The 144,179-nt window shown below is 38.9% G+C and overlaps 5 protein-coding genes across 7 annotated transcripts; 3 read left to right on the top strand and 2 right to left on the bottom strand.

Annotated features, from left to right (window-relative positions):
• The first annotated feature begins 12,909 nt into the window (after window positions 1-12,909).
• Window positions 12,910-14,427, top strand: LOC137271568 (putative ankyrin repeat protein RF_0381). Its single transcript, XM_067804017.1, has one exon. The coding sequence runs from the start codon at window positions 12,910-12,912 to the stop codon at window positions 14,425-14,427; it is 1,518 nt and encodes a 505-aa protein (XP_067660118.1).
• Window positions 14,428-43,974: 29,547 nt separating this feature from the next.
• On the top strand, window positions 43,975-45,618 carry LOC137271545 (putative ankyrin repeat protein RF_0381). Its single transcript, XM_067804010.1, has one exon. It carries the CDS (start codon window positions 43,975-43,977, stop codon window positions 45,616-45,618), a length of 1,644 nt encoding a protein of 547 aa, XP_067660111.1.
• Window positions 45,619-68,002: 22,384 nt separating this feature from the next.
• Window positions 68,003-118,953, bottom strand: LOC137290079 (AMP deaminase 2-like). Of its 3 annotated transcripts, XM_067820900.1 has the most exons (18): window positions 118,778-118,928; window positions 113,322-113,544; window positions 109,943-109,978; window positions 102,249-102,408; window positions 101,117-101,309; window positions 94,591-94,614; window positions 89,069-89,288; window positions 88,277-88,406; window positions 82,979-83,113; window positions 82,415-82,477; window positions 81,902-82,033; window positions 81,457-81,620; window positions 76,706-76,832; window positions 75,426-75,589; window positions 70,792-70,912; window positions 70,160-70,333; window positions 69,539-69,649; window positions 68,161-68,454 (listed from the first exon to the last, which is right to left on the bottom strand). In XM_067820900.1, exons 1-18 carry the CDS (start codon window positions 118,836-118,838, stop codon window positions 68,257-68,259), a joined length of 2,436 nt encoding a protein of 811 aa, XP_067677001.1. In that variant the 5' UTR covers window positions 118,839-118,928; the 3' UTR covers window positions 68,161-68,256. The 3 variants fall into 3 exon arrangements, with proteins under 3 accessions (XP_067677003.1, XP_067677001.1, XP_067677002.1); XM_067820902.1 differs by lacking the exon at window positions 109,943-109,978 and having other exon boundaries at window positions 68,003-68,454; window positions 118,778-118,953; XM_067820901.1 differs by lacking the exon at window positions 94,591-94,614.
• Window positions 118,954-120,262: 1,309 nt separating this feature from the next.
• On the top strand, window positions 120,263-125,623 carry LOC137290063 (zinc finger protein 595-like). Its single transcript, XM_067820899.1, has 3 exons — window positions 120,263-120,443; window positions 121,296-123,967; window positions 125,388-125,623. The coding sequence occupies exons 2-3, from the start codon at window positions 121,372-121,374 to the stop codon at window positions 125,537-125,539; spliced, it is 2,748 nt and encodes a 915-aa protein (XP_067677000.1). The 5' UTR covers window positions 120,263-120,443; window positions 121,296-121,371; the 3' UTR covers window positions 125,540-125,623.
• Window positions 125,624-138,763: 13,140 nt separating this feature from the next.
• Window positions 138,764-140,828, bottom strand: LOC137271387 (putative ankyrin repeat protein RF_0381). The gene is made up of 2 exons (XM_067803995.1): window positions 139,347-140,828; window positions 138,764-138,904 (listed from the first exon to the last, which is right to left on the bottom strand). Exons 1-2 carry the CDS (start codon window positions 140,826-140,828, stop codon window positions 138,764-138,766), a joined length of 1,623 nt encoding a protein of 540 aa, XP_067660096.1.
• Window positions 140,829-144,179: the final 3,351 nt, after the last annotated feature.

Raw genomic sequence — 144,179 nt, 5'->3', positions numbered from 1 at the left:
TTCTCCTTTCAGGAAATATGTCAGACATGCACAATCCTTTGCTAACTTAACTGCTACACTTCCTTTTATAAGCATGCCACAACAGGAATATCGGTACTTTTGATCTTGACTTTTTCAAACAAGTTATGTCTCAGACGTTCAAGTAAATCTTCTTTTCTGTCTATCTCTGATAAGAGTTTCTGTGTCAAAGAAGCCCTTGGAAGTGAGGAATAGTTCTCTGGAACACAGTCAGCCATAATTTCAACATCAAGCACAGACAAGGATTGTGCCGTACCTGGTGTACATTGCTTGAACACATCCATGTTTTGCTCTAGTGACTGTAATTTTGCGAAATCACCCCGACACTCCTTTGAATTGAAGTCCGTATGAGAAGTATTTGTCACAGCCATTTCGATCGTGCTGTCAATGGTGGGACATATATTTGTGTCAAAACACATAAGCTTTCAGATCACTTTGCCCCCGTGACCGATAGGTGGCGGCCATCTTGTCACCGACTTGTCATGAACTATAATGTCATTTCCATGATCATGAATATCTTCCAAAGGCAGCGTCAGTTGTACCATTCCAACATTATCTTTAAAATGAGTGTTATTATTTACTGACATTTATTCCAGGTTTTCGCCGAAAAGGGAAGCGTTAGCCCACCATCTTTAAAGTGAGGCGATGAAATTTTATTTTCACGATCTCACAAGCTATTTTCAAATGGGCACCCTGAGTTTTAACGTTGTGTTTGTGAGCTGAAGGGTGTGTTTTGATGAGATTGGTAGTTGAAATTATACTTTTGGTCTAGTTTGAGTTTCCTCAATGATACATATGTTTGTATGTGACACACATGCTATATGTATTCAAGAAATAGGCATATTTGTCTGGCACACTATATGAAGGGATGTCATATATCGATATTACAATATAAGCATTCTATATATGACAAGTGAAATATGAAATATTGAGATAGATAAGACATCTCTTCAGCAAAGAAATCAAAGTGAAGATGTGGGTATGAGACTGTCAGAATTTCCAGATGTTTACACCTTCCAATTCCTATAGTGGTCACTCAGATTATAACGGTTGATGGCAGGAATATGTTCCTTTGCACTGGATTAGCCGTTGAGATTGTAAAATGTTGTCCCAAACGTAACCTTCCTGAAACTAATAGATCAAGAAAAGATGCAATTAAACAATACTACACACATCCTTACACTGATGGTAATTTCAAAATCTGCTTATATTGGTTTCACCTTACAATTCATTTTTTTCAAATTATAGATATGTAGGTTACATCTAAATTCATCGCTAATTCATTTAGAAGCATGCACATGTACACACATGCACATGCATATATTAAGTGTTTTGCAGAGTTATGTGTCTGCTTTCCACAAGCACATCAGTAGCAGAAGGAACTGTTGTCATTCCGAGGGATCGATTCTTGAGTGTGGCAAAATATTATCAAGGTTCAACATCACACACATTTAAGAAGGAGTGTGTTTCTTTACTATTTTTGGCTATCATATGGCGCTTTTATGGTGAAATCGTCGTAATGATCACATAATTTAAATTTGAACGACTGACAAGAATCTGCATTCATTGAACTGCCACTTTACAAAATCACTTGAATGTCTTTGACGTTCTTTCGAACTTCTGCATGCATAATAGACAATCTCGTAACACAGACTGTTAAGGAATATAACAACAAGGATATCACTGAAAAGGCTGAATATTTGTTTCTTGTCTTTGACAATTCATCATTTCCATTTCTACCGCGTGAAATATATAGTTGTATATAGAGATATACAGTCTTTGGCTGTTAGCAAATGCTTTGTGAACAAGACGACAAAAACAACAAGAACACTGGCGGTTAAAATAATTTGAATTTACCTGCAATATTTCATATTTTACTACAACACAGAGATTTTTGCTTCCATTTGTTTGCAAATATAGCTGTACAAATATGGATAAGTGGCTTTTGTCAATACAGGGAATGTATTCCTAACCTCAACAACGTACTCGCATTAGATGTGGCTATTTGTTAACTGCGAGATACGCCGACCGATAGTTCGGTAGTCTTCAAAAACATTGGCATCAAGTTATGCCTAATTAAATGCATACAAAAAGGCTTGAATACACTATTCCAACCGTCACTTGTCACCTATCAGAAATGGACCATGATACGTTCGCGAAAGAGTAACAGTACTTCCTTAGAGCAATGAACCTGGCAAATGCTGTTTGTGGTGAAGGTTGTCGTTCCACATAATGCATCTGTATGATCAAATTTACACGTGATTTTCCAAACATGAGGCCTTCTGTCATATAACTTCCATTTATCGACACACTTATCACAGTCCTTCACATGTAATTGTAAGCTTAATGACCTTGCAAAACTGAAGTGTTGAAGGTGTAGTATATATAGAAATTACTAAACGAGTGTCTGTCAGGCACCATTTATCTTACAACTCGTTGTTTACAAACGTTGCTTCGCACGTTAGATACGTTTTGAAACAACGAGATGTAAGATAAATGGTATCTGACAGACACGAGTAGTGTAATCTGTTTCTTACACACCTAAAATCTTACTACATCAACTCATGTATATTTTGCCCTTTCTCTGACTGTAGTGGCGCATTGATACATAACGCAACGTAATTCGAAGAGTGACGTCACTGGGCAGACTACTAACTCCACATACATTTGTAACCCTCCACAAGAGAGTCTCAGTCATACTTGTGCATTTTAAGGCAACAGCGATTATGCAGACACGACAACATCAAACAATTTTTATTAAACACTTAAAGACCATGACTTTTCAACTGTAAGTGGTTCTCTCTCGAGTGAAATTACATTTCAACAATGATGAATGGAGTATCTGGACCGGAGTACCCTGCGGGAGGGAGGCTCGAGTACAGCTTGTACATGGATACTGGACAACGCTCACCATTCCATTAGTTGCCCATGATTTGGGCTGAATTTTACGGATCCCTAAAGGATTATCCCCCTGGCATGTTTTCGACTGCCTCTCTGTGAATTCAAGATATTCTCTACCGTCGGAGTCAGTTTTAGGTGCAACATCACCTCCTCTCATGTCACTGTGTGGTTTGACACTACGGATTCCAAATGAGTGGTGTTGTTGCACCACATGGTGTTCAAAATGGAGGAGTGAGGACCAAGTTGTTTTGTTTCATACAGCTTGTTGATGTCATCGTCAGTGAGCGATTCAGTAGGGCGAGGTAGGTTACCCATTCCCTCACTTTTTAGAACTTTTTGTTTAGTTTTGATGACAGTGTTCAACTTTTCGAATTCACGATCATTGATGAATGTTGAACAGTAGTGTTTTGACTTATGGTACATGTCAAAGCTGGACTGTTGGTGGTTCATAATTGCTACCATCTTCCTTTCTGAGGGAAGTAAAAAATGTACACAAAATGTCACAAAGTTCTGTTGGTTGAATGGACTCGATAGGACGCGTGTCGCCATTTGCAGTCGTGAACCCTTGCAACCGCCTCATGTTGTACGTTGTGTGTTTCTGTTCTGATTGTCATGAACGAATTTGTCAATTTGCGAATGATCATATACCTGTTCAGCTTTTGGGGGTCGATCCGTATCGTTACAAGCACCAGGTTCATCTGTGAAAAAATCATCCTTCATCAGCTCATCAATTAAGTCAGTAGGTAAATCGATCTCCCCAGATACTGGCACTGACGTTACCGTGTCAGGTATTTTCGCAAGAAGATACCTTGAAACCTATTGCTTCTCTCCTGTTGTACATTTCGTACGTTCCAAGAGGAGCCACAATGGAGACAACACAGCCTTTGTCTTTCCCATCGATCTTCACGCAATCGTTTACACAGATGTTACTCATTGTTGAAGCCATTCTGAAGTCATGATTATGCATAATCTGCAGTAGCTACGGTAACAGGCGACAAAGGAAAACAAAATAGATTATATACATACATGTTACTATCTGAACTAAGTTCGTTTTATTTCGTAAATACTGGTACATTTTTACAATGCAATCACACAATTAAGGTAGGCGACGGCTATACAGATTTTTAAAGTATTGGACACGAGTAACAGGTCTGCATTGGGTTGAAGCACGAGAAACTTATCAATGAATTTTTATCAGGAAAGTAGTCCGTCATAACTCGACCTTAGGTCATCACCATGGAGTATCCAGTCACGGGATTAGAAATCGATCTCACACATATGTGTGATACCAGTTATCTTACATGGATTTCTCACACACGGGTGTGTAAGAAAAAACGATCCCAGTAAATTAAGGAGATTCAGCACTGCTTTTGACGTCAACGATGGGACGGTTCTCCTGGTCAGCTGCGAGTAACAACTGACAGAAGTGACCGGAAATAGTTCACATACCATTTGACTGCTCAGTTACAGACACAGGGTATCTATCATACGGCGTCAGTCAGCTTTCAACCGGACAAACCAACTGTCTGGCATCTGTTGAATTTCATGGGTCCTAACTGAAATGACACACAGAGGAAAGTCCACCAAACAGCGTAAATATGAATAAATGTTAAAAGTTGGAAACAGTGTGCACATTGCCCAAAACCAAATGCCAAGATCAGCAGCAGTGGCACAGTGGCACAATTAATTGTTATTATCCTCCGTATCAGCCGAATGATATTGCAAACATCTCTCAAGAACATGTACAAATATTCGCTAGAGAATTAAACAGATGGATAGTATCATCATGTATACTACTAAAAAAAGTAACGCATAGCTAAAAATTGTTCACACACTTAAGGCTCAATAATACAGTGCAAACATGAAGAAAACCTGAATGAACATTAACGGTCTAATGCTGCAAGAAAATGTACATAACAAATGACAAGTGTTCCAAGGTCAAGGTCGCAGAGCAGCCAGTATCTTGTGTGGCCACCATTAGCATCAATGGTTGCTTGACATCGGTGGCCCATAGACTAGACCAGATTCCATGATGATCTGCCACCACCAAATCTGTCCACTTCCTGTACACAGTTTGCAGCGTAGCGTTGGTTACGATATACACGTACTCTTCCGTCGGGACGTCGCAGCATGTAACGTGACTCATCACTGAGGATAACAGTTCTCCACCTTTGCAGTGGCCATGGGAGATGTTGGCGACACCACTGTCTGCGTTGTTGCCGGTGTTAACGTATAAGCACAGGTCCTCGCAAAGGTCTTCTGGAACGAATACCAGTCTCACGCTTCCTCACAGTCTGATCAGAAATTGTTTTAAGTTCTGGCACTACAGATGTTGTGGAGGATGTTGTGGTGAACCTTTTCCTCAAATGTCGGAAACCAAATACACCTGTCCTGAGCCACGGGGTCGACCTGACCTGGGGCTATCACGCGTTGACCCTTGCTGCTGATAGCGATGCCGAAGTCGTGCTATGGTACTCTGTGACACATTCAGTTGCCTTGCGACCGCAGACTGAGACTTGACAGTCTCCAGATGACCAATAGCATTGTTGCGCTGAGGCTACTAAGTCTAGGCATGACTTTAACACCAAATTTAAGATTGTTAACTGTCACAAGAGCATTGAAACCCCCGACCTTTATTGGACATGATGCATGGAATGTGCGTGCGACAGGAAACTCATGAATTTCTTCCCATTAACAAACGTTTGCAGACAACGTTCACCATTGATATACTGATTACATAGACACCAATGATTCCAATGATGGTTTTTTTTTTGTTTTTTTGGATTTTTTTTGGGTTTTTTGGGGGGGAGGGGAGTGGTGGCTTTTGTTGTTGTTGGGTTTTTGTTTGTTGGGGTTTTTTTTGGTTTTTTGGGGGTTTTTTTGTTTTTTGTTGTTGTTTTTTTTTTGTTTTCTTTTTTTTTTTTTTTATGTTTTTGCTTGGTTTTTGTTTTGTTTTTTTAGTAGCTTACTTTTTGGCATAGATATGTGCGCTATATAAATGTCCCTATAGCAAGATAATAAAAAATAATCATATAATGAGATTCTGTTATAGGTTCGTTCTGGCTCCTGTCACTTGAAAATTTGCCCAAACCAGAGGTCCCTGGAGACTCTGGCAAAATTGAATGTGTGAAAGGTAACTATCGCACCATGAAAACCTTTCGTGAAAAGGAAGTAATTTGATTTGAGGAAATCGAACGTCGTCACCCAAACTCTTAAAATTCACAAAGTTACAACCAGCCACGCAGAATTTATTTACTAGCAAAATTGTAATTGTACGCAATATTCCCATGTTTCAGGTGTAGTCATGATGGAGATGAAAGTCTTATCTTGCTTGTTAATCACTTTTGATATAGTCAATGCGAGCGACCTCCGACATGATGAACACAAGGATATGGTTATTTGCGAAATATATGGTCCTCAGGATACAATACTCTACTATAACAGTTCAATGCTAGAAGCAGTAAGAAATGGCGTAATTCTGAGCCAAAGAGGCGGAACAAGGGAAGGCTTTTTGTTATACAAATCGTCATAAAGAGGATTAAAGACACAAATAAATGCAGGATTAGACTTATTAGAAGCTAACTTTGTAATGTATTGTAGAGATAGTTTTATACGGCGTTGGTTGAGGGAAGGCTCATCAGCTTCGACGTATAGACTGTCATTAGAAGAGGTTCTAAAAGAACCGAGTCAAAGTCTTAGGCCTTGGTGATGGACAGAATCAAGTATGTTACGGTTGCTGTGACAGGCTCCACCATATACGATGGAACTATAATCAGGTTTGGATCGCACGAGTGATCTATGTAAGTGAAGAAGGGTAGTCTGATCCCCTACCCATTTTGAATTAGAAACAACCGTTAATAAATCGTGTGCCTTCAAGCATTTGGCTTTTAGGGATTTCATATGCGGCAAAAAGGTCAAATGTGAATGGAAAATAAGTCCCAAGAACTCAGCGTCTTTGACAACTGTGATAGGGGTGGCACTTAGAAATAATTCTGGCTCTTTATGGGGTTTATATTTACGACAGAAGTGTAAGCAACTAGTTTTTCGTTTAGAAAATTTAAATCCATTTCCAAGACACCATTTATTTATTTTGTTTACACATACCTGTAGTAGCCTTTCAATAGTATTCATATTTGTCCCTTGACAAGAAATATAAAAAAATCATCCACAAAAAGGGATCCATCGATTGAATCATTTAAAACCTTGTATAAACTGTTTATCTGATGAACCTTCTCTCAACTGAAAAGTGTTACAGACAAAATACTGCCTTGTGGGACACCCTGATCATGATTATAATGGTCAGACAGGGTTGAACCTACTCGGACTTGAAATTGCCTGTCCTTTAACAACTGTGATATGAAAAGAGGTAAACGACCCCTCAAACCGAAGTCATGTAATTCCTTTAAAATTCCATGCTTTTAGGTTATATCGTATGCTTTCTCGAGATGAAAGGACATTGATACAGCATGTTGTTTGTTGATTATAGCATTTTGGACGAAGGTTTCTAAACGTACCAAATCATCAATGGTACTATGGTTTTTCCTGAAACCGCATTGAATATTTGTTATAAGATTATTGGTTTCAAGATACCATACTAACCTGTTATTTACCATTCGTTCCATGGTTTTACAGACACAACTCGTTAAAGAGATTGGTCTATAATTATACGGATCGGTATGATTCCGACCAGGTTTTGGAATGGGGACTACAATCATGACATTTCGCCAGGAAGACACGATTCGGGCAAATGCGTCAGGAGCTGATAGTGGATATCATGAGCTTTCTCAAGGGCGGTATGTAGTTCATGTAGTGAAAATAATTCATTATAATCTTCACCGTTGTCTGAGATAAAATTTAATCTTTTTTTCTCCTGTTGTTTCTGAAACGTTTGAAACTCAGGGACATATTTTGATGAAGATGAGTGTTTGGCGAGAGTTCCACCAATTTTATTGGGAATGTCGGATTTATTAGTTAATAAATTATCCCCATCTTTTAGATGGTTAACAGTAGACTTGGAACCTTTGCCCTTTATTCTTTGTATCATATTCCACACCTTTGAAAGAGGTGTACGTGAATTTATCTTGGAAACATATTTTCTCCAAGACTGTGACATGTAAAACTTTTTACTTTATCTAAATTATACACTGTGGGATGTCGGCGAAAATATTTTTCTGCTTTCTTCCTACTATTTCTGGCCTGTTTACATTCGTTATCAAACCATGGCTTACGAACGTGTGGGTTTACAGCGGACTTTGGAATAGTATCATCAGCAATTTGTTTCAGTGTCTCTGAAAATAACAGGATTGCATCATGGATGTCTGAATGCAGCTTTTAACAGAAACAATACGAATTTGATTTACTTGCTGTACGATGAGTAGATCTGTTTTTACTGAATGAGTTCGAAAAAAGATCCTTTTGTGGTCAGTATCAATGTTCAGAGGTGCTAATATCCTTACGAAAAACACAGGCGAAGCAAAACAATAGCCGTCTGACAATTATTCTAAACGAACGAGCATTGTCTGTTGCATTAAGGTTTAACATCACTCACGGTGAAAAGTCATTCAGTTATCTTGATGCAAAATCATACTTTGGTATATTTCTGCCATTTGTGTTATCAGATGACAATTTTATGGTCGAAATACCTGCATGAGATAAAGCTTAATTTCTGATACGAAGAAGCTGTAATCTTAGAGTTGGCACTTATCAATGCTAATTGGAAGTCCGAGACACTTAGAATGCGATTTGATTTCCTGCCAAATTGCTCCTTTGCAAATATCAAGCAACATTCATGTTGCCACGTAGAGTTAAAATATATAAACACAGGCGATATCATGACAATGATGCATATACACCTGTAATAGTTTTCTGCAACAGTTCAGGTTATCCCGTTGTACCATTAGGAACAAGTTTTCAGTTGTTAGCTAATATAGCTTTAAACAACATGACAAAGTGGCATTTTCTTAATGCTGGGAAAGTGTTCCTTCTTTTAATACCGTGTCTCAAATTCGATGTGGCTATTTGTCACCTGTCAGATTCTGCCTATAGTTCCATAGTCTTCAAGAACGTAGGCATCAAGTTATGCCAAATCAAATGCATACAAAGTGGCTTCTGTCAAGGTCTTAAATACACTATTGCAACACTCACTTGTCAACTGTCGGAAATGGATCAAGGTACGATTACGAACGAGGAACAACATTTCGTTGGAACTAAGGAATTAGCCAATGTAAGATTCCATCTGTTTGGGTTTGTGTTATTTGCTTGTCTGGTTTGGTTTTCAGGGACGTGTATGTGTGTGTATGTGTATGTGTATGTGTATGTGTATGTGTGTGTGGTTAGGTACGTGCATGCGTGTGCGGAAGGCGATTATTTTCCCCGTTTGAGTGAGTGAGTGAGTGAGTGAGTTTAATTCCCACTAAGCAATATTCCAGCTATATGGCGGCGGTCTGTAAATAATCGAGTCTAGATCAGACAATCCAGTAATCAACAACATGAGCATCGATCTGCGCAATTGGGAACCGATGACATGTGTCAACCAAGTCAGCGAATCTGACCACCCGATTCCGTTAGTCGCCACTTCCGACAAGCACAGTCACCTTTTATGGCAAGCATGGGTTGCCAAAGGCCTATTCTACCCTGGGCCTTCACGGGTCTTCCCGTTTGAAGTTATCATTGTCTCTGTGAATGTGCAACTACTGTGGTAAATTACAATCGTTTACATCAATTGGAATAATCCACAGATGTTATCCAAAGTTTCACTGTCCTGTGTGAAACATGTTGTAGTTGTTTCAAGTGAAAAGAATTTATGTGTGAGCCTCCAAACCTGAGGCCATATGTATAGTCAAAGTCCTAATAAAAATACATCATTAAGGTATAGTTTATCAGAAAGAAGTGTTTTTCGAGTCAGATCTGCCTGTGACCTCTGCTCAATCTGATATTTTCATCTTTTTCATCAAACTGATCTTACTGGCTCACAGTTGCAACGAGTACCAGAAAAATCAGAACACGTTAACATGCATCATATATTAGATGTCAACATACAAACCCATTTCTGTGCTCCTATTCTCTAAACGTTCGTAGTCCTAAGAATTCTTAACTTTTATCGTAGTCAGTGTGTTGGGAGGTTCGTGAATAGCTAGCCTTAACGTTTTCCATCGGCTGCCTGTCAAGGCAATAACAGAATAAATGTTTCTCTGTGTGACCTTCAGCGCTTGACTGAAATTCATTTCGATGACGTGCCGCTAATCAACCCATATATTCCATGCAGAGCACATGTGGTCAGTATCCGCTGACAGATGCCTAATATAACATACACTCACGCAGCAGTTACAGTTTGGTATTCCTTGCCTGTTTCCATAAATCAGTCAACCTCCCTGACCTGTTCAAATAAGGCTGAGAAACCATCTCCCCAAATATTGACTTCTAATTCACACCTTTTCATAGCCTCCAGCGCTGAATCCACATATTTTTGATATTGCACTGCTGCTGCACTCGTCCATTATAGTTGTCGTCAATGTGACTCCAAGCATCAGTACTAGAATCTGCACACATATTGGCTAGAAACAAAGAACCGGTGATACAATACGGCCAAGACATGTGTCCAAATTGCTCCTGTTTCAGGTCCGAGCTGGCCCCTGTCAGTTGAAGACATGCCCAAGCATGAGGTGTCTGGAGACTCGAACTACAAAAACCGAATGTGTAACAGGTAAATATTGCTGCAATCACTTGCAAAAACCGTACGTGTCTAACAGGCCTATTCACTTAATAAAACTGCAATTCGTTTACCGTTAGGGGAACTAAAACTTTGAGTTGTTCTCTCTGATGACGCGTTGTTGAACTGTTTGTAACTTATAGGTTAACATGGCATCCTCATGGCTTCAGTATTTGACAGTAGTTCATATTTAAGAATCTTTGTGATATTCAATGTTAATGTATCAAGTCGTGAATCTATATGGGGGATAAAAGGCATAGTACGACTAACCTGTGTTGATATTCGAAAGTATTGATACTCCACCCTTTCCGTCAATTTGTGTTTTGCATAATATGTTTATTTAGAATCGTTTAAAAGCTAGGGAGACTAGCAAAAAAAAGTATCATCCATATAACACATAGAGACACAAGTTAAGCCACCACAGTGTTTTCTTCTTTCCTTTTTTTCTTTTTATGCCGTACAGAACACCATTCATAATCCATTGACCATGACATAGTAGAGGAGATGCCAGTGAATAAACACTTGTCAATACAAGAACTCCAGTACTGACGAATTTACAATGACGTTTATTGCTATGGAACAGGATATGAAAATGAGGTTATTTTCATGAAAATTAATACTACATGAAACTATGGAGTTGACAAATTCATCAACTAGCTGTAGATGATAGTGTTTGTCACAGTGGTTCCATAGGGTTTTACAAGAGTTTGGAGTCACTAACGCGTACTTCCTCCATTTGCCCGGATGACGGCCACAAACCTTCCAGTCATGCCCCTTACACGAAACAGAACCATGTGTAATCTGTGACATTTCGTATACAATGCTTGTCTCAATTCACTTAACGTCTGCACAAGAGGGTCTCTCGCCTGCACACGACCTCCCTGGAAGTCCCAAATGTGCCCAATAGGGTTGATATTTGGATTCATGGATGACCATTCAATCCCATTCCCAGCATTGTTTTGGATAAGGTTTTTGTCACCAGAATGGAATCGTGGGATCGAACGTTTCCATCCATGAACTCCTAGAGGCCTAGAGGCAAGAGTATGATTGGCAAAATGACAAAATGACGAAAGAATCCACCACCTACTGTTCACTGGTCGGATTGCCCTGTATCGTTAACAGGTCCAACTTGTAGTTAAGTGAGAAGCATCCCCAAAGTATCACTGAGCCTCACCAGAAAGAAACTAAGTGAAGGATGTGCTAGGCCTCCTGGCTAGAACACGACCATCTTTTGGCATGGACCAAGCTTAAGCATCCTTCTCCATGCTGTCAGATTCCAATTTCTTTTGGCTTGACACCAAATCCAACGCCGTCTTTTATAGCTCTTTGTCAACAGTGAACGTCTCATGATCATCCATAAAGTCAATCCAGCAGCCCTTTACCAGTTCTTTACAGTCTCGGAGCTAAGACGTCAATTTGGAATCCACTGGCGCTTTTGGGCCACATTCGACTCATGGTAAACGTCTTATAACCCGTAAAAGTGCTCAGTCTTAACGATGAGATGTCACGGATACACGTCCTGAACGTGAACAGTCCTTCAGCTAATGAGTCCGGGCATGCCATCTGACTAGCCTGCCAATTACGCAGTAATGATAGCCTGTTAGTCTTTTGTCTGCCTTGAAGGACAGTCCAGCCGTGTGGCAACCACAAATTTGCATTCTCTTCGCGTGCGACATGAGCTAATTAAATAGTGGAATTGTCCCACGTTAAAGTACTGCATTTGGATAAGTCATGGTTGTAAGTCTGCACGTGCATGTTGTGTTGTGTCATGGCGCTAAGGGTTCATACGATTTATGGATATATATTGACAAAACATAGTAGTAATATGATTTAACTAATGAAACTATCACTGTTTTTCACTATTAAGGTTCCACTGGCATTACAATATAGGAGGTAATTAACTTCTCTCTATGCATATATGACTTGTATATTATATATCTTTCAACATACAAGTGACTTTTGAAAATAAGAGAACGTGTTTTGTGTCTGTTACATTATTCACAATATGATCGCAACCACATAAATATTTATCTCTTAGAGTTCCCTTATAGTTGGTACCAGTATTGAATTTCGTTTGACATAAGCCGCAAAGTTCAGTTGTGGGAATAACGTAGATTCTTCAATACAAACTTAATACAACCTAAGTTAGGGTTATGTTCAGCTAGTGTTCCAGGGAATAAATCGTTAGATGTTATCAAATGATGTTATGTCTTACTTCAGAACACTGTAACTGGACGAAAGTGAATACTGAATTACACAGTAACATCGTCAAGGCCTGCATCATGGGAGATTTAATCGGAGTCAGGAACATTTTGCTTCATGGCTGGGAAAATATCAACTCAATGGGGAAAGGTCACATGACACCGGTGATGCACGCAGCAAAGGACGGAAATAGAGAAATGTTTGATCTACTTGTCAAGGAAGGTGCCGACCTGTCTTTAGTGGATGTGGGCGATAGGAACATTCTTCATTTAGCTTGTATTGGAGGAAATTTACAAATTGTGAAATATGTCCTCGCACAGAAAATTGGGGACATCAATACTCGAGATATGAACGGCAGGACGCCAGTATTGCATGCAGCCAGTGCCGGGCATAAGGATGTGTTTGACGTCCTTGTGGAAGCAGGAGCACATCTGTCGCTATTGGATGGCGACAAAGAAACCATTCTCCACGTGGCATGTGAAGGTGGTAATGTTGAGATAATTAAGCATCTTCTGAAACAAGATTTTGTGGACATCGACACGCGAGATATTAGCGGCTGGACTCCAGTAATGTACGGCGCCAGGCATGGACACAAAAATGTGTTTGATGTCCTTGTTGATAAAGGGGCTGATCTGTCACTAGTGGGTCGCCACAAAACAAACATCCTTCATTTCGCCTGTGTAGGGGGTAATGTTGAAATAATCAAGTACCTCCTGAAATATAACATTGTGGATATTGACAGTCGGTTGGATAAAGGTTGGACACCAATTATGCAGGGAGCCAGTGAAGGACATAAAAATGTGTTTGACGTCCTTGTGAAAGCGGGTGCAGATCTGTCACTTGTGGCTGGCAACAAAGAAACCATCCTTCATGTGGCCTGTGAAGGTGGTAATGTTGAAATAATCAAGTACCTACTGACGCAAGGCATTGTGGACATCGACAACCAAGATTCGAACGGCCGAACACCGGTAATGCAGGCAGCCACTTTTGGTCAAAATGATGCGTTTGACCTCCTTGTTGAAGCAGGAGCAAATCTGTCACTGGTGGATTATGACGAAGAAACTATTTTTCAATTGTCGTGTGAAGGAGGAAACGTTGATATAATCAAGTACGTTCTAGCACATGAAAATGTGGACATCAACGGTCGAGATGGAAGCGGCTTGACAACAGTAATGTATGCAGTCATATCCGAACAAGATGACGTCTATGACTTACTTGTGAAATGGGGAGCTGATCTCTCACTGTTGGATAAAGATAATAACAACATCCTTCATTTGGCCTGTGGTGGAGACAATGTTGAGATAGTAAGGCACCTCCTCACACACAACATTGTGGATATCAACAGTCGAAATGGGGAGGACAGAACACCAGCAATGATTGCAGCACGTTGTGGACATGAGGCTATCTTCTTCTTACTTGCTGATCATGTGGCTGATCTTACAGTTGTGAATGGTGATGGTGATAACATCCTAACTATGGCCTGTGAAGGTGAAAATGTACGTATAGTGAAGTATGTGTCCACACGACACATTGTTGAGGGGTCATACAGAGAGGACGATCCATGCGATGCCTTGAATCGGTTCCAGACAACACCATAATAGACACATTCCATTGTATAAACTGGAATTTGTGGATGGATTTTAAAGTCATAATACATTACTCTAACGTCAGGATTGGTTTATTGACTATCTGATACCATGTCATATTCAGATCTCAGCGTAAATATTCAAAACTTTCCTGAATGTTGTGTCGTCATCCATCATGTACTCATGCAACAAAATTACGTATTCTGTGGTTGTTTATTGCGAGTTAAGAAATAATGTGGGTAAAACATGCAGACACCTGATCATTTGTACCATACTGTTGGATGGGCCAACTGTAATAACTACAAAGGAGTGAACAATATATTTAGATACTCTGAGCTGACTGATTCTTTATCTAGAATGTGTTTATACACAGCTCCTACACATGTGAATAAGACAGGCCTGTGCGTACTCGTAAGAAAGAGCACAGACCACCCGCGAAGACCTGAAACCAGACTTATCAGAGCACGTGATCACAAATACCAGCCATATCGTCAAATCGGATCACACTGACATGTTGGCGGAAGATAAATTCATAAGGGTCGACTGGATCCCTGAAAGCAGGGATTGTCTTCCTGTCGAAAGTTTGATGCATAGGAAAAAGGTTTCTAATTCATCTGTTCCAATGCTGATCCTAATAAGTGTTACATGTTGCATTTAACATGTTATAGATTTTGTAATTCTGCACCATGCGGTGAATATTCAGTGTTATTTAGAAAGTGATCAAATGTAACCATGTAACGTATAATATATTTGGGGTTATTCTGTCTCAGTTAAGTACAGATCCTGCTTTGGACAATATTGTATGTCATAGTCTGTCTCCATCATCCTTATGAATGAGAGATGCCTGAGGTAATGTGTGATATTTATTACATTTCTGAGACTCACAACACCAGTATGTCTATATCATCTGTAGATAACGTGCATTTGACAACTCTTGAGAACTGCTTATGGCAAGCTCATGTACCTGTGTTAAATTCTGCCTCCCTTTGTTTGCTTGCTTCCGGTCGGATTTGTTAAGCTATGATTAATTTCTATAATGATATGCTATGATGGTCGTAGTGTGGCCTGGCAACGTCGAACAATCAGTACATTTAATTATGATTGAAATAACAAGACGTGTATGAGTTAGTAGTTTAGATTTATGAACCAATGCTTTAGGGTTGTGATCCAATAACTTCGAATTAGAAATCTGTACTTCTCTTTTATTTTGCTAAAAAGCTATGCTTGTCGTAACAGGCGACTAACGAGATCGGGTGGTCAGACTCGCTCACTTGGTTGACACATGTCATCGGTTCCCAATTGTGCAGATCGATGCTCACGTTGTTGGTCACTGGATTGTCTGGTCCAGACTCGATTATTTACAGACCGCCGCCATATAGCTGGAATATTGCTGAGTGCGGCGTAAAACTAAACTCACTCACTTTTATTTTGCCGGTTTAATGGGAACTCACAAGACGTTTGTCGCGGTAATTTCGTAACCGTCACAGATGTCAGTAGATTGAACGACCTGGGCTTTTGGAATTGACACAGCAGACAACATACACATACAGGACTGTGAACTCAAAGGTCACATGCGAAGTGAAACGCAACTTTGCAGATTCTGATACCTTTAGGTATGCACTTACCGAAACAAATCATGAAAAGTGTCAATTCAGTCTATAAAGTTGAAAAAACGCGATGAAAAAAAAGCCCGCGAAATCGGAGTTCAAACGATTCACTAAATTCCCCCCAGCGCTGGGGGGAAAACTGGTTTCAACAGCTGTGCTGCGCTCCGCCCATAACGCATGCGCAGCGTATAGGCTTGCGGAGATTGAAACAGTATGCATGCTCGGAGTATGAGGTCGTGAGCAGTACACAAACACGTAAATAATCTACTCGTTACATAAACAGCTTCAATCATTGACCACATGCAATTTGAACTTAACACCTATCTGGCTATACGTCATAAACAAAACAAATTGATTTATGACTCGTGCACCCGAGTCCAGTCTGTGCCACATAATGTAATTAGGCAGGTGTGATACTTGCACACATGACAAGTTTTTATGTCTATGGGTTGCAAACAAAATTACATCCATTTTTTCGGATGACTGAATTTGACGGAAATTGGTGCAAACTCTTTCAAGTCCTGCTTTGTACTTGGACGAATGACACTTTCCAGTCACGCAGTAGTTCACCATCTCTGCTGAGATGATTTTTGATTTGATCGAACTCAAATTCAGAGAATGTGTATTTACAAAAGCCAACATCTCTATATACATTATCTAGGGATAACAACTTATTCTAGTCTAAATGATTTTGTTTGACAACGGTATATGAATCCGTACTGAAACGATGCATCGAGTACAATAAAAGAAGTTGTTATCCATAAAGAATCTTACTTTCTTGTGACTAGCCATACTTATAAAATGCCCATCAAACAGATCATCTTTCTGTATACAAAATGAACCTTCAGCGTATCAGCAAATGAACCAGCCAATCGGAAGTCGTCGTTACCCTAGAGTGCACAGCCACCCGCTATGACTGGGTTCGGTCTGCCGAGGGCTTCGTTTCGAGGGAAGTAAGCCCAAGTACAAAATATTGCACTTTTGAACCGCGATAGTACGCTTATAATTTTGTTTATTTGTTTTTTAGCAAGCAGCAATGTATATTAGATGTCATGAATAAGTGATAATTGTGTTTTAATTATGTTTGATTTTTTGGTTGCATGTGATCTTTAACAAATTGTATTAGCAGCCATTTATGGTATGAAATAATTTTTATAGAGTGACCGCTGATGCCAGTGATCTACAGACACTCTGATGATGATTCTCTGCATTCTCACTCATTACCTGGCGGCATGTGAATACTTTATCTATGTCTTAAGTGGGATGTTATCCAGAAACGCCAGCCGAGTTCAATAAAGAGCTATCGAAAAAGTGGGTCTAGCAGTCTTCACCATATTAAATGTCAGTTCTTGTTATGACAAGTGGTATCAGATAATCTGCATTCACCGTTTTATGTGGGAGATTTTCAGAGCAACTATATTTACTTAAAAAACACATTCACTCGTAACGTGCCTCCATACGCCAGGAGAATGACAGTTTGACCCTAAACAAATCGCAACAGAAATATATCCAAATGTTTTGTACCCAGACAACCTCAGTACACATCATACTAAAAGTCTCAGTAAATCCATCGGGGGATTGGGGGGGCATATTGTAATTTGACTTAAATAATTAAGTAAGTAGCCGACATTTAAAAAAATATGAAAATTGTTCTGTTGAACGCAATGTCGGTTATAACACATCAGGCACCCATGGCGAGCCACCTCCTTGTGGTGGGTGCTGGGTGCTGGGTAACGCCAAGAGCTCGCCGACACCCCCGTAGTGGACCCGGGGGGATATTTGGTCCACCAACCTGTTGGCCGTGGGTTGCGGCCCTGTGTCGGTGGAGGAAGGGATCCTGGTGGTTTAGGGCATGGGAGCAGGATCGTTGTTCCTATTGCTCAACACACCACTTTGGCCCTGACTTCACCTAGACGGGTGGTCGAATGGGCCCGGTTCAACCAATCGGCTGGTCATGCCAAGCCCTGTGCATGGACTATAATTATATTTATCATTGCACACACATCATTTGGAACTGGTGTAACTTTGGTCATGGCTTTATTGTCTAAAACATTTTTGATTTTGAAATATGTTGTTCTGAACTTTGCCTAGAGTCCAATGCCAGAAGGCGGTGACTCATGGGTCAATCTGGTGGAATAATTAATCTTTTAATTCTTCTGCTGGAGTATATCATCAGGGTGTCCTTGATGCTGCAAGCTGGAGACCCGCCTGCTTTTAGCATTGTCCTTGTGATACTCCGTGGTGGGTGGGGAGCTCGGATGATGAACCATGTTACACTAACAATGGCTTACGAAATACCACCAAAAAAAACAAAACGTCAAAAATGACCCTGTTGTATCACAAATGAAGGATCAAGGTGTCCTTTATGTCAAGCGCTTTTCAACTCGAAGAAATAACGAAACCATAAAAACAAATACGTATCTGTTTACTGTTTCAACTCCAAATGCATCTAAATCGGTGAAGGCAGCCTACTGTAACATTGAGGTTGACACCTACATCCCCAACCCGCTCAGGTGTTTCAAATGCCAGGAATATAGACATGGTGTAACTACTTGCACATTGTCTGTTGTGTGTGCTCACTGTGTTGAGAAAACACACACAACAGAAGATTGTACTAGTGATTTTAGAAAATGCAACTGCTCAGGCGAGCTTTCTTAATTTTCAATTGTTCAATAAGTATGGTTCTCTTGTGGGTTCCTGAAAACGTCCATTCTAGGGCACATAGCTTGTCGCCCTCCAAAAGAGTGCGGGGTAGATCCGCAATACATCCCCCAAAAAGATAGTTTATTCCAATAATATTGTACAGTCAGACAAAAAGTTATTCATAGCCCTGTTTCACTTATTACTAATATGCAGGCTGCTGTAGTGAAAATTACTTTACATGTAGCGTTTACGCTATGCTCTCTCTATACTTCGCCGTCTTCGACGTTTGCCAAAACTTCAACCTCTATATGACAAACTAACACAGCCTTGCATTATAATGGGAGACTTAAATGGGCACAACCGACTCTGAGGTAGTGTAACTACAAACGCTAAAGATACATTGTTGGAAGACTTTTGTTCTGACAATGATTTATGTATTTATAATGATGGTTCCAGCACATATTTACACCCTGGTACAGGGACGTATTCTGCTCTCGACTTGTCATTGACAAATTCTGAACTACTAAATGAATTCGAATGGTCAGTCCACGATGACCTATGTGGAAGTGACCATTTTCCTACTATACTAAAATCTATAACTCCATCTAATGTTCCTCCATCATCAAGGCGGAATTTTAAAAGGGCTAACTGGCCTTTATATGAAACACTGTGTGCTGAAAAACTTAAACCTGAACGTTTTATTGACGTTCCTGATGCTGTTAAATGCTTTTCTGATGAATTAAATTCCATAACTGATGAGTGTATACCAAATTCCTCTGTAGTTCCACATATAAGACAACCATGGTTCAACAATGAATGCAAATAAAGCTAAGAAGGCAAGGAAAAAAGCAGAACATTATTTCCGTCGCTGTCCTATGGTGCATAAAATTGTAAATGCTAAAGCGAGGGGTACTTTTAAACAGAACAAACGCCAATCTTGGCAAAATTATGTATCCAAAATAAATTCTCGGACACCCATGTCCAAGGTATGGAACATGGTCCAGAAAATTAAAGGTAAAGGTACTAAATCTAGTGTCCATCATCTGGAAGATGGAGATCAATTGCTTACTGATAAATCAGATATTGCGAATAAACTGGGTGAAACCCTCGTTAAACACTCTTCCTCTTCTTATTATGTACCCAAATTCCATCAGTATCACAGACAGCAAGAAAAGAGAACTATTAATTTCAACTAAGATAATGGGGAAGATTATAATGAAACATTTTCTATTCATGAACTCCGTATCATTGGATCCAAAACAATATCTTCTAGATTACCAGATAATCGTTCTATTTTTTCAGCTGAAGCTAACGCCATATTAACAGCTTTCAAATATATTCAAAGACACCCTTAACGTAAACAATATTTAATCTATTCAGACTCTCTTTCTTGTCTTCAGGCGATTAAAAATTTATCGTGTAAACATCCACTTTTAATTGACATTATTGAATTGTATAATATTAATATTGCTACTGGCCAATATGACATCGTCTTCTGTTGGCTACCCAGCCATGTAGGCATTTCAGGTAACACAATGGCCGATCTTGCTGCCAAGGCAGCACTCAACAAATCTGTGACACCACTTCTTATTCCATAATCTGATTATAAAGCTAACATTAGATCTTATATCCGTCATATGATGCAGAGGAAGTGGGACAACCAGGTAGGCATCAATACATTGCATGAAAAGGTTAAAAGGTACTAAATCCAGTGTCCATCATCTTAAACATGGAGATCAATTACTTACAGATAAATCAGATATTGCAAATAAACTGGGTGAAACCCTCGCTAAACACTCTTCCTCTTCCAATTATGTACCTAAATTCCAGCAGTATCAAAAACAACAAGAAAAGAAAACTATAAATTTCAATCCAAATAATGGGAAAGATTATAATGAAACCTTTTCTATTCATGAACTCCATACTGCTCTTGATCAAGCTCATGATGCTGCTACAGGAGCTAATAACATACATTATCAACTCCTGAAGCACTTACCAGAATCCTTTTCAGAGACGCTTTGTATATATTTGATATTTGGACTTCCGGGAACTTTCCTTCTTCATGGCGTGATGCTATAGTAGTACCAATACCTAAACCTGGACGTGATCATACGGATCCATCCAATTATCGTCCGATTTCACTAACTAGCTATGTGTGCAAAACCATGGATGGAACGCATGATAAATAATCGACTTGTTTGGTACTTGGAAACAAATAATCTCATAACAGATATACAGTATGGTTTCCGTAAAAACAGAAGTACTGTCGATCACATAGTGCGACTTGAATCATTTGTAAAAAACGCACTAATTAATAAACAACATGCTGTGTCTATCTTTTTGGATCTTGAAAAAGCACATGACACAACCTGCAAATATGGCATTTTGAGAGATTTACATGATTTCGCTTTGCGAGGTCGTTTGCCTGAATTCATAGCAAACTTTTTCAATGACAGACAATTACAGGTCCGTGTGGGTTCTACCCTGTCTGATCATTACAATCAGGATGAGGGTGTTCCACAAGGCAGTATTTTGTCAGTCACACTTTTTAGTAGAAAGGTATATAGTTTATTCAAAGTTTTAAACGATTCAGTTGATGGATCGTTATTTGTGGATGAATTTAATATTTCTTGTCGTGGTAAGAATATGAATACTATTGAACGACAACTGCAGCTGTGTTTTAGCCAACGTTTTAAATGACAGACAGACATGAGGTACGAGGGGATTCTATCCTGTCTGGTCGATACAAATAGGATCAGGGTGTTCCACAAAGCCTTATTTTGTCTGTCACACCTTTTAGCCTAAAATCAAAAGTATTAAACTACTTAATAGATGGATCGTTATCTGTCGATGATTTTAATATCTGGTGTCCTGGGAAAATGCAATTGAACGGCAGCTGTAGCTGTGTTTAAACAAAATAGATAAATGGTGTCTTGAAAATGGCTTCAAATGTTCTAAATCCAATACTAATTGTATACATTTTTGTAGGAAATATAAACCCCATAAAGATCCTGAACTGCTTCTAAATGGATCTCCCATAAAAGTTGTAAAGGAGGCCAAGTTCTTGGGATTATTTGTTGACTCACACTTAACGTTTCTACCACATATCAAATCCCTCAAAACTAAATACCTGAAGGCACTTGACTTGTTGAAAGTTGTTTCAAATTCTGGGGAGGGGATCAAGCTACCCTCCTGCTACTTTATCGATCACTGATCCGGTCAAAACTAGATTATGGCTCCATTGTATATGGTGGAGCCTGTAAAAGCAACCTACACCTTTTAGATTCTGTTCACCATCAAGGTCTAAGACTTTGTCTTAGCTCCTTTCGAACTTCAGCTGTTGACAGCCTGTACGTTGAGCCATCTCTTGAGCAGCGACGTATAAAATTAGCTCTACAGTATGTAACAAAATTATATTCGGGTGAGTCAAACCCTGCATATAACTGTGTTTTTAGTTCTCTGTATGAGGATTTATACAAAAAGAAATCTTCTCTTGTTCTGCCTCTTGGTTTAAGAATTAAACCATTTTTTCTTCGACCAGCATTGAGCTGGAAAATACTGCTCGCTCCCGTCTTCTTTCTTCTCCTCCTTGGCAATTGCTTAACCCCAAGTACACTTAACATTGACCCAATTTTAAAAATCAGAAACGAATCAATTACGATATAAACAAGAATATAAATAACTAAAACATAATTATAGCAATTATAAATCCTTATTTACAGATGGGTCCAACACAGTGGCGCAGTGGCTTGTGCCACTGTCATTGGATCCAGAACAATATCTTCTAGACTACCAGATAATAGTTCTATTTTTACGACTGAAGCAAATGCCATAGTAACTGCTCTTAAATATATTCAAAGACACCCTAAACGTAAACAATATATAATCTATTCAGACTCTCTTTCTTGCCTCCGGGCTATTAAAAATACTTCTTGCAAACATCCACTTTTAATAGAAATTACGGAATTTTATAATGATCTTGCTACTGGCTAAAATGACATCGTCTTCTGTTGGTTACCCAGCCATGTAGGAATCTCTGGTAACACATTGGCTGACCATGCTGCTAAAGCAGCACTCAACAAATCTGTGACACCACTTCTTATTCCTTACAGTGATTACACAAAGCCACCATTAGATCTTATATCCGTCATCTGATGCAAAAGAAGTGGGACGCCCAAGTAGGTATCAATAAATTACATGAGATAAAACCTTACATTGGTTATACCCACTTATACCCACGGCGATGTCGTCTTGGTCATACGAGATATACACATGCATACCTGTTGAAAGGTGAAGATCCTCCGTTTTGCATTCCTTGTGATGAGAGAACTACGGTCAAGCATATCTGGCTTGAGTGTGTTGAATTCTCCATCACAGGGGATAAAAATTTCAATGTAAAAACTCTTTCGGACTCTTTTAAACACAGTAACTACTCATGTAATTATTGGACTTTTAAAGGAAATTGATTTCCTTGTTGAATTGAAATTGATATGTTCTGTAGATAGTTGAATTTTAATGATTGGTAGTATAGATTAGGAACATTGCTTATTAGTGGCGGTACGCTCAAAGGGGGTTGAAGTATTGTAAAATTATTGTCTTCCTGAGAGGGTACGCAAGTCCCCCAAAAATTCAAAGTAGATTTATACTTGCAGGATTTTTAAGCGTAGTATTTGTGTTATTTTAATTTTGGCTAAACTTTCGTAAAATCACCAGCGGTTGAAGGGATGGTGTAAATCCAACTAGGGTCCATGCAGGTAGCAAAAGTATTGTAAGTCCCCATGGTCCCTAGTGTGGTGATCTACCTTCTGTTGTTGGCGATCTATAGCCTGTTTGTATACTGCATTGTTCATATAATGATATCAGTTTTAACTTTCCACACTAGTTTTAATGCGAATTGTGATATTCTAGGTGTTTTACTGTCCTTCGTTGACAGGTTTTATAATGTACACATGGTCCTTTTCATTGTTGAATGTTCTCGTCACGATATGGCCGAAATATTGCCAATGTGACGTTAAATATGAACTCACTCACTATTCTGGGAAAACAACAGATGACCTAATATATAGTGAGAGGTTTATATGTCCCTATCCCTAAACCTGAACGTGATCATACCGATCCCTCGAATTATCGGCCGATATCGCTGCCCAGCAAAACCATGGAGTGCATGGTACTTGTTTTGTACTTGGAAACCAATAACTTAATTAAAGATATTCTATGTGCATTTAAAATGCGAAGAAGATTATGACAATATTTATGTTTTGAAAATAGATATTTTTACTCGTGAAGCTTCCTCCCATGCTTTCCAAAACAAGCAAAGAAGCCACTTGTATAAAGTTCAAAACAAGCAAAGAAGCCACTTGTATAAAGTTCAAAACAAGCAAAGAAGCCACTTGTATAAAGTTCAAAACAAGCAAAGAAGCCACTTGTATAAAGTCCAAAACAAGCAAAGAAGCCACTTGTATAAAGTTCAAAACAAGCGAAGAAGATTATAATAATGTTTTGAAAAGATATCTCTCTACTCTTGACATGGGTTATGCCTCCCAGCGCCCATCTTTAGCCTTGGCGGTACTCCCCTAATTAGCTCTCCCGGTAAAACCGAAATTTACATTTTAGTCTTCCCTCTACCACACCGTAAAAACAGAAGTACCGTTGATCACTTTGTGCGTTTGGAATCATTTGTTTAAGAGGTGCTATTTAATAAACAACATCCTTTGTTTTAATCTTGAAAAAGGCATACGACACAACCTGGAAACATGGCATTTTAAGAGATTTACATGATTTCGCTTTGCGAGGTCGTTTGCCTGAACATATAGCCAAACTTTTAAATGACAGACAGATATGAAGTACGAGGGGATTCTATCCTGTCTGGTCGATACAAATAGGATCAGGGTGTTCCACAAAGCCTTATTTTGTCTGTCACACCTTTTAGTCAAAAATCAAAAGTATTAAACAACTTAATAGATGGATCGTTATCTGTCGATGATTTTAATATCTGGTGTCCTGGGAAAATGCAATTGAACGGCAGCTGTAGCTGTGTTTAAACAAAATAGATAAATGGTGCCTTGAAAACGGCTTCAACTTTTCTAAATCAAAAAGTTCTTGGGACTTATTTTCGATTCACATTTGACCTTTTTGCCGCATATTTAATCCCTTAAAACCAAATCCCTGACGGTACTCGATTTATTAAAGGTTGTTTCTAATTCAAAATCGGGAGGGGATCAAACTATCTTCCTTCACTTATATAGATCACTGGTGCAATCTAACCTTGATTGTGGCTCCACTGTACATGATGGAGCTTGTCAAAGCAGCTTAAAACTACTTGATTCTGTCCACCAGCAAGGCCTAAGACTTTGTCTTGGTTCTTTAAGAACTTCTCCTATTGACAGTATTTACGTAGAAGCCGATGAGCATTCTCTCAACCAACGCCGTATAAAACTATCTTTACAATACATTAGAAAATTAGCTTCTAATGAGTCTATTCCTGCATGTAATTGTGTCTTTAATCCCTTTTAAGAGGATTTGTATAACAAAAAGTCTTCCCTTGTTATGCCTCTTGGGCACAGAATTAAGTGATTTATTGCTGCTGCCAGCATTGAGCTGGAAAATATAGCCCCTTCCCGTCTTCTTTCTTCTCCTCCTCGGCAATTGGTTAGGCCACAAGTCGACATAACATTAACTACATTTATTAAATCAGAAACGAATGAATTACAATATAAACAAGAATATAATCAATTAAACCATAAATATAGCAATTATGAATCTTTATTTACGGAGGAGTCCAAGGACGGTGGCGCAGTGGCTTGTGCCACTGTCATTGGATCCAGAACAATATCTTCTAGATTACCGGATAATGGCTCTATTTTTTATGGCATACTGTAAGGGATATTTTCGCGATCGCCATTTTTACAGCTGAGGCTAGCACCTTATTAACGGCTCTTAAATATACCCAAAGACGCCCTGAACATAAGGAGTTATTAATATTTTCAGATTCTCTTTCTGGCAATCAGACTAGATTTTTTTTTCTTACTAACATCCACTTTTAATTGAAATCATTGAATTTTATAATGATCATGCTACTGGCCAATGCGACATCCTCTTTTCTTGGTTACCCAGCCACAAAGGCATTTTTGGTAACGTGGTGGCCGATCTTGCTGCCAACTTCTTATTCCATACCAGATTATAAAGCTGGCGTAAGCTGGCGTAAGCTGGCCTACGCTGGCATTAGAACTGATGCAGAAGAAGTGGGACACTCAAGTTGGTATCAATAAATTACATGAAATAAAACCCTGTATTAGTTACACCTTCTTGGGCTGTCAGTCCATCCTCGATATCGCCAGGGTATACGTTCCGAAAAGTCTCCACTATACCCTGGATCCACCTACGGCTCAGCCCGAATAATATATTACCTCCCTTGGCTTGCCTTATATCCAATCAGGTGTCTACGCTGGGAAGTTGACCGAACCAATCACAACTCACTTTCGCTTTTTAAATTAGCTAACCGTGCAGAGGTTCTCTGAAAGAGGTAGATAGATTTCTTCCATATGTTTTTACAAAGGTTTCGGACCTATAAATTTGTCAGTATGATTTCCCCAAATTGTGAGTCGCACGGCGAGCAAACCTTTGCAGATGCAAATGCTACCTTTGTTGACACTGGCAAGTTCGTTTATAACGACGGCCTTGATGATTGGCTACTGTGAGACAGCGGAACAAGCAAAGGGAGGTAATAAAATTATCGGGCCGACCCGTAGACGCGTCTAGGGTATAGTGGAGACTTATCGGAACGTATACCCTGGACATATCGAGGATGCTGTCAGTCCAGATTTGAAGAGATGATTTTGCGACGATGTCGTATTGGCCATACAAGATACACTCACGCATACCTGTTAAAAGGTGAGGATCCTCCGTTTTGTATCCCTTGTGATGAGAGAGTCACGGCCAAGCATGTCCTACTTGACTGTGTTGAATTCTCCATCACAAGGGATAAGTATTTTACTGTAAAAAAAGTAAAGAATCTTTTTAACATAGTTAGTGCTCATTTAATTATTGGGTCTTTTTCCAAAAGAAATTGGTTTTATTGTTGGATTTTGAGAAATATGTTCTGAAAATAATTGTATTTTAATGATTGGTCGTTTAGATTAGTAACTGGAACTGTTAGTGGCTGTACCCTCAAAGGGGGTTGAATTATTGTGCAATCATTGTCCTCCTGAGAGGGTACGTAAGTCCCTAAACTTTCAAGTCAATGTAAAAACAAACCAAGTTTTTTAAATGTAGTACGCCTGATCTTTTAATTTTGGTTGATATTTCTTACTAGCGGCTGAAGGGATGGTGTAAATCCAACTAAGCTCCATGCAGGTTGCAAAGGCACTGTCAGTCCCCATGGTCCCCAGTCTGGCATTCAACCTGCAGTTGTTGGCGATCTATAGTCTGTTTTTATATTGTATTGTCCAAATAGTAATATTAGTTTAACTTTCCACGCTAGTTTTAATGTTAATTGTGATATTCTACTTGTTTTACTGTTCTTTGTTGATAGATTTTTATAATACACATATATTCCATTTCAGTGCTGAATGTTCACTGACTCAGTCCATTGGCTTTACATCATGTAGTGTGTTTGTGGTATGTGCCCATTATGATTAACAGCACCGATTAATATATTACAAAAAAACATACCTTAAAATAGGTACCCGTGAAAGTCCGGGTTAGAATATTAACCTTCAGTAACCCCTGCTTGTCCTAAGAGGCGACTAACGGGATCTGGTGGTTAGGCTTGCTGACTTGGTTGACACGTCATCGGCCCCAATTGCACAGGTCAATGCTCATGATGTTAATCGATTATTTACAGATCGCTGGCATATAGCTGGAATGCGTAAAACTAAACATTCTCAGCTAGAAACGTCAAAGTGCGTGTGGCGGGTAGTGCAAGAGCAGCTTTTGTTGTTGCATCAGCCTTGCTATTTCCGTTTTCGCTAATAGAATATCATGTCATTATCGGCTACCGATCGATTGCAAGAACAAGATCATGTAGCATACGCGATATTTCCACTTTCTGGATGACATTGTGTATATATAAACTGGTCATCATCCCTGTGGGTCAAATGTAATAGTTGCTGATTACATCCTTTCAAGTTTTATGGTGTGGTGTATATGACTTTTAACAATGAGAACGGATGAAGTCCATTAATGATTGTCAGTGAATTTTTCCTCTCCGCCGATGCTACAGTCTAGTACTGACTACTCCAGGCACAACTGACTACTTAACAGACACAGAACTATTTCTTTTTCCTAACAATAATAGTTTTCCATAATCTTGTTATGTTTTCTTCGCCAGATTACACAAAAGTGGGTTCATCTGTCTCCACATCATTGCCATTCATATACAGAACCACCCCCCACCCCCCAAGGTAACTGAAGGAATTACAACAAATTTGAAGTAATTGCATCTCAAATGTAAACAAGCGCAGTCCACTCGCGATACAGTTGCAGTGATAGCGGTAGTAACATAAACAAAACGTCTCTATCGGAAGCATAGTCGGCTTCGTTCCGTGATTTGTCGATAGCGTCTTGAAACTCACGTCGCGTCATGTAAGTAATTCCTTCAATTACTTGGGGGGGGGGGGGGGGGGGGGCTGATATAGATATGTGACGATGAAAGAGCGTTTGAAAGCCTGCTTCTATTCTTATTACGGAAATGATCATACAATTAAGATACAGATCAACCACCAATAGACGCACAAGTATAATGTTTTTGAGCTCTTTATCTGCTTTGAATACGCGGGCCACACCAAAGTAGTTGAAATGTAAATATTCCAAGGGGGCAAGGAGTGACCATAGCTTATCTATATTTAACATCGCAAACATTACACATTAATTCGTTTATCTTAATAGAACATTAGTAATTGTCTTTGTTTAGAATCATATCGGGTTTTTTTGTGATGAAATAGTTGAAATCCACACAAAATAAATACTATTATAAGAAAACACTGTATGCTTTTAATTGCCACTTAACAGAGCGAAATGTAACTCAAAATAACTGAAATAGATATTATTATTTCCTTTCGAACTGATACGCTGCTCTCGTTATACCACTGTGAAAATCCAAAAATGATAGTCACGAAAAAGGCTGCATACTTAATTCTTGCTAGTGAAATTATTTTTCTGTCCAAACACATCTACGTACTATTTCCAGGTGTAAGCTTATGTAGCTCTGTGATCAGCAAGATGACAATGTGTCATTCAGTGATTTATGAGATGTTTTTCCGAACTTTGATAACATGTTTAACATTTGATGTGGCTCTTTGCCAACTGTCAAATACACCAACCTATAGGTCGTTAATCTTCAAAAACATAGGCATCAAGTTATGCCAACTCAAATGTGTCGAGAATGGCTTCTGTCGATCTATTGAATACACTGTTTCGACACTTACTTGTCACCTATCAGAAATGGATCATGATACAATTACGAATGAGGCACAACACTTCGTTGGGTCTAAGGACTTGGCAGATGTAAGTATGCAAAAGTTGTTTGTGATCAGTACTGTGTATCCTCTCGTGTGTTATTTTGACTGCCATGATCTGTATGCGTTTACAACATATGTAGATTCTACCCACAAACATTTCTAGCCAGGATATCTTATTCCTGCGCATATAGGATGGGTCATTGGAGTAAACATTCCATCCATCTATTAGAAATATACGCTGATGACATTTTTCAAAGCTGACATCACAGTTGTACACATACAAGTCATATCCATAAATAGGTGTTTTACTCAATTGAAAAAGTATAAACTATGAATGCATTGTCTGGTTCTGTCATTCCAAAACTCCAGCACAGATACAGATGGAAGAACAAAAGAACGATTTAGTTGTTTTGATTCTTTGCGTGTCGCCATTTCATGGCAAGGCTGTGGATCTTGCGCTCCACGGTGTTAATCTTTCGTGACCAACTTGGGAAAACCAAACACCGACGAGTTCCCTTCTGAAAGGATTTGATATTGGCGTATGAAAAAGAGAACTGCTTCCAACAAGAACGAGAACTTTATTTTTGTTATGTTCCAACAGTACTGAAGCACCCAAAAGCTTCCTCTTTGAAAACATTTTAACCTACTTTAAAGAGTTAAGGATCATGATGACGTAATTATTACATGCTGTTCACTTTATATTTCCAAATGTATGTTTCTATGTGCGGTTCAAAAATCGCAAATACATCTTTATCCTTGAAAAGAAAGTCAAAATAGCATTTTAGTTTAGCTAAATTTAGTATAAGCCCCAAAATAGATACACAAAATTACTACTGATATAACCTAAAATGTTGAATTCTTCGAGAGTTACTGAATATCTACCAGTTGCCTGAACCTGCATGAATAGCATTGTTGCCATGAACCTGCTGCAATATATATCGAATACGCTGAAAAAGTACTAAGGACTCCGAGAAATGTCTAGTTGACATCATTCAATTTCAGTGGTCTGTTTATTACAATTTCAGCAATATAAGCCATGCAGGACGTGCTTCTGAAAGCAATCAAAATTGGCTATTCTGATGTTTCACATGGTGTAGGGAAGCTTTGTTACCACTACTTCGTTGAACGTAGTATTGCACAGAAACAAGGTTAACACTCTGAAAGAAGTCACACTACTTGGTAAACCTTTGAGGATAGATGAGGGGTTTCCACAAGAGAGAGCCCATTATATCGACCAGTTTTGATAGTGTTTCACAATACTTTCCAAATAAGAGAGAAAAGAGACTTTGCATGCTTCCATGGCGTTGCTACCTTACATGTAAAATTCGCGAACAAACGTTAGTCAATTGATAAGCAACTATATTTCAAAGTCCATATTGTTCAAATTACAGAAAGGTGTCGCATGAGGTCGATTTGATACCATACCATACCACTATCAACCTGTTGGTTGTATAATCACAGATGACGACATCCTTATGGATAATTATCATAACCAACCTGTTGCCTGCTGCCACCTGTCGAGGAAAACTTCACAAGAGTCCATGTTGATGGACTTTTAAGTTTAATGCCTTTTCAGATTTTGTAAGTGAAGGCGTCATTTGTAGAATGCACAATCTGCTAAGTGAAAATATTGTGAATAATTGCATTCTATCAAAATCATCTACCATTCAAAGTCTAGGTATCCTACGTGAAAAGACTAGAAAAAACTAAATTCATATGCCATCGCTAGTGCTTCTATGAAGTTGGTTATATAATAGGATGACATGTCAAACAATGCTACATACAAGCCTTAGATGCCAGTTGAGGAATGGTAAGCTTGTGGTACTCAGTCTAAGTGTTTCTTCTAAACACCATGGCAAGCTTTGGGTAGTCCTGTGCTGCTCAGTCTGGTTAATGAAATCTTCGACAACGAAATGGTCTGAGTACAGTTTTGCTGCTACGTTTGAGAGGTTATGCTCATCCCGATAAACTTTGAGTTTAGGTATACATCTCACTTTCCGTTTGAGATTATCCGAGGAAAGCGTCTCCTGATCGTCACGCTGCAAGCGGGAACGGAAGGGAGTAACCGCACGTTGTTCACCCTATTCTTCTCGCAGATCACCATTGTAGACGGATTTTGGATTCTTGCTTTGTCCTTCAGATGTCCTACATCCATCCTCGGTTTCCTTTCCATGGGTCCCCCACGTAACACGTATTCCAGTTCAAATAGCAAGCATATTGCTGACGATACCTAACCTTGTTATCTGTCTAGTTATTCAACTGACTATAAAAGCCTGCACAAAGAACATCAAATCGTGGATTACAGAGCAGACGCTGAAACTGACTGACAAGGAAAGTTCATGCTTGTTTGGAATAGTCACAGAATGAAACTGACTGATGGTAGTCAATCAAGCTTATGTTGTGTATTGATGTCCTCTGCCGTGTCTGCAGCGTTCGTCTGGTTTACATTTCGTCAGGTCAGACGTACGCTTATTAGTAATCTATTTCCTCAAAGTTACATATTCTATACACTTACTGGGGGGGTGGGGGGGGGGGGGGGGGGGTGGTAAAAGGCTAAAAACACTCTATCCCGTATAAGTATTTTTAACGTTTAACGGTAAACACTAAGTTCTGAAAGCGACACAACGACTGCCTATCACGGCCAATACAGACATTTCTGTGAGTTTCAGTGCCTGAATACAATTCACCACAACTAAAATACTCATCAACCCGGACAGCTTATGTATATTTTTTTGATTATAAAATATAGTTAGATACCTTTCATACTGTAAACAATATCTTATTCACGTTTCCTATTTAGCAGCGGTTCTGATGTTACAGTTTGCAGACGATGTCATTTTAATATCAAGAAATTGTTGTTGGACTGCAAACGATGCTGAAAGAAGTCATATTTTTTTATGGTCAGTTAGATCAGCTTTATTGTTGTACAGCAAGCTCATATATGTATGTCATGACATGCCATTTAAATACGTTTCATTGAATAAATTCATGTAATGTACAACAATAAAGCATTATTGAAAAGGGTAGTTGGATAGATTGGTTATGCAAACTGGACCAATATCATGCATCGATAAACAAAGTTTGATCGAAAATGGATAATTGAATAGAAAGTTTCAAACAAGTAGTTCATGGCAACTGGACCAAGGTCATGCATCTATAAACAAAGTTTCAGCAAAAAGAGTACTTGAATGGTATGGTTCAAACAAACAGCTTATGACAACTGGACCAAAATTTAACAAATTTGTTGTAATCATAGTTAGAGTAAGCTTCTGTACTGTTGTGGTAATTTGATAACACCCTCTGGAGAGAAGCAAAGGAAAATTTTCCTCGTTTAAGATAAGCTCTAAAATGTGTTTTGATTACAAGGCAGATTACGTTCAAAGGGTCGTTTCGTTTAGAAAGAAGTCCAACATAACTGTTTTTTCAGTAAACCGCATCTTGATAGCTGCCGTGCTATCTATCCAGTTTTGGACTTCACTCCAGACTGAGTTCACTTTTTGACAATGGACAATTATATAAAACATGACAAATATCTGCTATGAACTGATCACAACTTGTACAAACAGGAGAATTTACGTATCTAATCTTACACAAATATTTTCCCACTGGAAGGATTCGGTTAATAATTCTATACTGAAACTACCGAACACTATCAGTTGGTCGAAATGGAATTTCATTAATATTTCGCCAGTCGATATATGTATACTGTTTTACTATATCTTTCTCCAATTGTTGGTTAGCTGAAGTCTTATGAAACTTGGATCCTAGTAAAATATTGTAGTATTTTGAGAACCTTTGGCTACCGAATATTAAAAGGTAACACTGGTGCTGTTAATGGGGTAATATTATCTGAATCACATTCATTTAAATATTTATTCAAGGCATTTTTAATCCCATAGAATATTAAATAATTAGAGGAAATATTGAACTTTTTGCAGTCATGGTAGACTTTGTTCATCCTTATCTATCTATTTTTAAATATACATTTCATCAGTCTTAACATAATCATTATACCATATATACTGTGAATACGCATCTTTTGTTATTTTCTTATATTCAATCAGGAATAGAGACGTGAGTGTGACATGAAAATTTCTGATTTAGAATTTGTTGTCAGTAGTGTGTGATTTGATCCTGAAAACCCTGACCATGCACAGAAGCATGAAAATTATCTGAATAAATTATCTGGTCTACAGTGATTTATCGCCCTCCCTGAAAAACGTCAAGATTCATAATGACACAACCATGCACGTGTAGGAGGCTCCCAAGTTGTGCATGTGCTTCCTATCAATTGTGTTTGCGTGTGATGATAACGTGATACGACGCTGCATACACAAAATGAATGGCATTTTAACGTTTCTCTATAGGTTTTCTTTCTACCAGACTTCAAAGTTCAGGTTCCCTTTTTTTGCGGAAGAGTATAATTAGCGTCTACCATATTTTCGAGATCGATGTCAAATTTGACACCTAGTGGCAGTAGGTTATATGTTCCAATCCAGTCCATTGGACAGTTCGTCAATAGTTTCATTTTTCTAATCCATCCAAATCGACTGTGTCTTATCGATGTTATATTTTATACCGGAAAAACGTGCAAAAAAGGTTAATGTGTTCATGACTGCTTGCAAACACCTTTCAGTACCATCTAACATAAAGGATATATCATCAGCGATCTGCGCTAATAAAAGTTCAGTAGAAACCTTTGCTAGAATTATTAAACTGGTTAGTATTTCAGAGCACAGGATTCACAATTTTGACACAACTGTTCTATCCATTTCAAATGAAAGGGCCGAAATTAAAAAACATGTATTCTGTATATTTTGTTATTAAGTAATAATTATTATTGGGTCACAACGTTTAGTGTTTTGAATAATAATTACGATGGGTCACATTTCGTAGAGATTTCTACCGTGTTGGCGATGGTCGTATTTGCTCGAACTTTCGGGAAATGACTGAATGTATATATAAATGCTAGTTGCCGAGTTGGAGGGGGACACATTCATATTCACTGAAGTATCATCATCAATCACTGCCGACGCTTCATCTTCATTTCTCTCTCGCACTAAGACTTTGGTGAGTTTGCAATGTTACATTTTGTGACCCATTGCCTTAGATTTTGTCTCAGTTGTATTGTATTTGAAATCGGTATTGTGAAATTGACTTGTGACCTTGTATAACATGCTCTCTTTGCTAAATACTACACTAATTGAATGTTTTAGACTTGTCTTTGTTCTGTTTTGCAGGATTCACAGGGAGTTTCTTACATCGTTTGTCACGGTTAAGAATATGCTCGTCCGGGATAGAATTATTTGACATTTGAGACCGTTTGTGAAATTAATTTCAAATTTCTGCAATTTTGCAACACGTTTATTGTGGAACCAGCAAAAAGGTGTATTGTCCCCTGACTCTGAGACAGTCAGTTGAGGAAGTCAGATTTATTGCAAATTTCTTCACATCTCAAACTTGATGCCAAACCTGCTATAGGAAATTTCAGATTTTGAAAATTGTCTTGAATCACTATATTGATGAGGGAGTTTTTGAACATGGTGTTTTGGAAATGGTACCAGACGAATATTCAGACCAGTTGGAAATGAAAAAATTAGAAATAGAACTGAAAAGGATTGAAATAGAAAAAGAAATGAAAACGTTTGAGATGGAGAAGGAAATAGAAAAAGAAACAGAAATAGGAAGGAATTAGAATTGAAAAAAAACCTTGAAAACCCTTTTCAGCCCTCAGATTCTTCCTCATTTGACATTGCTAGGCATGCTAGTCTTGTATCCCTTTTTTATGAGAAAGAAGTAGACAAATATTTTCTACATTTTGAGAAAGTTGCTGAAAATCTCAAGTGGTACCTAGGGAGTCATGGACTATATTATTGCAAACTGTTTGAAGGGCAAAGCTCAGGATGCTTATTCAGCTTTGTCAGTACAACAAAGCTCAGACTATGATCTTGTCAAGAGTACACTTTTGAAAGCTTATGAGTTAGTGCCTGAGGCTTATCGTCAGAAATTCAGAAATGCTCACAAAAAGGACAATGAGACCTTTTTAGGGTTTGCTAGAGAAAAGGAAACATTGTTTGATAGGTTGTGTGGGTCTAAGGAAGTCACAGATTGTGATGGTTTGAGACAGTTAGTGTTGGCGGAAGATTTCAAGCAGTGTTCATGCTGACCTTAAGACCTATTTGGATGAACAAAAGGTTGATGGCTTACATAAGGCAGCAATGTTGGCAGGTGATTATTGTTTGACTCACTAGAGTTCTTTTAAGTCTCCGGGTAGGTTTTCGTGCCAAAAGGACTTTTCCCCGGTTAAGACTTTCAGGACATGCAGGTTACAATGGCAAGCAGTCACATACTTTTCAGTCTAAGTCCAAGACTACCAGTGGTTCTGATCCTGTTTGTGCATATTGTAAGAAACCAGGCCATTTGATTTCTGCATGTTACAAGCTCCAGTTTAGAAATCAAGCTACAGATTCCCCAAATGATTTCGTGTCCACCGCACCTAAGCCTTTCCGTCCATATTACACTAACCATGGCTTATGAAATCCAACCAAAGAAAACAAAACGTCCACTTGATATTGTCCATGTTGATACTGACCACAGACCGTCTGCATCGATTGAGCATTTGCCACGTTTCCCTGTAATTGAAACTCCTGACAAGAAACCATTACAGCTGAACCCGTTTGCAGTATCTAAGGGTATTCAAAGTATTGCTGGGGATGTTAAAACATTAGACGCTTACGTTCGGGTGCACTGCTAATTGAGTGCGGGAAAAAAACAGCAAGCAACCAATCTGATGAGTATTAAATCTTTCGTGGGCATTCCGGTCACGGTCTCTGCTCACAAAACCCTAAACACAAGTAAAGGTATTGTCAGAGATCGTGATCGACTGTTTGCAGACATGTCTGAACTTGACATAGCATGCGAAATGAAAGATCAAGCTGTGCTTTATGTCAAGCGTAAATGCTCCTGAGTCAGTAAAGGCAAGTTACTGTAACATCCAAGTTGATACCTACATCCCCAACCTGCTCAGGTGTTTTAAATGCCAGAAATATGGACACGGTGTATCTACCTGTACATTGTCTGTTGTGTGTGCTCACTGTGGTGAGAAGACACACACAACAGATGATTGTGACAGTGATTTTTAAAAATGCACCAACTGCTCAGGCGACCATTCATCTTCTTCGAAACAGTGTCCAATTTGGAAAGAGCAAATGGCGATTAACAGAGTAAGGTTTACCCAAAATATCTCTTTTTCTGAAGCAAAGAAACTGGTGAAGAGATCTGACCTTCCAGAAAGTTATGCTACAGTAGCAAACACATCATCTGTGTACAGCTCTAAAATAACAAAATCATCCACAAGCTGCCAAACTACCTTGACGTTTTAAATTGCGACTCTCCACAGCTTTTGTCCCCTACTATGTCATCTCAGACTGAGGAATCACTTCCTAGTACATCAACGTCTTCTTCTGATCACAAATCACCATCATCTCAGTCACACTAAAAATCTCAATCGACAGCCGACAGTCAACAAACGGTGAAAAGTAATCCAAAGCCAAAGCCTGATGCTTCAAAACAAGAAAGTGGCAGCGCTCCTAAACGGTAACAAAATAAATTCAATTGTTCAATAAATACGGGTCTCTTGAAGACATGGACGTCAAAACGTCCATTCTAGGGCACATAGTTTGTCGCCCTCCAAAGGAGTGCAGGGTAGATCCCCAATAAGTACCCCCAAAAGATAGTTTATTCCAATAATATTGTACAGTGGAACTGCAGAGGACTGAGGACTAATTTACATGAATTACAGCTATTAGTCCAAGATTTTACACCTTCAGCAATATGTCTCCAAGAGACATATTTATAACAGATACATTTGACCTTCGTCATTTTAATGCATATCATTGTTTTTCCCCTCCGGGTGATAGGGCCACTGGTGGATCATCCATTGTAGTCAGACAAAACGTTATTCAAAGCCCTGTTTCACTTATTACTAATATGCAGGCTGTTGCAGTGAGAATTACTTTACATGTAGCGTTACTGTATTATAATGGGAGATTTAAATGGGCACAACCCACTCTGGGGTAGTGTAACTACAAACACTAAAGGTAAATTGTTAGATTACTTTTGTTCTGACGATGATTTATGTATTTATAATCATGGTTCCAACACATATTTACACCCTAGTTCAGGGATCTATTCTGCTCTCGACTTGTCACTCACAAATTCAGAACTACTAAATGATTCGAATGGTCAGTCCACGATAACCTCTGTGGAAGTGACCATTTTCCTACTATACTAAAACCTGTAACTCCATCTCATGCTCCTCCATCATCAAGACGGAATTTTAAAAGGGCTAATTGGGCTTTATATGAAACTCTGTGTGCTGAAAAACTTAAACCTGAACGTTTTATTGACGTTCCTGATGCTATTAAATGCTTTTCTGATGAATTGAACTCCATAGCTGATGAGTGTATACCGAATTCCTCTGCAGTTCCACATATTCGAAAACCATGGTTCAACGATGAGTGCAAACAAGCTAAGAAGGCAAGGAAAAAGGCAGAACATTATTTCCGTCGCCATCCTATGGTGCATAATTTCAATAAATTTAAAATTTTAAATGCTAAAGCAGGGCGTACTTTTAAACAGAACAAACGCCAATCTTGGCAAAATTATGTATCCAAAGTAAATTCTCGGACACCCATGTCCAACGTATGGAACATGGTCCAGAAAATTAAAGGTAAAGGTACTAAATCTACTGTCCATCATCTTAAACATGGAGATCAGTTACTTACGGATAAATCAGATATTGCAAATAAACTTGGTGAAGCCCTCGCTAAACACTCTTCCTCTTCTAATTATTTACCTAAATTCCAGCAGTATCAAAAACACCAAGAAAAGAAAACTATTAATTTCAACTCGGATAATGGGGAAGATTATAATGAAACATTTTCTATTCATGAGCTCCATACTGCTCTTGGTCAAACTCATGATACTGCTACAGGAGCCTATAACATACATTATCAACTCCTGAAGCATTTACCAGAATCCTGCCTAGAAACTCATCTAAATATTTTTGATGATATTTGGACATCGGGTAACTTTCCTCCTTCATGGCGTGACGCCATAGTAGTACCAATACCTAACCCTGGAGGTGATCATACGGAGCCGTCCAATTATCGACATATTTCACTAACTAGCTGTGTTTGCAAGACCATGGAACGCATGATAAATAATCGACTTGTTTGGTACTTGGAAACAAATAACCTTTGCACAGATATACAATGTGGTTTCCGTAAAAACAGAAGTACAGTCGATCAGATCACATAGTGCGTTTGCAATCATTTCTGAAAAATGCGCTGATTAATAAACAACATGCAGTGTCTATCGTTTTTGGTCTTGAGAAAGCATATGACACAACCTGGAAATACGGCATTTTAAGAGATTTACATGATTTAGGCTTGCGAGGTCAATTCATAGCCAACTTTTTTAAATATCAGACAATTTCAAGTCCGCGTGGGTTCTACCCTGTCTGATCATTACAATTAACAGTTTATCAAAAGTTTTAAACGATTTAATAGATGGATCTTTATTTGGTTGGATGGTTTTAATATTTCTTGGCGTGGTAAAAATATGCATACTATTGAACAGCAACTACAGTTGTGCTTAAACAAAATAGATACATGGTGTCTTGAAAACGGCTTTAAATTTTCTAAATCAAAAACCAATTGTATACACTTCTGCCGTAAATACAAGCCCCATAAAGACCCAGAACTATTTCTAAGTGATACCGCAATCAAAGTTGTCAAGGAGGCCAATTACTAGGGACTTGGGACTCACATTTGACCTCATATTAAATATTAAATCCCTTAAATCCAAATGCCCGAAGGCACTCAATTTATTAAAGGTTCTTTCAAATTCAAAATCGGGAGGGGATCAAACTAATCTTCTTCACTTATATAGATCGCTGGTGCGATCTAACCTTGATTACGGCTCCATCGTATATGGCTTGTCAAAGCAACCTAAAACTACTTGATCCTGTGCACCACCAAGGCCTAAGACTTTGTCTCTGTTCTTTTAGAACCTCTCCTATCGACAGTCTATACGTCGAAGCTGATAAGCATTCTCTCAACCTACACCGCATGAAACTATCTTTACAATACATTAGAAAATTAGCTTCTAATGAGTCTAATCCTGCATTTAATTGTGTCTTTAATCCTCTCTATGAGGATTTGTATAACAAAAAGTCTTCCCTTGTTATGTCTCTTGCGCTGAGAATTAAGCCATTTCTTGCTGCTTCTAGCATTGAGTTGGAAAATATAGCCCCTTCCCGTCTTCTTTCTTCTCCTCCTTGGCAGCTGGTTAGGCCACAAGTTGACCTAACATTAACTACATTTATTAAATCAGAAACGAATGTATTACAGTAGAAACAAGAATATAATCAATTGAAACATAAATGTAGCAATTATAAATCCTTATTTACAGATGGGTCCAAGGACGGTGGTGCAGTTGCTTGTGCCACTGTCATTGCATCCAGAACAATATCTTCTAGATTACCAGATAATAGTTCTATTTTTACGGCTGAAGCTAACGCCATATTTACTGCTCTTAAATATATTCAAGGACACCCTAAACGTAAACAATGTATAATCTATTCTGATTCTCTTTCTTGCCTTCAAGCTATTAAAAATATTTCTTGCAAACATCCACGTTTAATAGAAATTATTGAATTGTATAATGATCTTGCTACTGGCCAATGCGACATCGTCTTCTGTTGGTTACCCAGTCACGTAGGTATTTCTGGGAATGTGATGGCCTATCTTGCTGCAAAAGCAGCACTCAACAAATCTGTGCACTACTACTTCTTCCATACTCTGATTACAAAGCAAGCATTAGAACCTACATCCGTGAACTGATGCAGAAGAAGTGGGACACCCAAGTAGGTATAAATAAATTACATGAAATAAAACCGTATATTGGTTACACCTACTTCGGCTGTCAGTCCAGATTTGAAGAGGTTATTTTACGACGATGTCGTATTAGCCATAGATATACTCATGTATACCTATTGACAGGTGAGGATCCTCCGTTTTGCATCCCTTGTGATGAGATACTTACGGTCAAGCATATTCTACTTGACTGTGTCGAATTGTCCATCACAAGGGATAAATATTCCAATGTCAAAACTGTCAAGGATCGTTTTAACACTGTTAATTCTCATTTAATCATTGGTTTTTTAAAGGAAATTGATTTCTAGATTGAATTATGAATAGTATGTGCTGTAAATAGATGTATTTTAATTATTGGTAGTTTAGATTTGTAACTAGAATTGTTAGTGGCTGTACCCTCAACGGGGGTTGAAGTATTGTAAAATTATTGTCCTCCTGAGAGGGTATGTAAGTCCAAAAACATTCGATGTAAATTTAAATCTACCATGTTTTTATTCGTAGTATTCTTGTTTTAATTTTGGCTTGCATTTTGTACACTCGCCAGCAGCTGAAGGGATGATGTAAATCCAGCTAGGGTCCATGCAGGTAGCAAAGGTACTGTAAGTCCTCATGGTCCCTAGTGTGTGATCTACCTTCTGTTGTTGGCGATCTATAGCCTGTTCTTATATTATATTGTCTAAATAGTGATATTGGTTTTAACTTTTCATGCTGGTTTTAATTAAACTTGTGATATTCTAGTTGTTTTAACAGACTTTAGAATGTGCATATGTTTCATTTAAGTGTTCATTTAAGTGTCCTCGTCACGATATGGCTGAGATATTGCCGATGTGACGTTAAATATTAACTCACTCACCCTTGTGATGAGAGAGTTACGGTCAGGCATATTCTGCTTGACTGTGTTGAATTCTCCATCACAAGGGATAGATATTTCAATGTCAAATCCATCAAGGACCTTTTTACCACTGTTGCGTCTCATGTAGTTATTGTTTTTTTTTTTAAAGAAATTGATTTTGTGGTTTGAGTAATATGTTCTGTAAATAGATGCTTTTTAAAGTATTGGTAGCTTAGATTAGTGACTTGTATTGTTAGTGGCTGTACCCTCAAAGTATTGTAAAATTATTGTCCTCCTGAGATGTACGTAAGTCAGAGTAAATTTAAGTCTAACAGGTTTTTAATCGTAATATTCTTGTCGTTTAAAATTTGGCTAGCATCTCGTACACTCGCCAGCAGCTGAAAGGATGATGTAAATCCAGCTAGGGTCCATGCAGGTAGCAAAAGGTACTGTAAGGTCCCATGGTCCCTAGTATGGTGACCTACCTTCGGTTGTTGGCGATCTATAGCCCGTGTTTTATTATGTATTGTCTTCTTTAATTACAATGTTTTAGTTTTTCATGCTGGTTTTATGTTCATATATGTGATATTCTAGTGTTTTATTGTCCTTTGTCGACAGGTTTTAATATTACACATATATTCCATTTCAGTCTTAAGTTCCCGTCACGATATGGCTGAAATATTGCCGATGTGACGTTAAATATTAACTCACTCACTCACTCTCATTCTGCATGATGGTATTCTTTACTACCTCTGAATGAACAAATATTCTTAAAAATTTATCGCCGTATCCCTCGGTTTTTGTTTTTTTTGGTTTTTTTGGTTTTTTTGTTTGTTTGTTTCTTTTTGTTTGTTTTTTTTTTTGGGAGGGGGTTGTTTTAATGAGTTTGAGTAACATTCCGAATAACCCCATTGTTGTTTGATAAAATGCTCTTGAAATGAATACTTGTAAACACTATATGGACGGGGTTTTTTATTTTAAGAGAACTAAATACCTGTTTTCTCTTTAGGCTATTGCCAATGCCCCTACCGTTCTTGGAAATAAGTTTACCTCTTCTGGAATCCGGTTAGAAATCTTGGTTTCCACATAAAATAACCTGAATGTCTGTGCGAAAGATGCATCAATGCGTGCAGGAAAGTTTCAATAAGTGTCAGTGTCCATACAGTTTGAACCGTGGTGCTTAATAGTTTCTGTGGGCTCTTTGATACCCAAAGACAATCACTGGCACTGGGTACAGAGCTGTGGGCAGTGAGGATATCCACATTTTCTTTCTAGACAGTTCTCGAACCCGAAAGTATTTACGAGAACTCAAGATCGACACCTTCAAAAATCTCAAGTTTTCGACTTGGTTTTTCTACATGTCTTTGTAAAGCAGAAGACAGCTGATTGAAAAAAAACAAAATAAATTCGTTAATTACGCAATATGAAAACAAACCGAATGTGTAATGCACTTTGTTTTCGTCCGTCGTCTTCAACTTTGCAAGAAGTTATCATAGTAAAGGACATCGATTCCACTGGCAAAAAAGCCTTTGCATATGTTTTAACATAAAAAAACAAACCAAATTATGTGTCACTATATATTATGCAAGCATTCACCCAAAGAAGTTTATTCGTGTGTGTAGCAGCCATAAACATATATCTATGACACTATCACTTATACCTCGTGCTGAGGTATTTGTACAATATCCCTATTTGAATTTGACCGCTCTCCGTTCAGTCATACAAATACTTCTACTCTACTTCTACTACGCCTCCATTTACTAACCCCTCGCTATGCCTCAACAGTTTGTTTTATGTAGCACCATGAGCATGCGCTCCTGAGTAGACATGGCGCAGTGGAAGGGTCTAATATCATTAATATCCTCAATACTTCCAAATGAGATTCCACGTATCTATACTAGAAGAAGCAAACTTAGAGTCTGGGGATCTAAAGATATGCATTGTATTAAATCAAGCCGTGTGTGCTGCTTGCTCCTGTTTCAGGTCCGATTTGGTTCATGTCAGATGAAGACATGTCCAAACATGAGGTGTCTGGAGACTCGAACTGGCAAGGCTGAATGTTTGAAAGGTAAATGTTGTAGCGTGTATAACTTTAACCAGTATCGTCAGTATTCCTCCTCAATTTACAGATCCTTAAAGAGCCACTCAATGAGCAATTTAGTCTATGTTGCGTTCATTGCAGACAACCGGAATTGTATTGCTTTAATTGTATTGGTTTCATTAATGACTAGAATTGTTTCTAATTACTAGTTGCTAAAGTGATGGTTTAAATCCTGCTGGGAATTCATGCAGGAAGTTGAAGTACTGTAAGTCCCCATGAACCCCAGGAAGGTGGTCAAGTTTGGGTTGTTGGTGGTCCATAACCCGTGTTTTAATGCCAATGTATGTCATATCAACTTGCTTTTTCAGACGTTTCAAATACGTTTGAGTTCTGTTTTACTGTACTTCGTGACTGATATTGTTCATGCATGCTAACTCCGTTCAAGCGATTATATGGTTGAAAATATTTCCGATGTGGCGCTACATTTACAAGTCTGTGTTGCCTCATTGTTCAGTTGAACACTCGCCCTGGTTCACGTCGTATCATACCAGTCCACTATTCAACAGTGGTTTATAAATAATGTACTATAATTTATTGAAATTATACATTGCAGCAGATTACAGATTACCCCCTGACCTTACTGGCTGGGATTAACCTCTTTGACCATGTGTACAGCACGTTTGACGTCGGATCAGAGCTTGTAACATCGTTAGGAAATCCTCAAATGGATCTTCATTACTTTCATTTCAAATATGTTTCTACATTTGTTTCCAAAAACCAAAATATCTGGAAAATATTTGATTATAAATATGATTGAGGTGGTGTCGGAGATGGCAATACATGATTTGTACATATACACAACCCTATGCCCATCGCATGAACTGAATGGTATTCACGATCGATGCTTTGTCTTACTTCAGGTAGATGGAACTATTCTGACACTTCTCTCGTCAATGCCTGCTTGGTTGGAGATCTGGCCCAAGTCAAGAACATTTTGTCTCATGGTCGGGAAGACATCAACTCAGTGGGGAAGAGCAACATGACACCGGTGATGCAGGCAGCAAAGGAGGGTCATAGAGAAGTGTTTGACCTACTTGTCAAGGAAGGTGCCAACCTGTCTTTAGTGGATGATGAAGATAGGAACATTCTTCATTTTGCCTGTATAGGGCAAAATGTTGAAATCGTCAAGTATGTCCTCACACTGAATATTGTGGGCATCAATAGTCGAGACATCAACGGTTGGACACCAGTAATGAACACAGCAAGTGATGGAGAAAGGGGTGTGTTTAACATACTTGTTGATGCAGGAGCAGATCTGTCACTAGTGAATAATAACAAGGAAACCATCCTTCATGTGGCCTGTCAAGGGGGTAACGTTGAGATAGTCAAGGTAATCATCACAAGCAACGCTGTGTATATCAACAGTCGAGAAAAGGGTGGTTCGATACCAGTAATGAGCGCGGCCAGGGCTGGACATAAGGCTGTTTTTGACATTCTTGTGGAGGCAGGGGCAGATCTGTCACTAGTGAATAATAACAAGGAAACCATCCTTCATGTGGCCTGTCAAGGGGGTAACGTTGAGATAGTCAAGGTAATCATCACAAGCAACGCTGTGTATATCAACAGTCGAGAAAAGGGTGGTTCGATACCAGTAATGAGCGCGGCCAGGGCTGGACATAAGGCTGTTTTTGACATTCTTGTGGAGGCAGGGGCAGATCTGTCACAAGTGACGAATAAGGAAGAAACCATTTTTCATATGGCCTGTGTTGGGGGAAATGTTGAAATAATCAAGTGCCTTATGACACATGGAATTGTGGACATTGACAGTCGAGATAGGAAGGGCTGGACACCAGTAATGCATGCAGTTAATGCTGGACATAAGGAAGCGTTTGACGTTCTTGTGGAGGCGGGAGCAGATGTGCCACAAGTAGGTAATAACAAAGAAACCATCCTTCATGTGTCCTGTGTTGGGGGAAATGTTGAAATAATCAAGTATCTTCTGAGACATGACATTGTCGGCATTGACAGTCTCGATGCTGATGGCTGGACACCAGTAATGCATGCAGTAAATGCTGGACATAAGCAAGTGTTTGACTTACTTGTGGAGGCGGGAGCAGATCTATCGCCAGTAACTGATGAGAACGAAAGCATCCTTCATTTGGCCTGTGGAGGGGGAAATATTGAGATAATCAGGTACCTCGTAAAACATACAATTGTCGACATTGACAGTCGGGATGATGGTGGATTCACCCCCGTAATGCATGCAGCCATGGACAAAAGCAAAGACGTGTTTAGCTTACTTGTGGAAGGGGGAGCTGATCTGTCACTACTGGGGGAAAACAATGAGAAAATCCTTCATTTAGCATGTAGTTACGACAGTGTTGAGATTGTAAAGCAACTCTTGACACAGAAACTTGTTGATATCAACAGTCGAGATGGGGACGGCTGCACGTCAGCAATGATTGCAGCACGTGAGGGGCACGAGGCTGTCTTTAACTTGCTTGTTGAGCATGAGGCTGATCTAACAATTACGACTGATGCTGGCGATAATATCCTACATATGGCTTGTAAAGGAGGAAATGTACATATTGTGAAGTATGTGTCCACACGACACATTGTTAAAGGGCTGTACAAGGAGGACGATCCATGTCGGCTGCAGTCTTTGGCCCCCCTAGGTAATTGAAGGAATTACAGCAAATTTGAAGGAATTGCATCTCAAATGTAAACAAACGCAGCCCACTCGCGAAACAGTTACAGCGACATCGGTAGTTTAGCGGTAATAACAGAAACACATCGCCCCTATCGGGAGCAGTGTCGGTAATACTGGAAACACGCTCGGCCATCTTCGGAGATTTTTCGGTCGCGAGCGGAAACTCACGCAGCAAAACATGGCGTCGTTGGAAGAAGCATTCCCCTGGAGGTTGTTTACATCTGAACATCGAAGTCGTGCCGATGATTACGAACATCATGAACGTGCGCCATGAAGAAGTTTATGAGCAAAACTTTGTCTTCACATGAAGTGCAATTGACAAATTTAAACACATTTTACAAAACAATGATGTTATATCTAGCGCACGTTCGTAATCATCGGCACGACTTCGATGTTCAGATGTAAACAACCTCCAGGGGCATGACTTCTGACACTCTTCTCCAGTGACAATCTTTTCCTACAACATAAGCTATTGCCCCGACAACACCTCATACCTAAACGCATTCAACACGGGTGGTCAAAGATGGATAAGTATGAAAATGTAAAAGTAGGAACTACAAACAAAACTCACCGAGACGGGTGCTTCTTCCAACGACGCCATGTTTTGTCGCGTGAGTTTCCACTCGCGACCGAAAAATCTCCGAAGATGGCCGAGCGTGTTTCCAGTATTACCGTCATTGCTTCCGATAGGGGCGATGTGTTTCTGTTATTACCGCTAAACTACCGATGTCGCTGTAACTGTTTCGCGAGTGGGCTGCGTTTGTTTACATTTGAGATGCAATTCCTCCAAATTTGCTGTAATTCCTTCAATTACTTAGGGGTTGGGGGCCTGCTAAACTAGCAGCCAAAAGAAACGTCATCAAAGGAAATTTTCAAAATAATTGTCAGCCTGTTTGAAAAAAGCTAAAAACACATCTTTGAAACACGTGTCTATTCTCAGTGAACACTTGCTCTTGCATTTCGTATTTTCTGGCAATAACGACTTTACACGAATTAAAATGAAACTGTGCACGAAGTTACCCGAATCCAATTGGCGTATAAGAGCTAAATAGGTTTATTCTCTTACATCATGTTAATTGAGTTAAACCTAGGAGCATGCCTTGCTTAACAGCAGAGCAGAGGGAGAGAGCAATCGGTATGTTACAGATGGACACAATAGCATGTGGTTAGAACCATGGGATGCTGCAAATCTACCATCGGAAGACTTCTCACACGTCTGCGGCAGACTGGTAGTACTGCAGACACGCCAAAGAGTGGTAGACTGAAGGTCACGTCCCACAAAGAAGACAGGTATTTCACTTGACAAACCGGAAAGTTACTGTCACGTCATCAAGCGCCAACAGTATTGGACATCCAGCAAGCAGACAGAGTGTGGCCAGACGACTCCGCATTCATCGTCTCTGTGCTGATCGACCTTTCAAGGGCATTACGTTGACGTACCAACACCGACGAGCCAGATTGAGATGAACCAGGGCTGTGCCACACTGGTAGGAGTGAAACGGGCGAAGAGTGAACTTTACTGACGAAAGCAAGTTACAGCTCTTCACGATCTGTCCCTAATTGAGCACCTCTGGAAATAGCTGGATCGTCGTATTCGGAAACGCCAAAATTAGCCGTTGACGAGGAAAGCTATGGTAGCTGCCCTGCGAAAGGACTAACATCGGATCCTTAATCAAGACGTCAGAAGACTCAACGTCTTGCCTGCATCTCTGCCAGAAAGTTGTAAAAGCTCCCTGTCGATTCTGCATTGGTGATCAAATACTGGATAATGCACCCCGATGCCATTCATCTGATAGTAGATCAGTTGAATGCTCCGTTTTCCTTCTTGTTATCCAATAATCATCGTTACTAAATGATTGTTTTTAAGAATAACCATATTTTGCTTAAGTTTTGTTTTGGACCAGAAAAATATTTGGTGGTGTTTCTTTTGGATACTAGTTTACTATATAAAATGGAAATTCTGGTTGGATTGCAAATCATATCACACTTGATGTGTTTTTGATTTTTGAGTGATTGCCATAGCATGAGCCCTCACAAAACCAGATTAAGTTTTGAGCATGATCCTTCACAAAACCAGAATGCTGTTGATTAATTAATCACCTAAAACTGAAATAGTTTGAAACTGTATGTGTAAAAACACTCACTGGAGAATGTTCGTAAAAATACAGCATTTGTATTTTAGTAAGTTTTTGAAGAGATGGATGGCAGAATCATATGATTGTGAATTCTATACCTTCCAAAACGGCAGTAATTCTTTTAGAAAAGGTTTGAACTGAGTGGACTCGTGTGTCAAATAACTATACATGTTCACAACTGATGTGACGTGATTCGACATAAAATGACTTCTGACACAACAACAATTTGACCAATGATAAAACGTGCACTTCCACACAAACTTTACATGCCCAATGCAAAAGAATTAAACAATAAAACAGAAAAATATGTTTTCGGGAACATTGCATGCTTTTGCGAAACATACAGTAGAAAACTGTCGCCAAACGGAATCAGTGTGGGCTAAGTGACAATTTATGATATTGGGGTAAAATGACATTCAACAGGTTGAGATACATAATATGATAGTAACATAGTAACCAATTTCACAGTGAAATTAAAAAACAAAGTTACGAGTTCGTATGTTCTGTACATTTTGTTATTAATTGAGTAATTATTATTATTGGGCCACAACGTTTTGAATAATAATTATGATGGATCACATTTCGTATAATTGATTGTCAGCATTTTTAGGATTTTGGCAGCAGGTTTTCCAGAAATTATCTGCCCTTGACTTTCTATTTTCTATTTCGCACTAACAGTTATATTTTGACCCATTGCCTTAGATTTTATCTCATTTCTATTGTATTTGAAATCGGTATTGTGAAATTTACTTGTGACCTTGTAGATCTAATAATACAATATTTGAGTGTTTTAGACTTGTCCTTGTTCTGTTTTGTTGGTTCACGGGGATTTCTTACACCTTTTCTCACGGCAAATTCTTAACCTTAACAATAGAGACACAAATGAAGGACAGGCAAAACTGTACCAAAGCACAGGTTCCATAGTTAATTCTTTGTGCATGAGAGAAAGAACCAGTGTCAGAGGTCACTGCAACAATTATCCTTTGCATAATTACACAAGTATTGCCTAGATGGTACTGCATGGATAAATTTGGATGCAACAATCAGTGTTTCCATCATTTATACTCAAAGAATCGGAACCGCGTTTCAATACATCGTCAAAACAGCAAATAAATTGTTTTGCAAATCATGTGAATAATAACTATTAAGGGTGAACTTATATATTCCCATTTCGATACAATTTTTTATTTGACATTCAACATACACGTAGACCTTCGGTAGTACATATGTGCGTCAATTTGGTCAAGTAAATTACAACATCTAGACACATTCACTGGGTGGGGACAAAGCTGCAACTAATGCAGCTTCACTATGTGGAATACAATATAGGAAATATCATAAGAATGTGTGTTGAATTAAAAATATCTTCACCAGACAAAGTCAAAACCATTCTAAAAACCGTTTGTATACTGAACAAAAACTGTCATGGATATATGTAATTTTTTCGAAATTATGAATAATGATCTAACTACTCATTGACACATTAATAAAATATAAATCAAGAAAAAGCCAATATCCTTATCTTATTTATTCCAGTATATTTAATTGATAAGTGTTGATAAATTTCAAACCGAGAGAGACTGGGGTAAGAATATATTCATCCACAGGAATTCTTTTATGGCGTTTTCCTGGACATAAAAGACGTAATTAACCATCTATCTTCAATGGCTGGATTTGGATCACTACACTTGAACAACCAAAGTACCAGTAAATAAGCAATAAAAAGACATAAGTAATTAATGACAGTACATGTACAGTGATCCAATGCTTAAAAGGCAATCCGTCATGCATTCAAGATAATGCACATTCCCACAAATGAACCTAATTCAGAACAAGAAGGGGTATGTTGCTCCTGATCAAGACATTCTTTTAATGTTTCATTGGACGTGGATACCTTCATGGAGTCTTCCCAAATGTCCTTCACATCACTGGTTTAAAAATCATTTGCCCGCTCAAATCGTAGGGAGATAGGCCCGACGAATGGAAAAAAATACAACAGCAAGCATTCTGTGGCACTGACGGTTTGAGTTTTGAGGTATTATCAGTTTGAAATGTATGAAAAATGTTCATATGAAATCATTGTCATGATGACAACCTAACAACTCAACTGGGTTTTGAACCCATGGTCATACAGTTCTTGCATGTTGACGGGGAAACGTCATACAGAGATGAAAGAACATTACAACAACTTGTGATGCCTTAGATGACTGGGACTCATCAACACCTCCAGGAAATATGTCCATTAGATGACACATGAGGAGGTACAAGTTATAGCTTGCAATCTCCCAAACGTGGTTTGGGGCAAGTGAAAAGCATGCATGTTCATTGACAAAATTAACACTAAATCGTACCCACATAGATGAAAATGCTCCACAATCCATACAAGTGGTATCTATATACACTTAAATATCTCATATCTGAGGACGGCTGATATCACATAATTTCCGGTTCTAGCAATCTCCAGAGTGGATATTAAAGACTGTACATGTAATCAGTGTTCAACATAGATACGCTGTCTTCTGTGGAAGTAAGGTTGAGTAGAACGACTGGGCAACCAAACATTAAGCGTAACCATGCTTTGGAGATTAAAAATGCAGATAGGATGTGATTATGTTGTTTTTAACAGTAGAATAAGAACCACAGCATGGGCATCTGCAACAGGATAAGCAGTCAAGTTCTAAACTGACAAGTAATATACCTATTGAAGACTAATGTATGCGATGTATTTTTTAAAAGAATAATTAGTCTTTTTCACGAAGAGTTTAAATTTGAAAAGATGAAAAGAGAAGTTATATCTGTTGTGTAATTATGATTTATTCACTGATTTTGTAAAATTATCAACTGAAGTGAGTGAATTCAAAAAAACGCAAGCTTTATTAGATTCTTTTTTGAAAGATGTTCTTTCAACGTTATTTCATGAAAAAGGCCCTTCCTGTTACCAGCATTAAAAGCAAATAAAAAGTAAGTTCTATTTCATTTTCATCTCTTTACTTTTGCAGAAAGATTAGAAAGTCTTTACATTTTATTATAGATTGAGCAACAACAGATCACTCGTTAAAATTTATTATATTTGAATATTTAAGAATGTGCATTGGTGGATAAAAACAAGACAGCTGCCACCAACGTTACCTATTGTGTTGTATAAAATATACTTTCCATGCCCCATCATCATTGAGAGTCAAAAGCCATATGTAGGTAAATAAATAAAAGTAAACTTTAAAAGATCTTTCACTTGCGTTTTTAAAATGACATGGACATGAACATTCTCTGTAACTGTAAGGACGGCCATGGTAACAGTATATTTCATATTACATAATGCAAATGGATCAGAAGAGTGAGTGAGTGAATGATTAAGTTTAGTTTTACGCCGCACTCAGCAATATTCCAGCTATATGGTGGCAGTCTGTAAATAATCGAGTCTGGACCAGACAACCCAGTGATCAACAACATGAGCATCGATCTGCGCAACTGGGAACCGATGACATATGTCGACCAAGTCAGCGAGCCTGACCACCCGATCCCGTTAGTCGCCTCTTACGACAAGCATAGTCGCCTTTTATGGCAAGCATGGGTTGCTGAAGGCCTATTCTACCCCGGGACCTTCACGGGTCTGGATCAGAAGAACAACATGTTAGTTTGGGGTGTTCAGTTGAAATAAGTAAACATCAAGAGCATTTTAGAAAGACAAGTTTTAACAGAAGAATTGCACAAAATAAGCATTTGTTGGTTGCACTTTTCTGTTTGTTCCAAAGTAACAGTATGGACATGAGCGTTATTCGTATTGATACAAATGACTTTTAACAGGACATGTGGTACTAGAATTATCGTTCTTCTTTTATCCATTCACAAAACCCAACGTATATATATTCTTGTAACTACAACATTCATTTTAAGGAACATAATTAGATTTTGCTTTAGAGAACCTTCTTACTTCATAGCTTTGCCTCGCAGTTTGTCCTTTAGTCAATACAAAGTAAAATACATTTAACTGCAGGAAATATTCCAAAGCGAGACGGTTTATTAGAGCTTGCCAAATGTAGATATTTTAACCCCCTATTACAATAACAAAATAATGAAGTAAACATTTGATGCGCTTTCATTTTACATTCGAATCTATGACAATCTAGTTGTTCTGCTTCCTTCGCTGACAGAATTTTTTCAAATTACCATTCATTATCATGCATAAACTGCATTAACTGTTCTCGTCACGGTATGGCTGATATAGTGCCGATGTAACTTTTAACTCACTGACTCACTGATGCGTTTGCGTATGCAGTTTATGAAGGGAACAATAACTGTAACATTGTTTAATAAAAACAAACCGTAAAACTACTCTTTGTGAATCCCTTCTTTGTTCATCAGTAGTAATACTATTGTACTATTGTGCATCACGTGATATTTTTATATACATAGCTATTACATTTCAGTAAGCAAATGGAATATTTATGACAAACAATACTGTAAATTTGCAAATCAACCTGAACAAATACAACAATGGGTTAAGTTTCCAATTGTTTTTTTTCAGCATAACAACAATGAGAAAGGAATTAAATTAATTATCAACATTTCAGACTTTAGACTTAGAAGAGATTTTAGTATTTATTGATTTTAAATACATTTGTCCATACTTTTACCGTTGTATGTCCATACTGTTACAAAAAAGCAAGTTCCGATGAAACTTCTGATAAAATTAGATATTTTCTACCAATGCCTGACGTTTCCAATATTTTTTATCATAAAGAGTAAAAGATATTATCTGTAATTTAGATATAAATATTTAAGGATTTTGATCAAATTTGCCCATATTGCCCATAACGGTACTGTCTCATGTCATACTGTTACTAAAAATCAAGCTTCCATAAAACTCCAGATGAAAGTTGAGTATTTTCCAACAATGACTAAAGTTACCAATATCTTTTACTATAAAAGCAAGAATAAAAAATGCAACCTATTATCAGCACTTTAGATATGAACATTTATTGATTTTGAATGTTTTTCCTTTTCAATTCCACACTGTTATGATTGATAAACATTTTAAGCTCTTTGATGTTTTCTAAAATTATTCAGTAACATGTATAAGCTTATGTAAAGGGTCATACATAGATTGAAATGTAAATAATAGCAATTGATGTCAGTTTCTACCTTTTTCGTTGAAATTTGTCACTGCTGTTAACGATTTTTTTCCATACTGTTACCAGCGTTAAACAAAATCAACAAAAGCTGTTTGTGAATCACATTAGAAAAAATTCAAATGTTTATTCTTAGTAATATCGGTGAAGGATCATGAAACACAATGACAAATATGTCGCTGAGATCATCTTAAAGAAAAAAGTTCATACGGTTACTAAAGTTGTCCTTACAGTTTCATTTGTATATTGTAACAGTAAGGAGAGTAATAGTAAGGACAAATCTTATGAAATGATGCAATATTTAATGAATATTCTCTTCAACACCCTAAAAGCACATATTAATAGGGTCTTATAAACAAGTCAGTTCACATGTACATTGATTTTTTACGCTTATTCTGTATACCTAAAACACAGTAACAGTATGGAAATGAAAATTTAGTACAATCCACTTTTCACTTATTTGAGATCCAAATATCACTAAATGTTCAGAGAACCCAAAACATGCTGCATGCAATTTTAAAACAGGAGGTGGAAGGTCTCAGGGAGAAAGCAGTTTTACTATCTGACCTAGGGAAGTGTCACTATCTTTTCCTTCTGGTAACAGTAAGGATATTTCTTCGTGGGACAAGCATGAATGAGGAAAAACCTCAAAAATAGGTTTCGAACATTTCTGTTTCAGTATATTTTTCGCTTCAAGGTTGTTTAATCATTCAAGGAAACCTACTTTTTTAAACATTTACCGTTAATTCATATCTAAGAAACGATGAGAAAAATGAAAACTCACCTTTGGACAGGCAAAATGTTCAGCAAAATGGCACCATAAAAAATCTCTATCTCTAAATATTGAAAAAAATATTATTTTGCAGTTCTATTATGTGCTTTCAGTTGTGGTTTTTTATCATTAAAGATTAAATAGTTTTAATAATAGCAACATGTCTACACAATTCTGATGGAAAAACTAACACTCTTTAGGAATAGGAGCTGAACTTTATTTGACATGATACAAAATTATGAAACAGACATTTATTTCGAAACATACACAATCGCTTTCTGAACACTGCATCTGATTTTGCACTATAATTGCATATGTTATAAACCGTGAAGATCGAGTTAGAATTGACCTTCATAACCCATGCTTGTCGTAAAAGGTAACTGACGGAACCGGATGGTCAGGCACGCTAACTTCGAATCACAGTTGCGTCGGTCGATACTCATGCTGTTGATCACGGGATTGTCTGGTCCAGACTCGATTATTTGCGAACCACCATTATATAATTGAAATATTGCTGAGTTCGGCGTGAACCTAAATTCACTCACACACTGGTGTGTTATGCATAATTGATGCAGAAATCGTTTGTGGTAAATCTCTGATGATCCATCATCACTGGCATGAAATGTCCATTGAATACCTGAGGCGGCAGTCATTCACTCGGAGATATCGTAAATGAAATGGCACCGTATGTCATCATCAACAACATTTGCAAAATGTACATTTTTTCTACCTTATTTTGACAGCAGAGTGGGTTCTGTAAGGCCGATTGTCATGCTGTTAAAACTGTACTTGCCATCATACATGAAGAAAACTAACCTGATTCGCTCTCTCACTGCATATTGATGGACCAGGGAACCTATCTTCAACACTTGTTTCAATGAAAAGACATTTGATATCAAAAGAAATAAGTAAACATTTGGTTGCGTTGAAATATATTGTGTATTAATCTCGTTATGTAACTATGTCAGCTTCACTCATCACATGAACACTACATACACGCGCGTGGTTCACTCATCACATGAACACTACACACAGGCGCGTGGTTCACTCATCACATGAACACTACACACACGCGCGTGGTTCACTCATCACATGAACACTACACACAGGCGCGTGGTTCACTCATCACATGAACACTACACACACGCGCGTGGTTCACTCATCACATGAACACTACACACAGGCGCGTGGTTCACTCATCACATGAACACTACACACACGCGCGTGGTTCACTCATCACATGAACACTACAAACACGCGCGTGGTTCACTCATCACATGAACACTACACACACGCGCGTGGTTCACTCATCACATGAACACTACACACACGCGCGTGGTTCACTCATCACATGAACACTACACACACGCGCGTGGTTCACTCATCACATGAACACTACACACACGCGCGTGGTTCACTCATCACATGAACACTACACACACGCGCGTGGTTCACTCATCACATGAACACTACACACACGCGCGTGGTTCACTCATCACATGAACACTACACACACGCGCGTGGTTCACTCATCACATGAACACTACACACACGCGCGTGGTTCACTCATCACATGAACACTACACACACGCGCGTGGTTCACTCATCACATGAACACTACACACACACGCACGCGCACACACTCATATATAAAGAAATACATACTGATGGGACGACCGCCATAACAAGAAAGAGTAAGGCGTTATCACAACAAACAAATTCCAATCCCGTTATTAGAAGATAACGCTCCGATAGCATCTACATCCTTCCTCATTACCTGGGAGTGTGTGAATTTTATGCTATTTCTGTGTCTGAAGTGGAATGTCTTCCAGTAACAGAGACCATTTGCAGTGCTTATTTTTTCAAAAGAAAATGGCCTAAGACCTGATATTCGTCAGCACTCTAAAGGTCAATCTTTGTTATGAGCAATAGCAACTGATAATCCCCATCTCATAAGAAACTATATTCGTCTAATTAACACGGTAACTGCCTCAAGAGTTATTTGCTTCTTGTTTGCTGTGAAGAAGACTAAAGAAGGCACAACTTACGTGATTATGAAAATCACCATTCAATTTTACCCCTCCGACTCTACCATAAAAACAGTGCTTATGATTTACTGATATATACTCATGAAGCCAGGTATTCCTAAGTTCTGCTTTGATCTGTATATATTTCAGTAGTGTCCCCATCAACTCTAGCGTGAATTTGACATAAAATGTATTCCTATAGTGGTTTTTAGTTTGAAGCGGTATATTCGAATGAGCATTCCAAAGCGTTTGAACTGATCTGGGATAAAAGTGCTTCTAGAAAAAATTCAATGTTCACCGGACATCGGCACAACGTTAGCAAACTTTAATGGCCTGCAGCGGTACTGCAATACATCGGCGCTTATTTATTACTTACCAGCTCTATTTCCCAACGGTGAATACCTAATTGTGGTATTTAATGGTAGGTACCATAAGTCATTAGTGAGCACAACATTGGCTTCGTATGAAAGAATATATTACTTGTGATAAAAACATCTCCTAAACATTTCGTGAAATCCTTGTGTGTTTGGTGCGGTAGTATCAATCTACCATGACATTTAAATATGCTCGTTTTTGATTGGCTATTTCTAAAAAATTAGAAGTGAAACAGTTTCAATAACCACTTTTGACAGCCGGTTAACTGCGCGTATTAATACTTTGCTCTCATTATTCCTTACAAAGATAAAGAAACATGTCGTCTGAAACTGTAACGTTTGACCTCGGCGATTTCTTTAATGTGTTTAGGCAAGGTGGTTAGCTTTCAAACGTGGTAGATTCAACATTTATGTCGAATCACACAATCACTGCTTCTTCGTCTTCGATGTCTGGTCTTTTCAAAACTGACATCAGTCGGGTTGTCATAAACAACTACTTTCGGTACTAAACAATGCACTCACACGCATACAAGACAGACACGTTTCGGAACTGGCACGCGCCACTGGAACGAATGTCAAACCAGACGAATCTAGTTGAAGGGTTTTTTCTTGCAACATATGTCATATTTGGGATTTCACTTTCTTAGTGAAGTACAAATTCTAGTACTTTTTTGGTACAGTCCAATCCGGCATTCGACCTCAGAGTCAGGCACCTAATCGCCAGCACACAAAGTCAGCCGCCTAGCCTGTACAGCTACCGTGACTTCCACAAAAATGAAAGTCGGACAACTGGTAGTCTAGACTGCGTACTTTGTGTACCCCTCTGATAAGTGTGAATTGGCACGGCTCCCACGGCCGAAAGCTATGTTTACACGATGCCATTTAGAAAGTGGTCCATTGCAACATATCATCAAAGACACCCTAAACATAAACAGTATATAATCTATTTAGATTCTCTTTCTTGCCTTTGGGCTATAAAGTGTCTTTCTTACAAACATCCACTTTTAATTTATTGAAATCATTGAATTGTATAATGATCTTGCTACTGACCAGTACGACATCGTCTTTTGTTGGTTACCCAGCCACGTAGGCATTTCTAGTAACACGATGGCCGATCTTGCTGCCAAGGCAGCACTCAACAAATCTGTGACACTACTTCTTATTTCATAATCTGATTGCAAAGCGAGCATTAGAACTTACATCCGCGATCTGATGCAGAAGAAATGGGACACCCAGGAAGGTATAACTAAATCACATGAAATAAAAGCGTATATTGGTTACACCTACTTGGGCTGTCAGTCCAGATTTGAAGAGGTTATTTTAAGACGATGTCGTATTGGCCATACAAGATATACTCATGTAAACCTGTTAATAGGTGAGGATCCTCCGTTTTGTATCCCTTGTGATGTGAGAGTCGCGGTCAAGCATATTCTGCTTGACTGTGTAGAATTCTCCATCACAAGGGATAAGTATTTTACAGTTAAAACAATTAAGGATCTTTTTACCAGCGTTAGTTATCATTTAATTATTGGTTGTTTAAAAGAAATTGATTTTTTTTTTGGTTGAAGTGTGAGTAATATGTTCTGTAAATAGATGTATTTTAATAATTGGTAGTTTGGATTAGTAACTTGAATTGTTGGTGGCTGTACCCTCAAAGGGGGTTGAAGTATTGTAAAATTATTGTCCTCCTTCTTGTTGTTTTAACTTAGGCTAACTTTTCCTACAATCCCCAGCAGCTGATGGGATGGTATAAATCCACCTGGGGTCCATGTAGGTAGCAAAGGTACTGTAAGTCCCCATGGTCCCTAGTATGGTGATCTACCTTCTGTTGTTAGCGATGTATAGCCTGTTTTTATATTGTATTGTCTAAATAATGATATTAGATAAGTTGTAATTTCCCATGCTAGCTTTAATTCAAATTGTGATATTCCAGTTGTGTTACTGTCCTTCGTTGACAGGGTTTTACCACATGCATATATTTCATTTAAATGTTAAATGTTCTCGACACGATATGGCTGACTTATTGCAGTGTTGCATCTAGGATTTGACCATAGTGGGCCAAAGTGGCCCACTGTTTCAAAATCAGTGGGCCACTCATGTATAGACAGTGGGTCACTGTTTTGTGAGTCATTCCTCACTGTTATGATCGTATAAAGACAATAAACAATATCATATTTTTTTAAGTGTCTTGTTCTTAACTTCAATGATGCACGCAATACTTGGAATAAAGACTAGATGAGACTTGTCACCAATAACTCAGCTGTCTAAGCCTTGAAGATTCTCCTGTCCACTTTCTTCTTCCACTTCTCCAAAGCTCGCACATAGTCAAACTCATCTACCTCCTTGCCCTCTAGTTTTATCAACATCAGTGTGTTCAGCCTCTCAGCACACAGTCTGTTTCTTGCAGGGTTGTGGATGTTGTTCTGGTACCTGAAGCCACGTTCACAATCAGCTGTTTGCATGGGTATTACAAGAGCAAGCCTAGCTGGTGTCAGGAGGTTGGGAAACATGGACTTGTGCACAAATCTCAGTCCAAAGTTTACTGACATTATCCCTTGGATACATTTCCTTCAGAACAACTCTCTTCAAAATGTCCCACTCACACAGAGTTCCAGTTTTGTCGATTTTGGCCTTGCTAACATATTCTCCATTCCCTGTCCGATCAGAACCATAAAAGTTAGTCAGAATTTCTATTTCCTCCTTTCCATAGTTGACAAGATCCTCTTCAGACAGCATGCTTATACTCCTTAGTCCCATGCCACTAAAAGCAGTAGAGACACTGATTGATTCTTTAGGAAACCTCTTTTCAACTCTGTCTTGAAGAGCATTCAAAAATTTGTCCCTGATATCCTCTGATTTCTTTTCTTGGTAATGATGTAACTTCTCTCCCCAGTAGTTAGCTATCACATTGTCATTTTCTTTTTAATAAATCAGTTTATCTTTGAGCAGTAGCTGATAGTGGCTTTTGCCACTGAGTGCACTTTTCAAACATGACAGACATCCCTCAACTGCTGGTTGCACACGTGAAACATCAAGATCTACTTTTTGGAATACCAAACTCAATTGAGTAAACCTGGGGATCACATCCATCATCACATGGAGCATGAATATGAACCTGTAATCTGTGAGGTTGTTGTTCCTCTTCCTTTGAGCTCTTCTTGTCAATATTTTTTAAATATCTCACTAGAGACCTCCATGTCTTGTACACAGTGAAAAGAGCATTGTACATAGCAAACCACCTGATCTCGTATACTTCCTTTACTTTTATTTGGGGGTCATCCAATAATTTCTGTACCTCGGCAAGTTCTGCAACTCTGCTTGCTGATTTCTTAAAATAATAAAATAAGTCTGTGAGAATTTTCTGAAACACTTTTCCAACATACTCCACATCGTCAGCTGTCTTTGATGTGCACAAGTTAAGTCTGTGTGCCACACAATGAACATTTACAACATGGGGACTATCATCCTGCAGGAGTTTGGCCACTCCAGATGTCCTACCAGTCATCACTGACGCTCCGTGCAACGATGTCACTCATTTCAATTCCTCTTGACTGCATAAATTCTTTCATGTGTTTGTAAATGACTTGTGCAGTTGCTCGTGAACCCTTTAGTTCAATGTTTCCAAGAAAATTAGTTTCTTGTTGCTTGTTTTCAAACACAATTCTTCCACAGATAACAAGCTTTTTGTCACATTAATGTCTGTACTCTCATCTGTCAAAACAGATTTAAACACTGATGACCTAAGTTTCAGGTCAATATCTTCTGCAATAACATCCACAAATGCATCCTGAAACTGATCAGCAGTTTCCCTTGAGGTATATGTTGCATTTTTACCAACACCTAATGACAAAATATCTTCACATCCTTGAAGTTTACACAATGATACAAGAGAAGGGTACTTGCAGCTTGCAACACCTTCCTTGCACAGCCAATATGCACAACACATTGCGGCAACGATACTTTCTGATTTTCGAGAAATTGCTGTTTCTGTCGCTGTAATAAAGTCATTTCGTTGAAGCAAGTTCTTTTCGGCAGTCCTATGGTTAAGTAATTTCTCATGTCTAGTCAAAGTCGACGATCTATAATTCTTGCAAGATGTCGTCAGTGTATTACGAAAGTTACAGCTTTTACAAAGTTTGCAACTCATTATTCCACTTGCCTCATCATACTCAAGCCAATCATATTTCTTTGGCCACTTGTTCCGAAATTTGTGCTCAAATTTTCGTTTTCCGGCCTGTGGGCGATTTTCTTCGCAACTGTCACTTTCGTCAGAATTAACACTGAGTTCATCACTGTCACGCACGTGGTCGCCATTATCGGGAATTTCTGCACGAGAAACATTTGAATTAACTTCACTAGCATCTTGCGTTTTGTGAAAGAAGTCTGTGATTCTTCTTTTCTTCTTTTTTGACGACATGCCTTTATCAACGTCATAACATAACTCACCTTTTTCGAACTTGAACGCTGTCGTTACTTCGCTCGACGATCTGGCCTCATTCGCCGTTTCCAAGAAAAGTACGAGGTACGACGGATATAGGCGAACAATTACGATCATTTCTGTATGGGATCCAGTAATAAACCTGTCTTTCCGAGTTCCCAACATACACCAACATGATTCCGAATGCTTAACATTAAATTTGACCAATGAAAAAATCACTTGGAAATCACTGCGACATCCAGACGTGTCTGGGCCGCATGTTCTTGGAAAAGTGCTATTTATAGCTCGGTATTTCCAATATAGGGAGCAATGGCAAGTGAAAGTTTTTAATTCATGTAGTTTCGCTACGCGTTAGCAACGAATATATGCGTGAAAATAATAACTCGCGCGTACCATGTAGCGCACACATGAAATATCACTGCGTCATTTTTCTATTTTACTGCGTAATTACGCAAAAACGCGCTCTAGATGCAACACTGATATTGCCGATGTGACGTAAAATATTAACTCACTCACTCACTCACTCACATACATGCATGTGTGTAAGAGCTAACAAACTGCCACCACCACGGCAGTGGCAATGGCAAATGCATAGGGATGCTACAGTCTGGAGATTCTCAGAACCATGTAGCCAGGTTCTTTGGCAAGTCCAAAAGCGTCATCTCCCGGCTTGTTGTTCTCCACCGTCAGACTGGTCACGTCAAAATGAGGCCTGGTCGTTGACGTCATTGCAAAACAACAGCCAGACAAGATCGCCTCGTACGCGTAATTACACTGACCGCTTCGTAACAGCAAAGAACTGAAGAGGGAGTTCCATGCTGCCACGGGAATACGACTTTCGAAGAGTACAGTGCGCAACAGGCTGCGTGAAGGTGCTCTGAAATCAAGGCGTCCTGTTCGTGGGGTCATCATGTCACGAGCTAATAGACAGGCTCGTTTACAGTGGTCTCGACAACGTCAGGGTTGGCCAGTACGTCAGTGGCGTCACGTCATGTTCTCTGACGAGTGCAGGTTCTGTTTGAGATTCACAGACGGTCGCAAACATGTTTGGGGACGACGTGCTGAGAGGTACAGTCGCAGCACAATCATGGAGCATGATTCTTTCAGGGGTGGAAGCATCATGGTCTGGGGTGGGGTTTCCTACGACAGGAGGACAGATTTGATTGTTGTTCCTGGTAATCTTACTAGTCAACATTACGTCAATGAAATTGTACGCCCCATTGTTGTTCCAATGGCCCGCTGAGTTGGACTTTCAAGATGATAATGCCCGACCCCACAGAACTCGTGTTGTGATTAACTTTTTGGCACAAGATGGCCTGCCAAATCTCCTGACCTGTCGCCAATAGAGCATTTGTCGGATGTTTGGGGTAGGAGAGTACGTGCACGACACCCAGGACCAGCAAATCTCCAGGAACTTGGTGTAGCTCTTCAGTATGAGTGGCAGCACATTACAAGAGCTATGGTTCGTCGTATGATCTCCAGTATGCCCGCTAGGTGTCGTGCTTGTGTTGCTGCACACGGTGGTCACACTCGATATTGACTTATAACTCACATGAGTGCTACATTTCCTGAAATAAAACCTGATGATTGCTACGATTATTGAGGGTTCCCTTATTTCTTGTTCTGTGTATATTTATCTGTCGATCTTGATATTCTTTCTTCATGAGTTAGTTTTAAATTGAGGAGGGGGAAAGTGTATGAAATGCAGAGTATTTTGGATTCCATACACTCCAAAATGGCAGTAATTTGGAAAACTTGACTCATATTAGCACTGAAATGAACATAATAAATACAAAAAAGCATTGTTGTCTCAAATAAACTTTAACTTTCACAAGTGATATGACTTACATTCGACATAAAATGACAGCTAACATAACAGCAATCTGACAAGTAATTAAAACTGCACCTAATACAAATACTAAATGCACAATACAAGAAAATAAAACAATATACAAAAGTTTGGAAGCACTGCACCCATCCATAAAATATAAATAAAACAGAACTCAAACTGAAACAATCTGAACAATACTAAAAGATAGATTCATCAAACTTACTGTAACTGAACTGGGAATTTGCATGTCATGACAATGTAACATCCAAATGAAGACATGTGAACAAGGTTATCTGTCATAACAAATAAGGATATTGTGATGTTGAAACACATAAAAATTCAACTGCTACACTCTCTTAACCATTAAGTGGATCATTTTACTTAAACTTTTCAGCATGATAATTAAAGGTGATTTTAACAGTAAGACAAGTAGGAGTAAATATTGTCCAGTAACAATCTGTAGCATTCTGGTAAGATTACAATCAACAACCAGGACACTCGTAACTAATGTAATCCTCATGTTTCCATGTTGCAACCATGGATAAATAGGGTCCTATCTAGCCATTGAATTCCCATAAAACTGAAATGAACCATTGGCACTACTGTACAGAAGCACATTTTTCATCATGTGTGCCTATGCGAACATACAGACTTTGAACTATTGTCCATGAAGCTGAACAACAACTACAACATCCCTTGCATAACACAAGTAAACAAAGCGACTGTTCAGTTTTCAACTGTGTCTAGTTGTTACTTCATGAATAAATTTGGATACAATAAATATTGTCTTTATTAGCATAATCAACGCAACAAAAATATGCTTTGCAAACCATTTGAATAAGAACTTTCAAATGTTGACCTACAGTATCACAGAAGTGACTTTGGGCACAATACAATCTTTCAGAAGATATATTCAAGATTCAGTATTCAAGATTCAAAGGTCTCTGGCACAGTTAACATGTGTGCAGAGAATTCCTTATCAGAACACAACATACAAACAAATGGGGACATTAATACACTCAAAACTGAGCCAAATGCAGCTTTTTGTGTGGCAAACAATATGGCAAACCTCACAAGAGTGCATGTTGACATAAAAAATATCAAAACCAGCCAACATCAGTTCAAACTACGCAAGCAGGGTGAGGAGTTTTATACTTTATTGACAAGTGTTGATATGTTTCACATGACAAGACCCGTGGGATAGATAATATTTATCATCCACAATCATTCATATTACGTTTTCTTTGGCATAAAAGGCTTAATTAACCCGCTTCAGTGGCTTGATTATTGTCACATGCTTGTGAGGTCACAGTTGTGAAATGGTAATAATTCCATCAAGACTACCTGGAATGAACATTAAACCATGACAAATTAATTTTTCGGTTGCAAATTCTGAATGCAAAAATACTGAAACACATGTGTATATATCTTTACACCAATAGCCAGTTGACCATGGCATTTTTAAGCCTAATGACTTAAGAAAGACTAGACAAAATGCAGAAGTTCCAGTAAAATAACAATAATCAAGATAGTAATGACAGTAGAGAGTTTCCAAGCTTAAAAAACAGCTAATTCCTACAGGTGAATAAAAATTACACTGTCCACTGAAAAGTTTGCCTATTCCCATCACAAGGTTTTAACATAATATCAGTGTTCCAAGTTGATATCTTCACGGAGTCTTCACAAATGTCATTTATATCACTGGCCTGAAAATATTTGCCTCCTTAAACTGTAAGGACATAGATGTATGACAATGCATGACACAATAAAAAAGAAAGCCACAAAGTCATATCTGAGGCAGTCCAATATTACATAGGATATGGCTCCAGCAACCTCCTCACTGCAGATCTGTTTGGATGACTCCAGAAAGATTTCGCAACCCAAAAGTAAGGATGATCATGCTTTAGTGACGGCGAGAAATTCTCTTTAGTGTACATATTTGTGGTTTGAATGTGAAATGGTTTGGCTATTTTTATAAAAATTCACGTTAAAATACTGGTTTCCTCTCATTCTGTTGTTTCTTTGAAATGATGAGAATTTAATGACATGAAAATTCATATCACATGAATAATAAATGCACAAGGTAAAAAGATGAAACTGCACAAAACATATGCTGTAAGAATATGTGACCAGGTTAAGCAGCATGGATGTTGCAACAAACAGTCACAAATGTGGATATGTTCTGAAGATCAATTACATATTACATCATAGCTTCTGTTAGCAATTGCACTGATATTTTCTGACAAGAATATAGGAATTTATGCTCAGTTAAATATGAGAGTTCAGAGATAACACAGCACAAATTTAACATTTCATAAATAAGAAACACTTTCCACTGTCAATCAAGTAGTTCAGGTAAACTCAAGAAATGTTTGTATTCGCTTTGTTCACATGTATGTTTGAACATTTTTCGATATTACTGTCCATTTTTCTATTTAGCATCAATGTACAAAATGTTGTTCAGTTGTTCCTCATTTAAAACCACCCATCATACAGCACCCTATCCAGAAATTAATTTACACACTAATTGTTTAATGTAAATAAATAATGCCACTGCATATATTATATTTACTAAAGGGAGTTATTCATCGTTAATGGAAGGGATCACTACTCTTATTCCACTTGATTAACTCAGTTGATGCTGATTCTAGTGTGTTCTTGTAGGGGACCTAATACTGAAGCTATGATTTTGCAATTAAATGTCACTTGACTCAATACTCAATGGCTGGGGCATCCAGGGAAAATGCATCTCTTTCAGAGCAGGACACATAGATGAAGTCATCAGAATATACATATCTACACTGTTTACAGTGAAAACTGTCATTAATACCATCATAAACATCTTTCGCTTGTATTTTGAAATATTAACTTGAACAATATTTTAACAAGTAACAGTATCAGGGTATCACAAACATGGAAGAAGAGCAGAATCACATGTATTCAACAACCACTGACATGTGGTACTATACATCACTATACAGCATGAAACTACTTGTGCAAGTTATCTAAGTAGTAAACATATATCTCTAACAGATAAACACACCACAGATCATTGAATAAATACATATTTGTTTCATCAGGTAACATCTCTCTTTCTGTGTTCTATTACTTTTCAGTAATGACCAATGCAATAATCACTCTGTTCAAAAGGGGATGAAACAAAACACTTTAAACAGAATTGCAGGAATATCATCTGTGCATATTTGCTGACACATTTACTGACCCACAGATACATATTCTTATGTTATCCAGAATAGGGAGCTCTAAGTGTCACTTAACGAAAAAAACGTTCCTGTAATTTGTATGTGTTATAAAATTCAATAATGTGGAGAAACAATGAGATAAAAAAGGAATGTGTTTTCCAACAATTTTCATATCAATGTTGATAGGACATTCTTCACCCCATAATTCTTCAAGACAACAACAATTAGTCATCAATGTGGAGACATACACTGATCAGGAACTATGCATCTCTCTAACCACAAAAACATATCTTCACACATGACTGAGTGACTGTGTTCATCAATCCAGCATATACAGACAGCTGTGAATCGCAAGCAGGGATACCATAAGACTGTACCCATCAATCCAGGATACACAGACAGCTTGGGATCTGAGGGACTAAATGACTGGTCACCAATCCAGGATATACAGATACCTGGTGATCTGGCTAGCTCTTCTCGAAACGTTTGTAGCGCTACAAACTTCTTAAGCCCATTGTTAACACATTGGCTACAATCAAAGTTAAGAATTCTTAAGGTTATGAGCGCTTTGAGAATAAGGGCTCTGAGGTACTATATGACTTTGTTCATCAGTCCAACATATACAGACTGCTGGTGATCTCAACCGGGGTACCATAGGGCTGTATTCTCCAATCCATTTAGCTGGGAATCTGGAGTATTATATGACAGTTCAACGATACAGGATATACAGATAGCTGGGGATCAGGCCAACTACATGACTGTGTACATAAATCCAGGATATACGAACAGTTAGGGATATGGGGGTACTACATGACTCTGTACATAAATCCAGTAAACTTTGTCACAAGTGATAACAATAGTTATCTGTGAATAGAAAACATATTGTTTAAAAATTACTCAGTTTTAAATTGATATACATATATGCCTGAAAAAAATATGTAAACATTATGATGCATACAGTTTGATACAGATTCTGGTCAATTTTACATGATTAGCATCAGTGGTTAAATTGAGCTCATGCTTAAGCCCAAGGTTAAGCTTTATCCACATGATGAGCAATCAATACATTAAGGTAACAACTTTTTACACTTCTGCATGTGTGCAAACATTAACATGTGCATGAGTGTAGTTAATGACCTCTCATTATCAGTATAACTCAGTATGTATGTACTTGCAGTCAGGATTATTCTGTGTATAGGAAGCCAGATATTAATAATAACTAACCATAGCTGATATCTACTTTGTTGGAGTTAATGGACATTTATTCATTGCTTTTCTGTGTACACATCCCATGCTGATGAGGCCCATTTCATCAAAACCCATATCATTCACAATCTGAAGTTTTCAATGACTCCAAAGGAAAGACATATTGCATTAGTAAATGAAAACTTTGTATTCTATAAATTCATTGATATTTTGAGAAGTTCTCCTGGGTACCAATCTAGGAATCGTTTGTAAAGTCATGACCATAACACTTAACATTTATCACAGGCTTGCGAAACAAGCAGCCATAGCACTACAAACTTTTTGAGGATTGACAACCAGTATGTTACATTTTTATACATACTATGCTACAGTATATTGCACTGTGCATTTCTGCATGTGTCTCCAGATATGGAAAACCATTGTATGTATGCATGAATTACTGCAAATATATATCACAACATGTCTCAAGTTAGAATATGAATCCCATCTCAACACATTTACCTATCTGATTAAAATCAGATAACTGTTCTCATCACCACTCAGTAAAGAGGGCATCCTTTTGGGAGAAATGAATGAACACTCATTGTTTCCATCCAAACAGAAAATTGTAAGAATGTGCCTTCTAACCATGCATCATCAAAATGGTTGACCCTGTGTATTTTTTCAAAATCACCATCCATCAACAGGAACTTCATACTGTAAACCAAACACACAAAACAATACTGACCCACCTATTCTGCATGGTCAAATGCATTTAGACATAAGAAGATATTTTCAAAAATGTTTGGCCAAATTTGATCAAATCCATTCTCACATATGTATATGTGGTAGCAAAAACTAACATAACATTCTTCTGAGATTGACACATTCACAACATTCAAAGAAATAAACCATGTTGACCTATGAGATGAAGAATGATGATAATTTTATGATTAAACAACTTCTTTATTCTGTGAAAGGCGATATTTTGACACAGATTCTAACATTCTTCAACACCTCAACTTCTTAAATGCCCATAAAAGACCTATGAAATGTTCACATGTGCTTTTCATATGAATCAAGCACTGACCTTTTCAACACACAAGCATTTCCTTCTTTCACCGCAAGCCATATGACGACTATCCACTCACTCTCACAGGGTTAGCAATGCAATGTCTATTCAAACATGTCCACCCTGATCACACCAGGGACTCTAACCTCATGTCTCAGGAGATAACATTCTATATATCACACAAATACATCTTTCCAACATTCTTTCAGTGTCTTGAGTGTGAAAAGTACAAGTAACCTGCCTGAGTGGAAGAGATATCAGTAATGGCATCAATTATGATGTCACAAAGGTCTACAAAGCAGTTTGACACAATTCCATTGCAACTACATCACCTCAGGCACATTGAATGAACTCCTGTGGAAGCCAGTTTTGAATGATAAAACAACTTATCACAACCCTTTTAACTTTAAGAAGACACATTTGTCTGGACCATGTTGACTTGAGTTTAGCTGCTGACCGAGTTTTTCTTGCTTGGCAGGGATGACTGATCAAAGGACAGAGCCCCCCTACAGATTGATCTCAGCTCCTCAACCAGCGTGTCATAGCGGTAGGCCACACGGATGTCAGGGACGTTGGTGCGACTGACGTCATTCCCAGACACACCTTCTAAGGTGTAGTTAGGACCCAGCCAGTGCTGTTTGACCTTAAGTTGAAACGTAAAGCATATACAAAATGAAGGTTCCAAAATACAGTCTCAGAAACTGTATATGATCTATCTAATTTTTTAAACACGCCTTATTCAGTTTTACCATCTGGACAAAGGTATCTCATTCAATGATTTAAATGATTTTTAAATGATTTTGATATTTTAACCCAATGTCATCAGCATTATTTGGTTAACTACAATCCATTTATGTTCTTAACTTTGTAAGTTCCTTTGCCATACTATGTTCTAAGTGTGTATCTATAATTGTTTCATCTCCAATACTTATTATGGCTTGCATTGTAGTGATGTTCTGATATAATAATTCACTGCACAGCAATAAAGCACTGTCATACCTTAGAAAACATAAGATTGATATTTATAGTCATACACAGACAACTGTTTCTGGATTAGATCAAGTGTACGAAATTTGATCCTATATTTTTCAAACCAGAAAGGCACTTGAGTCTAAATGTCATCCTTGATATCTCCAAGAGAAATGCTCCGATAAGTCTCCACCATACCCTGGATGCATCTACGGCTACGCCCGATACATTTATTACCTCCCTTGGCTGGTTTTTTATCCAATCAAGTGTATATGCTGGGAAGATGAGCGAACCAATCAAAACTAACTTTCGCTTTTAAAGTTATCTAGCAGATTAAACTTTGCAACACAAACCATGGACAGGTCCTCTGAAAGAGAATGAAGGAGATCTTGCATGTATTGTTTAACATTTTCGGACCTATCAATGTGTCAGTATGATTTCCCCAAATCTGAGTCGCACTGCAAACAAACTGTCTCTGTTGACACTGGAACTTCATTTGTAACTGCAACTTAGCTGATTGGCTACTGTAAGAATGCAGAGCCAGCAAAAGGGAGGTAATAATATTTTGGGGCCAAGCCGTAGATGCATCCAGGGTATAGTGGAGATTCATCAGAATGTATACCCTGGACATATCATGGATGTCTAAATGTAAGAGGAAAACCTTATTGGAGCACTGACAACACTTGTATTTCCAAAAGAAAAAACAGTGGTTGATGGTATAATGAAGGTCAATCAAACACTCTGAAACTTGCTCTTACCAGATGAGGGAATCCACTCTGAAGAACACTGTTGCGAGAGATTTCACACATGTCGCACGTACTTAGCTTCCACACTTGGGCTGCAATACTGTACTCCTCCATCAGTGGTTCCTGTACACAACACACAACTGGTAAAAGAGTGGCACATTTCCAGCCTTGAGAGTTACTGCATTCAACATCTAACAACAGAAAGGTGGACAGACTTGCAGCCTTAGGAGTGACTGCATTAAACCTCTAGCTATAGAAAGAGGGGTACACTTGTAGCCTTGGGAGTTACTGCATTCAACATCTAGCTACAGAAAGAAGGACACATTTGCAGTATTAGAGGTTACTCATACAACACACAACTAGTCTCTTGAGAGACTGGCAAAGGAAACAACATTAATGATTCATTCTCAATATAAAAATTTCTATTAAAATACAGGGCTGCAAAATGTCAAATGTGACTCCAACATAACCTTGTCAGAGTGCATTAGCATGGGCCTGATATTCGGCATCCATCTGCTACTTCTGCTACCTACAGACCTATGTACCAGTAGTTACAATTACCTCTGGCAGAAGTGTTACTTTTTGTTCCAGAGCCTAACAATGATGGCAGAATGAATCCTACATGAGACAGACCTTAGTAAAATGGAACTGCAGAGGATCATCTGTGGATAGGGAGATATTGAGGCCTCGAGCAAAGTATTCAGGGAGTGGGTTGCGATGGTAGTTGAGGAAGAGAGAGTTGTTGCTGAGCGGGGACATAGCGATGCCAATCTGAGAAAGGTAATACAAGTACTGCAGCACTGGCACCTGCAACAAAAGATGTAGAGAATGTGTCATCTAATCCAGCTGTATGATGGTTGATTGACAACATATAATAAACAATATCACCAAGCCTGACCAAACAAGCCTTTCAGTTACCTCTAGCAAAACATACAGGTTGATGGGTAGCTATATTCAATTCGCTGAAGGAGGGTGTGAGTGAGTAAGTGAGTAAGTGTGAGAGAGAGACAGAGAGAGAGAGAGAGTGTGACATTAGGGATTCCAGGTGAAACAATGGAGATCCTGGAGAGTAAAAAATGTCATGCAACACTCTGATGCAAGTGATGTAAGACTAAGCAGTCTCAGTAGTTTTTTGTTCAAAATTGATACTGTGCTTGCCAACTGACAATGAATCGATGCAAAGATTATTTCACGAATCATCAACAGAAATTCTTCTTAAATGGTACAAAATTATGAAAAACCATGGTAAATCCCTGATGACCCACCTTCCTGAGAACCAGGCCATGCGAGATGCTCTCAGCAAACATGAAGCCAGCCAGAAGATGTGTCACATTGCCGGCCTCACCACAGTGGGGACGAAACTTGAAGGTGCTGAATCCTCGCTCACTGCAGATGTCAATAAAATCCATTACATAGTGGACTTAAAACATTTAATGGTTGAATTAATGAAAGTAGTTGCCTCTGCTTTCATTAGTTGGAACAGCAAAACATCTACAAGCAGTTTTGGGGACCGTTTCAGACTGAAGGATAAGATGAGGCAAGCATATTCATTTGAAATCTAGAACTTGATAACTGCCATAACGCAAAATTGTTTGCTCAAATGTTCAATTTTAACTTAATACTTTCATATTCTTTCAGAAATCTTCATCCTGATATTTGAGGCATAATGATTGTAAAAGTGTGGTTCTGTTGTGTTACCTGATGTACAGGTAGCCTACCATTTACATCATGTTTGCTATCTGATGGGGCGTGGCTCACCTACTGAGCATGTTGAATGAGATGATACTGGCATACATACGGTACAGGTAGACGTAGTATCAATGGTGCTGACCATGAAATTTGTCTTAAAGACAGCCAAAGCTTGGTAAGTATTTTCTGCTTTGGGAAAGCTAGTTCAGAGGGCAAGCAGAAATTATTTAAATCTAAATATTTTTGATATTTAAATACTTACCTCAATATAGGTCTTATGCATATTACCTCAAGCTCTGCTTAAAAGTCAGCCATTGATTTGTCATTCTCTGGAATGGCTTCCTTATGTGTCAACGTATGTATAGGAATAGAAGTGACATAATCTCCCATCCTGTGCAAGCGCTGACTATCCCAAATATTTTACTGAACAGGTCCAAAGAGCTTACAGAGGGGAGGAGCATCCAGCGTTGGGAGTGAGTTATCGCCCTATGGTAAGGTAAGTATTCAAATATCTAAAATATTTAGATTTTGATAAATTTTGAGTTTAAATTACCATGGGTCTCATGCATATGGATTCAACCTTAGAACGGTGGTGTCCAGATCCTGAGGACAGTCATACAACAGTAAGACATGCCTAGGGGAGTCTGAGAAAACTAACTGAAACAGCAGGCTGTGACAGGTAACACTTGGAACAAGAGACAGGTAGTAACCCAAGGAAACAAAAGGAAAACAAGCACGTCTCAGACATGAGGTGTCCTTAAGACCAGACGGTTAGGAGAAGTTTTCTACTGGACAGAAGGCTGGGTGAGTTGCTGGGCAACCACCAGTGAACTGCCCATGCCAGATCTACAATGGCAGACACCAGCACACATAAGGGGTGAGACGCAGAAGCAGAAGAATCTCACATACAGGTCGTCCGCTTGAATGTAAGTCAGGAGGAATCATTTGTAAAGGCCAGAGCATCAAATGACCTCTGAGCATCAAGTCCTGAGCTGAAGTGAGGAGGCCCAACAGGGACTGCCACTCCCAGAGCATAAGAAGCTGGGACAGACCTTGACTGGTGAAGCTGACAAATTTCTGCCAGCAATCCTGGGGAGTCCTACAAGGCTGGAGTGAGTTAGTTGGAGCCCTTCTATGAACACCAGTTCCTGGGATGGCTCCAGACTTCTCGACGTTGATAATCCACCCCACTTGCTCTACTAGACAGATGACAAAGTCCAACTGTGTGCGTAGCAACTGTGGGTCGAAGTGGTACATGAGAAGTCGATTTAAGAAGCATGTGATAGGGCAAAGTGATCCTTTTAAAAAACCACAAGGACGTTGAAATTCCTAAAACAGGAGCACCTCCCACTGGTAGCCCAGACACCAGGAATGTGGGTTCTTTTTCATATTTCTGCACAATGCAGATACAACAGAATTGTTGTGTCATACACACAAAGCTGTAATACACAAAAAGGTGAAACATGAATAATACATAAAAAAAAAACTTTTACAAAAAAGTGCAAAATACCCCTGCAAATGGGCATGCCCAAACAGGCACAACAGTAGAGAGTAAACAGCCAAAATGGCTGCCCCAACTGTGCCAAGAAGAGTGTGAAAGACAAACACAAATTAGGATAAAATGTGACAAACACACAAGCAAGCAAGAACATTATGGTGAAAGAGAAGTTGGAGACTACAAAACAAACTAACGAAGGTATACAATCACGTCCAAAAGAAACGATACAAAGAATATTTTTACTATAACATAAATAAACCACACAAATTGTTTGAAACGACATTTGCAATTGATAAACAATATCACCATAATTTTCAGAGATTCATCTAAAAATCAATAAGAAACGTGGAAAACAGTCTTGAAAAAAGAGTGTCATTTGTCCAGTATTCAATCAGGTCACAATGTATAGACACATTATGATAATGTGAATTTTATCAGCACGATCGGTATCTGGTATGTCCACCTTGCGCATCAATACATGTGGCAACTCAACATCGTGCTGACGAATCTTGCACCATCGAATGAAAATAATAATGGTGTTTTAAACAACTTTCATATTTTGTTGAAAAAAATTATAACAACATTCTGCAGAGTTGGTGTGTTTTTACTATTTACTTGGCGCTACTTGAGTCATTTACGATTGTTTGTTTCTGAATTAAAATGCAATTCATCCTCCTCCACTCTCCTTGGATAGCCTGAACAAGCTGCTGTCTGTTTCTGGGAAGCACAAGTCTTGCACGCACTTGTAGACCCAACTGGTCCCAGAGATGTTAAATGGGTAACATGTCTGGTAATCGAGCATGTCAAGACAACATGTTAACGTAATGTCTTTGGAGGAAATCCGTGGTAACACGAGCTGTATGTGGAGGGGCATTGTCCTATTGAAATATCATGTAGTTTTGGTGTTGTTGCAAAAAAGGCAGGACAACTGGGCGCAATATTTGGTTGACGTTCCCTCAAGCATTCAAATTATTCACCAGAATGAGATCTGTCTTCACATCACCATAGATCTCACCCCTCGCCATGACACTGCCTCTACCACATGGAACCACCGCTTGGCCGCAGTTACGTTGGTAATGTTCGCCATGTCATCGATAGCCCTGCCATCATTATAGAATAAGAGGAACTTCCTCTTATCAGAAAACATGCCCTTTTGCCAGTGCCTGTTCTGCTACTGTTGAAAGGTGTGTGCCCAATGCAGACGTCAACATCGATGTTGATGCATTAAAACTACGCCTCGGAAGGGTCTGTGAGTCTGAGTACAATTCAATCAGAGTTGTTGTGCAACTGTCTGTTGGCTGACGCGATGTCCAAGACCAGTTTCTGCTGATGATGTGACAGACAGGAAATGATTTCGGAGATAAAGCTGCGGTAAATACCAGTCCTCATTTGGCGTGGCAACAGGAGGTCTCTCACTTCAGGACTGGTCTGATGTCACACCTATCTGCCAGTAACGTTGTAGGAGTCTGGTGATAGTAATACGAGCACAGCCCAAGGTTGTAACAACATGCTGGCGGGACACTCCCAATTGTATAATTCCTATGGCCCTCTCTCTTGTGGTATGGTTGTTAATATATTTTGATGGGATGATGTCAATAAACAGCTCTACAATCATTTGATATGAATATCATGCATGTGATTCACACTGCACGTGGTAACAATTTTCACGCTTTAAGACAGTTCGCAAGAAAACATTGTGCCCAAACATAACAGTTTTCATGATTCTTCACTGTTGCATTGTGGTGACTGTTGCCGTATCTAATCAAACATATACATTTTTATTAAGAATATTTATATTATTAATTTTGTATCGTTTCTTGAAGTGAGAGACACGGGGTATCCAAATAGGTGAAATTATAGCATTTTCTTCTTCACCCATAGATAAAAGAGAAAAAGTTATAATAATCATAATTACCAGATACAAACAACTTTAATAGCAGTAAGTAGAAACTTAACTAAAACAATAAACATCAGACTGGGAAGACACATGAAGTAAATGTAAAGTTTTGGATAATCACGTCACTTCCGTTCCTGTACATTCATCAATACATGAGGTAGCCACTCCAGGGAAAGGCAAATCAACAACTGTCTGGTCTCTTTTAAGCAAAGCTTGAGGTAATATGCATATGATCTATGGTAAGGTAAGTTAAAAACATAGTTGTTGAAAACCATTATCAATGAGAGGTGAGGTGAAATGGGGTTTAACGCTGTGCTTAAGAATATTTCGCTTATGTGTACGCTTGTGCGTTTCTGTGAGCGCTTGTACTAGCCAAGACTTAAGCTGGTTTTTCACAGTACTAGCTCACTGAGATATCATGCCACAATTAAGCATGACTACCCCACTCAGTCACATTATACCAACTCCAAGCCAACCAACCCTCTTTGTACCCATTAATGTCTAGCACCAGACAGGAACTGACAAGTACCATATCTTAACATCTTTTGGTATGATGCGACCTTCTTCTTTTCAGACGGACATGTTTGATGCCCATGATTCAAAAGTCACATACTCTCTTACTCTGGTAAAGTTCAGTTAGAACTTTGGTACGTCTTGTTATTACCATGCTGACTAATAAGCAGATCTGTTCTTACACTGCTTACAACCAAACTCTTCCTCATATGGCCAATTGTCCCAAAATTTCATGCAAAGTATCAGAGACAAAGTGTTTGTAAAAGTGTGATGCTGTGGTTATCTGATGGGGTGTGGCTCACCTCCTGAACATGTTGAGCACAGTGATATTGGCATACATATAGAACAGGTAGTAGCCATAGGGAGGGTTCTCTTCTGCCTTCCAGTCCTGCGGAAGGGGTGTGTCCTTGTCAAACACAATGTGCTCAGATTTGGATTCATCATCAACAGAATCAAAGCCTGTCACCTAAAGAAGAAAAATGCAAATCTTAAAGTATTTGTAGTGAGTAATTATATCGTATCCTGATGATTGATGAGGTACATGTTATTTCACACTGCAGTTTAAATACTAGATACCTCCCGATAGTTAGTCAGGACACAGCACTGGTTGACAGACACTTGTGACAGGATCCTGAAGGAAGACAATCCTTAAGCCGGAACTGATCATTCATCATCAAGTGGACTAATGACAATTTCAATGTCATCAAGAGATCAATTTTCAACAAAATTCCATTCCAGTTCTTACGGCACAAAGCTAAGACTGCCATGAAATCAAATCATACAAAAATGGTTATTAGAAAATCTGAACTGGTGTCATTGTGTTCCTCAAAAGCGTACAACACAGGTGGGACAAAGGACAAGCGCCAACTTCCATCGCTGAAACTTGTGAGCTAAGTAAGCAGCATGGTAGACATTTCCACAATAATGGTCCAGTTATATTAATGGTATGGAGATATAACAAGACTTTGGGTATCAATGAACACATTCTCACTACAGCTGCCTGAAGGATTTGATCCAACTTATGAACTGACCGAAGATAAACTTTACATATAATTTTGATAATAGGTACTTACTGTTCAAATTAACCATGATGCAACTGGCACACAAAACCTTGCTTCAATGTGTAATGCACATGCATTACCTGAGTCCTTGCATGTTCACTATAAAAACACTGCCATCTTGTGAAGAACACATTATTCATGCTGACAAACAATCTAATTCTTCACAGTGATCCTTTTCAGACTAGTGGATAAAACTGCCAAGCCAGTTAGTGAGGATTGCAGTTTCGAAACAGCCATTGGCACAATATATTGGATGTTTACAGTAATGTGAGATTTTACAATCATATTCAGTAATGTCAAGTCAGAGCTTTATAAATCTTTAAAACAAATCAAGGGCTATTCCTCAGGAAATTCCCCTAATGAACTCTGTAGAAAATCCTTTGGATTTGTTGGAAAACCCCTGCAATACTGCCTGTAGAGGCTTACTCAGTAAAAGGAGAACTCAGAGAGACGATCATCAGAGGTTTATAATGTGAAACCCTACAGGGGGCCCTGCTGAAGAGCTCATTCCCTCAACTTACATATTGCAGGAAGGCATGTAGTTCTGGGTGACTCTTTGGGTTGTTAGTGGCTTCAAAAAGAGGCAGGAACACATTCTCCAAGATCTCCTGAAAGTTCTTCACAAGCTTGTTGCTGTGATACACATCACTGAAACAAGAAGACAAAGTCATCAGTATCCCCTGCAATGGCATGATATTCTTCATGAATATGTCTAATAGTTATGATTATTTCAAATTTGTGGAAGGAGGGCATTGAAAGTTTTTGAAGTTCTGCTCCAGAAAGGACCACTATCAGAAAGAGTAATACCACCAATTTCAGTCAAATTAAAAATTGTTGCCATGGAAACACACAAAAAAATGTTTCATTCAGATTTTAAAAACTGCCAAAAGGTACCAGCACATCACCAGAACTATCCATGTACCAAGTTTGGTGACAAAATATTTAAAGTTTTAACAGTTCTGTTCCAGAAAAGAACACTAAAGTACTGTCAAAAACAGAAAAACTGTCTCTTGGCTGTTACTCTGTATCCCTTGAATTTACACAACTGCAAATAGGATATGTTGAATTAACTGCCTAACTGGGCATTCAGTGGGGTGCATAAGAGGATATCCAGAACAGCATGTTTACTTGTAAAATCTGGTAAATTTTGGAAAAAAAATGCAAACAACTGCTCAAAACAATAGATAATAATAATAATAATGGACAGCATTTACATAGCGCAAATCCCCGAAAGGACTCTTTGCGCAATTCTCTCACAAAAATTGGCTGGGAAAGTACACTTTAAGGGAAAGCCTGTTTATATAAGAATATTTTTAAACCAGTCTTGAATGAACTTAGAGAAGGGGAATTGCGGAGCCCATTTGGAAGAGCATTCCAGACTGAGGGCGCACTGTATTTGAAAGGGCGCTGTCCCGTTGACTTTAAGTTGTATTCTGGGACTTTTAACAGTTTCTCACTGGAAGAACAGAGAGTTCATGGAGCCTTGTATGTAGACAGTTCTCTGGACAGATATGGCGGTACTGAACCATCAAAATGGCGAAACACAAGTGTTGCAATCTTGCATCTGCATCAAAATGCGATAGGCAGCTAATGCAGATGCTGCAGCATGGGAGTTACATGATCATGCTTCCATCTCTTCATCACGAGACGAGCTGCACTGTGCTGTATTCGTTTGAGTTGAGCGATCTCGTCAAGAGGGAGACCAAAGAAAACTGAATTGCAATAGTCCAAACTTGAAGTGATAAAGCAACTTACAAGACTGGTTGCTGCATCTTCAGTGAGATATAGTCTAATGAAAGCAAGTCGGCGCATCTCAAGGAAGCAAGCATGTGATAAACTGGTGATGTGGTTGTGGAGAATTAGTAATTGATCTAGGTGCACCCCTAGGTACTTCACACGAGGTTGGAAGGGAATATCGCTCTTACCTACCACAGTTGACTCATTTTTAATGAGTTTTAGATGTTTAGGTGCACCAACTGGTATAAGTTCTGTTTTTTCAGTTTTAAATTTCAGGTTATTACTGAGCATCCATTCCAAAATGTCGTCAATGCAAGATTGGATGCCATGTTTGACCACATCAAAGTCCTGTGGAAGACAACTTTTTGACAGCTCGGTGTTGTCTGCATATTTCTAAAATTCACAGTCATGGCAAGAGATGACCTGGTTGAACATATAAAGTAAATAATACTGGCCTCAGGACAGAGCCCTGTGGAACTCCATACATGAGGGAAGATGATACTTTACAACCAAATTTGGTTAAAGTACTCTAGAGCACCAGTACACCATCAGATATATATCTATGTGCTAAGTTCAGTGAAGAAATAGAGAACTGTTTAAAGTGCTGTTCAGGAAAAGAGCACTACAACCAAATTCACTCAAAAGTCAAAACTGTTGCCATTACAACGTAAAAGATGTTTTATTCAGAAATCCTAAACTACCAAAAGGCACCAGAACACCACCAGAATAATCCACGTGTCAAGTTTGGTGAAGAAATGAACAGTCTTAGAGTTCTGCTCTGGAAAAGTGCACTACCACCAATTTCAGCTGAAGTCAAACTTGTTGCCAAATTGTTTTATTCAGAAATCCCAAACTATCAAAGGGAACCATTACACCACCAAACTAAACCATGTGTCAAGTTTACTGGTTTAAGAGTTCTGCTCCAGAAAAGAGCACTACCACCAATTTCAGACAATTCAAATTTGTTGCCATGGAAACAAAAAATATTTTATTCAGAATTCAAAAACTATCAAAAGGCACCACTGCACCACTAGACCAATCTGTAAACTGAATTTGGTGAAGAAATAGTGAAAGGTTTTAGAGTTCTGGGCCCACTTGCACAAAACGATCTTAGAGGTACAATTATTGTAAATCCTTAAGATCACGATCTTAGGCTTCGGCTACAATCGCCATCCACTTGCACAAAGTGATTGTAGGCTAAGATCACTGTAAGTTACAATCAAAACTTACAATTGGTCGGCACCAGTTGTAAGGAGCTAAGATCATTGTAGTCAGTAGCAAAATGGCGTCCAAGTTGGTGTCAATTTCACGCAAATAATTAGCTTTACGTTTGGGGATTGCTTTCATATTGCATAAAACTGTATGATTCGTCTCAACACTTCAGCGACACGGAGAATGCAACATCGATTTAACGTCAGAAATATCGTTATTTGCGGTAGTGAACAACATCATTATCGAGTCGATATCATAGAGTACAATTCTCACCCGATTCAGTGTTGGAAAAGTATGAACACCATACCTTTTTGAGAAACAAGGAAAGGATAGTAACGAAAGGTGTCTGCATGCGATTAGCAGTGGCCATGACATTTTTAATAACTCAAGGGCAGCTAATCTTAGTTTTTATGCAAGATGGGAGTGGTTTCCCTTTGCATATTATGCCGTTGCCGTAAAATCTTCCATGCCCAAATACAATGCATGTTCTGTTATGACAGAACAGATCTCCACATGTTTCTTTTCGGTTAATGATTTTGTCTTAGTTTATCATTGAAATAATCTACAGTTGGATAACGTGCAAAATTATGTTTTTTCTACTTGTAAAAATTGAATCTGACAAGAGACAAGACTTGTAATCTATGCATTTTAAATATAATACAAGTATTCTTCAAACGGGAAAAATACACTTGCTGGGGTATGTGCAATTTGCATAAAATGTTTTTTTAACAAAACGAAAAAATAATTATCAACAAAATAGCATAAAGTAATTAATATACTGTGGATGAGCATTCAACAACACATAAAACACACACGAAATAATAACATTTTCATATTTCCCTGTCATGAATTTTCCACATCACTCCCACAGTCATGTCACACTTTCATGTCTTTACAAATCTAATGCTTGCGGGATATATTTGGGATTTTACTCTAAATAACACCTACGAGATGCCAAACTATGTTCAACTGACAGCCACTGACAAATCATGGTACATTTAGGTGTTATATCATAAGGAAATTTTATTTATGTGCTATCTTTTAATTTCATGATTATTAGATCAATAACTCAAGACCCAATTTGTTAACGTATTTGTTTGTATTTCAATACTTGCATAAAACATGATAGGTCTGTGGTTGCAGTATCACATGTTTAGTTCATAAAAAATTAGAATGTAGAAAAATTAGAGAATAACCCCTGAGGTACGAGTGATTATACATGTTACCTTTATCGCTTCCTTCTTCAACGTTATCATTTCCTTCAAAGATTTGTGGGTTGGGGTTTGTCTGGGGTTTTTTTGTTTGTTTTTTTTTTTGTTGTTTTTTTGTTTCTGTTTTTTCATGAAAAATCTGTAAGATGCAATTAAGGAAGGGATGTCATCTGCGTGCGGGAACAAGTTCCACGTTTTATTTGCGCTGCATGCTATGCGCACTTGAAGACAACTGTAGACAGGAGTCGAGTTTAAGAAATTTCTACCTCCAACGTTGAAGAGTTCAATCTTAGTTAAGATTGCGATCTTAAATCCATGCTGTCTTAAGATCGTGTTTGTGCAAGTGGATTAGAGCAATTGTATGGTGATTGTAAAGTTGATTGTAGGGGCCTAAGATTGATTGTAACTAAGAAAGCTCTGTGCAAGCAGGCCCTGCTCTGGAAAACAGTACTACCAGCAATTTCAGTCAAAGTCAAACTCGTTGCCATAAAAACGCCAAAAATATTTTATTCAGAATACCCAAACTACCAAAAAGCTCCAGATCATTCTGTGTGATAATTTTGGTGAAGAAATATTGAAGGTCTTAAAGTTCTGCTCTGGAATAGATAAATGTGCATGGATAGATTGATGCACGCACAGACGAACGGAGCACATTTTAATAACCCCTACAAAACTCTTTGTGGGGATAACAATGTGTGTCACTGTGAGACAAGAAACCACACATTGCAACGACACATTTTGGAGCAGAAAAAGAAAACTGTGTCAGTGTGTGACAAGAAAGGACAACACACTGCCACTGTTACGACAGACACGAATACTTCAACACATGTGACAGTGTGACATGTGACAGGTACACGTGTGACAAGAAACAACACAGTTTCATTTCTGACAGACACAAAAGTTTCAACACATGTGGCTGTATTACAAACAGGAACACATGTGTTGTGTGACAAGAAACAACACACTGTTCAGTTCTGACAGACACGTAAACTTAAACTGGTCAGGGAATTATTCAATAACAATATCAGAGATATGTTTCACTTTCATTTGATTGTAACATTTCTCACTCAGAGAATATTCAGACAAAGAAAGAAAGTATACGTTTGACATACTAGAGTCTGGGAATCTGTACAAGCCAGCGGACATTCTCTGAGTGAACACGATGTTCCACTGCCCACTTTGCTAACTTGTCCCACTCATCTCGACTCCGACCGTAGATAGACAGACGGTATTCTGCATTTTGATACTTGCTCTCCTCCAAGTCACTCATCACTTCCTGTGGATCAAAGTGAATCAAGGAAATGAATGTTATTCTCAAAGTACTGATGACTATAGTTTGACCATAGACTGAGAAGTTAGGCTATCAATATGTACCATATTAAAATCCAAAGTAGTGCTTTTATTCAAGGCATGACTATATTTGTCTTCAGACATAAATGAGGTAACAGGTAGCAAGTCACTGTGAAAATGCCTTAATGGCACTCATGGAAACTAGAAAACAGAATTCAAAAATACTTGTTAAGTCAATGAATCAACAATATGATAATTAGTAATTACCTTTATCACTTGGCCAAAGTATTTCCCATTGATATAGTTGTCAGTCTTAATAAAAATCTCCCTCAACCGACTTTCACCAATAGGATTATACTTGGCATTGAACTTATCAAATCTGTGAAATGTGTTTCTGTCCTGAAATGAAAATAAGTCAAACATGAATTTGTATATCTGATGTTTCATGCCTCACTCAATAGCACTCCAGTTACATGTCAACAGCACATAAGTGATTGTCTGGACCGTATGATTGAGTTATAAATATTGTGAGCAACCATCCAACCTCTCTGGCAGAAGAAACGCAAGTAAACATGTTCCTGTTCCCGACCACCATATCCATTGGGTGGCTTCAGTCAACCAGCACAGGGTGCTGAGGACATTTTCTAACATTCTTTAGAAAAGGAGCACTTGTTGCAATGACATCATGGTGACACTTTGTTACACGCAATTCCTCTGATCCATGGAATATTCTCAGCCCTGTTGATTAGTTCCAAGAATTCTTGGAGTATACATACTTACAGCATGTACATCCAGCATGTCCACATTCAGATCATATGTAGTCAGATTGAGACTCTTGAACACCTACAACACAAGAGATGACTGAACTCAAATCATGACCTCTCAAAACAAAAGCTGCTTTTTTCACTTTACAAAATAATTCTGAAGTAGAGTCAAGACAAAGTTAAGATATTAAATAGTAAAGTCCCAATCAAATAGGGAAGTGACATTTTGAGTTAACAAGCATTTCAATTATCGCTATATGGTCATGGTTTTAGATGATATGATACCCTGAAAATTTTTGGCAGCATGTTGAGTGTAAATGGCAATTTTCATACTGCCAAGATGTGTTCACTGTTAAATGTTTCAAACTGAAAATGTCTGCAATGTGTTGATATTCAATGTTCATGTCTGGATCAAACAACATTCTAATTCATAGTACAGGTAATGTCCAGCCCATCCCTTCAGGGTAAGGAATCCTGACAATTCGATCTCTTACAACCAGTATAATAGGCAACTATATAACCAAGAATCCAAACAGCCCTTACGGCAAACATGCAGGTGTCTCCTAACTCGATATCTTACCTCAGCCAAGGTCAATGTTTTACCATTCCTGTCTTTACACACAACTTCATCCTCACTAGTCTTCATTTTCTTCTTGATAAACCTCAACAGATGTTTCTGGTTCATGCAGGAGGAGGCGTGTACATGAGTGTCCACCTGAAACAAACATGAGATTGTGAGTGGGTGGGACTTGGTATCAGAGACAGTGTGCATAGTCCTAGTTTCCACATAAAACATTGAAGTTGTTGAAATCAACACATGTGCCTCTTCATATGGAGAATATAATGGAGAATATATGGTGTATATAAACTACCTCATATAATGGTCTATCTTATTGAAACAAATATATTCAATGCAGCACATGCACATCTATAACATCTGTCCAGATTAGTGCATGAAGAGAGACTCTGAGCTCCTGTATATTTCATTTTAAGAGTATTAATGATTAAAGACCGATTTCTTCTGTAAAATTTATTAAAATCTAAATATCTTAGATATTTAAATACTTACCTTACCATAGGTCTTGCATATTACCTCAAGCTTCGCTAAACGAGATCAGATAGTCGTTGAGTCGCCGATCTAAAATATTTAGATTTAAATAATTTTTTAACTTACCTTACCATAGGTCTTATGCATATGGCTTCGACAGATGGATGGTGGTCCGGAGGACCATCCCACAGCAAACAGTGCACATGCATCAGGAGAACCCGGGAAACCAATGCCAACGGTCGCAGGATAACACCTGGAACAGGACAAAGAGTAATCCAATGGAACTCCAAAGAAGAACCGACGCACACTGAGGGTGAGGTTAATCTTAAGACCAACGGTAAGTAACAGCGTTAATACCTAATGGGCGGATGGTCGGGTAAGTTGCTGAGCAACCACCAGTGGACCAAATGACTGTAATCCCTCCACGTCTTCAAATGCCAGGTCCCTCAAGTAGTGGGAAGAGAAGACAGTTGATGACTTCCAGAAACAGCCCTCCATGATCTGCCGTACAGTGCAATTCCGATGGAGGGCCATTGTAGATACCAGAGCCCTGATCTCGTGCGGGTTATTCACTACCGGATGAGGCAGGTGTTTGTCGTCGTAGGCCGCCAGGATTGTAGATCTGAGCCAAAGGGCAATCGTGTTCCTGTTTGCCTCTCCTTTGCAAGTCGACGCAAATGGAATGAATAGCCTTTTGCGGGACCGTCTCCTAGAGGCTGACCTTTTAATATAACATCTCAGAGCTCTGACCGGACATAGCAGCTCCTCCTCCAAGTCATGATGACCCAGGACCGTAGACAATGGAGGAATGGAAAACAATCTGTTGGGCTGCCCGGGGAGCTAGTTCTTAGCAACAAAGTCCCATAGCAGACCCAAGTGAACTCGTCTGTGTCTTGACTGTTCAAAGCGGATCTGTGTGACGTCAAGAGCATGGATCTCACTGACTCTAGCCGCTGTCGCCAATGCTAGTAGGATGGCCGTCTTCTTAGATAGGTGCGAGTTGATAATCCACCCCAATTGATGTAACAGGCGGGTGGAGAAGTCCAGCTGTTTGCGTAGCAACTGAGGATTGCAGTGATTCAGAAAACAATCGTCGATGTATGGATCGAAATCTATCCCCCGGAGGTGCAGAAATCGGATGACAGGCAGTGTGATCCGAGTGAAAAGCCACGGGGCAGTAGAAATTCCAAACGGCAGCACACACCACTGGTAGTGTACTCTGTTGAATATGAAACGCAGGAACTTCCTGTGATGTGGAAATATGGGAACGTGCAGGTAAGCATCCTGCAAATCTAGGCTGGCCATCCAAGCTCCAGGTGACAGCTTGGCTCGGATCTGTTCCAGTGACGTCATTCGGAAATGCGGGGCTCGGCTAGATACAGGCTGTTGATGATGATGGCCATGATGTGAATCATTCGCACTTTGGGGGAGCCTTTCCTGGGTACCAGGAAGATGGGTGAGCGATGGGGCTCTAGCACTGTCTCTTTAGCATGTTTGGTTAACAAAATGTCGATGTTCTCTTGTATAAGTACCTGTTGATCTATTGAATACACTTGCGACTGGGGAGTGGTAGTCAGAGGTGGAGCTCCAGCCAGTGGCAGTTTGTAGCCGGCTCTCAGGATCTTGCATACAAACGGGTCTCCCAGGAATGTCCAATTGGCCTAGAAGACCCCTAGTCTCCCACCTACAGGGGTCGGATGAACTGGTACGACTGGGGGTGGGAGATCCCAGTCGTAGATGTCCTTGGCTTCAGCAGCCAGAGTAGGGGCGATTGCCCCTGCCTCGACCGGGCGTAGATGGCACATCCCTGCCGCGTTCCTGAGGCTTGCGTTGCACGTCCAAGTCCTTGACCCGACCTCGTCCCCTCCCAAACGAGGATCGGATGGATTCTCTTCTAGGCACTTATCTTCTCTTAGCACTTCCCCTGGCTCGGCCACAAAAGGCAGAACCCAGAGCCCCGAAGGTCAACAATGCTACTTCCATATTGGTCAGTTCAGCATGCTGTTTATACACAGTAGGGATTTTTTCGTCAAAGAGGTTCGTCGAAGTAAAGGGCACGCGAAGTAGCTGCCGCTTGAATTCCTCTTGCCAGGTACAAGCATCCAAGAAACCAGATCGACGCACAGTTGTCATCATGTGCCCTGCCAAGCAAAGATTGTTGTCAAGTGATCAACCCTCGAAGCATTATCCTCCGACAGATCCATAGCTCCAGCGGAGGTGGCTGATGCAAGCGCTGAGATAGGCTTGAGCATATGCTTCAGTTCAGTGTCGATAGCCGCCAGCTTCGAATACTGAACTCTGTATGACGACTGAGTGGAACCTGACAAACGCTTGAGAGAGTCATCCTGCACAGCCTCGTTGTCGGCGAAGTCCAGGCTGTGGACATTGTAATCCGATTTCTTTGACTTGGACGCCTTGATAGTCAGATTCAAGGACAATTTGGCAAAGTCCCGAGTCTAGCATCCCACCATGGGATGAGGCAGGATAAGTAACTCAGGAGACAGGTGAATCGCCACCAGGTTGCTTGAATCAGCGAAGAGTGAAGTACAGTCCAGTAATCTATCAGCTATCCATTCAAAGATGGCAGCTAGGGGTAGATAGGTGCCATCACCATCATCGCCAATTTCTTCCTCATAATCTGGACAAAAGAACTGTTCCTCGTGATCCTCCCAGGAAACAGAGGTTGATTCCTGTTGCTGAGTGGAGGCAGAAGTAGAACTCCTAGCAGCAGAATCCTTGAAGGAAGTCTGTAGTGGTTCCGGCGATCGCGAACGCTGAGACCTAGAGGAGCGCCGCGGAGATCTTGAACGGGAACGCATACGACGTCTACTTCTGGTGCCCTAACGTGAGTCCTCCTCTAAAGAGTGCCTTGGGGAACGGGAACCAGAGCGGGAGCGCCGACGCCGGCTATGATGCAGAGAACGGAAGCGCCGACCCCTCGGGGACCCGGAGCGAGACCTGCGCCAAGAGTGCTCAGCCTCCAAGCGCCAGGCGCGCTCTTCATCCAACTGGCGTTGCAACACTTCCCCTCTAGAAAGCGTATGAGACACCCTGGGTATACGATAAGGAGTAGGCACAGGAGCAGGGTCCGGTAACAAAATCGGCACTGGCGTTGGTACAGGCGCTGGCATCAGAATAGGCGCTGGTGTCGGGATAAGCGCTGGTGTCGGGATAAGCGCTGGTGTAAGCACGGGCGCAGGCGTAGGCAAAGGCGCCGGGACCGGCAACGGTGCTGGCGTAGGTCTAGACGCTGGTCTCGGGAAAAACGTAGATAAAGACGTAGGTAGGAAGCACAGCAGCGCCAGGTGTCAAGAGAGACCGCAGAAGCCTTTGAACTTCTGGATGAGATAAGGCGTCCGGGTGAGAGAGATCTACGAAGGTGTCCGAACACGTGGGCTCTGGAGATGAGCGCATCAACGTAATAGATGAGCGCCCCACACTAGGCGTCGATACCGGTGCTGAAGGTGGTGGTAGATCCTGGTCATCAGGCAGAGATCCCAGGGAAGATGCTGGCGATGACATCCTTCTTCTACGTTGCATAAAACGTCTCCTTTGCACCGCCAAAAAAGTCTTAAAGTCCGCCAACAATAATACTTGACAGTGCTGGCAACGATTTTCAATGGAGCAAACAGCGGACACACAATCCAGACGCCAGGGATGTGGGTCTTTGGCTGACTTCTGCCCCTAGGCACACCCATAAGTGCGGGGCAGCGATAAGCAACAACCAAAATGGCTGCCTTCACTACGCTGTAAAATGGCAAAAAGGTATGATAAATACCGAAACATACAAGCCATAATAACCAAAGACCTGGGCAAGTACATGCAGGAAAAACAACCAGCAAGTTAAACTACCCCCATGGACGCCATGCTGCTCTCACACATGACACGGACAAACCCATGCCTGAGTGAGAAAAAGATAACACGAGGTAGCAAGGTAAGTGCAGTTAAATACTTGTTTAACTTTACATGCACAACAAAGGGATACAAACCATACCTACCAAACAGTAGCAACTTTATTGAAACTACACAAAAGTAGGTATACAGCAAACCAACACGTCCCTTCGCACACTCGCTAAAGGTAAAAGTGAATTTTGGATTCTGCGCGCTTGCACGAGAGGGGAGATCACGTCACTTCCGTGACTACATTCGTAGATTACATGAGGTAGCCATCGAGGGGTTGGCGAATCAAAAACTGTCTGATCTTGTTTAGCGAAGCTTGAGGTAATATGCATAAGACCTATGGTAAGGTAAGTTAAAAATATGTTCCTTTCGGCTTGTCAACATCTCACATTGCTCAAAATGAAGGCGATTCCCCTTATTCTTGTGGCTTAAAACATCAGTCCCTGAATATACAGGGGAATGTTTCATATAGTTCAATCTTTCTTTGTCTATTTATATTACCACTGAACTTCATGTATGTGGAATACATGGGCATGTGAATATGAACATATACAGCAACTTCGGAATATCAATCTTACTTCTCTACCAAACACATCTTGTCAAAGAGTATCTAACTGTGCCTAAGACACTTTGAATTATCTGTACCAAGTTAAATCAACAGATTTAAACTGCTTGTGCAATATTTTTCACCTTTGGATTTTAATATATGTGTTCAACAAAACTTTTATTTTCTATCTTGACCTGTTTTCCTAAAACTGACCATGAAATATACAGACAAATCAGTTGTTCCTCCATAAATCCATAAAACAAGTCACTTTGTGAATCGCCTGAAACTTCATTAAGTCCCATTAATCTCTATTTCCACTGTCAGCAGATTTGGTAATAAATGTGTCTCTGCACTAGTCCAGAGGTATCAGAGTATAATCTGACCTTTCTGATGTTGTAGAAGTCTCTGTGGGGAACTTCCTTCTGCGAAGCGGACTCCTTCATTTCATTTAGCAGACCATGTAGCTGGAATTTGTATGACAGGAACGAGAGACGTCGGTAACAGAAGGACTTCCTGAAGCACAACATGCATTACAGTCAAATTGAAGCTAAAGAGGGGAACTGTCTACAATAAATGGAAGTACAAACAAATTGCTTACAAGTAATTCAACACTATCTTGTCTGTTGCTAACACAAATTTTAGGCTACTTACTATTCCAACCACTTACAATTACTGTCATTAGAAATGCTTCAGTTTCAGATAAGGAACAAATCAGCACAGACACAAAGTTCGGAGCCTACTATGCCTTTGTAAACCAGGATCTAAAATTTACAAGTTAAAACCTATCGTAAAGCTACAATTATCAAGGGTTTATGAATGGCGTGATGCTCCAAACACATTGTGGATTGTGTTCCAGGATATTTTACACGTGGCATAAGAATCTGGATTTTTTAGCAGGTCCTTTATTCAGGACTCCTTTAAAGTCTACAAATAAATGTTATGTAATCTAGAAAAGAAATGTTATATTTCAGTTTCATTTAAGTACTGCAAAAAATGGTGTAAACATCAAAACCTGGACCACACAGTCTAGTGACTGATGTTATGATTAACTATTCATGTTGGTGTTTATAATGACAAGCCATCAGAGTGACAACCACATCCAAATAGATGCCCTCACAATCAGCAAAGGTTACTGACTCTTTACAGGGTTGTTGTGAAACAGCATCAATACTTACAGAGGGCCATCACTGATGAAGGCATACATGAGATTCTGGTCATCAAGGTAGGTGTTCAGGTCAGGGTATGGCCACTCAATGGGCTCGTTCTTTTCCATAGCCTCTTCACTGCGAAAGACCTGCACAACACCGTTGACAAACTTGAAGGAGCATCCCACGGCCTCGTCCATCTCGATGCTGAATGGATCACCATGTTTAAGTGGCGGGTGAATTGGATGATCTGTGACAGTGAAGATTAATGTCAAGTATGTCCACATGGTTTCAGAAGCAAAAATACATGTTATGGTGGTACACTGAGATCAATATCATTGTCAATATCTGAAGAGGACAAATACATGATATATGTGGGCTTATTTGGTACATACAGGACTATCTGAAATGCCACATGCATTAGATAAATCAGATCCATCATAGCCAAGGAGAACAATTGTGTTTTTCAGGATAAAGACCATGAGTGACAAGGCCTGCAGCAGGCAACATGGTGAGCATGGAACCCTGCTCCTCCAGTGGGGCTGCATATGTGAGTGAGTTTTAACTCAGCTTTGAACATTATTCAATTGCCAGTTTCTTATGGGTGGAAAGCATAAATGGATGCATGTCAACCACTTTGGGAAAACTTACCAACACAGGTACATATGGTGAAAGAATGTCCAAAGACAGACATTGTTAACATTGATGACATGGAACTGGAAAATGCAATCCAGAGATTGATATTATGAGCAGCAACCCAAGTCTTTGGTTATGATGACATGACATCAACCAAGTGATAGATTCTAACCACTCAGTTCACTACAGTGTCTCTTTTAACCATAACAGGATGCTTTGCAACAGGTGTAACTAATTCCCCAGGGAATAAGATGGGACGGACAGAAATTCATATCTATTTCTTAAGCAGAGTGCTAAATGTCTTTTAATGTCCTCTGATATGAATTCACTGGGGTTCAACCCACCAGCTTTCACTCTAAGCTTCATCACAGGTGTTTGCACAAGCAGAGACTTTCAAAGTAGGGACAGCCATAATCAATACGACAGAACACTGCAGTACTACAAGCTATTTATGATCATGTCCCATCAGTTTGGATGATTACAAGCTGTATATCACTGTGGCCCATAGTGAGGAAAGGGTACAATCTAAACGTTATAGTTGCCTTTAGTTGGGCACAGTACAATTTGTATGTCACAGAGGCCTGTAGTGGAGATGTACAATCTGTAGGTCACAATGGCCCGTAGTAAGGGACAATAAAATTTGTATGTCAGTGTTGACTGTGGTACTGGGAACAATACAATCTGTATGTAACAGTTTCTTGTACTGGAGATGTATAATCTGTATATCACTGTGGTCTGTAGTGGTGACCAGTACAATCTGTATGTCACAGTGGCATCTTATGAGAAATATGAATCTGTATGTAACAATGTCACTATGGCCTGTAGTGGATAACAGCACAAAGTGTAAGTCACTGTTGCCTGCAACCATAACATGGTGAAAGTAGGACAGTCGATCAGTATACATGCTCAATATCTTCCCCTAACAAACTGATACAGTCTTGAGACTGATTATTCAGGAGAGATTACTGAACAGTTGCTTGTGAGCTGAACTAGCAGCAAAAGCACTGCGGATATTTCCACAATGGAATACTTACACTTTAATGAGACAAGCATGTACAGATACTAAGCACATGAACAAGACAGTATTTCCTGAACAATACCAATAATGAAATCCTCATGACTAGCTATACCAGCTAAATGAAGTCATATAAAGCTAAGAATTCAAGCTTGTAGAAATCATGAAAATAGGCAGAGTTCAGTGAATACTTACTCCTTACGTATATGTGCATTTGTTGTAAAAATTAGGAATATAAACTGATGTCTTGGGTGCTAGAACTGAACATCCTACGGAGATGATGACAACCTATATGGTAAACAACAAGTGACATAATGTCTTAAACAGCTGACATACATATAGCTGAACAGATTACTCACTTTAGGCATATTAACTAGAGTGCACAAAATGTGATAAGTTAATCATTTCAAACAGTTAAGATTAAACGCTCTAAGAAGTAATAAAATGTATTAGTGGCTTTCAGCACACATGTTAAAGACACAAATCAGACCTGACAGCAGCCCTTATTGTTCTAGGCTGTTGATCATCTTCTGTAAAACTCAAACTGCTCAGTGTTGCCACTTAAGAATCATGTTGATGCCAATTACTTCCTGTATAGCACAATATTTGACATCTGCCAAATCATGGTTAAAGAACACAGTGCTATCAAATTCACTTACCACTGAACTGATAATTTTATTGATTATATTAATTTTTGAGCTGTACATAGTCAAAACTTTGTACATAACAAAGTTCTTTACAACCACTGGATATAGCAAATTGTTTGACTCAACACATATACTTAAATTATGTAAATCCACCGGTATTGCTTAAATAACAAAATAAACTATCAGTTCTCCTGATTTATTCTGAAAGAAGAAATGACACAAACATTCAAAATGTTTGACAATGTTTACTCAAAATCTGTGTCTGGATATAAGACATTGACCTTATTTCATTTAAGACAACTTGAATGTTAATTATCTTGCAGAGGTGATATTTCTAAGCAGACAGCCATGAGAGAGTTTGTGGGTTACAGACGATGTGATTAGTCACTTGAACTGTGTAACAGCGGGAGGAAGCTGGGGCCGCAGGATGTCAAAGGGCATCTAATAATTTCCAAATTCCAACATGCATTCTCTTAGGGGAAAACACAATAGTTTCTGTGAAGTGCAAATGATGAAATTTTGACATGCATAAGAGGCTAGCCAATGATTTTTTTTTAAATCATAACACATCACTTGTTTGTTTGCCAGGTGGTTTGATTCTGTACCTTCCACTTACATGATTATGGACTGTAAGGAATCAAATAGACTGGACAATCCAGTGATTCATATCACAACAACAATGAAAGTCATCTGGGTACAATGACTTTCTATCTACCAAGTCAACAATTGTAACTGCTATTGGGACCGTGTACTGGCAAATAAAATGTATTGCAATGTGTTGCGATTCAGGTACTCATGTTATAATATATATGAACTGAAGTGTTTGACAGTGAATGACACTAATTGTACATATAAATCCTATTTTCTACATTATAAGTCCCTAAACATACATATTATGGTTTTGATAACCCCAATTAGGTTAATAGTAACGAATTCTATTTTCTTTTCTTACAGAGTTTATTGCATTACAGTTTGTCTACTATAATTGAATAACAAAGGAAAACATTTGTTGTGAATGAAAGTGTGTAGATTTTAATTCAAACCATAAAGATAATCACAAAAATTTCATAAATGTTCTATCTCCCAGCATACCAATTCTCAGAAAAATTACTGCAATACATATTGTTTCAAAAGCATATTGCGACATACCAGTATACCAGTATACCATTAGTACCATGCAATCCTAACTACTGATATCACCTGAATTAAACTTACAACAAGCATTGTCACTAAGGTCACATAATCACCCGCCACATATTATCAAATCAAACATAAAGAGAAATGAAAGTGAATGTCATAGTTTAAGATGAAGTCAAATGTCAACAAAAACATTACCCTCAAGCTCTCTATGATATCTTGCACTATAGTTGTTCAAACACAAAAATATTTTGAAGAGTCACTTAGACCTTGACCAGTGTATGAAATTCCTAAAAAGCACAGTTGCCGTGACCTTGAAATTAACTTAAAGTCACCCAAATCAACTGGGCCCTGAACCTTCCCTAGAAAAAGCTTAGTGTTGAATATGAAGAAAATGCAGTGTCTTGCTGACAAGGTAAAACGCTAATGTTGCCTTGTGACCTTGAGAAGAAGGTCAAGGTCCAAGGTCACCAAACCTGATTGAGACCTCTTTTACTGTGATAAATCGAGATACCAAATATGAAAAAAATCTAGTCAACAGTTCTTAAGATAATCCAATCTGTACGTATGGACAGAGCCACTATATCACCTGCTTTGCACTAAACATGCAGCGGGGGATAACTAGTATGGTCTATCCTTGCGACTAGATTGGCAGAACCTGGGCCCCACCAGAAAAAGTGAGAGTAGTGCTACGACACTCATAATCTGATACCTTCAATCTGCAGTATGGTATACAAAGACAATTTCAAAAATTGTACACCTGCACACATACATCCATTATCATCGAAAACCAGAACTAACCTGACCAGAGGCAATTTCATTTGAGTTTCTTATTTTCTTCAACTTTGGTTGCTTAGGGACATGCTATAACCCTGATCTTCATAAGTCCACAAGAGAGTGTGATGTCATTGCTACATTAGTATTTACAAGTTCATCCAAATTAGAACCTGCAAATCAGTCATGATTTACTTAAAATATTGTGCTTACAACAACTTTTGAGCATACTGGTGCTCACTAACACTTAAGCACAATCCTATCACTGCGGAAAGAAACAAAACGAATCTGTAGAAAATTATGTACCAAGCTCACATATGTTACAGTCATCAGATTTACAATGGTTGCTCTGGGACAGAGCGGAGTGCCCTTGAACCCGTTGTTGACGCAGATACTTATATCCCTGGTACTCACGGAACAATTAGTCACAAGACTGAGGTCACCTACATTTCACCTGTTTGAAGAAATCTGATCTACCCTGACATACTTTGGCATGTATAGCTCTCATTATTGAGCATTCCCCTAACATTGCTGAAATCTGTAAGATGAAGATCACATGGTATCTGTGTGTTACATCCTCTTACCATACTCAGAACGAATAAGAACACCTTTATAGAATCTTACCAATACCTAGCTATAGAATATGCACAAAAATAACCTAAGCCTAGTCTAGCAGTATGACACGCAATCTTCAGTTTGATTTTAGTATACTTTTGGCAAAATAAGGAATATAATAGGGGAAAAACATGGAAAAAATAAGAAAGTTTGAGTCAACTGATAAACCAATTAATCATTTATTATGAAGGCAGATATAAATTGATAAAATAAAGCTAGTCCATTAATAAATTCAAACGCAGCTTGATATTATTGGGACATAGTCCTCTCATTCTAAATTGTTTTCTAACTAATAAGCTGGGTATGTTGTGTTTAAAAAAAAAATGGGTCTTAAGGTTCCTCTCATAAACTTACCTTGTATTTGAGAGATATGTGAAGATGCGTTGTTGGCATGGAACAACTGTCAATATCATGTCAGTATCATACATGACAGCAAGTTTAAAATACAGTCTTAGGGATTTGCATGCATCTTATTTGAAAAATGGAAACAGAAAATCATGCCAGAAAAGTTAAACAAACATTGACTTGAACACAATATCGTCATATACCTGAATCACAAAAATATTTTTTTTTCAAAAAAGTGCCCTAAGCTGACATTCCTGCAGCAAGCAGCTTGGCAAGCTAGCGCTATATCTACCAAAATAGTGTTACACAGTCATGTGACCTCAACAGCCTGTCAAACTGCAGGTCAGAGGTCATTTGCATGCCTGGATTGGAGGCTGCTTTACCTTTGATAGAAACTGGGCCAAACTCTGAAGGCAAACAAAGCATATGGTTACTACTACATGAAGCATTCCAGCTCCACTACACACAAATACAGCATGTAGCTAAACACACACAGGGTCCTCATCTCAATTACTGTTTATGAGATTCTTTGACGAAAACCTGTATTGAAGTTATTTGGCATGGCGTCAGCATACACGTGTCAATACGTACTACTACCATGCTTTTTGTACAGTAAGATAATCTAATTGTAAAACTACTCCACACATGACAGTTTTTATTCTTACTATTCATATGTACCCTAACCGATTACTCCCCACATAATGTACAAATTTCCAAAATGACTGTAACCATGGTGACCTGGAAAACTGGGGTGTACATCAGACATAAGCAGATGGCCTTATTCAGTATCACTTATGGGTTGAATCTTGAAACATATGTACACCACTCTTCCATTTTATCAAGTTTATGTCCTGCTGTTGATCCAGTGACTGAACAGTTTTTAGTTTACACATGCATAAATCTGACATGAGGAAAGCAGTATTGGAAGGCACTGTATCCGTTACCTTAGTGTCATAAATCTTTAGATTGTTGCCTGTTGACTGCTGCCTCAAGTTCTTGATTACACAAGAACAGAAATTTACAGTCACATGTGCCCTATGATTCACATGCACCAGGTAATCCACACATACTAGGTGAAGCACCTGTAGCAATGATCACCCCGTACCAGGTGAATCACATGTACCAGTTGATCTCTATGTTCCAAGTGAATCACATGTACAAGTTGATCACCACGTACCAGGTGAAAAACATGTACCAATTGATCACCACGTACCAGGGGAATGACATGTACCAATTGATCACCATGTACCAGGTGAATCACATGTACCAGTTGATCACCATGTTCCAGGTGAATCACATGTACCAGTTGATCACCATGTTCCAAGTGAATCACATATACCAGTTGATCACCATGTACCAGGTGAATCACATGTACCAATTGATCACCACGTACCAGGTGAATGACATGTACCAATTGATCACCATGTACCAATTGATCACCATGTTTCAAGTGAATGACATGTACCAATTGATCACCATGTACCAGGGGAATGACATGTACCAGTTGATCACCATGTTCCAGGTGAATCACATATACCATTTGATCACCACATACCGGGTGAATGACATGTACCAGTTGATCACCATGTACCAGGTGAATCACATGTACCAGTTGATCACCATGTACCAGGTGAATCACATATACCAGTTGATCACCATGTACCAGGTGAATCACATGTACCAGTTGATCACCATGTACCAGGTGAATCACATGTACCAGTTGATCACCATGTACCAGGTGAATCACATATACCAGTTGATCACCACGTACCAGGGGAATGACATGTACCAGTTGATCACCATGTTCCAGGTGAATCACATGTACCAATTGATCACCACGTACCAGGTGAATGACATGTACCAGTTGATCACCATGTACCAGGTGAATCACATGTACCAGTTGATCACCATGTTCCAGGTGAATCACATATACCATTTGATCACCACATACCGGGTGAATGACATGTACCAGTTGATCACCATGTACCAGGTGAATGACATGTATCAGTTGATCACCATGTTCCAAGTGAATCACATATACCAGTTGATCACCATGTACCAGGTGAATGACATGTACCAATTGATCACCACGTACCAGGTGAATGACATGTAGCAATGATCGCCATGTACCAGGTGAATCACATGTAGCATTGATCACCATGTTCCAAGTGAACCACATGTAGCAATGATCACCATGTACCAGGTGAATCACATATACCAGTTGATCACCGTGTTCTGGGTGAATCACATGTACCAGTTGATTCAAATATATCTGATGAATAACATTAACCAACTGTTTTACATGGACCAGGTGGATCACATGTTAATTGATCCACTTGCACCAAGTAAATCAATGTACAAATTGATCTACATATTCAAGTTGAATCACATGTACCTATTGATCCACATGTACCATGTGAATTATGTGTAGCAGGGGAATCACATGTACACCAGGTGAAGCAAATGTACATACTATAGTGAGCCCTCCTATGCAAAACACTGTAGGTCTTACAATATATAATTCTTGGGATGCAACTTGAGTATTTTTTCACCAGACATCATTATGCATGTAGAAATGCTGTTTTACACTTAGTTCACCTGAAGGAATTAGAATATACTCTGAAACAGTGTGTTCCTCAGAACCTGACTCCTATAAATCTCCCCCTTTATATGTATCTATTCTAAATTCCAGTTGAAGACTGAAAGATACCATTGCATGATTTTGGGCTATTTTACAGTCTGACCGAAAGATAGTGAAACTGAGTCCAAAAATGGCAAGAAGACCCTTAGAACATTATTATGATTGTCAGTTCACAGAACATGCACTGAACGCAGCCTCAGCCACCACCTTGTAGTGGTGGTCTAACTGACTGAAATAATCAAAGATAGGTTGCAGTGACTAAACAACCAAACAATTGATCGTGTTTTCTCATAATCAAACACAAATTTTCTTGGAATACTCGTTTGACTAAGCAACATTTTACACTAGGCTGGTTCTGCTGGATATGTTTCATAAGCACTGCAACCTTGTTCCTAGTCTTGATTGAACTTAACTTGAAGACTCCAGAATATTTATGAATATATTCCTTACATGTTACTCCTAGTCATCCTTTAAGATGTGAAATTTGTGAATTCATTTGTCTAATTTGCCAAAAAGACAAAAGGACTGCATGTTTTGTTTTTTTTCTAGATTTTTTGTGCATGAACAAACAAAACCAGGAGAATTCAATTTTAACACTAACCAAATGTTTTCAATGATTGATCAGTTCTAATGAACCAATCATCAATTGTAAGATTTTAACCAATGTCTAAAACTAAGATCTTGTGAATGAACCAGTCTGAGAGTTCAGCCACAGAACCAGAGGCAGAGTCCACTGATTTATTTCTGATCAAATAACATTGGCTAGTCCATATGCTAAAACTAAAATCTATTGACCATACAGACAAAATACAAGTTTAGAGTGTAAGACGTAAACAATTTTGGTACAAAGTAAGGAGCAGGTTAAAGTGTATAGTGCAGAATTTGTCCAGTGAGTACAGCCATATCAACCATACTGTCATTCTTGCATTTAGGATCAGATGTATCCTCTTGATAAACACAAGGTAAATTTCTGTGATCATTTATCTAATAGCCTGAACTTGTACCCCTGGCACTATCTTGAGTTTGGGCATAAAGAGCCGGTTTATTGATTAGTTCCAGTTGAACATACTTGAACATACAATCAAAAAGAATTTCACTTCACTCAAGCTTCAAACTCAAGTTTAAAGTCACTGACTGATATGGCAGGGACACCCAGGTACCAGTGTACCTGGATAGTGTGGATCAATAAAGTGCTCATGGTGGGCTACCATTATGTTAATCACCGAATGAGCAAGGAATAAGAACAACTGACATTATTCAAAACCACACATTCTTAAATTGAACATGATTTAGCCATTTGTTGCAAATGTAAATTACGACAGCTAATTTGGGACACAATTATTTATGTGGATGTAGATGAAAGTGTACTAATTACTTACAACACAACTCATAATATCCACAGAGTCCTATCCATACATTCAATACCGTATTGGCTTTGTCCACTGATTCGAACGAAATCCTTTTAGTGAGCAATCTGTTCTTCAGTAATGAGCAGCAAGCAGCCATTATGCTTTGTGGAATCAATGGCCTGGATAGCCAAATTAATCTTGGCATTGACGTGCTTCTTCCTCAGAGCATCAATAAGACCTACTCTACCTACCTAGAAATTCTCAATATCCTTGGTACATCATAAGGTGTACAGCTCCACAGATATCAATAAATCCTCCACTTAGCTGAACAGCTAAACATGGGAATGTGGGGCAATGGGAAAATATTGCTGATCTGCCTTGAAAGGGGAAGATGAACTTGACTTACATGTATTATCAGCAAAGTGACACTAGTTGGGGAATCAGTATTCAAGGTATTCAGTGAACAAGTATTATTGAGTTGGACAGAGCTGGTATTTCTTTAACATGCTGACCAAAGATTTGGATAATGCCTTATTACAGTCTCTATGTAATTTAGTGTTTAACGAATCAGAATCAGGGGCCTTGGCTTAAAGACCACATAGCAAAGCTTGACTGCAAAATGTATTCACACATTGCACCATGGAAGAAAATGCAATCTCAGACCTTGTTCAAGTTTGGACTATATTTCTACCTTGGTTGCTACACAAAGACTGGCAATAATTTTCTTTACAAAAATCTGTTATTCTTCTTCATCTTTTCAATATATTATTGTTTGTATGTCCATATCAGTAACTTGACACCTGCTATCACAAACCTTCCATGGGCAAAATATCATTGGCTTCAGGTCATAGTTCATTATAAAATATCATCATATCCTGCCATTTCTGCTCTCCTAATACTTTGTATTCAAATAGCTCACAATACATGGGCTATAAATTATTATACAACAAAAGATTACAAGGCTTTGCATCCAACATAGGTTTGTGCGTGCCAAGTGACAACACTAACAGCCTACCTACACCATGCTGAGGATGTAGATACACACTGTCTTGATACACACTGCCTTGACACACCAGGAAGTTAACACCAGGGAATACATGAAGGATGCTTTTATCAGATATACCCTGGGGAAAAATCCATGCATTGCAACATACTTTGGCTGCACACCATCTGGTACTGCAGACATATTTTTGATGGTGTAGTGCCTTAACAGTTTAGTTTTCTTTAAGACTGAACTTGAACCTGTATTATCAATACAGACCTTGCATAAAACAGGAGATGTCTTCCATAAAGTTAAATAATTTATCTTTTGATATAATTTACCTATAAATACAACATAATATATGTTCATGTGTACTTAAGAAAACATATTCTTGAAAAAAAAAAACAACTTTAAGACATTCTTTTGCTCACAAAATAATCAAAGCAGCTACACAAAGAAAGTTTGTTACAAACATTTGAATTCTAAAGATTGTAAAACAAAATGTGGAGAATGTGAGCATGTTATCTTTCATAAACACAATTTACCCATTACTACCAAATGCATTCAGATGTTAAAATGTTTTTCATCATAAGTAGACAATTATAGTGCTTGAAATTGTGTATTAACTCATTAAAAGGAAAAGTTGTTAATGACAGTATCCACGGCACCGATAGCACCAGATCTGGAGCACATGTGCAAGTCACATGGTCAGGATTGTCAAAATGGGAAAAAAATCAAACTGAACAAAATAGCAGACAAACTCAGCACACACACGTGACCGTGTATACCTTGTGTTTCATAATACATAATGCCAGACATGTCTTCGTCAACTGAGGAAACAAAAGAGGAAATTAGCAGCTTACAGGTTAAGGACTCCACATCAACAACAAGACAGCGATCTGTTATTTTTAAAACTAGTTCATTTCAGTTTAACAATTCATTTGTGTTTCAGAAAGTCTTCCAAATACGTAACCTTCATCTGGCATTTCAATTCAGTAAAGGACAATCACTGAGAAAATTGTTTCACAAATATTATTCGTTATGAAAATTTTCTGTTTTTTCTGAAATTTCTCTATGCATGTAACATTACATATTTTATGGCCTGGATAAAATGAAGGTTTGCTCAAAGCAGCAGTAATAATTTTGAAAATGTCTGTTTGGTGGTCGTTGTTTAAGCATGCTTGTAACAACACAAATGACTTGTTGCTGATGAAGATCGTTTTCAACAGGTACAGGCTGCCGGCCTTTCATACAGAAAATTTATAGTACTCACTTAGTTCCAACACCTATAGGAATTTCATGATTAATCCTCAATAATAACAGTGCATAATATGTTCTTACTTTGTTCATAATATCAATATCAAATTTTACTCCTTTATATCAACGTAATATATATAATCAAATGATGAAAGATTTTACTGATGTACAAAGTAATGGAATGTACATGTCTTGCCTAAAACTGATGGTCATTATGATTGTTATTAGAATATAAGTGATGGCATGTTCATGACTGAATTTTAAAAACATAAACTGCACTTTCTTGTTTGGTGACATGTATTGTTGCCATGCATACTAACCGTCAAACAGCAGTGTACAAAGCCTGGCATTGCAGCAGATTAAATATTTATTGTTCACAACATAAACAATCAGTGATCAACATTGTCATGCAATCAGTGTTTAATAATGTCAAACTACTGGCCTATTATTGCACATATAGAACTGCTGTGCAGCTACAGACTTTTTATTTATGTGAATACATTCCAAATTATTGCCATGACAGTTTAACATCACATAATCCTGTGAAACATTGATGAAAGGCTCGGCTGCATAAGTTAGGTTGAAAAACAAAATATGAAAATAACAGTGAAATTCTTCAGAGTAAAAGAACATCCAAATAATAAAGAGTGACACCTCAAAAACATCTTCAACATAGTTACCTTCAATGCTTTTCTTGTCACCAACAGAATAAGAGTTCTTGACTTTGCTAAATTCCTCACGATCCTCCAAGCTCTGTAGAAAACGGGCAGTAACACGAGGGAAGTGTTGACGTGACAGGGCCATGTATTTCTCTCGGATCATTAGAGCCTTCACAAGACTCTTGGAGGCCAGTTCCAGATCTTTCAGGGGTACCTGTAACAGCAATGTGGTTGTGAAAGCAACGTTTTTAAAGAATTATGATAAACATACATATGAAGGATGATCAATAATGATAATTCTCAAACACTTGATAGCCTTCTTTTATTAACACTCGTTTCTAATACACAGCTTGATCTAGGATATGTCACTTCTGCCAATGGTAACTCTGAGGACATTACTGATGATGTCACTGTAAATGTTGGTTAAAGACTATCGTGACGATCTCGTGAAGTGAGCGAGATTTTACGAGATTTTAGTTTTCTTGGGGAATGTCAGTGCCATGAACCACGTGCGAAATTGAAGATTTATCAATGGTAGCAGAGCGTGGTTGTGAAAATGGCACAGAAATTGTTGTTACCGCCTTTTCTTGACCAAGAGAGTGTCTATGAAACATGGAAAATGGAAATAGAGGTTTGGCAACTGTCACTTCCTGTCAGTGGTGTAACTCTGGATGCATATAACATTGTGGCTGTAATGGACCTGACATCTAGTGCATGTAACTTTACATACATAAGGCAATGCAAGCATTCTTCCAAGCAAGATGAGAAGGGTGTTGTTGTGTCCATGGGTCCAAACGGGTTGTGTCAAAGCACTGGTAAAACCCACAGACAAATCCCACTCTATTGTTATTTGCTGTTTTGGGATATCATCTAATTCCTAAGACTGGTAGTCATGCTGGTAGTCATGGGGTCTTTCCCAATTTATATTCCTTGTTTACTAAGGACTGGTGCAAGTACCTTCAACAGTTCCATGAAGATGTAAGCTGCTTCTAAGACACATTAGAAATTCATGTGCAAAATTCCTGATCTGATTCACAGAATTAGGAACCAGCAGTCAAACAGAACTGAGGACATAAGCCTCCATAGATATTATGAACAACAATCCACACTGTCAGGTCACAGTGACACATCATTAATCAACCAGTGTACTTACCCCACTGAAATCCTCCCCACTTATGCTGATCTTTTGGAATGATGGGACTAAATCAATCTCCTCATCTAGCTCCGCCTTCACCTCCTGGGGCATAACATCTTCATCAACAAGGGATGGTCGACTCCGTTCCACCGGTGATGTCAGTGTCTGTGAGGAAGTGCTGGAAAAAGAGGACTACAATGGATTTTCGCATTCACGAACATTTTAACATCTCACTGATACTGCGGGAAGACAAATATCAAATAAAACAAATATCATCACAAAACATAATGACAGTAATCTATAGTTTACTTCATAGGACAAAACTTTTTACCTTCTTAGCATGACCAGACCATGAGTTGAAATCAACAGCAATCTTCTATTCCCAAAACTATCCCATGTATGAGAAGCTCAAATCAAAATTCCATGATTTAACCAAGGTTCCATAACCCATTTGAACCCTCCTTTGCAAACTCTAATCATGCAAATGCTACATCACCCATCAAATAACTCCATGTGACTAAACTTAGAGATCCATTGTGATTTCAGTGCAAGTCAGACATATTGCATGTAACATAAATACAGACTGCTCGAATTAGAGCAAACATTTCAAATAACATATTTAGTAATTCTAACTTATTATTCTAGTTTCTTAAAGAAGTATTCAAATGCCCATGACACACACAACACAAGAAACAATGATTCCAGTGTTGTAATAAATTACCTCAAAAGCAAATAGATGCAACAGGGGCACAACAGAAAGCAAATAAATGTTGTGAAATGTCATTAACACAAACATTTTTAGTGAGGAACCCACACTAGACTTTAACTACTACGAGTCCAAGTGAAGCTAAATTATTTGAACTTGCAACATCAGTTAACAAAAGTAAGCAGTTGAATGGTCAAAATTAAAAGAACCAAGTTGAAAGAATGTACTGAAACTATTTTGGGACATAGAAAATTATAAGAATAAAAACATAAGACTTTCTATTACACCAAACTGCCAAACAAATCAGGCATAATGTCCGACAAATTATCAGGAACTTTATTCAGTCAGACTGACAGAATGATCACTGACATTTATTGAAAACTATATGTTTACCTACATACCCTTACCTGAATAGCAACATCGTAGCGAATAACAAGCACCTGCTTCACCAAGGCACGTGAATGTATCAATGATGAAGGTACCAAGAGCAAGTATATACAGCTATCATGAAGCTAATCACATCATGGTAAGCGTAATGACATAACCAGTGATTGAGATTCACTTCCTTGCCTGCAGCAATACATACTATATTGACCTGTCTTTCCCAGCCAATCAGCTGTGTCTAGGTGTATAGTCTTTTCTTAATAGGTTGTTGACCATCAAGGAGTTGTCTTATTAAAACAACTCCATCATTCTTTACACAATGATCAGGGCAAAATGCCATACTTCATTAAAAAAAACAACTATATGATGACTCAAATAAACACATAAGAAACAGATGTTGTAATCAATTGATAGCGACTGTATATTAATTATTGGATATTTGATTAAATCCAAATCAAGCAAAGCAGTCCCAGTATATACCAATCTATGACTTAAGCCACTAGTCTGTAGCCTGAATCCAGTATATTTTGCTTTGCTCTAAGAGACTTCAGTTAATGCGAGTCAATGTTCATCCTCCTGAGGCAAGAGTGTGCACTGGGCACTATCAAAGCCTTCTATGCATCTTTGTCTTTTGAGTCTTTGATGTTTCCACAATGTGCACTATTACTGAGGGTTTCACCTCAACTCACAAACATGGGGTCCAAAAGACCCCTCATTATCAGTTTAATGGTCCTTACAAGCACTATGACACAGTGTAGTGTAACAGTGTAGATAAGAGTATGTGTTGCGAATTTCTTTAGAGTCTGGAATGAATTATTGATCATTGTGTATGATGGAATGAAATGATGCACATAACTGCTCTGAGAGAAACAGAAAAATAGTAATATATGTCTTATTGGTACAACAAAAAATATTGTGCAAATGTTTTTCTGCGTCCACTTTCTACATTTCTGCACACTGGAAGCATATTTGCACTTCGCATGAAAACCTAATTACTCCTATGTAAACTCTTCCATCTGAATGCCTATGTAAATATGTAAACGGTAAAAGCAGCAGAAACAAGCATCTTTACTGTGATAATCTGTCATTTTTTGACAAATCTTTATATCTTTTCATCATGTGATAGGCCTGGTCTGAAGTTATACTCAACATTGTAAACCCTGCATGTGATGCATTCACACCACGACACATGTTCAATTCCCCATATAAGTATAATGTTTGAAGCCCATTTCTGCTGTCCCCCATCATGATGCAACTGGAATACAGCTAAAAGCACAGTACAGATTCACAATTGTTTTGTTTTGTACATGAGTGAGTGAGTGAGTTTAGTTTTACGTCGCACTTAGCAATATTCAAGCTATATGGCGACGGTCTTTAAATAATCAAGTCTGGACCAGACAATCCAGTGATCAACAACATGAGCATCGATCTGCGCAATGGGGAACCGATGATATGTGTCAACCAAGTCAGCTAGTCTGACCACCCGATCCCGTTACTCGCCTCTTACGACAAGCATAGTCACCTTTTATGGCACAGTAAAAGCACAGTACAGATTCACAATTGTTTTGTTTTGTACATGAACCATAACATCTTCTCTAAATGTTAGTAAAAGAGGAGATGCAAATGATTTTGTGAATTTGTTGAGGGCTTTGGAATAATGCTTCTGATTAACACTGATTCATTCTGTGAATACTACTTTGTCAGCAGAATGTGTAAGGAAATCCCATAGTGATACAAGTCAAGACATTAACCACTGTTGTGAAAGGCAAGCTGAGGTTAAATGGGGTTTAACATCATACTTGAGACTCGTGTGATCGCATGTATGTGGGGCTGCTTGTACTCACCAAGACTTTAGTTGGTTTCATACTTATAGTGCTAGTTCACTCAGACACCATGTCGCAGTTAAGCATGAATACCCTACTAAGACACATTATACAGACTCCGAGCTGACCAGTCCTTTTTGTACTCACCAAGTACCACATTTCAACGTCTTTTGTCATGATGGCTGGGGATCGAACCAACGGCACCACAGAGGCGATCCACTACTGTAAAAATCTCAAGAAGTGACCTAACTTAAAAACCAAGACCCATAACTAGCATTCTGTGATCATAATTTAGAGGGTCTTATACCATTTGAAAGTGGAGAGTCCCAAGTCTTGAACATTTGGTATATACTACAGACCCTTTGACTTTTGACAGGAAACTATGATGTAACATAATTCAAAGACCACATGCACACACTGAGAGTCAAGGGATCATGTCTGTGATTAAAGAAAAGTCAGATATTGGTTTCCTGCTGTTCCAGTAAGAAACTTCAGAACACACTATAGCTACTAAAACGAGTCTCTGAGAAACAGCTAATCACTGTGACATATGCATGTGAGACTAGATCAGATGATCAATATGAACAAATTTAGCTTATAGCCAGATGAAAGCTTTCAGATGTGATTGTAGCTGCATGAACTATTGAACCAAGATAATTCAGTGAGAATTCCTTTGAGAGAACCTTAATCCACCTTCGAGGGCAAGCGCCATTTTTCAAAGCCTCTTATAGTGGTAATTACAACAAGGGATGTCGCAAATCATCATCTAACCCAGAATGGTTGTTATCATCACAAATTGACAATAGCTGGACAAAGACAAGTGTGGTATTTCCAATATTTTCTACCAAATAAAGTCTAACAGGCTCAATGCAATTATCTGAAGTCAAGTTCTGATTGGTGTACATAAATTATTCTTCCATGATAAGACGCACACAAGGAATAACATAAGATTCAACATCAATCTTCCATTAATCTTCCAATGTAATATGTAAAGCAAACATTGTATGTTTCCAATGATATTGCCTTATTGGAAATAACACATCTGACCCTATGATAATAAAAAAAAGGTTCAATGTCAGTCATCACCTCAATAAGATGTTACCAATGCTTAATGTATCAGCAAAGTTATTTACATGGTAGCTGGACAGAACCTGAGTGAGTGAGTGAGTGAGTGAGTGAGTGAGTGAGTGAGTGAGTGAGTGAGTGAGTGAGTGAGTGAGTGAGTGAGTGAGTGAGTGAGTGAGTGAGTGAGTGAGTGAGTGAGTGAGTATAGTTTTACGCCGCACTCAGCAATATTCCAGCCATATGGCGGCGGTCTTTAAATAAACGAGTCAGGACCAGACAATCCAGTGATCAACAACATGACCATCGATCTGGGCAATGGGGAACCATTGACATGTGTCAACCAAGTCAGCGAGCCTGACCACCCGATCCCGTTAGTTGCCTCTTACGACAAGCATAATTGCCTTTTATGACATGCATGGGTTGCTGGAGGCCTATTTTACCCCGGGACCTTCACGGGTCTGAATAAGTGATTATGTACAACCAATTTATTGTTTCCTGCATTCTTTATACCAACATTACTTTGTTTCTATAAAATATGTTCACGCCGTTATCCACCATTTACTATTCGACTGTATTTTAAAATATGTGTATTTCAGGCACAAAGCATAGAATTACTCAAACCATTCAATAAAACATTCAGAGCTCATAACTAAGTTCCTCAAAAAGCTAACACTCCAAGCTCAATTACTGTACTGATTCAAGTAAATTCAACACAAATTAAGAAATTAATGCACGCATTAATATCTTTCTTAATTTGATATATTTCATAACTGTAAGTGCTACAATAATTTCAGATGTAAAGCCGTATTCTTTGAGACGTAAATGAGCAACCACTGACTTGCGGTTTGCACACTGAAACTTCAGTTTCAATCTTGAGAACTTAAGAAGTAACAGTGCTTAGGCAGCTATGCAACAGTTGTATAAAACATGCTGTCATAGATATCTCTTATGACATACTGCCATGCAATTTAAATACTTGATAAGAAAGATCAACAGAAACACAGTATTGAACACATACAAATAATTTTGGCAAATCAGCAATACTTGAGCCCTTATCTGAGATCAAAATGTTAACTGCTGCTTTCAGTAGTATTCCAACTATACAATAGCCCCCCAAAACTCCAGACTGGACTTGATAATCATGTGACTGATATTTTTAACCATTCAGCATTATTCCAGCTATATGACATTAATATGAAAAGTGACCTGATAATCCAGTGATTAATTTTTTCAACAACCACCAACATCATCTGGTCTGAAGGCAAACAATCAATTATGATTTAACTCCATCTGATCACCTCTTACTACCAACACAGATTGCTGAACACTGTCTATCCTGGATCTGCCTAAAAAGGATCTGCAACTGGGTCATTCCAGTTAACTTTTTTTAACCCAGCAGTCAGTATTCATTTCCGAAACTGACACAAAACCAAAGAATTATGGTCAAATTAATGAAACAGGATAATGCTACTGGTAGATAAGACAATGTGGTGGTCAAACAATGCTAGTGTTTAACATTAAGAAAGTCTTGGTGAGTTTTTCCACTGTAGTTTAACCTAGGAAAACACTTGTCTTAACATTAGACTAGCATCCCCAATCAATGGTAGTAAGCACAGTAAATGGCATAAATTCAGAAAGACTTTAAAATTGGGACTGCAGTATTTCAAATAGAGGACACAATCTCCATCTTCTGACCATGTTACCATGTCTCTAACAGAATGTCAAATTCAGAGGTGACATGCTTTGTGCTCTCATGCAATATGTTGTAGCGATATGGATGGAATGTTGCTTACAGGTAAGAGCTTGATACATTCCACAAACACAGTGTTTGCCATGGCATGATAAATATTGAAATGGCACAGACGAAATACTTTTACAGTGAGCTGGCAGCAAAACTAAAGCTATAGAGATAATACTCACCATAATTCATTTAATGGAAAATGTTTTAACCAAATCAAATGATTCAAAACGCACCCCATCAAACTATATTAAATATATCCCTGTTGACCTCATATCCAATAAAGAACTGTGTCTGGATTACACAAACATGGGTCATTACTGATGACTGGAAATTAAGTCACTGACCACCAAATCCACAAAACAATCCACAAAAAGAATAGGTTTCTGGGTTGTAATTCTAATACCCCCAGGGTTCTTAGAAATAAAAGGTGCATATGTCAGTATGCACAATGCATTCTTAGCATTCCAACTATCAGAGAGTGTCACTATAAACACTTAGATCTTCAGTGTTGGCTCAAAAGAGGGTTTTGGAGTGTTTTGACTCATCAAATTCAGTGAGGACCCCCTCTATTTTACATCCACCCTTCAACATTGGAGGGAGTCCAGAAACATTACTTTCATCAATTTGGACCCACTCAAAATTTCACCCAAATCTAGCACTGGATCTTGTTTGAGTGTCAATGGCATGTATTGTTAGTCATACATGATTACATAACCCCAGTAAACATTGTTAATCAGAAGTGGTTTTGTAAAAGACAACATGCACTGTTGATGTGGGTATGCTAAGGATTTAACACCGACAAATGTTTGCTTTGATATTTTTCTGTTCATGTAGTAGCAGCTTTTATTACATACAATTGAAACAAAATTAACCATAATCATAGTACTTCGGAACACTGCCTGACAATCTTTTGCATACAGAACCGTTTGACCTGAGGTTTAGCAATTTCATATGCCAAAAACAACATGGTGGTCAAATAAAGGTTACCACACCTTTTCAGTCAGAGTACTAATGTACTAATGATACATGACTCCATTCTCTGACAACTAAGAATAGTTTCAAGGGGTAATAGTTGTCATCTGACCATGGTTGCTGCAGGCATGATAAGGAATGATTTCAACAAAATTAATGCAATACTCAATGAACTTCTTTATATGGCCTTTAGAAGTTAATATGATGAAGAGGAACAAGTTTTATGGCTTGTCGACTTTATTGCATTTGACGCATTGTCAAACAACCATTACTTGCTCAATAATGGTGTCTACACTGATGCATTGCATCTATTGCCATGATGAAGATGTCAATCAATAAAACTCATTCCTCTTCATACTGAATGAAACTTTGCATGACACAATGGAAATAGCACAGTTGAAGTCCCTATACACAAAATATCCATAAAATCATGACCAAACTTCATACTGATTCATTTAGCTGAGGAATGGTGTAGTGCTACAACAAATGTGACCCAGAGGAACAATGAACACATATTAATATTACCATGAAGTGCAATACATAATATGTCAGTTCACAGAAGTAAGTGAATATGATTTTATACCGCTTTTGGCAACATTCCTGCAACATCACGGCTGAGGACTCTGGGCTTCATATATTGTACCTATGGGGGCAATTGAACCTGGGTCTTCAGCATCAAAAGCAAATGCATCAACCACTAGGTTACCCCACTGCCCATCCACTAACAGGAAGATGTTGTGGTGAAAGTAAATAATATTTTGGGTGCCATTGATTTCCTGTGAATATAAGTCACAGCAGTATTGTAAAGGTTGTATTACAAGGAATAACTAAGTCCAGGTTTCTACTGATAAATTATGAAAGACATCTATAGAAAATGCAATGATCTAATCACATTTACACATGTACACATGTGCACCACAGGGACATTGCTAACAGTGACAATGTTGATATCATGCAAAATACAAAATAAAATACTGTCTACATCTATGTACAAAATACAGTCATGCATGATCAAACTCACTCTGTGATATTAAAATTGAGGACATTAGCGGGTAACCTGAAACAGCAAACAGGAATAGTCAATCACACAAGCAACACTCAGGATGTATAAGGTTCACACAGGCATGGGATACGCATCAATCAACCTTTCATCATGTCTCATCATAATGATGAGATTATCTTCAGACAGAATTCATAAACATGGAACAAGATCTTGAACCTGCTCGTGTATGCTAAGAAACTCACTAATGCACTGCAGTCATATCAAAACTAACTTTTGAACACCATATTTTATGTGAGAGGCCTAGAATATAAACAGGCACATCTTGAATCAGTATTGCAATATATGCATACTTAAAGTAGTTTACTACTAAATCTAGACAGTTTGGAAATGGGCACCAGATGCTACAGGTCAAGATCTCCCAAGAGAATGTCAAGTAAAATTACAGAACTTTTAGTAGTCTTACATTGACAAACTGAATTTTGCATGTATACTGAAGAAAACAAATAAGGGAAAACTACTTATGGGAAAGTATGGAGAAATATGCACTTTCAAATGGTCCCTTATTTGCTTCACAAATAGATAGATCATTTCACTCTGAGGGCAGGACAATTGCAATGCTATTTCAAATTAACTGCTCAGACTTTTCACTACTTCCACAGCTCCAAACAAGGCACGTATTTGCATATATTACACAATAAAAAAAGACATTTACTAAATTAATTACAAATCTGGGGGGTACAAAAAATGCATAAGAATCACTTAAAACTCAATAGGTCTATAATATATTGTGTACATTACTCAATGAACTAAACTGATTTGCGTATGATTCCTCATAGCACGAACTCTACAAAGGATTAGCTAATGGTAGGCAATGCCAATATATATACAAATACTGTTATAGCCGTAGCCGCTGTCCACGGTTTACTCTAATAGTTACAGGATTTCCATGTTGAATATTTAGAAATGGTTGTCAAATGTTTGGCTACGAGACAAATACAAAAACTTTCAGTTTGTTGAGTCCATTTATATTTATATATTAGAAGAGTTAAGTACCCAATGAGGATAAAAAAATTCTGTGTAAAAGTCCTCAATTCTTTAAACTAGTGGGAGTATACAAAATGCTAGTTACTCCTCAAAAATGCAATTACTCTTACATAAACAGACATCTGAGTAAATAAATGCTTGAAAATTTAGCTGGAGCAATGCTCTTCATATGTCAAAAATACATATTCAAGACCTATCACCACTGATACAAATAATGCTGGTTCAATGATGGTACAATACAGAGAGGGTCACTGCTTGGTTTTGTTGCATGAAAATTGTTGCAGTGGTGTAGTCTCTGTTTGTGTACATACAGCTTGTAAACAGGGGGAAACATTGTCCTAATCAAAGTATCCGATAAAGCAACTTTTACCATTAAACTTTAGCCAAGTCTAGCGAAACTCAGTAAGATGATAATAATCCATATAATGACGCTATATCTACAAGTAATGATGAGCTGTCAATTGGGGCTAACCAACTGAAAGATGTTTTGCCATAGATTAATGTCAGACAAAACACATCTTTTATCAGGAAAACTAAAATGTACCAATAATGATGACTGACATCAGACAAAACTCATCTTCTAACAGTATTTCAGCGATAGCATCCCATCTAACAGTGGCAGGAAAACTCACAGGAATGCAAACCCAAACCATTTACCATTTCAGTGAAACCTACAGTTGAAGGAATGATTCCATCACATAAATGATATTACTTACATATGTAAACTCTCCACTTTGTTTCTCCTTGTGCAACAAGGACGACTGTACATACTAGTCTGGGTTGTCTGTACAAGGTAATACGTATGGTAAACATCAATGGACTGACTTTCACAATCCAATGACATTTATATAATAATACCATATAATATGCATAAAGTAAAATACATCCTCTTCACACTTCAGTAAGCTCCAACAAAGTGAGACTCAGTTCTCATGATCACGTGGTTTTCATTGTTCCCTTTAGTAATATGCATGAATGGTACACTGACAGACATTTAACAATTAGCTATTTATGTGCTTTAAACACCAGAATCAATTCTTTTTTTAAATTTGTCTTAAACAATATGTTAAGGAAACACATGATAATTAAAGGCACAATTTCACACATTTTTGACAATAGTTTGGCCTTAATTACTGTATAACTGAACATATGTACTCACTTTAGCTTCCTAATGATACAATCAAAACCTTATTATCTGTATTGCCTGAAATCAATAATTGAAACTTCGACACACGTTTCCTGATGGAGAACTCTTGTAAACAGTTGCTACATTGAAAACTTTAGCATGAGGTGTTGTCAGTGTTTTCCAAACTGGTTTCAATCACAAGTTATGTGTAGAATATTTGTAAAGAGCACTCCAAGGGACATAATTCTATGGGCTTTGCTTAAAATAATGTTCGGCCAGCAGAGGGCACGGGATTAGATTTAATGCAACATTGCATTAATTAATTCAAAGTTTTTATCTTAATATTCTAATAAAAAAAATAATCTTTTTGAGGAATAAATTATCTGGTAGCTTCCGCAAGTGCTGATAGTAAGTATTACTGAGAGAAATGCATTATTTACTATTAGAGAAACATGCTGACTTCATCTGCCAAATGGCACATTTAGCCAATGTGACAGGTGAACACTGAACATATTCCAGCAATACGATAGCAGTCAGTAAATAATGAAGCCTAGATAAGACAATCCTGTGACTCACAGAAAATACAAAATCCAATTTCATCAAATCCATACCTACAAAAGAGTTGACAGTCAAAGGAAAGGAATGAAAAACAGGCATGTGGTGGACAAGATTTAACCTGGCATGTTCCTTTCCTGGAACAAAAGTTACTGCAATCAAGTGACTTGATTGTGTGGTACAATGTCGGCATGTTTAGGGGAAACAGGGTTTACCCTAACATTCAAGATTATTTCTGTCAACCAGCAAAGCTACATGCATGTGTGTGGCTGCCTGTCCTTGTCCAGACTTTAGACTGTAACTTTAGCCAGTATTCAAACAGCTTGGTTGGAAGGAGTGTAAGTCAGTAAATGATTGGTTTGTTGGCTTAACAGGTTTTAGGTTTGTTTACTAATTACACTAATATTCCAGCTGGCAGTCTGTAAATAACAGAGTCTGGACAATCAAATGATCAACATCATGAGCATCGTTCTACGTAATTGGGATAAAAAGACATGCATCAATCAAGTCAGCAAGCCTCAATACCCGATCATGTTAGGTGCCTCTCATGTCAAGCAGTTCTAACCTGGATCTTCAGATGAATCAGATAGAAAGAAATCATATCATTATGTGACTATCAGTGACAGAGTCATGAGTACTTGACATGACAAAATTCAACAGAAAATAACTGACCTGTGACTGAATTGTCGCTCAAAGTAGCTTCTGTTCTCCTTCTCTTCAATTGGGTATTCCGGCACTTCATATGGGGCAGTCACCTGGCGGCTGACCTGTTCATTACCAATCTGACTTCTGTTCAAAATGGAATCTGCTAGTGCCTGTAGTTTGTCATCAACATCAGTGTGAATGTGTTTCGGGAATTTGATTCTTGTGGGAGAAAACATTGGTGACATCACCTCTGGAAAACATAATGATATTGTCTGAGCTTTTCCAAATAGAAACCACATCAAAGAAAGGATTTCGAAGATATGACTTATCCAGCTTTCCACCAACAAATGTAAGACCCAACTCAGCATTATTCCAGCTAGGTGACATGATGGAATGTTAGTCCAGTGATTCTGCCATATATCAATGCTATGTGCAAAACAGCCACTGGCGCACTAGCCTGTAGCTAGTGGAAGTGACGTCAGGCCAGTAAATCTCCACTGTAACTATTCCGACTGGCTAGTGAATGTTCATGAGGTCATTTTGTAAATATATCACTTTCTCCAACTTGTTCCCTTACAATAAACTCATAAATGAAAATATTTGGCATATTAGCAGCATAATGATGAAAATCAACATTTGAACACATGAATTGTGAATTATTAGGTTGAGTTGTAACTGTCAGGCATATCTATTCCATCTGGCGTGCCAAATTTGGAAACTATTTTGCACACTGTACAGTATAATTGTCGAATGATAAATATTAATGGAAAAACATAATGATCTCACAGTTACATGAATTTATATGTAACAGACCAAAATAAACAAATAATTTGTGTGACAAAATTATTTAAGAAATGAAAGTCATACTTGAAAATTAACTGTTATATTCCAGTTGCAGAAAAAATGTTGTCCTCTGGCAGGCCTGCTTGAAGTTGACAATGTCAACTGATGAGAGTGCAGTACAATGCCTTACAGGCCGTTTTAACAACATTAAACATGTAAATGTGTCTGGAACAGACAATCAATTCATGAGCTCAAATCTACATGACTGGAATCAAACAGGTAATCCACTATTACCATGATTTATTAATGAACCTCTTGCAAGTGCACATTTTATTCTTACCTAAAATACCCTCCTGCCCACCTCCTCTCTTGGTTTGTGGCTCTCGACAAAATATCTTTTGGTCTGGTAGGCTTAGTTAATCAACATTATAAGCTCCACATAAAGATGTGATTACTTTCTTCATATTCATGTGATAAGCCCTACTCTTCTTTAAAGTGCATTTTGTCAATGAAACACAAGACAGCTTGACTAAGCCAGTACTTTAGTAATAACTGGATTAGTTGTGTACAGTAACTTTGGCATGAAATGCATGTGGACTCGGTTATTTTTGTAAATAACTCTTCATCCAATGATCCAATCGATCTTAAACTTTGGAAGTGGAACTTTTGCTCTTGGCATGAAAAAGAACATTGTGCTAAAAATTGTGAGAAATACACCATCTTTTCCTGCAGACCAAATATTGAACTCTTATCACAAGCAAAATACCTACCACACATGATGACTACATTTTTCTTATTTTCTAACAAATGTTCAAGAATTATTTCAGTTTGAGATAGTGGGTTATGCTTAGATATTATACAGATTCTTGTAACAATAGAAAAACATTCCTGATTTACATATTTCCATGTATTTGTTGTCAGAGAAAAGGTATACACTATCTCACAGAACATGTTTCTCAAACTAAATTCAGACTGAATTTCATACAAAGAAAGAAAGAAAGGTAAATTTCACATAATCTTGTAGATACAGTGCTATGGTGAAAAACATATTATCAAGGACATTAAAGTATGGCAGGGTCTCCCCTAGACATTTTTATTTGGGGATCAGACTGACTCTCTAAAATTTTGAGTGGAGTCACAATCAAACTTTGGGGTCAAACAATTTAGAAAAATACTCACTTTTCAACTAATAATAATAATATGCAGGTTTTCTGTGTCAAGGGGAACACTAGTGTGGTGCTTTGTATGGATTACAGTCCTCTGGGTAAAGAAACACACTACCTGGGAGTGGATGTGTCGGTCATCTTATAACTGACCCATATTGCTGAGAAAGTGATGAGTCAGCAACTTTGCTTTACACTTCAGCTATACCAGACATGAGGCTACCACCAATCGTTATGCTAACACTGCTGATGTCTAAGCTACAACACTGATGTTCGCAAGGTGTATCTACTCTGAAACATTCAGTGACCTATAAATAACAGCGACTGAATCATTAACCTAAAAAATTATTTACGATTTAAGGGGTTCGAATATTAAAAGACCATTAGATCTATCTTAATTTCAAAACACTGGAACAGTTGTAATGGTATTAAGTATTCTTAATGTTTCTCCAGCGTCAACAGTTATTTGCTCCATGTGACAATCTGATCTTACAAGTTGAGGAGTATTCAGATTTTCTACTCCAATCTAGACTCTTACATTTCGTGCACTTAATGCAATACTATATTTTATCATTATTATGCCTCAGAAGCAAAGAAAACTGGAACTTTAAGAAATTAATAGGACACAGCATTTCTTTTCCAAATCGGTCTATGAAGGTCACTTAGAGTAGAATCATTGACAAATCCTAGCCACACACATGGAAAACAATTACCAGATATGAGTAAATTGGTTTAACCTCACTTTCCCCACGTCTGAATGTAGGGGATGACAATGGGTAGGAGTGAAAAAATAAGAGGAAAATGGGTTGGACATCTTTGGGGTCATATTAATTGAAACAATATAATATATGTCATGAATGACACCAGAGCGATCAAATGCCCTAAATTCTGTGGACTCATGGAAAAGTCTCATCCATGGTATACAGGATTAGGTCACTGGACTGTAGATGTAGGACTCTGGTCTGTTTTAGTTAGTGTCACTGGTGACAAATAAAACAAATAAACTACTGGGATGTAATGATAGCTTATCATTTTGACACAAATAGCTCATCTGAATCACAAATGGTCATTCCAAAATGGCAGTGTTCAGGGTAACGTAGATATATTTCTAAAACATTTCAAATTCTGAGTGAAGTTGAGACTTCATATTTCACACACTGGGAAAGATGCAAAAAAGACTGCACAGCCAGAGTTATGATTTGCAATGGTATTCTACTGGTAAACACATATAAGATGATCCACGACCTGACAAATGACCCCAATTTGCATACTTGGGAACGCCCCACAGAACGATCCACTTGAAACAAGAGGGAGACAGGTTGTCTGATAAATATCGAGAAGTTCATTTTCCCTGTGCGTTTCACGCATGAAATATTATAGCACACTCAATTTGGGAACAGGTACAATCACAACGAATTGAATCAACACAATATACTGAGCAAATATGTTTAGGACCACCGATCCATTTCACGAAGCAAATGACATTTTCCTGGGGTTTGTTTAACAAAATTGTTGAATATCTAAAATGCTTGTCAATGCCCCAATCATCTATTTGTCTTCGTCTTAACTAAAGGTTAGCATGGAATATCAGTATCTTATGCCTGAAATTGCAGTCTTATCATTCGAGGGAATATGCGGTGTTGTTTTAATGGGTAAAGTTGACTTTTCGTCTGCTAAATATTAAATAGATAATAACTACATATAGTTAATTGTGTTTCATTTAACTTTTTAATATGTTAAAAGTTATCTGTTACTGAATGGTGGTGGCTAAATCAGAGTAGCAAGCGGGAAATATTTTTATCCCATAATTTTGTAGTGAGACTGGTGTTTCACAATAGCGAGACAGGTGTTAATTAGTAGCAATATTGATTTCATGTCACGGTTAGCATGTATTGCACGTGCATAATCTTCAAGCTACCTGTAGCAGCCAAGTGTACTCGCCCAGTTCGTTGTACCACCTCTCTTGTCACAAATGCGTTTAGTGCGCAGGATCATCTAATATGTGTCTAGCAGTAGCAACACCTCTTCCTCAACACAATCACCCTTCAGCTGAGAACAAGATAGCCATCCAAGAGGTCATGCAGAAGATGAAGGCCACAGTCAGAGCTGACTGCAGAGAAGTGTGGAACCGTTTCACCACAGTGGGACCAAGACTTGATCAAGCCATAACAAGAAGACATTGGAAACACCATCAAACAACATGATGAGAAAATCATAAAAGAGAACTTGTTGATCACTGGTGTCAGGACACCCACTGAATACTTCAACATTGTAATGAATTTTGTTGGACTGTAAACTGTCTTACTGAGTGTTTAGTGCTATAAATACCATCTGCACCGACTTTCCGACTTTGGTAACCATCAAGCTGTACATACTGTAGAAGCTGTCTAAACAGACACTCATAGATGTCTCTCATCATAGAAACTAATTGTGTTATTGAAATTTCAGACTCTGTTATGAATATGTGTGTTCACAGACTTTCAGACTAGAACATTTGTTTACATGGACTCAGGTATTTGCACACTTGAGTCAGATGATACATAATTGTCACTGCTGCATTTGATCAATGGGTCAGGGACACCTCATATTGCCCTCATCTATTGTTTAGAGTCTGGAGCCACCAGGCCATGACCAACTAGTTAACAATGGGGATTAAGGTATAGTCTGTCACAAGAAACAGGTAACACTTGGTAATAGAGTAAATATTTATATGCAGTTTGATAGTAACTGAAGTTGGTCTTACTAAATATACAAGAAGACAATTTACAGTCCAACAATATGCATCTATCAACTGCTTGATCCATGAAAAACAAGGTCATCAGTCACTGACTTGACGAGGCGTCACCCATTCACGCAGCATAACAAGAATGTAACGTTGATAAGTGTAAGGAAGTTACGATTTTTCAAAGTTGGTAAAAACTGATGAATATCCATTACATTGAAAAATTTTGAACATTCACAGACTTGGGACACTTCCTAGTAATCGGTCAGTGATGTAAACAACCACTAAGTATCACGCATCAGCATTCTCGGCATAAAATGTGCTTACCGCGAGAATAGGATTAGGAGATGGTCCTATACCGAGGGAAAATATATATTATCTATGTATACAGTAAAATTGCATGATATGGTATTTATTTCCCTTAATTTCACTCTGGTTGAATAATTTTAATATCTGCAAAATATTACTGGTATCTGATTCCTACTAAACACAAACCGTGATCAGAGAAATATTCGTGCAGTGTTAATTCCGGAATTATTCGAACCACACCGGATGAAGTCAACAGGATCAGCTGATAACAATGACAGGCTGCCATATTGACAAGCACTTAGCACGCTTACCCTTAGAAAGCACGATAATACAAGTTCCTCCTAAATAAACTACAAACAGCGAAGAAACACATGCCTAAAACGCATTCGAATGAAACAAATGCAATCAAGCATCCAAGTGGATTCACTGCAGTTATCTTTCAGTGGTGCGTGCGCCTCGAGACCCTGACAGAAATCGGATTCTTTCAGAATCAAAGTAATGATTACCTGCAGCTCCTCGCTTTTTCGACTCCTCGTCTAACTCATTCCCTTCGATTGGAAGTTCCATAGTATCTAAAAATACCACAAATATAAGGAACAGTACTTAATGTGACAGATTCAGCTCAGTTCATTCATAACATGTATCAAACATGATCGTTCAACGCAATATCGTCTGCGAGTCTGAAACTGTCATCGGGGACAAGTTATATATCTTGTATGCATATTTTAACCCATAATTTACAAATCCCATTTGAAGCAAATAAAAAACAAGAAAGTGGAAAGAAATCTTAATCTAAAAAAATGCTTTGAATAATTATAACTCTTTTGAATTTCTTCTGTTGCTAGGTATATCAACACAAAATACACATTTTTCACAATGATTGATCCCCACATAATTTGTACGGAAACTTCTCTGTGCCTTTAATTACGGAAACTGGATCAAAAGTAAGCGACACGGATGGTTCCCACAAAACCAGTTGTGTCTAGAAATATCACTGAAACTTCCCTGAAACAATTACGTATTATATGTGGAGAATTATGGATTCTGCGTAGGAATGTACTTACTGCAAGAAAGTGTACATGCAACAAAAATAAAAATATGTAGGACCGGTCAGCTTGGTTCGATACGTGTGATAAACGATATGCACGTCATGTACTCGTGCGCTTTGCGTGAAGGTCAGGCTACATATATTGATATATAGAGAGTGAGTGATCAGATTTTGTCATGGCGTCTGGTTAAACCGCATGCACGAAATCCCCAGACAAGTATATGGCCGATACAATAAACACACATTTTAACAATTTATATTGATCAGTTACGACATAATTCGTTAATGGTTCACATCCCAGCAAAGGTTACACAATGTAAGCCCATGTTCATTAGTAATTAACGACAACTGAAAGTTAAGTGGTCATTTTTTTCCATAACTATGCATCTTACCTTCATCTTCACTTGTACCTCCTGGCGTGTTGTGAAGAGCCCTTAGTAAAGGTGTCTTGGTCCTGGATTACGGTTTTATGAAAGTGTCACTGATATATACTCGATGTAGACTGTAGAATCTTTGAAGAACACACAGAAGTGGAATGCGTAAGAAAAGCAAGATTTATGGAAGTCAACTTCATCAGATTGATTTGTCAACTTGCGGGCAAAAGATCGATGATGATAAAATTATTATCATATTTCTACTTGGTGACACTGATTTTCAAAATCTGGTGCAAAATACTATTCCTGCAGATAAAATATTATGGTTGCAGATATTTTTAAATGTAAACTTTTATTTGCATTTACTATAGAAACATTTGCTAGAGGAATTAAACAGATCAAAGTATTACATAAGAAAACAACACCTCAAGGTAAAGAATGAAAATTTATTTTTGCCTTTCCACGTCTTTTATTCTCAGGCATAAGTCGAAGAAAGAAGATTTTTTCCGCTGTTGGTATTCCATACCTAAGCAAATTCCGTACTGTCCGGATTATAACCGACTTAAATTACCTCCCCTTGAAATCACGAATTGAGTGAATGGTGACCAGCAAGAACTTATGTTTTGACATGGAATCACTAAACCACAATGCCATGCAGTTGCTCGGCTATAATGTGTAAACTGGTTTCTACCCATGGCATAACGAGCCACTTGCGCCTTACTCGCAACGTGCTCAACTTGACACGCAACAGTAAGTGTTTGGAATACACGTGACCTTATTTACAGTCAACTTGAACAGATCTGCATTCTCCCATCTCATACCCTCAATTTACCCCCTCTTTTTACATTGCTGCTGGGGAATATTCCAACACTGAAATAAGTTCAACGAATGGACTGACTGTTTTTATATCAGTTCCTGCCGAATGTGTATTTAGGGTGAGGTATGCATGTCAGTTTGTAATAAACAAAATAATATCTATTTTAGGCATAAAATGATCATGTGGGCTACAGGCAGAAATCTTTTCACAAAAATTTACATAATCTGCAGTTAAACCTATTGGCACTAGACAACTGAGCTTCAGTAGACACAACATTAACACAACAGACCTTTAGGACTTCCATCAACTTTGGCTATGTTAAGCATGACCCCAAGACTAACAGTTTGAGTTAATACAACAAGACTGGCATGACAGCAACTTCATGAATTATAAATTTACTTTTTTGGATGAATTAAAGAAATAATATATGATTAATAGCGCATACTTAGATTGTCATTTATTGTTTGTTGTTTGCCTTGAACAAGCACTAGTTGCATGGATATGTGCACTATATAAATATCATACAAGAGTGCCACATGCAGCAATATCCCACCTATATGGTGGTATGCTGTAGATAATTGAGTCTGAACCAGACAGGCCTGTGATCTTCAGCAGAAGCATCATTCTATGCAATTAGGATACAATGATATGAGTGAATAAAGTCAATGAGCCTGATCAACCAGTCATGATCACAGGCATAGGTTACTGAAGACCAAATGTTTCCCCATGGTACTCTGTCATTATAGTTTGCAACAATTTGATAAGGGTGTTTGTCCATGTTTCAGGAGTCATGGTGCTACAGCTGTCACAGACAAGCCATTAGCTTTAGGGTTGAATGCGAGATTCTGTGAGGGGGAAGAAATGTCCAAGAATTGTGTCAGGATGGCATCAGCACCACTTAGGAGGAGTTCACGAGAGAGGAAGAAAAATGTGTGTAGCATGTTTGAGTATGGCAAGATTTGTTTGTCTTCAAAGAAGGACAGGATTCCAGTATCCCTTGACAGACAAAACATGATGACTTCAACTGATGATGAAGTGCACAGGAATAGTACAAAGATGTCCAGATGTGCATCTGGACAGACACAACAGGAAGAAAGAAATAAAACTCCATGCTGTCCAGAGTCATCCAAAGCTGCTATCGTCAATGCTGCATCACAAGCAGTGAGTGGGGGGCAGTTTGGGTCTTATCAACAGGATGTGGCTATGGGATCAAGAAACCAAAAGCGTGTGACTGCAAGTGCTAGAGAACAGCAGGAAGTGGTTCCAGATGCCAGAGAACAGCAGAATGTAGTTCCAGGTTCTAAAAAACAGCAGTCACATGTTAAAGAACAGCATGATGTGGCTCCAGGTGCAAGAGAACTGCGTGGTGTGGTTGCAGGTGTTACAGAACAGCGTGGTGGGACTGCAGGTGTCACAGAACAGCTGGATGTGGCTTCAGGTGCAAGAGAACAGCAGGATGTGGCTGCAGATGTTAGAGAACAGCTTAGTGTGGTTGCAGGCTGTAGAGAACAGGTGGCCAAGAAATACATGGAGCAACATTCTGATGGCTCAGACTCGCCTACTATGGTGACCCCTGGTTGTGAAAAATCTAGCACAAGAACAAGTTGTATACTTCAAAATAAGAAATCTGACATAACTCATGAGAACAATGGTGAATATTTGAATGAAAGCTTTGTGCCCCTCAATGAAAGGCAAGTGCCCAAAGTCCCATCTCGAGCAGAACATTTCATGAAGACACGATTACGATCATTAGAAGATGAGAGTGATCATGATGATTCTTTTCCTATAAGAAAGGGAACACTGAAGTTCTGGAGGAAGAGGTCCGGAAGAAAAAAATACTTCTGTTCATTTTGTGGCAAGGGTTTCATCAACCAGTGTCTCCTTGTCACTCATGAACGGTGTCACTCTGGTGAAAAGCCATATGCATGTTCCATCTGTGGAAAAAGTTTCGCCCTCAAGTCCAACATGCATCAGCATGAGCAACTTCACTCAGAGGATCGGCGATTCATGTGCGAGATCTGTGGCAAGTGCTTTAAGACCCAACCCTACTATAAGGAACATAGCAAGACTCATCAAGTTGTGAAAAGCTTCAAGTGTGAAGTCAGTGACTGTGACAAAACCTTCGCTAGTAAAACTAATTATAAGGCTCACATGCTGTTCCACAAAGGGGAGAAGCCATATGATTGCAAAGATTGCCACAAGGCGTTTCGTCGAAAACAGGCATTAAGAAAGCATTCATTAATTCATTCAGGACTTGAGAAATTTGAATGTTTGTCATGTGGGAAGGTATTTGTCCACCAGGATGCCTACCATGCTCACATCAAGCTTCATGACAAGAAGCCATTTACTTGTGGAGTGTGTAAAAAGTTCTTTGCCTCAGAAAATGAGAGGGAGTCCCATCAGGTGCTCCATACTCGATACCCATTCTATAGCTGTGAATTCTGCCATCGGAGTGGCATGCACTTCCAAGAACTCTCAAAACATTTGAAGAAACATGGACTTCAGTTTTTAAGCAATATTAAATGTCCTAATTGTCGGAGGTCATTTGCAACACAGAATATATTCAACCAACATACGGCAGTAATGAGTCTAAAATGTTCTGCATGTGTCATGCCCCTGAATTCAGCTTGTATGTATTACTCACACAGAAACAGTCACAGGAATGACCGTAATGTACAGCACGATCACATCTTTGGTCATGTCTGTGACATCTGTGGTAAGGACTTCCAAAAGATGTCACTGCTTAAAAACCATAAACTTATCCATGGTGAGACAAGGTTCAGGTGTGACACTTGTGGCAAGGAGAGTAAGACCAAACCATGTCATATGGCACATGTCAAGACTCACAGTGGCTTAAAACCCTTTTGTTGTGAAATATGTGGAAAATATTTTGTGTCTCTTACCAACCTTCAGAATCACCAGCTCATCCACACAGGAGAAAAACCTCATGGCTGCCTTATCTGCCATAAGTCTTTCAGGACACGTGCCATGCTTCGTGAACATGGGAATGTTCACTGTAATGAGAAGCATTTCAAGTGTGAACAATGTGGTAAAGAGTATACAAGCAGGACCAATTACATAAATCACCTCAATGTCCATAAAGGTCAAAGAAACTATGAGTGTGAACTCTGTGGAAAAAAATTCTTTGCTAAGTATGTGATGCGAAAGCATATGCAGATCCATACAGGGCAGAAGAACTACCAGTGTGATTTTTGTGGGAAAAAGTTCATTCAGCATGGGAATTGGTTGATTCACCGACGTTCACACACAGGTGAACGACCTCATAGGTGCGAGCAGTGTCCTGCTGGCTTTGTCAACTCATCACAGTTGAAGTCTCATAGGAGAAGAGTCCATGATATGAAGAAAGAAGAAATGTGTGATAAATGCTTTAAACATTTCTATGACAGGAAAGGTCTCCTGTCACACATGAAAAACATACATGTTCGAAAAGAAAACGGTGAGATATTTTCATGTAACGAATGTGGTAAACTGTTTGTTTTCAAAGAAAATTATTGTGCCCATGCAGGTGTATGTAAGGTATCCCAAAAACCCTTTCCTAGCCTACAGCCATCAATTCTTCAAAGAGTCTTAAGAACAGTTTACTCTAAAGCAAGTGTGTCATCCTGTGGTGAGAAAGGGGATACTGGATCTAATCAGACAGGTCAGCTGTTACAGGAAAAAGACTTCCTTTTTCAGTTTGAATCTTTGACAGCTAGGAAAGACAAAGGATTAGAAGATCAGGGCAGAGAACATTGTCACACATCCCTGCAACAAGCTATCCAACAGTTCCAGATTCATTCTCTTCCTTGTGTTGAAGACAACAGTGATGGTTTAACAGGAGAGAATATCGAGATCATCGAGATTAGTGAGTCAGTGATAGAAGCAGATTTATCAAATCCTAAAGTAGAGATGAGAGACGAAAATACATCTGTTGCTGCAGTAGTCATAGGTGATGTTGTAAGGGGCACAGACATCGGTGGAACAGAGATGAGAGAAGGGGTATCTGTAGCTGCTATAGACATCAGTGAAGTTGTTGCAGACACAAAAATAACTGGAACAGAGATGAGTGCAGAGGCGTCTGTTGCTGCTGTTGACATAGGTGAAGTTGTTGACACAGACAAAGATGAAGCAGAGGGGAGAGAAAAGGCATATATTGCTGTTGTAGATACAGGTGAGGTGATTGTAGATGCAGATATTGATGTAACAGAGGTAGAAGTCAGTGATGCTTTGATGCAGTCAACCCGTCCAGAGACGGAGGTCACCCTGGAATCTGTAGTTCCGGAGTCCACTGTCCAGCCTTTGCAAAGATCTCTTGCTGAAAAATGTCCTGAAAATGGCAGGTCTGTCCATGTGGCCCACAGTGAAAAAAGTATGGGAAATGCAAACACAGAGTCACTTTATCCACTTGATCACTTTGACATTGTTAATGAATCCAAACATAGGCCAACTACTGAGGAAACTGGAACCAAGTTTGTACAAGAAACAAATGACACTGAAAGTACTGGGTCATGTGGGGGAGCAGTGAAAGTTACAAAACCAACAGCATCTTGGATAATGAGGGAAGGTAGCTCCATGTTCCAGTGTAGCTTGTGTAAGAAGGTTCTGATATCTCAAAGAGAAGCCAGACTGCATGAGAAGGTCCACCAGGCACACCTGCTGTATCAATGTAGCCTATGTGGGGCTCGGTTTGGGACAGCAGCCACACTCACCAACCACCTCCAGGCACACTGTCAAGTACAGGGTCATCCAAAGAATACAGTTATTGATGGTGGCAGATCAGGGGACATCCATGAAGGTTGTTTGAGTGAAATTTCACGTATTCAAACCTATTTTTGTGATGTGTGTAACAAACGGTTTTCCTTCTTTGGACTTTACAGGCTTCATACAGATTCTCACAGGCTCAGCTGCTGCTTCAAGTGTTACAAATGTGGCCAGATATTCCAAGACAGAAGAAGATTTGAATGTCATATCCAGTCTCATTCCCAGAAGAGATATAAGTGCAAGGCTTGTGGGAAGATGTTTTCCATGAAGGTTGTTCTCAAAATACATCAGAAAAGTCCCTGTGGTCATGGTTTCTCACCAGCATGCCAAAAACCTTATCCCAAGGATGTACCTGAATCAAACAGTTATCTGTAAACAACGTGATGCCGACCATCATATTGAACCCCACAGAAAGGTTGTTGTTCTAGTTGGCAAAGGAAACTCAGACTGTGTGTAGGTTTTGGATATGATATGTGATGATGTCATTTCCAGAGAGACGGTATCTGCAAGATCATAATTATTTCTTTGGGGAAGGCTTTGAAACTTGGAATGGGTATTGTTGACTGTGTAGCTTGTGTAAGGCAAGATAGAAGATACCATCATGTCCTGAGAGACTGGATGTCCTTGATCATATTTCTCTGGGAAGGCTTTGCAACTCTGAATTGGGATGGCTGACTGTGTAGCTTGACTGTGGCAGACTGTGGACAAGATAGAAGATAACTTGATTTCCTGAGAATCAGGATTTCTGGGATCATATTTCTCTAGGGGAGACTGTGTAGATTAGAATTGGAAAGACTGAACTATGGCATGTGTAGAACACAATGTAATGTGGGGAATGACTTGATTTCCCAAGAGACAAGATACTGAGTATTTCTATTTCTCAGGCAGTGCAGTGGAGATTGGAACAGGGAAGACTCACTGTCTCAAAGATCTTGGCTTCTCATGCATTGTTTTATGCAAACAGCAGGGTTCATTCCATGCACCTCTGAGGGAAGGTTGAGAGATTTGTGTTGTTCATCCTCAATGACATCCACAGAAATATCTCTCCTCACAAATAATAAGTATCTTGTAAATTGCATAACAATACAGACTTTCACAAACTTGAAAACCATTATGTCAAAATATTCTGTTTAATACTGGAAACAAGAAACCACCTGACTTTCATCTTTTATTTATGACATCTAACTATGGATTTTGTTGAACCAAATTGTTAGTTAAAATTTTCAGGTGAACATGAGCTTCAAACTTTATGTGAAATTCTTTGTGTATTCCTATGACTAATTAATAATGATTGATAATGTATCTAAAATTAAGATCAGTTGCATTGAATCATTGATTTTAATATTAGTCACTGTGATGTCTTGTTTTGCATCATTTATTGACATGGTTTGCATAAATTTACAACATTGAAATCCCTGATAGTTGAACTACATATTCTCCCAAAACTCCAACCCTGGAGGTACATTCCATAACCCTTTCACTTCATAGCAAGCTGACTGCTACCATGTTCATTAAACAGTTCAACCCAAAGAAAGGGATGACTGTATTCTTGTGTTCATATTGCTTTTATGTTAGGCAACATTATTTTTCATAGAGATCCTCTTTGGGGTACCTATAAGCATTAAAATGTTCTTTTAATTCATTCGACAGTTGTAACCATATTTTGAATAAAAAATATGTACAAAACAAAAAACAATGTTTTTGTCTTGTGAGACCACCCCTACCGGGCCCCCTGGACCCGTGTCAGCCAAGAGGAGGTAACTCCAAAGCTATAACCTGAAACCAAACACTTCCTTATCTGTCGCTCGTCAGTACGGACGTGTTCAGATTGTGATTACATGATGTCATTTAGAAAGTGGTCAAATGCAACATATGTCATATTTGGGATTTCACTTTCCCAGTAAAGTAGAAATTCTAGTACTTTTTTGATTGAGTCCCATCCGGGATCCGCCTAGTCCGCACAGCTGCCGTGACTTCCACGTGGGCTGACTGTGTAGTTTGACTGTGGCAGACTGTGGAAGTGGTGGTAGCTGTACGGGCTAGACGGCTAACTTTGTGTGCTGGCGATTAGGTGCCTGACTCTGAGGGTGCGGGTTCGAATCCCAGATGGGACTCAACCGAAAAAGTACTAGAATTTGTACTTTACTGAGAAAGTGAAATCCGAAATATGACATGTTGTGTTCAAATTGTGTTCTTCCAAGCTTCTCTGAAGTTCATGCTTGTTCAAGATGAGTAGCACTGAGACTCAAACTGTATGTATGGTTTCTTTATTAGACACGTGGGCGCTCTAGAAATCATTTTTACACTACTATTTGTCTAGACATGTTGTAACTATTTCTTGTCCCCACCTGCTTGCCATGTGGCCTGTCAAGATGGCCAATGGGAATTTTTTCCCGCCAAATTGTTTACCATGTGCTATGGTAAGACTTTTTGCGGCGGGTCTTTGTAATTAAGCGTATTATACAGCTGGTAGTTGTTAATACTTATTATTATTATATTTCTTCAACCTTTTACTTGTTACGTTGTTGTTGTTGTTGTTGGCACTTTGCTTTCACTAGTCTACGTACGTAGTATTAGTTGGCTTGTCGCACATGCGTCTTTGTTTCATGTTATGTTACATTACGCACATTAGTAGGTTGTGTTTGTTTTGCAGTTTAAAACCTGCTCTACATGCAAATCTATGATTCCTGCTAAGGATCTCAATGATGCCTGCTTTAGGTGTCTGGTGGAGTGCCACCACCACGACCAAGCATGCGAGGTGCGCTCTGGGTTTTAACTCCACAGACGCGGAAATCCAGACATGCAGATTTTCTATTTTACACCATCCATACTTAAGGCACCTACTTAAAGGGGGACATTTGGGCACAGGACCCTCCGTCCAAACGGTCCCATAAAAGAAAGGGGCTGCATCCTCTACAGAAAGCTCAGCAAAAAGGGCAAGGGCAGTAGTATACATATTAGCGGCACGAGACCAGGTCAAACAAATAAGTAATTAATATCAATAACAAAGATCTGGACCCCTATTACAAACACAACCCGTCTCCCATTCACACAAGCTCGCAGTGGAAGGGAAACAACCTATTCCCTTTACTACACACGTCTAAATAGGAAATCGATCGATAACTGGGTCACAGCAGTGGGCTGTGTCGCATTGGCTGAGAGCACAAAAATAAAGGGTGTGTGCCTGTGTAACCATATCAGTAAACATGTGCTTTGTTAAGAGTAACTATATCGATTATGGGATCAAAGACATCATAATGTTCTCTTAATGAGAGTAAGAAGAAAACTACCCGTGTATTTAAATTCGGATCTATACTATTAGCAATGAATTCAGTCAGTACATTCATTTTGTAGACCTTTCCATTAATAACAATAGTCAGCAGATAGTCACCATGCCCTAATTCTTTGAGCTTGTCAAGAATCAGAGGCTCGGCACCAAATATTTCCACTGTTATGCATAGGTGTGAACAAATCTCTAATAGTGTGAATGAGCAGGTGGCGGCGCTGTGGTTTGCAGCCAGATGTCTATTGGGGTGTGGTAATTTTCAGTTGCTGTCCGCAGGACTCCCCCACAATATTGATTTCAGCGAAGCAGTTTAATATGTATCTTCTATTACACCGTTGGTTTTTGTGATAAATGCCTGTTTGGCTTGTTGTATCCCTTGTTTTAGAATGTGTTTTATGAACCTTTGATCTAATCTCATTCTTCATTTTGTTGTATTTTTCTAGTTTGTTTATGATCAAACGAAATTCCTCCTCTGAGATTTTGTTGTCATTGAGCACGGTGGAAACATGATCTTCTATCGTGTTTAATTTTGATACAGCAAGTATTCTAATTTCATCGTGTTTCTTTGCTTTATGATTCAATTTGCAGGATACAAATTTAAACACCGACCCAACCATTCCCGCCTTGACGGCTTCTAATTCAAGTCCTAACTCCACCGGAGTGGCTAAGACTGTTGTCAACAACCCAACTCCTACTGCTCCTAATCCCATGCTAGCTGCCATTAGGATGGTGTCAACGCCATCTATGTAGTTTAAAGCTCTATTGTATTTTTTATGTAGTGATGCCCGTGTATCCACTTGCTCTAGCTGACGTTTAATTTCGCATGTCTGTTTCAGTCGAAATCTGTCTGCACTTCCTTCATCTATGGCCGGATACAGCCCCATACTTTTTGTCTATAATATAGTTTATAAATTAGGTTTTTTTTAATTAATTTTTGGTTATGTACATATGTTTTAAACTTAAATATTTAGAACAATCAACGATAACACCATCGAGGCTCGTTGATGGTAGATAGCCTTTTCTTAATATGATTTGGCAAATTTTATTGTCATGTCTTTTATCCCAAGATACGGAACAACCACTTAATAGCTTATGATAATCGGTGCTCCCTGCGAGAAATACATCTATAATTATTATAATTATACAAAAAAATTAAATTATAAAAAATAATCCTGAAATTTATTTCATAAAAATGTCAATAACTAACATCATCGACTGGTGCTAGCATGTTGCCAGTATGACCCGGTATTTGTAACACTTGCACAAAATAAAAATCATCTGCAATGGGACTAAGGGTCGTGAAAAGGATGCCATTGTTAATAATTTTGGAAACGAATCCATTTTGTTGAAAAACAATGTAAGGGTTGGTTAGTGTTATTTTAATTACCCATTCAAGATCTGTAAAATCTGCTAGTGGCATTCGTTTGTATACTCTATTTTTAAAGTATAAGACGTATGGGGTGTCTTCCTCACCAGGTAAATTGAAATCCTCTGTGTCTCCTAGATCACAGAGTGTTATATTGTATGCCATTGTATATATGACACTTTAGGAAATAATTTCCAACAGTTTTTCTGGTAGTGCCTCATGTATGAACTTCATACCAATAAAATTGACGTGCTTGGTCAGGAAAATCTTGGTTAGAGATATAGTGTCTTCCACTGTCACGGTGACACCTTGCAGACTGGTGTGTGTGTCGCCTCCCACCAGCTTGTAAATTGAGCAAATGTTACCCTTGTGTCTTTCGGCCCACCGGAGTTTGATTCGTTTAATGATCTCAATATCGCTCTGCTGTGGTTCCCTTAGGAAGACTTGCATGGCCACCGTGGTACCATCCACTCAGTTCACTAGGAGGGTTGTCACCCCATCGAATTCAGACACCAACTGTAATACTGCGTTATCCCCAGGTATATACGACAGCATAAAGGCTGGTCTATTCGAGATTGGTGTGATGATTACACTGCGTCTTTGTGATGGGACGTAAGCCACGTGCACAATTCCATTGTTTACGACTTTGTCTATGCAGTGGTCTTAGTTTTCTATGAAAACGGACCCGTGAAGGTCCCGGGGTAGAATAGGCCTTCAGCAACCCATGCTTGCCATAAAAGGTGACTATGCTTGTCGTAAGAGGCGACTAACGGGATCGGGTGGTCAGACTAGCTGACTTGGTTGACACATGTCATCGGTTCCCCATTGCGCAGATCGATGCTCATGTTGTTGATCACTGGATTGTCTGGTCCAGACTCGATTATTTACAGACCGTCGCCATATAGCTTGAATATTGCTAAGTGCGACGTAAAACTAAACTCACTCACTCACTCACTATGAAAACGTATGGTGAAAATAGTGTTGTGTTGAGAAGCCAGTTGATTTCAGCTGGTAACATCATCCACTTGTCTACATCAGTGCGTATTAGGTATGGTTTGTTTTGTTGAAGGATTGTAGGCCTATCAAAGTCTTCTAAATCAAACAATTTCCCACCGAATGATGGGCGTATTAACCATTCATCAGCATCGTTGCGAACTATATCATATCGTGTGTTGATGTCAGATCCTGATGTATATAGGTTAAAATTACCACCAGAAGCGGTGGCAACTTCAACGCGTCAGTAAATATTGTTTACAAACTTAAAAGCATATATTTTACCATCTATTCCTGTGTCATCAAACCCTCTAGTATTACCTAGGTCTGACAAACTTGTATTAACGCATCTTTTCATACGCATGCCTGGTCCTTGATTACTAGCCATTTTGTACGTGCAATGTTATGCTTAGGTATCCTATATTTAGAGTATTATTTTTTGTATCTAAAATTGATACTTTTACTTTGGGTATATTACCACTTGTAAATTTTTATACTGACGAGATGAAAATGACTCGGTGCGACCCTCATTGCATTTTTCTGTTTTAACCGGGACGGCCCTCAGCAACGTGGAAGGGCGCCCACTTTGTATATTATCTGTTGTGCTAAGCTGGTCTAGATAAACGCATAGCTCGTGGTATGAAATTAGATCTGGAAACCTCATGCCAATTTCCTGTGAGTAGTCAATCGTTGTAAATCCTAGCATTCTCACAAACAGTTTACTGAGTCTCAGGTTGTGTGATCCATTGGAGTTGTCTAGCACCATTTGAGTCTCTTATTATAAGTTTTGCTCCAAAGTCTTTAAAAATTTCGTCATTGAGAGAACACACACTGCAGTAACCATTCGGGTATGTAGAACTTTTTTCCATCGACAAAGTCCAGATGATTTTTTCTGGTTTCGATGTTTGTAGGTGATATCGCAGAGTGCTATTTTGAGTTTCCCAGACGTGTTATCAATGGCATGTACAAGTTGAACAGTCTCACCATTCATTATATCTGGAAGCGTAATGTACATATTATAATATATAATTTATATTATAATAATATGTATAAACCAGAAGTACGCTACCCAAAGAACCACAACAGAATAGATAGAATACATCTTAGGTCTCAACACCACGTATTCAGCCAGCACATGTGCCAGCACATTCATCTTTCATCCTACCCAAAACTTCCTTATTGGTTTGACTGTGCATGGGGTGGCCTCTCAGGTAGTCACTGGTATCGTATAGGTGTATATTGTTTTTCATATCCTCGTACACGTCCTGAATCTCCATCAGTTGTGAATGAGTATCTGTATACAGGACCTCACAGACCTGCTGGTCAGACAATTTCCTATCCAGAGGATCATACTGTTTCTTTAACTCATTGTAGTAGAAGTCATACATCAGGTGTTTAGACAGGTCTAGAATACTCATGCCGACATAGACCGGTCGATTAAGTTTAATGTGGCTCTTTTTCATATGTATGGCCGCCAAATCATCATCAAATATAGTACTTCTATTGTATGCAGGGCTCACTATCAGTTTCCTGAGCTTGTCTTCCTCATTCGACCTGACTAGCTTCACACTGACACGTTTTCGTAAATCCTCCATCGTTTTACCAAATACAAAGTTGTTGTTCATGAGTTTGTACAGGTTTTTCTCAAAGTCATTAGTGGCCAGCTTTCTCAAGTCCGTGTTCATCCTGATATAGGGTTCCATCCATGGGCTTTGATCGAACTTCAGTATTCTATGTACTTTAGTCAGTTTCATACCCACAGATAGATACAGTTGTAAATTACGATAGTGGACTATATACTTTGTTTTATTTATCAAATCCAGTACCAATTTTTCAATGAGGGCACCGCCATACCCCCAAACAGGCTATGTTGATACTCAGACATCCAGTCTGGGTTAACACTCAACCATTCTGGTGCTAGTGGGTAACTGTTGTGTGATGTATGCAATTCCTTTGGTTATTCACTTCAGGTATACAACCCTTATCAGAAGTGGGGGACACCCCCAGTGGGGACACCCCACACCCCATACACCCAGTGTTGACACCCCACACCCCATACACCCAGTGTTTATCACAGATTGAAAATTACTCTCAGACACTGATTCAAACCCACCCATGGGTAGATATTGACTCATAGCCCAGCCTGCAGGTTGTTAGCATCGAGATGATGAGTTGAAGGTTTATGAGGGTTATAGCCTTTCACATACTTGTTGTTAGCTTTAGCAAAACGTTTAGATTACATAGAAATACCCCCTCGTAACCCTTTCTCAACAAACTGATGCATATCATAATCGGTGAATAATTCTATAAGTCGAGGTGATGAATAATACCATGCAGGGTCCAACCCATATTTCGTTTTTCTGAATATCTCAAACACATCTGCCAGCAACAACACATCCATTTTCAAATATAAATCATGATAATCACCTAGCATCTTACATCCTATTTGTTCCCATACATTTTTACCTTGGGCGTAATCGTCTTGTGAGACAGACGTGTCTGTCAGCTTGCTGTAGAAGCGGTCAAATGGGAGGTAACTCTGTCTCATTAAACCTAGACCAGTCATCCATGTATTCATACGGGTAAATACCCTTACGTAGCAGCAAGGCTCTAGTTTTCTCTTCTGTGTATTGATTAGTTATAGCCAAGTCGTCTGGGTTATTAGCCTTAACCAAGCTGTCTAGAGACGACAACAGAAACTGAATACTATCAATGAATCTCAAGCCATTTAGCGAAAAGGATATATATCTCTCCAAATTGTTTGGGATACAGGATAGCTTGCCTTCTACCTTTGAAATAGCCTTCATTGGCCTTCATATGAAAATTGTGAGGAATATTAATAAGCTTGGGGTTAATCCGTAGCTTCAGATTACACTCACTGTGAGCCGCACCTCTGTATTTCCCTGTCACGTGACAGTGGTCTTTACAGCATACATGACAATGTGTGCTTTCGTTATAGGCCTCCCTATCTGCTAGGGTCATATGCATTGGCATTGTGTTATACAATTTTTTCCTGATCTCTACTTCCTCGTGCTGTAAATATTGGAGAAATTTCTCAGTCGCATCTGGGCCTCTGTAAATCACAACGAACAACCACATAACCAAAACCACAAGCCTGGTGGTGTTGAACTTTCTGAGTGTAACTTTTATCAGGGGATGGGGCAACCGTATCAATTGGTTTAATAATGGCATTTTTCACCTTGATGTATCATAAATATATTAATCATTTTTCGACCATCCTTATACAATAAAGGGCTTATCCTGTGCACTGTTACGTTTTTACCTTCATGGCCGAATACATTTATAGCTATGTCTGGATTCTGTTTTTCTCTCCTGTTGACCTGAGATATAGGGATTGGTTCATCAATACCTTCCCAATAGATCCCATCATCTTCCGGATAACTGGAAAGTCTGTCAGAATGTGTTTGGGCTGGAAATTTAGCAGATTTTATCACTGTCCTCATACAATCATTACCACGTTTTTCAACGTTAACCATAGCTTGTTTGTTTTTAAAATGCTTAGGCAGGGGTAAGTATGTTCCACCTCTCAATGGTCTATAGGTTGCTATATCCAGGTAGATCATATTAACCTTATCAACCATCCAACCAGACCCCCTAATAGTGTAACGTTCTAGTGTTTGTGGAATTTTTTCGAATGACCTGTCAATAGAAGAGTTGATAGTATCTGGTTGTATTGTAACTTCCTGATTACCTCTGAAGTAAACAATGGTCTGGTCTGTTTCATTCCCCTGTTGTTTCTCTAATGTCATCTTTAATGTGAGTTGAAATTTAATACCTCTTAAATCATTCTTTATTCACTTTATCAAATAACAATTGCCTTATATCTTCAACGTCTATGTTTCTTTGAACTTCCATCTTCCACCCTCTCAAATATTTCCCTGTAACACACTCAGAAGGCATTAATTGTAATTCCATAGGGGCCTGTTCCTTGAGTAATTCAGTGAGCTCAGACCTTCTCATAAGTAATAATTTCTCAATCCCCTTTCATGCGCTTGTAATTTTAAATCTTTCACGGTAGGGTTTTTTGATATGTTATACCTAATAAACTTTGTAATTCAGCCTTTTTCATATGAGAGTATCCCTTCATACCACGCTGGTGTGCCAGCTTTTTCAACTCATGCACTGTTGCCATGATACAAGGTTCATACCTTATGTGAAACGTTTGTCTAATTGGTTATCAGCCACTGCGACCGCGCACTGCTGTGACCCAGTTATCAATCGATTTCCCATTTAGACGTGTGTAGTAAAGGGAATAGAAGCTCACAGTCGTCGTTTCCCTTCCACTGTGAGCTTATGTGAATGGGAGACGGGTTGTGTCATTTTGGTTTTGGTGTTTGTAATAAGGGTCTAGATCTTTGTTATTGATATTAATTACTTATTTGTTTGACCTGGTCTCATGCCACTATTACGTATACTACTAGGGTCACTAGGGACCCTTCCCGTCCTCCTGCATCTGTCCCCCTGCACCACCCTCTGTTTCACAGACACCTTTGGTATCTATGGATGCTATTAATACATTCAGCAAAAAATCAACAGCAAATGTCGTCGGTCCATTCGTTGATCAACTCGGCGTTGTCCGGGTTCCACAAGGAACTCGACACCCGGGCGGCTTCGTGCGGGCAAGGTGCTTCGGTTGGGGGAGGCTGTGGCCACTATCTCGGTTATGCCCAGGGCAGTCGGCTCTAGCTTTACCCAAGGGGCAAGTGGGGCACAAACGGCATGCGTCTTTCCCTGATCATGCCTAGTGCCTCAGTGGTCAAGCAGCCTAGTGCTTGTCTGAGGAGCGTGATGATGTAGATATGAGGAGGAAGGGGGCGGGAGGAGTTCGAGTCAGAGGTCACATACTCATTTGGCTCATCACTGTGGCAGGTGCGGGAAAAGATTGCCGAGGTCCTGCCTCAGGTGACTATCCCCATTGCCAAGCGTGACCCTTTGGAGTTCATGTTGTTACAACACTCAGCAAACTTAATCAGGTGTTGAAAATAAACCGGGCTCAATCTTAAATACTACGCTGCCACCATATTGGCTACACTGGTTACGTAACGACCCTAGACATATGTTCAGTGGCTTTTCAAGGAGTTTCTTCTCCCCCTCTATATAGGCTTCCTGGTACAATGTATGGTTAGTAATTATCAATTTATGTATGCTGAACGTTAAGATACAAATGACAGTCATTTTCGCATGTAGTATCATCATTTCTTATAAGTTGTGACACTACCAAGACGTATACAGTAACAACGTGCACCATATCCACATCAGATTGCCAAGATATAATGACCGTGTGACCAAGTACAGAACATTGATACCCACTGCATGTAACCGCTCTGACAGTTTGACGCGACAGAGGAAAATCGATTCTCAACCTTTATGGGAACCTAATCTTCATACTGAGTGTATGTAACATTTGTTTGTACATTTACTAACACATTGTACAGATATTCATGTCACACACCCGTGGTCCCGAGTGATATACCTTCAGGTGTTGGAGATCTATAGCCCATTTTCATGTTGTATTGTCCTCTATAGTTACACTGTTTTAGATCTAATTACTAGTTTTAAATACCTGTCTGTGATAATCTAGTTGCTTTACTGTCCTTCGTTGACAGGTTTCTTAATATTTATATATTCCATTTCTATGTCATATGTTATCATCACGATATGGCTGAAATATTACGGATGAAACATTAAATATTAACTCACTCATGTCACACACTACTTGATGTACGATGAGAAGTGAAGAAACGATTTTCAAAGCATAAAATTTCGGAAAGACTTAACCATGTTAGTATTTGCACTTGTATTCACACCGTCACATAGGACGTTCAATATCATACATGTCTGCATATTTTCATAGTGGTATAAGATGCTCTTTCACAAAATGTCCCCTCAGCAGCAGGTGTCTTTTCTTCGGTAATCGCGGTATGTTAGCATTGGTGGTTCTGTGATTTTTTACTGTTATCTATACATTTTCAATCAAACTATGCATTTGTGAAGCCAGAAAGTGTATATCCCCACATATGCAGATTTCGCCTGGACAGAGTTTTCTTGGCTCGGCTGACAGGCCATCCCGCAGTCAACCAGCAAGGTCAACCTTTCATGAAAGTACCTAAAACCCTGCGTGCAGATCATGTACCACTGTTCGAATGACAAGTCTACCTTCCTTGACTGGCATGTTTAGAAGTTGGTGAATCAGATGTGGACCAACTTTACAAATGAACAACTTCTTTTTTCGGAGCATACAACGTTGTCATACAGATACTTAAGGGTTAAACTGAAGGTATTTCTTGAACATGGGGTGTATTGGACCATGGAGGTAAGCGTCCTTAAGATCGATTGACGTGAGCCAATCCCCTGTTTCTACGGAGGAGATCACTGAGCACAGTGTCTCCATCATGAAGGACGGAACCTCTATGAGCTTGTTCAGCCCTCTGAGATTCAGAATAGGTCTGAAACCTCCGTCCTTCTTAGTCACAAGGCGTGTGCTGAATCCCGGGTCTCACTTCTACTGTGGGCATGCAGGGATTTCATGTGGCTACCTGCCATTCCAAAAGGAACATTGACAGCCGGCTGCCTACAGGGACGCTTGGCAGAAGGCAATGCACTCCGACAGTCGGCAGGTCTCCGCTTGCTTGTGTGAGGGGCACCGAGGGCTCTGGGAAGACAATTAACGGGAAGCCAGGGTGGGCTTCCCTTTGGCCCAAAAAGGCTGCTGTTGCTGTTGCTGCGACAACGCAGGACCTTTGCCCTTACCTTTTGATCTTGCTTTGTTTGTGCTGGGAGAGTACCTGGCTACAGAAAGCAATAGCTGGCGCAAACCCATGACGGCACCCATCATCTGACTGGCACAGCACCTACTGCTGTCCCACGCCAGATGAGAATGCACGTCCATAATCTGCTTCCCTAACACTGTCGATGGAGAGTCGGAAACAATGCCCCCTGGTCCTTTTTTTATATTTTATCGTAATGGTTCTCGTCTCAATATGGCTGAAATATTGCCAGTGTGACGTTAAGTATCAACTCACTCACTTCTTTGAGAAATACAAGAATAATCTTTTACAAATAAGTATGACACAATTCTTTATTTTCGCAACACTCTTCAGTAAGAAGTGTTTAACACACTCAATTATCAAACTAGAAATTTCGTTGTGGTATAAATGATGGATAAATACACATAATTTTAAACGAATTGTGATTGTTCATGCTCAAATATGGATATGGCAATCATTGAATTACAAACAATCATTACTATACCAACTATTGAAATTAAAGTCATCAGAAAATCCAGTTAGCGTCAATCATCTAAGTGGGAAGCTTTTTCTTTTGAATATTATCTCTTCTAAAACATTTCTTTACAAGTAATATAGACAAAAGTGGTTTCGGACCACAAAGCCAAATCACTATGTATTTTACATAGAGACTTCAAAAAAGGACAGGTGCATAGTGCATTTGAGTATATCTAGAAACACTCCTTGTCTTTAAATACCTTTACACCCAAGCCCAAGACTGGTATATGGAAATACAAAATGGAATCCGGCGCAGAAAAACAACTTTTGATGGACCAAGGAAAACAACCAGTGAAGGAGCACCCCAATTAGAGAGATACAGGTTCACATGTATCGAACAATGCATTGCGTGAACCCTATGTCGAGATCCGATAAAATCGTTTGTCCCTTCAGAAAGCGAAAAAGAAATACCACATATCACAAGCCCGATAAATGCGCATTAGGGGTGGCTCCAAGCTGAACACGGCAGAAGCCTCCGAGACCCTGTTAGAGAAGTGTCCCTGCATCTTGTTTTCTGACCGAGAGAAACAAGTCCTGGAACAATCAGGCTACACCTTTTTCGAGTGCTACCACATCTCTTGCCAGTTTCTTGAAGTCTATTTGCTGTGCTTTCACGATTTCACAGAAGATGGCAAATAGTTGATTTTGTGCACTGGGTATATCCCAAATCGTTCTCACTGCTCTCTGGAACCCAAGGACAGTCACAACTGCTACACAGGCTGTCTCACCACCATATCTGAACTGCCCGCTATCTTCCATGCAGACAACTCTATTTGCAAGTGTGGCACCATTGACCACTGCACAGACACCAAGGAATGCATTCTTTGGCGAAACAAAGACATGGACTACACACCCAGGAACACCTCCCACTCCACATTTGGCTTTGAGGTCTGAAACCAATATTGTCTATACTACTTCATAGATAATAGTCACATGGATAGTCCTCCGTATATTGCCCCTCCACAATGTGTTGTGTGGAAACAAAGTTCACTATATCATCGCTTTCCCCTTTACAAGCCGAATGTAGGATGTTATCACCAACATCGTTAATAATTTTTAGATCAGCCCCATGATCAACAAGTAAGAAAAAAACAGCCTCATTTCCTTGGTGTGCAGCAATCATTACAGGCGTGCATTCTTCCCCATCCCGACTGTTGATATCCACAATGTTGTGTGTGAGGAGGTACTTTACAATCTCAACACTGCCTCCATCACAGGCCAGGTGAAGGATGTTGTCATTATCATCATCCAATAGTAAAAGATCAGCTCCCCATTTCACAAGTATGTCAAACGCATCTTTACTTTGGTGTTTTGCTGTATGCATTAGTGGCGTCAAGCCGTCCTTATCTCGACTGTCAATGTCCACAATGCCATGTTTCAGGAGGTACTTGATTATCTCAACATTTTTTCCATCACAGGCCAGGTGAAGAATGTTTTTTTTCCCGTGGCTCACTTTTGATAGATCTGCCCCTTTTTCAGCAAGAAAGTTAAATGCATCTTTATGTCCAGCACGGACCGTGTGCATTACTGGCGTCCAGCCGTCCACATCTCGACTGTCAATGACCGTACTGACATGTGAAAGTACGTGCTTTATTATCTCAACATTACCGCCTTCAGACGCCAAATGAAGAAAGGTTTTCTTCTTTTGATGCACTTGTGATAGATCTGCTCCTGCCTCCACAAGAACATCAAATGTTTTTTTATGTCCATATATGGCTGCTTGCATTACCGATGTCCAACCGTCCAAATCTCGACTGTCGATGTCAACAATTTCATGTGTCAGGAGGTACTTGATTATGTCAACATTTTCTCCTTTACATGACACATGGAGGATGGTATCGTCCTTATGGCCAACATGTGACAGATCTGCTCCTGCCTCCACAAGAATGTCAAACACATGCTTGTGTCCAGCACTGGCTGCTTGCATTACTGGTGTCCAGCCTTTGTAGTCTTGACTCTCAATGTCCACAACTGCTTGTTTCATGAGATACCTGGTTATCTCAACATTACCCCCTTTACATGATATGTGAAGTATGGTTTCTCTGTGATTACTCACTTGTGACATATTTGCTCCTGCCTCCACAAGAATGTGAAAGACTTCCTTACGTCCAGCATAGGCTGCTTGCATTACTGGTGTCCAACCGTTCTTGTCTCGACTTTCAGTGTCCACAATGTTATGTTTCATGAGATACTTGACTATCTCAACATTACCCCCTGCACAGGCCACATGAAGTATGGTTTCCTCCATTTTAGTCAACAGTAAGAAATCTGGTTCTTCCTCCGCAAGTAAATAAAACAGGTATTTTCTTCCGTAAAAAGCTGCATTCATTAAAGGTGTGAACCCTTCGCCATCTTGACTGTTAATATCTACGATGTTCTGTGTAAGGACACACTTGACGATTTCAACACTTCCCCCAATACAAGCTACATGAAGAATGTTCTCCCGTGTATTAGTAAATAACGTCAGGTTTGCACCTTCCCTGACAAGTAAGTCAAACACGTCTTCGTGTCCCTCCTGTGCTGCATACATCACTGGTGTCATGTTGTTCTTTCCTCTGGAGTTGATATTTTCCTGGTCATAAGACAAAATGAACTTGGCTCGAGCCATATCTCCAACCATGCATGCATCGAGGAGAGAGGTGTTCAACTCAGTATATGCTTGTGTCAGATTCCATTCCTCTGAAGGCAGATATATACTTATCAGACAGTACATGGAAACCAAGAAAAGTTGTGGTGTATGTGTAAAAAGGAATTCATTATTTCTCTTCTGCATCTTATTTGCAGTCTTCTTCAAATTGCTAAAATTTCGTGTGTGAAATGAAATGGAGAATGAATAGTCTTGAATGTTCCTTAAGACATGAACATATGTTTAAGATGTAGCTTACATTAGCATTTGTTTGTTATGGGAATCATCGTTTTCGCAAACACTAAGCATCGTCATTATCTGACAACGAATTTGTTGCAATACTGGAACCATCTGCTATTCTTCTCATGGCATTGACCAATCAAATTGTCAGAATACCAATAAACACCAAATAATAATTTCACTGTATATAACATGTAGGGAATTTAGCTTGTGCATCTGTGGTATTTCTGCACCTATGTAGAGATATGAGTCAGATTATTAATATCTTTAAGAATCATTTCTTATTCTCACAACTGAAATTAACCTAGGTTCAGGATTAATCATTAGCTGCTCACGCCAAGCAGAAATTAGTTAAATATTCATACTAGCTATCATGGAGTGAGTGAGTGACTGACTGAGTACTCAGGCAGGTATGCAGGCCAATAACTGATCATATTGTGGCTGGACGTAAGTTTGTGAATGGAAAAGTGCGAATGATGTTTGCAAATCAGATTACTTCGTCTACTAAAAGGTTTTACATGGTACGATAGTTACCTTTCACGCATTCAGTTTTTCTAGATCGAGTGTCCAGGCACCTCATGTTTGGGCAAGACTTCAACTCACAGGAGTCAGTTTGAACCTAAAACAGAAGCAAGTAGGATTCATGGTTTGAACTTGTCATGCCATCCATAGTTATATTTATATAGCCAATATTTGTTCTTCTACAATACGTGTTCAGTATATTTTGCTCATCCTGACGATATACACAACATACTTTTCCATTACGCAGGGCACCCGTAGCGAGCCACCTCCTCGTGGTGGGTGCTGGGTAATGCGAAGAGCTAGCCAACACCCCCGTTGTGGACCTGGGGGATATTTGGTCCACCAACCCGTTTGCCGTGGGTTGCGACCCTGTGTCGGTGGAGGACGGGAGTCTGGGGGTTGAGGGCACTGGCAGCCTGTAACCGCGTTCCCCTTGCTCAACACACCCCTTCGACCCTTACGTCACCTAGACGGGTGGTTGAATGGGCCCGGTTCAACCAATCGGCTGGCCATACCAAGCCTTGTGCATGGACTGTATATATGTAACTACAAACGCTACAGGTAAATTACTGGAGGACTTTTGTTCTGACAATGATTTTTGTTTCTATTATGATGGTTCCAACACATATTTACACCCTGGTGCAGGAACCTATTCTGCTCTCGACTTGTCACTCACAAATTCAGAACTACTTAATGAATTTGAATGGTCAGTCCACGATGACCTCTGTGGAAGTGACCATTTTCCTATTACACTAAAACCTGTAACTCAGTCTGATGTTCCTCCATCATCAAGGCGGAATTTCAAAAAGGCTAACTTGGCTTTATATGGAACACTGTGTGCTGAAAAACTTAAACCTGAGCCTTTATTGACGTTCCTGATGCTATTCAATGCTTCTCTGATGAATTGAACTCCATAGCTGATGAGTGCGTACCAAAGTCCTCGTCAGTTCCACATATAAGAAATCCATGGTTCAGTGGTGACTGCAAACAAGCTAGGAAGGCAAGGAAAAACGCAGAACATTATTTCCGTCGCCATCCTATGGTGCACAATTTAAATAAATTTAAAATTTTAAATGCTAAAGCACTTCGTACTTTTAAACAGAACAAACGCCAATCTTTGAAAAATTATGTGTCCAAAATAAATTCTCGGACACCCATGTCCAAGGTATGGAACATGGTCCAGAAAATTAAAGGTAAAGGTACTAAATCTAGTGTCCATCATCTTAAACATGGAGATCAATTGCTTACAGATAAATCAGATATTGCGAATACACTGGGTGAAGCCCTCGCTAAACACTCATCATCCTCTAATTATGTACCTGAATTCCAGCAATACCAAAAACAACAAGAAAAGAAAACTATTAACTTCAGTTCTGATTACGGGGAAGACTATAATGAACTATTTTCTACTCATGACCTCTATATCGCTCTTGATCAAGCCCACGATACTGCTACAGGAGCTGATAACATACATTATCAACTCCTGAAGCACTTACCAGAATCCTGTCTTCAAACTCTGTTGACTATATTTGATGATATTTGGACATCGGGTAACTTTCCTCCCTCATGGCGTGACGCCATAGTAGTACACATACCGGTCCGTCCAGTTATCGACCTATTTCACTAATTAGCTGTGTTTGCAAGACCATGGAACGCATGATAAATAATCGACTTGTTTGGTACTTGGAAACTAATAACCTCATAACAGATATACAATGTGGTTTCCGTAAAAGTAGAAGTACTGTCGATCACGTAGTGCAACTGGAATCATTTGTTAAAAATGCGGCACCCGTGGCGAGCCACCTCCTCGTGGTGGGTGCTGGGTCACGCTAAGAGCTCGCCGACACCCCCGTAGTGGACCCGGGGGGATATTTGGTCCACCAACCCGTTTGCCGTGGGTTGCGGCCTGTGTCGGCGGAGGAGGGGATCCTGGTGGTTGAGGGCAATAGGGGCCTGCAATCGTGTTCCTGTTGCTCAATACACCACTTTGGCCCTGACTTCGCCTAGACGGGTGGTCGAATAGGCCCGGTTCGACCAATCGGCTGGTCACGCCAAGCCCTGTGCTACATTTGTTTACTGTTGTGAGAAAATTACGAAATTATAACATGTCTAAAGACTTGGCGAATGTTTTGATCTTAATGTTGTTTGTTTTTGCCTAGAGTCGTATGCCAGAAGGCGGTGGCTCATGGGCCAATCTGGTGGAACTATTAATCTTTTAATTTTTCTGCTGGAGTATATCATCCGGGTATCCTTGGTGCTGCAAGCTGGAGATCCGCTTGTTTTTAGCATTGTCCTTGTGATACTCCGTGGTGGGTGGGGAGCTCGGATGATGAAATCTCAACCCTAAATATGGCTTATGAAATCCCCACAAAAAAACCCAAACGTCCTCTTGAAAATGATGTTGATGATAATGACCTTCGACCGTCCAGATCAATTGAGTTTTGGCCACGCTTTCTTGTGATCGAATCTGCTGATAAAACGCCTCTAAAATTGAACCCGTTCGCAGTTGCCAAAGGTATTCAAGGTATTGCCGGGGAAGTTAAGAACATTAAACGGCTACGTTCAGGTGCA

This window comes from Haliotis asinina, chromosome 1 (genome assembly GCF_037392515.1).
Source record: "Haliotis asinina isolate JCU_RB_2024 chromosome 1, JCU_Hal_asi_v2, whole genome shotgun sequence".
Taxonomy (NCBI): Eukaryota; Metazoa; Mollusca; class Gastropoda; order Lepetellida; family Haliotidae; genus Haliotis; species Haliotis asinina.
Note: the sequence above shows the minus strand (reverse complement) of the source record. Positions and strands in the feature narration are given on the sequence as shown.

What these genes read in the sequence shown, in the direction of transcription:
- LOC137290063 (XM_067820899.1), top strand. Translation starts at nt 121,372, where the DNA reads ATGTCCAAGAATTGTGTCAGGATGGCATCAGCACCACTTAGGAGGAGT. An exon ending in ACATGTTCGAAAAGAAAACG is followed by an intron (nt 123,968 to 125,387) that starts GTGAGATATTTT and finishes TGGACTTTACAG; the next exon opens with GCTTCATACAGATTCTCACA.
- LOC137290079 (XM_067820900.1), bottom strand. Translation starts at nt 118,838, where the DNA reads ATGGAACTTCCAATCGAAGGGAATGAGTTAGACGAGGAGTCGAAAAAG. An exon ending in ACATGCTGGATGTACATGCT is followed by an intron (nt 82,034 to 82,414) that starts GTAAGTATGTAT and finishes TTTTCATTTCAG; the next exon opens with GACAGAAACACATTTCACAG. An exon ending in ACTTTGGCCAAGTGATAAAG is followed by an intron (nt 81,621 to 81,901) that starts GTAATTACTAAT and finishes TTTGATCCACAG; the next exon opens with GAAGTGATGAGTGACTTGGA.
- LOC137271568 (XM_067804017.1), top strand. Translation starts at nt 12,910, where the DNA reads ATGGGAGATTTAATCGGAGTCAGGAACATTTTGCTTCATGGCTGGGAA.
- LOC137271545 (XM_067804010.1), top strand. Translation starts at nt 43,975, where the DNA reads ATGACACCGGTGATGCAGGCAGCAAAGGAGGGTCATAGAGAAGTGTTT.
- LOC137271387 (XM_067803995.1), bottom strand. Translation starts at nt 140,828, where the DNA reads ATGGCTCGAGCCAAGTTCATTTTGTCTTATGACCAGGAAAATATCAAC. An exon ending in ATGGGGAAGAATGCACGCCT is followed by an intron (nt 138,905 to 139,346) that starts GTAATGATTGCT and finishes CTTGGGTTCCAG; the next exon opens with AGAGCAGTGAGAACGATTTG.